Source organism: Pipistrellus hanaki (assembly GCF_964339955.1).
Source record: "Pipistrellus hanaki genome assembly, chromosome: 4".
NCBI lineage: Eukaryota > Metazoa > Chordata > Mammalia > Chiroptera > Vespertilionidae > Pipistrellus > Pipistrellus hanaki.
The window spans coordinates 67,811,367-67,940,696 of NC_140506.1; the positions used below are offsets into that span (position 1 = coordinate 67,811,367).

The 129,330-nt window shown below is 44.8% G+C and overlaps 1 protein-coding gene across 2 annotated transcripts; it reads left to right on the top strand.

Moving 5' to 3' along the window:
- The first annotated feature begins 14,128 nt into the window (after positions 1-14,128).
- Positions 14,129-107,812, top strand: GRAMD2B (GRAM domain containing 2B). Of its 2 annotated transcripts, none has more exons than XM_084881398.1 (14): positions 14,129-14,404; positions 81,974-82,099; positions 85,141-85,252; positions 87,782-87,848; positions 88,706-88,809; positions 92,426-92,521; positions 94,289-94,360; positions 94,457-94,552; positions 97,689-97,800; positions 99,147-99,269; positions 101,250-101,337; positions 103,067-103,171; positions 104,453-104,546; positions 106,605-107,812. In XM_084881398.1, the coding sequence occupies exons 1-14, from the start codon at positions 14,283-14,285 to the stop codon at positions 106,644-106,646; spliced, it is 1,359 nt and encodes a 452-aa protein (XP_084737524.1). In that variant the 5' UTR covers positions 14,129-14,282; the 3' UTR covers positions 106,647-107,812. The 2 variants fall into 2 exon arrangements, with proteins under 2 accessions (XP_084737524.1, XP_084737525.1); XM_084881399.1 differs by lacking the exon at positions 14,129-14,404 and adding an exon at positions 49,121-49,340.
- Positions 107,813-129,330: the final 21,518 nt, after the last annotated feature.

Below are 129,330 nucleotides of genomic sequence, written 5' to 3' on the forward strand. Positions count from 1 at the left end.
AAAAATCTCTATATATAAAAGGCTAAGCAACAAACTGACTGTCCAACTGGTAGCTATGACACACAATAACCATCAGGGGACAGATGCTCTGACAAGTTGTTATGGTGCGCACTGACTACCAGGGGGCAGATGCTCAATGCAGGAGCTGCTGAGCTGTGGTGACTTGGCAGCTGCAGTTCTCAGGGGACGAACCCTGGAACCAGAGAGGAAGGAGCCTGATTCCGGGATGCATCACCTGAGAACCACCCTCTCACAATCCAGGAGCCCTCAGGGATGTCGGAGAGCCGGTTTTGGCCTGATCCCACAGGCTAGGCCGAGGGACTCCACCTGCCAGAGAGACCCTGCTCACTCTGCCTCGGTGCCACCCCAGGTGGGACCAGCCTGGGAGGGACTGCGGGAGGTTGGCTCCAGGGTGTGTCCTGCCTGTCTTACACAGTCCTGTCCCACCAGCCACCTTCTAATTAATTTCCTTTCAGTGTGCACGAGTCTGTACACCAGGGCACCAGGGCACTAGTTAAAAATAAAAGCAGAATGGCCCTAACCGCTGTGGTTAGAGTGTAAGGGCACATACCTCGGTTGCAAGCTTGGTTCCAGGCCCTGGTCCAGGTGTATACAGGAGGCACTTTATGTGTCTCTCTCACTTCAATGTTTCTCTCTCTTTGTCTCTCTCCCATCCTTTCTTTCTTTCTAAAAATCAATTAAAAAGATATCCTTTGGTGAGGATTAATAAAAATAAATAAATAAAGCAGAGTGATGTATAGTTTCTGCACAAGATGGAACTGTTTTTGACCGGATGGTCAGGAAGGTGACATTTGAGCTAAGAGTTAATGGTGACACGAAGAGCTAGAGGTCCAGCTATCCAGGAGGAGGGTAGTACAAATGCAAAGACCTGGGGGTAGGAACAAGCCTGGCACGTTGCAGATCAGGAAGAAAGCCAATACAGGGAATCATCAGCCAAATGAGCTTGGCAAAGTGAACAAAGACCTGGTCAGAGCCATAGATTGCAATTTAGATTTTATTTTTTGTGAAATAGAAAATCATCTGAAGGTTTCCAGGAGGAAAGTAACGTGGCCTAATTTTTTTTCCCCAAAGATCATTGTAGAGAGACACAGCTGAATTTATAAGGTGCCCATAGTAGGCTTTCAGGTTGATGGGCTGCCTATCAAAGGCCTCAAGTTCCCTTTTTTGTCTGAGCAGTACCCATGTGGTGTATGAAGAGTTGCCTAACTAATGACTGTGTTACATATCCACACTATGGAATGGGACGTAGGCTTTAAAAAAAGTAGGCACAAATTACATAATCAAATTATTACTGTATTTATAACTTCGTCACCAATCATACGTGTGATTTGTATCTGTCCACATCATGCAAAATCCCTGAACTTTCATTGCTGTGGCTGTTAATAACAAGGCAGTAAAAAGAGGGGTTAATATTTACTAAAGCTGTGACCCGTAACTCAAAGTTTCTAAATCAGCAGAAAGTATTTTTACCAGTGATCAAAAGGACCTCGGGCTAACTTTCCTCAAAACAATAGCTTCTGATTTTTTTCTAATTTATTTCTTCAACTGCAAGGTTAAACAGCAGAGAGAACGAACAGCGCTTTGCTGAGGGCCTTTTCTCATCACCGTTTTGCAGAAAAGAAAACTGGAGTCCAGGGACATTAACCCTTAGCACATTGGAGCCAGCACCTAACACGGTGGGCTTGAGACAGGATCAGAAGCCAGCTTTGTCTTACGCCGAAGGTGTGCTATTCCTTCGGCGCAAAAGCCTGGAGTAGTGAGAAGAAGGACTTCCATGACAGACCTGAGACAGGTGAGTGGTGGGCACTGCTGTAAGCTTTGTGCGGGGAGACTAAGACGAGCAGGAGGACTAAAGGGGAGGTTGGGAGGAGGGGGTGTGAGGATGTTTGTAGGGCTACCCAAATACAGTCTTGAGCTCTTTAATAGTGTCATCTACCCTACCCTACCACTACTCTGTCTTATTTCTTATAATAACAGCCCTCTTAAATACAGCAGGCTATTATCCCAGGAAGACCCTACTGCACTCCCTAAGTCCTCCCTGATCACTTACTAAACCTGAAGACACTCAGGGTTCCATTCATTTAGCGCAAGCAGTTAACAATAGATCATATTTTATTTCCCCCGGGAAGAGCTATTATCTTCTTACCCTAGTAGTAATATGAGTATCAGATATGAAGCAGTTCACTATTGCTGTGTTACAAACCACCTCAAAACTGAGAGTTTAAAACAATTGTTTATTATTTCTCATGCGTCTATAGGTTGGCAGGTAGTTCTACGGACCTAGTCCAGTTAGCTGTTGGGTGGGCTCAGTCATGTGCCTGTGGTCAGGAAACAGGTCATCTGAGAGCTGAGTGGTCTTTGATAAATAGAATAAATCAACTCTGTTCCGTGTGGTCTACTGCTCTAAGTCAGCCATGCTGTCATGGTGACCACAGAGAAACCAGAGAGGAAGCAGAAACACACAAGGCTTCTTCAGGTCTGGACTCAGACTGTTGCATTATTTTTGTCACATTGCCAAAGCAAGTCACAACAACAGCCCAACTTCGAGTGGGCAGAGACTACAGAGTTATCAGGCAAAGGGTATGGATACAGAGAGGCCATTAAATTAATTGAGAGCATCAATGCCTTCAATCTAACACAGGGCAAAAAGAGCAAACTTCGACTGAAGGAGTAGAAAAGGGAAGACAAAGAATAAAAGTCAGTTGCATTCCCAAGAATCTCAGGCATGGAAATCTCTTGTTCTATTATCTAGTCTTGACCTCAAGCAAATTGTACTCTCCCTTCTCATGTGTAAAACGTAATCCTAATATTTCCTGCCCAAGAAAATCATATCCTCGCATACCTATTGGTTTTCAATGGTCTTAGATTAAAACTAATTGCATACTTAAAAATATTTAATCATCTGAGTTCAGCCAATTAGATTATTGTTTGATACAAAATAAGAACCTTTTAATGACATTTTATTCTCCTAATTAATGAGCAACTTTAGTGTTTGCATTAATGACATAGGTGAACAGCTATAAAGAAGGAAGAATTTTAAAACATCAACTTTTCTGTGAATTCACTTTCTAGCCTGACAGGTTTATTTATTGAGCCCCCACACTGAGGAAAGATCCATGAGGAAGACATTATAAAACGTGTTATAAAAAAAAAAAAAAAAAAAAAAAAAAAAAAAAGCATATTCTGATTATAGAAAGCACAGATGAGACAAGGGTGATAAAATATTAGTAATATTTAACAACGAATATCAAAGCTGTTAACTTAGGTAAGTTTAATGTAAATAACGTCCAGTCATAAACTTAAAGGAATAAACTGAAGGCCATTTAGAGGAAACCGGGGTGGAACCTAATTCGCTCACTAGCTTCTAGAGTGAGGAAAGACGTTGGGATTGGAGTGAGGCACAGGTCATCATGAGTAAGGGGGCAGTAAAAGTGACCCCACACCAGCATCCAGATAAGATAAAGCTCTGAGGAGAGAAGGCAATGCTATCGTAGGAGTGCCATACAATGCCTCTATGTGGTCATTTGCTGACCCACCGATGCGGGTTTCAGGTGTGGTGGAGCCGGTCCAGCTGAGCACACTAGGAAAGAGAAACCTTCAGAAGAGCAGCAGGCCACTGGCGGAAAGGGCTGTCATTGGCCAGGTCAGGAGTCGCCTCAAAGCTCCTTCCTGGCACTCCACAGAGTTCCTGAAGATCAGCTGCTTCTGGAAGATGTGGAGACGACAACAGGCCCCGCCAGCAAGCAGCACCCAGCAGACAATCCAGCCACCAGTTCTGGTCTGGAAGGCTGTGTTCCCTGGGAAGAAACTGAAAATGGATGCAGACCTGAAAGCGTAAGTAACAGGTCCCCGACCTGGGAAACACAGTTGCGAGTAGAATGCTGCCTCTTTGCTGTCCACAAGGGCTCTTTGGTGTCTGTAGGACGGAAAGCCTCTTCGTGCACGAGGTCTTTGGTTGCCCGTTGGGGGCATTTTTCTTGTTTATCATCAAGGGCTTGGGCACAAATAAGAGTGATCTTGCATGCGACAGCCTGGCAGGGCGCATTTTGCCTGTGGGGTTACTGCATAGAAGAACTGGCAGAGTTTGTGGTTTTTCATGTTATACAAGCTGAAGAAAGAGAAATCAGGAGGGAGACATGAGAAAGGCTAGCAAAGGCGTAGCCAGCGTGGTTGCCGTCTAGGATAGAACTCGGTCTTTGCCGGTGGAGGGAAAAGGGTTTAGGACACACTCGCACGTTCACACCTGCCGTGTCAGCTCTGTAAACCCTGGTTTTAAGTTCCTTTTCATCTAAAAAGATGGGTTTGGTTTTAGGTTACATTTCTTTGACTTCCTTGTAAGCAGACACTCCGTGTTAGGCTTTTGGTTTTTTTAGCTTTTGCTTTATTTTCTCGTTTAATTTTTGTGCAGCTACTAGCAGAGTATTAAGTACATGTTTTTAATTTTTTTTTAATTCCTCTAGAATTCCAACTACTATTGCTTAAATAACCCTCAAAGAATCCTATCATCAAAGGAAAGAGAATTTTATGGGGAGGTTATTCGGCTCAACCCAGACCAGGGGCAATAAAGAGAAAGCCTCCAGAAAGACATTCGAATGCACCAACACTGCAAAGGCAAACACTGTGTGAGGCGTGATGGGAAAATACACGGTGAAATGTAAATGGGCCGAGGGGACTATGAACCATGTGCTTTGTTCCTTTGGGAGAAAGGCTGTGTATAAGAGTAGAAAGATGTGTGGCTTTGGATTCCACAGACCTGCCTTAGAATGCCAGTCTGCTGCCATTACTGAATGTGTGGACTAGGAAAAACCATTTCTCTTCAGTTTGGTTTTCTTATCTCCAAACTGATGAGAACTGTACCTACTTCCTGGTGCTGTAGGAGGTTGTAATAAAGCTCCCTTCCACTCTTAATCCTCCTCCCTGAGAACCTAATAAGAAGGGAACACAGTCTGCCAGAGAAGCAATCTAAGTCTCCGAACCACCAAACCCCAACCTGCTCTGCAGTGTCCCCGGGTGCACAGGGCAGATGCAGAATGCAGGCCCTGGCTTACCAGCAGTCTCAAAATAGCAGCTGACCTGTCCGGGCTAAATGCACACTCTGGCTATGGTGGGCTTGGTAAGCTGTGACTGTGTTTCAGTCTCAGCTTTCTCAAGAACGAGCTGCTGACATGGCATCTGTTCACTAAGCTCGCTCTCTCTCTCTCTCTCTCTCTCTCTCTCTCTCTCTCCCTCTCCGCCTTCTCTTCTGCAAAATGAGGATAACCTTCTGTGAGAGGGTGGGGGACTTCAGGCCACACATTCCGCCCCAGTGCCAGTACAGGGGACCTGAGGCCAAGCCCCCCACCTGGCAGGGCTTGACAGGGGACCTCAAGGTGTGCTTCCTGTCCTGGTGCTGGGCTAGGGGACCTCAGGCTGCTCCCCCCACCCCAGGGCCAGGCCAGTGTTCTGTTTGCTCCCAAACAAATCTTCCTCAAACCTGTTTCATGGATTTCTCCAAATATGTCTGGTTTTCTGTCAACGACTCCAGTGGAGCTCCCCTAGGTGGGAGAAAACAGAAAAATGTGTATCTTTGTTCCTCGTGTTGAATGGTAGGTCCCTTGAAAATAATAAAAATCTGTTTAGTAAATGTTGGATATACTTGCAGGATTATCAAATGATTTTGGCAGTTCTTTAGAGCAAAACATAATTTTAATGATGCTTAAATGTTCACTGTGATTATCTCTGGGGGCTGAAAATTACAGATGATTTTGTAATTTTCTTTTTTACATTTTGTGCATTTTATTTTATAAACAAATGGTGTGTGTTAAAAGCCTTATGGCACAACAGTAGAAATGCAGTTAATGCCACTGAACTGTGTATATTTTACAACAATAAAAACAATACCAAAAATAACTTTTACAGGGGTATTTTAAAAATCATCAGACATTCATAAATATTTCTCTGGAAAGAATTGCCAATTTGTATAAAATCAAATGAAGGCAGATCATACAACAACTGCTATGCAATTTGTCAGAATATAATGGTGTTTATTTTTAAAAAAATATATTTTATTGATTTTGTACAGAGAGGAAGGGAGATAGAGAGTTAGAAACATCGATGAGAGAGAGTCATCGATCAGCTGCCTCTTGCACAACCCCTACTGGGGATATGCCCGCAATCAAGGTACATGCCCTTGACCAGAATCGAACCCGGGTCTCTTCAGTCCCCAAGCCGACGCTCTATCCATTGAGCCAAACCAGTTTCGGCCTATAATGGTGTTTAAATCAAAGAACACAGTTATTGTAATCTGCTCAGTCTGGGGCCAAACTCTTATGTCTTACTAAACACCAAAGTTGGGTGGTTAAGTGTGATGGAGTCAGCTCATCCTGACTCCAAAAACAAACAAACTAATTACCAGCATCTCTTTCCAAAGTTCTGCTCAGTGGCATCACATTTGTAGCTTACCTCAGCCAAGCTGGGAGTACTTTCACTCCGGACATTGGCAAATACTACAGACCAGAGCTCCCCCACCCAGGAAAACCAGCTTGGCAGCACACCACTGCTTAAATAATAAATATATCAATAGACAGAAACTTACACGCACAACATTTTTTAAATCAACTATCTCAACTCATTTTAAGCAAATACTATTGAGAGCAGTGGAACAGACTTTTCCAAGTGAGTTGTGCGACTAGAATAAATACATGGGTCTTCAAATTTCTTTCCCTTACATCACAAAGACCAAATGCACAGAAAGAAAGATTGCCTTAAGTCTGCTATGACCGTGTTTACTAAAACAGCTGGGTCAACTGCTCTCTCTTAAGTCCCAGTTGCTGCAGATACTAATAGTGTTCTGTCCAGGGAAACACAGGGTCTCTGCATCCTCTCAGAGAAGGGCTCACACCTTTAGGGGAGGAACCAGCCTCCTCTCCAATATTTACTGGGAACCACAGAGTAAAGGAGCTTGAGACGAGGGAAAGGAACTTTAGATATGATCTGGTCAATTATTTAGACTGGAATATTCCTGGCTGCTTGGCGGGGGCATTAACACCAATGTCAACATTCTGAGTTCCACAGGCTCTCCCTCTGAGATTAGGTGTTCCACAGCCACATGCAGACACACAGCCGATGTGAAGTTCAGAAAGGAAATCCTATCTCTCAAGTATAGCATAACTAGTGGTCCGGTGCACAAATTCATGCACACTGAAAAAAATTAATTGGAAGAAATATTTTAATATTGCTATTCACCTTCTTTCTATAATAGAAGTATCAACCAAATTCATGATCAACAATGACAGATCAAAACACATGTGTGTGATTGGCACCAGCAAGAGCTTTATATGTATTGTGCATGCACGAGTCAACTTAGCCTTTTATATACATAGAGAGAGAGAGAATAAACTTGCTTAATTAGACCTTCTTTCTGATGTAGCTAAACTTTTTCCAGCCCAGTGAAGCACCCCAACTTCTCTTTAAGGTAATTGTCAGCAACACAGCAATAAATATCAACATGAAGCATATTATTATTATAGATCATGCAAGGAGAACAAAGGATAAAATATTTAACTGCAGCAGTGTTATATTAACTATATTCTGCACAGTGAGAAAACTGAAGTCATTTTTCAAGGTCTACTTCTTTTCATTTGGATCAAGTTTCTAAGCTTTGTAAATCTCCATTTTCTGGCTAATGAAAAGAAAACAGGATTCCACTGAGTAACCTGTCTACCTACTCTAAGACTTCTGTGAGGATCAAATGAGATGAAGCATGGGAAAATGCTTCACAGACATTTAGTTGAAGTGTGAAATGTTTGCACCTGGCTATAAAGCAAGTTATTTTCCTGGGCTGAAGAAACTGCAAGGAGGCTAATCGTCACTAGGGAGAGGAAGCCAGGAGTTGCTATGCGACGTCATTACATAGCAACTGTTTCCTGGCTGGACTGAACTGTAAGCCTCATTTTGCACCATGTGGTCTCAGCAGCATAAGCTGTGATTTGGTGGGCTGTCACTCTGGGGTGGTGGCGGGGCCTGTGCCCCACATGGGGGAAGCCAAGTATTGCTTTGTGCGTGCCAGGTCTGCAGTGCCATTTCTCTGTGCACATCACAGCATCTTCGGCATTGAGTGACTGACCGCTGATGATCAGTGTATGTCATAGTGACTGGTTGGACACTCAGACACTTAGCATATTAGCCTTTTAGATAGATAGATGATAGATAGATAGATAGATAGATAGATAGATAGATAGATAAGACTCCATTCAATTTTAGGGAAAATATAACCAGTTCAAATCATAATCTTCCTCTTCCTCATTATCCATGGTATTTTCTGGATGCTTACTATGTTCAGGTTTCATACTTAAACTTTACATTATCAAGTCCTCACAATGGCCTTTTGAGGAAGACACTATTAATACTACTTTTACAGACGCTCAGAAAGGATAAGTGCCTTTCTAAAATAACACAGAAAGGAAATGAAGCCACCCTTCCAATCTAGGCAACCTGACCCCCCCAAGCCCACTCTCTAAACCACAACATCACTCCAGGATCATGGGAATATAAACATTCACCCCAACACTTGTTTTCCACGTATGGCCATTCCATGATGAAGTCTGAATCTCCAGGTAACTTCACCAGACCCTATGCTTCTTTACCCAAACGGCAAAAATATGTGCTTATAGTATACAAACTAATTTTTGTTGTTATTAAACGTCACCAGAGGATATCTTTTTCCATTGATTTTTAGAGTGAAAGGGAGGGGTAGAGAGAGAAACAGAAAAAGCGAAACTTGAATATGAGAAAGACACATCGACTGGTTGCCTCCTGAATAAGCCAAATAGAACCTGCAATCCAGGTATGTGCCCTTGACTAGAAATTGGACCCGAGACTCCTCAGTGCATTGGCTAAAGTCCTAACCATTGAGCAACACCAGCAAACTAATTCTATTAATACTGTCCTGAACACAGCATAATCCAGCAGATAAATCTAAAGGCGCCATTATTTATAATGTTACCTAGTTGTAGATGAAATCCAGTTTATTTATAAGTGGAAATGTATATTTGGAAAACCCAATTTTAAAGCCCTTCTTATCTGGTGTTTTCAGTTTGGTCTTATGCCTCAATTCCAAGGCCCACGCCTCCAGCAGCAGGAGGAGCATATACAGGCATGAATTCCCCAACCCCTATCTAGGCAGCAGTGGGTATATTAGTTCCTTATTTGTGGACTTCAGAATGTTTGGATGTAATAACCAAAGATTATCATCATTGCACAAGATTACATTCTTGGAGTTATCTATGAACCTTGTTTCACTGGAGACAAAAAAAAAAAGAATCTTACAGTCACACTTTCATGAGTGGAGTTAAGAAAGGAAAATGAGAGCTAGAGAAGTGACGCAAAGCAGGCAGAGTGGGCAGTGAGGGGGACCGCCCCAAGGCAACTACAGAGGTCGGCCACGTCACCGGGAGCACACCAATCAGCCGCAGCCAGCTACTGCCCGTCATACTCTTTCTTGCCAGATCTGATCTCCAGGCAGGGCCAGAGGGCCAGGTTTTCTATGAAACGTATAAAAAAAATCTGCTTATGAAACACGGTGAAGGCCAAAAGGAACATGTCAGCAGGCCAAATCCAGCCTAGTATGCATCTCTTCCTTTGGTAGAGGAGGAAAAACGTCTAACTGAACTTACCGAGTGGGAGAGCCCAGGTTCATTATTCTCTTTTCTGTGGCAGACTCTCTTTTACAATCTCTATTTATAAAAAAAAAAAACGTAACATCATCACTTATTGGAGAGCATCAGGAAAAATGCCATATTGCAATCATTGGTAATCTTACTTAAAAGTGCCTGCTCGTTGTCGTTTTTTGTCTTGTTTGGTTATGGGTGTTGTGGTGTTTTGTTTTTTTTATCTCAGTTTCCATCGAAGGATGTAAAAGGTCTCTGCTACCTTTATTTTGGTTGTGTTTGAGCTGTTATCATAGATGATTCTTTTTAAAAGGGTATGCTCCTTTAATAGCTATATTTACATAAATGTCCTACTCCAGTTGTTTATCTTTGATCGCCTGGGCTCTGTTTTCCCTTTTACACAATAAAAATGAAACCTGTGGCAAAGGCTAGGAATGCACTAAGCACAGTTCATGTCTAAATGGTTGAAGGGGGAGGGTCTCCCGGTGGCAGCTCTGTGCCAGCATCAGCCAATTTACATCACTGAGTTGCTACATGACCATCTACTGCCATTCGTCTTAAAAAGAAAGCAAGATTTCCGAAACTGGTTTGGCTCAATGGATAGAGCGTCGGCTTGGGGACTGAAGGGTCCTGGGTTCGATTCCGGTCAAGGGCATGTACCTTGGTTGCAGGCATATCCCCACTACGGGGTGTGCAAGAGGCAGCTGATCGATGACTCTCTCTCATCGATGTTTCTAACTCTCTATCTCTCTCCCTTCCTCTCTGTAAAAAACCAATAAAATATATATATATATATATTTTTTTTTTTTAAAAAAGAAAGCAGTCAGACAGGATCTTATTCCCGTTTGAACATAAAATCTGAACATAACTACCAGCAAGTTTTGAAAGATTTAGCACAGGCAGCCCCTAACCAGAAGTGAAATTCAGCGGCGACAAGGCACGGTGACTCCTGCCCTCAGAGCACACTAGGTACCCCCTCCCACCAGCATCTGCAGTTTCAATGCGAACGCCACTGGGGATGGCATGGCCACCGCAGCTTTTGGCCACTCTGCGCTGGTGGCTCTCCCCATCTCACGGTTTCACTTACCTTCCTGGACCTTGAAGGCATTTGAGTTTGTGACCCCTGCTCTAGACTCTCAGCAATCTCCTCTTTAACACAATTTTTTATGATAAGAAATTAACTCAACATCTTACATAAGAGTTGAGTCAATACTGTCTCAACTCCTTCAGAGCTGTTTCCCACAAACTGGTAGTTGCTGCCTAAATGAAATGACCACATCAACAGGTGACTGCAGCAACGAGCCTCTTTCTGCTTCCAAAGCACTATGCACACGGCCACCAAACAAACCTCATCATTTCATTCCCACTGCTTACAAGATAAAGCTTGACCCGCCCACTGGCACTCAGTGTCCTTAGTAATTCAGCCTCCACCTAAATGACCAGCTACTCCCTCCCTCCCCAGCACAGCTTCCCACTCACACACACACCTGGCCCAGGCTTATTTATTTTTTCATGAGCCCCACTCCCTTCCCCTTCCGCCTCTCTAAACACTCCCCATTCTTCATAGCTCAACTCAGACTCCACCTTTGCCATTAGGTTTTCCAAACCATTCCAGTCTCAAATGATCTTGCCTCCTTTTGAATGTCAATGCTCAGCTAACAGGTATTGAATGAATAAATAAGTTCTGTCGTGACCACATTCTTATGACCATTTAACATATTGCGGACCAGTAGTTTCATTGCTAGCTTTACCCAGTGGCCAGATAAATTTCTATTGAACAAGTACAAAAAAAAAAACATGTTACATAAATATTAAAGGCACGCTTTAAAATTAAATACCCATTGCATTTTGAAGTTATTTATTACATGTTCTTACAAGCAAATATCTTTTTAAAGTATGATACTTTGGCCACAAGCCTTAGAACAGGAAACATGAGAATTCTCGTGATCCATCCGCAATGTGCTGATTAGGGCCAACTCGCTTAAGTTATATTAAAGATATAGCTTTAATCATCTGTAAAAATGTACTTTGGGCAAAGATTAAATGAGACGTCATTATGTATCTAGCAGAGATGCCACATATTCTCAAAGATATTAGGTATACAGACTCAAGAAATACTAGCCTGACTTAACCGCCTTCTTTCCTTTTTCATTGTTAGTTAACTTTTCAAATGTGCACACTGTCTCATCCTAGCTACATTATTGGAGCAAGGACCTGTTTCTTAAAGTTTTTTTTTTAGTTCCACAGTGAAGCTGGCATGGAGCCTGGCTAATAAAATATTGTTGATTGAGGACTAAGAAAGCTTCTCTGTTAAAAAAAAAAAAAAAAAAAAAAGTATTTCCAAAGACTGGCTGCTGACCCTGGAATGTGCTCCTTTACAAACATTTTGTTCTAAATTAAGCATTGCCTCCAGTTAAAATCCAGCCTTCCCTGGGAGACAGCAACATCATATTTCATGATTTATTAATATCTGTGCTGATCAGACATTTTTTGGTTACAAGGAGCAGAAACTGCCTTGCAGGGTATTGCTATGATATGAGGTATGGTGATGAGTCTGTTTAATATAACACATTATAACTTATTTAATGTTTTTCCAATACAACTGCAACATAGAATAAGGGGGGAAGAGAAATGCAGTTATTGCACTATCAAGGAAGGACAAGGAGAGAAGCTGGGTGCGTCAGAATTGTAGCAAGACGGCACGGGGTGCAGGGGGTCACCCGTGTGCGTTCCCAGCACAGAAGGGTTCCTAGGATACAGAGCATTCAGCGTGAAACCAGGAAAATCCCAGACACAGGGAGAGTTGGCCACCCTATTAGGCACCTGTGAAATCTCACCGCAAGACACTTGACTTAATTTCAAAAGTGTGTTTAGAGTCCACTGCCCACAGAGCAGCACAAACCTGTCCCTGCCTGGTTATCAGCTGGTTAGAGCAAAGTGCTCAAGAGGCCAAGGCTAAAGATTTGATATTCCAGGAAAACTTTGCTCCCTTCCACAATCAGAATCTGTGTGCCCGCTTAAGGCAGTCATTCTCCAACGCCACTGACTCATCACCAGGGAAACGAGAGAGTGCAGCTACTTGGACCGAATCTTTCACTGCTTCTGGGAACGGGGTGGAGAGACACGGGTATTTTCCTTGTTGGATGAATATTAAGTGATTGAAGAACAACACAGAAAGGAATGCTCTTCCTGAACTCCCTGCTTAAACGGGTTCCAAATAGCAGCAACAATAATACAGGGGTGGGCAAAACCAGTTTGGCTCAATGGATAGAGCGTCGGCCTGCGGACTCAAGGATCCCAGGTTCGATTCCGGTCAAGGGCATGTATCTTGGTTGCAGACACATGCCCAGTGTGTGCAGGAGGCAGCTGATCAATGGTACTCTCTCATCGATGTTTCTAACTTTCTATCCCTCTCCCTTCCTCTCTGTAAAAAAATCAATAAAATATATAAATAATAACAATAATAATAATACAGGGGTGGGCAAAAGTAGATGGGCAAAACACAGAGCTTATTCTTTTTTTATTGATTTTTTTTTTTTAGAGAGGAAGAGAGAGGGTGAGATAGAAACATCAATGGTGAGAGAGAATCATTGATTGACTGCCTCCGGCACGTGTGTCCCCCTCACCGCCCGCACCCTGAAGATCAGGCCTGCAACCCAGGCACATGACCTGACTGGGCATGAACCCTGATCTCCTAGTTCATAGGTCGATGCTCAACCACTGAGCCATACTGGCTGGGACATTGTTTATTCTAAAATTATTTATTATTATTCTACTTTTGCCCACCTCTATTTGCACATTTCCACAACATATTTTCCTATATGATTCCATCCTATTCCTGATCCTGTGACATGGGCGTGGCGGAGGCCAGCTCAGCAGGGCTGGGATCACCCATGGCTGCCCACGCAGCAAGCACAGCCCTAGTGCTGGAGCCTGGCCCCCCGGAGTTCTGGTCTTGCCTGCCTTCACTGTTGTGTTGATACAGGTCACAGCCTCCTGCAGGGCAGCAACACACACAGCCCTCGGGGTCCCTTGGCTTGACACAGATGACTTCCCTAAGAACCCCCAAACCCTCCAGGCCCCAGAGACCACGCAGCGCAGTCCTGAACCTCCTGCACATCTTGCCAGATGCAACAGGCAGGCAGTGGGCTGGTTGTCTCTGTGTGTTCAGAGGCAGGACGACACCCACATGCTTCACCCCGCTGGGCAAGCTCAGGGAAGGAGGAAAAGAGCCTCTGCTTTTCATGTTGAGACACCGCCGCTCTCTGCCCCTCACTGTTCTGAGCCTTTGCTGTCCCACAGACGTTTCTGCCTACATCCCCAGCGCCGTGCGGTGCCCCCGTTAGTAAACCGAGTTTCCCAAGCACGTTTATTTCCCTTTAAAGCCACTGCGGGCCGGCTGAAAACCACCCTGTCATACTTGCCTGTTACTCATTAACTAACTTTAAAAAAAAGAAAAAAGAGCCTCAAGCCAGGGCAGGAGTCAGAGGCAGTGCTGCCTGCCACGCGGAGCTGAGCAGGGAGAGGGACGCCAGCTTTTCACGCTGGTCTGGGGGGAGAGTCAGACATGAGCCTCTGAGCTTGCCCCCTGGCCTGGCCGCGGACAAGGGCAGGATGGTGAAGAAGAGGCGGTCCTCCAGCGACACGGAGTTCAAGTTTGACGTTCCCAGCAGCCCCGACAAGGCCTGCGAGGCCCAGCCCGGCGCCCCTGACAGCCCCGGCTCCGTGTTCCTCAGGTGGGTACCGCCGGCTGTCCCTCTGTCTGTCTGTCCGTCTGTCTGGCCGGCGGCTGGCTCCTGTGCCTGACAGGCACTCCTGAGAGGGCTCTGGCCTCAGTCCCTGGGGTGGCAGTGTGCCAGGGGGAAGGGAAGGCAGCCTTGGCCTTGGGGGCAGGGGCATAGGGGTGCATGGACACACAGACCTTTCCCGCTGTTCTGAGAAAAGAACCGTGGTGTCTGCGTTAGGACTTCTGCGTACCAGGCAGCCGGCCAGCCGTATACTTCCTCCGTTCCTGACTCCTCTCAGGTTCAACGAAGCCAGAACTGAACCAAATACCTTCCCTGGGTGTCCAAATTGCCGGCGTTATTATTCGGAGAGCAGTGATTGAAACATTATGATAGTGCACTCTTTTTGGTTTCCTAAATTAGATTTTGAAATAGTACTACTTACTGCCTATGCTCTGGCTCAACCATTCTTAACTGCACGGTGATTTTCAGCAGCGCTGACCAGATTCAGGGCATATCCCTTTTAGCTGTCAGTAGTAATGTCTACATCAACGCCACTCCGATCATGGCATGCTTTTAATGAAAATTCACTTGTTAGCTCTTTATGCAGTTTGTCTGATAGTAATTCTCCAGCGGCTTATAGAAGGTAGACATCAGGTGCAAGAGGAAACCAATCACAAGGAAGGTTCTCATCCGACTTCGGTGTGAACTGTCATGTACCTGCCCCTGCCATTCAGACTTCTCCGCTTCTCCGCCCCCACTCCTGGAGCCGCCCTCACAGAGCACCATCGCCAGAAAGGGGCTCGGCGGTCTTACTTTTCCGTCATTCTAAGTCATTTACACAACAAGGTGCTCAAAATGACAATGTTTAAAAATTAAAGAGAAAACAAAGAGATCCCATCTCATCTCATGGCATCCATGTATCCGAATGCAGGTTATGAGGACAAATTAAACCATTTTTAGAGACCAAGAGTCTGAGTTTATACAAAATGTTGCTTAATGTCTATTTTAAAGTTAGCGTGGTTTTTCCATCCACCACTAAAATGAGTCTACCTAACTTGCATTATGGTTGTTTGAGCAAGAGCATAATTGCTGTAATTGAAAATGTAAACACTCTTGCATTATTTTCATATTTTGCTGGAATTTGAGTATTTCCCAAATCGCTTTGTCTGCTTAAGTCATATATTTCGTAGGTTATAATGTAAATTCTTTTTGGAGCTCAATCTCTAACCAGAAAAAATGCATAAATTAACTAACTAATTAATTAATTTCACAGTCTAAATTTTTGCCATTCATAATAATTTTCTTTTTAAATTACAGTTGAAATACAATATTATATTCAATTCAAGTGTACAACTAGTGATTAGACATTTATATAGCATACAAAGTGATCCCCCCAATAAATCCAGTAGACATCTGTCACCATACATAGTTATCACAATATTACTGACTATATTCTCTATGTTATACTTTATACCCCTATGACTATGTTGTACCTACCAGTTTATTTTTAACTTATCCATTTGTTATTTATTTTATGACTTGTATTTTCTGTGACTTGCACTTGTTAAACCCTTCACCTCTTTCACTCATTCCCCTAATTCCTCTCCCATCTGACAACCATCAAAATGTTCTCTGTGTCTATGAGATTCTCTGCTTTGTTTATTCATTCATTTTGTTTTTTAGATTCCATATATAAGTGGAATTATATGATATTTGTCTTTGCCTGACATTTCACTAAGCATAAAAAAATATAACACGTATGATTTAAATAAACATAAATAAATAAATAGAATAAAAATAAAATAAAAACCTACATCAACTAAATTCAAGCCTCTTTCAAAAAGAGCCCAGGACAATTTCACCAGCATCCTGTATAATAAAGAGGCAATATGCAAGTTGACCCTCACGTCCTCACAAGATGGCTGCCTATGACCAGGTCAGCAGGAGGGTTAGTGAGGGAAGACCAAACAACTGCACAGCCCACACAGCCTGCTTGTTCAGTCGTTTGGTCGTCCCTCACTAACCCCCCTGCCAGCCTAGTCATAGGCAGCCATCTTGTGAGGGTGTGGGGGTCAATTTGCATATTACCTCTTTATTATATAGGATAGGGAACAAGTACAGGGCTGTGAGGGAGAATGAGATTGGGAAAACTAATTTAGATGGAGTGGTAAGTAACGGCCCTCAGGGAAATGATATCTAGGTCAACTTACAGGATGAAAAAAGAGCCAAACATGGAATAATGAGGAAGGAGTATGTTGCCCTGAGGAGGCTAGATCTGAGTCTTGAGGAACCTGGGAGAGTGGCACTCAGTGAAATGAGAGAGATAGGCAGAGGTTGAAGGTGTTGAGAGTTCTATTCTCATTGTCACGGAAGCCACTGGAGAGTTTACAATAAGAGAGTGTCATGATGTGGTGTCTCTTTAGAAGAACATTCTGGCTGCCCTCTGGGTTATTCCCAGTGTTTCACTCATTCGAGTAATACTATACCTTGCCCAGGTCTATAAGTATGTGCCTGGGAGAGGAACTGCTGAGTCATACTTATGTACATGTTTAACTTTATGTCAAATTGTGTTCCAAAGTTCTGGTCCATTTATGCTACCACCAGCAGTGACTCTGCTGCCTCAACACAATTGTCCCACTTTTTAATTTTTCCACTCTGAAAGGTGTGAAATGGCATCTCAATGTGATTTTAATGTGCATTTCCCTTATTCATAGAGGAGGAGCATCTTTTCAATGTGTTTATTGCTCATTTTCGTTTTCTCTTTTGTAAAACACCTGTTTATGGACTTATGACCTTTGGACTCTCTATTTTTAGGTAGTTTTTTAAAAGGTCCAGATATTGATCTTTTGTTAGTTTTATGTGTTGCAAATATTTATTCCCACATGTGATTTGCCTGTTGGTATTATCTATCATGTCCAAATTTTTATTTTTAACTTATCCATTTGTTATTTATTTTATGACTTGTATTTTCTGTGACTTGTTTAAGAAATCCTTCCCTACCCTGGAGTCATAAGCATGTTCTTGTGTATTTTTTCTAAAACTATGTTTTCCTTTCAAACGAGGATCCTATAAAGGTTTGGGGCTTTATTTTTGTCTCTTGTGTGGATAAAGGCATCATTTTCATTTTTATATAGATAATAAATTGTCCCACATTACTTACTGAATAGTCTTTCCTTTCCCCATTAATCTGCAATGCTAGCTCTGTCATACATCCCTGTCTTCATGGCCATCACTTTATAATAAACTAGAGGCCCAGTGCACAAAACTTATGCACTGGGGGGAAGGGAGTCCCTCAGCCCATCCCGCACCTTCTCACAGTCCTGGACCCCTCGGGGGATATCCACCTACTGACTCCTAAGCTGGCAGTCAGACACCCCTCTTGCAGTCCAGGGATCACGAAGTCCAGAACCCCTCACTCCTTACTATCCGCCTGCAGCCGAGGTGGGAGAGGCTTTCTCCACCACCACTGCGCTTGCCAGCTGTGAGCCTGGCTTCTGGCTAAGTGGCACTCCCCCTGTTGGAGCACACTGACCACCAGGGGGCAGCTCCTATAAGGGGCTGGGAAGGGATGTGTTGGCCAGCCAGGGAGGGACCGTGGGAGAGCTCCAGGGCGTGTCTGGCCTGTCTTGCTCAGTCCCATCAGCTGGACCCCAACAACAAGCTAACCTACTGATTGGAGCATCTACCCCCTGGTGGTCAGTGCACATCATAGTGAGCAGTTGAATGGCCTTAGCATTTCATTAGCATATTACACTTTGATTGGTTGAACGGCCAACCAGATGACTGGACACTTAGCATATTAAGTTTGTATTATATACGAAGTTTTATTATCTGATAAGACTTCTTACCTACTTCTGAAGTGATTGGCTACTCTTGACCCTTTGCTCTTCCATTTAAATTTTAATCATGACCTCCTGGTTCATAGGTCAACGCTCAAGCACCCCATTTAAGTTTTAGAATGAGCTTTTGGAGTAAGACTTTTCTTTAAATTGTATCTTACACATCATTTATTAGATTTATTCCTAGGTCTTCACACCTTCGTTGCTATTGAAAATATATTTCAAATTGCATTTTATTTTGTTGATATTGTACAAAATGTAGTTAAATTTCTAAATTGATCTTACATTCAACTGAGTAAGTCTTAGCTAAGTCTTCCTGGCTAAGTCTTCTTATTAATTTTAACAATCTGTAGACTATGATATTTTCTTTGTAGACAATATTATTTGAAATAATAAAATTTTATTTTTACTTTTCTGATCTTTACTCCTTCTAAACCTTTTTCATTTCATTATACAAGCAAGGGACTCCATTATAATGTTGAGAATTAGTAGTAATTCCAGGCATTCTTGTTTTGTTCTTGACTTTTAAAGGAATGCTTTTAACATTTTAGATTTTATCAGCCTTTCTCAGATTAAAAAAGTTCCTGCCCAGCCAATGTGGCTCAGTGGTTAAGTGTCAACCTATGAATCAGAAGGTCATGGTTCAGATCCCTGTCAGGGCACATGCCCAAATTGCAGGCTCAATCCCCAGAAGGGGGCGTGAAGGAGGCAGACTATTGATGATTTTATCTCATCATAGATGTTTCTATCTCCCTCTCCCTATCTGAAATCAATTAAAAAAAAAAAAGATACATTTTTTAAAACATAAGTGAATAACCTATGCTTTAATCTTTGACACACTTTTTAAATGACATTTTAAAACCTCTTGGAAATCTATTTTGGATGAGTTTAAGAGCTATTTAAGGTAACAGATTTATAAAATCAATCAGCTTCATTTACATATCTTCTCTCTTTCTCTCTCTCTCTCTTTCTTTTCCTCTCCCTCTCCTCTGTGTTCAACAAAACCAAAACCAGACAGGTGTAATTGAACTGAAAGCTCTAGGCGTATAATTATAATTATGAGGAGTTATGTGAGGCCAAATTGGGAACCCCTCCCGAGAAGTGCCTGTGTGATGAATAAGTGTTTCTGTCTCACCCAGCAGCAATACTCTTCTCTTTGCACATGGGCTTACTCCTGGGAACTCTTTACCGACTTGACCAGCTTAAGTGGCTTTTCACTGTGGTAGATGGATTATGGAGATTATCCTCTGCCCTGTTTAGATGAGGAAAGCAAGTAACAGAAAAGAAAAATAAGTTTCCTGTTGTTGCTATAGGGCAACAAGATTCGTTCAAGGAGTGAATGCATAGCCAGAAGCATGAACAACATAGCCTTACGCCACCCCATTGACCAGTTTATCCACCTGGCTTGGCTTCTAGTTATTTGGCCTATTTCCAAAGTTCAAATCCATCTTCAAGGGTCATTAGATTCTGTTTCTTCATCTCACCCAGGGTGACTTTACAACCACAGAGCAGACACTGGTTTGGGAAGTAGACGTGTTACTCTGTTTGAAAAAGCAAAGTTAGGGGACCTACCTGGGACTCTCAGTTTTATCCAGGCTCACTAGTGGTTCTGTGGGTTTCATTTAAATGTATCTGTAAAAAGGCAAGGGGAGACCTAGCTAGTATGGCTCAGTGGATGGGTCCCTGGTTCAATTCCGGTCAAGGGCACAGACTTCAATTGCAGGCTCAATCCCCGGCCCCGGTCAGGGAGCGTGCAGGAGGCAACCAGTTGGTGTGTGTCTCTCTCTCACACATTGATGTTTATCTCTCTGTCTCTCCCCCTACCTTCCACTCTCTCTAAAAATCAATGAAAAAAATTTGATTGAGGATTAACAACAACAAAAAAGTACATATTTGTCCTATGTACTTTTGAGAAATGGTGAATTGACAAGTATGAGGGGTGATTTCATTTAACAAATAGTTTTGGAATACTTTCTGGAATCTCTGTGTGAGGACGCGCTGGGCAGGGAGCACTGTCAGCTGTGCACATCTTGTTCGGCACTCACTGGCTGTGCAATCTTGCTAGGCCTCACTTTCCTCGGTCGCAAAATGGCAATAATCACCGAATCGTGGTGAGTTTTAAATGAGATCACATATAAGGGGCTTGGCACACGGCATATTTCTGATGCTCGCTGTGGTTATTCTAAGGCAGTGAGGGGAGATCCAGAGAGAAATACAGGGGGATACACGTATCCCCTAAAGCTCTTGTGGAGTAAATAAATGGCCGAAGTCCTGGCTCCCGCTTCCAGGGGCTCCATCTACACACCCAGGCTACGACAGAAGGCAGGCAATGGGCATGCACTTTAACGGTTAAATTCTTAGTCTAACTTTCCAAACTATTATACAGTTTTCTGCAGCATGTTGCCCGTGCTGCAATACTTAGATCTAGAAATAAACTGCACATTTCAAATGCTAGTGGAACAAAATAAACTTTGCCTAATGGGAAAAACTGACAGCTGCCAGAAAAAGAAACCTGTTTTACTCCTGCAATAAACCCACAGGGCAGAACAGCGTGCCCTGAGCAAGCCTCCCTCCAAACGCACTCCTGCCAAAGGGGGAGGAAGCCTGGGAGTGGGAACCGGGAAGCCGCAGACATGTGTTCATTTAGCTCAGAGGCCCCATCTCTCGCCCTCTTTGTGCCCTAGGAAGCCCACATGCCAGCCATGCCCATAGTTCCAGGCTTCACACCTTCCCCGCCCCCTTCCCCACCTACAGCACTGGGGCAGAGTAATCCTGAGCTGTCCTTCCCAACCCAGCCAGGCACCACTGCCTCGAGAAAGCCTCCCTCCCTCTGGGCTCACGTTAGACCTTTGCCTCCTTCCGTTACAGGAGTTTAAAGCACAGGCTAAAGCACACACATCCTTAGACTTGTCTCTCTGCCTCACTCTGCTGCCTGTGGTTTCCAACTCAGCACAGTTCCTGGCAGGAAGTCCACATCCATAAACGTTAGCAGGATGAATAAGTGGTGGTGGGTGATGGATAGATAAAGAGCTCCCATGAGTTGGCAAGCAAACCTGACCCTGCTGGGGAGCTGTGACCTCACTCCAGGAAGGCCGAAGCTCAGCAAACAGTCAGGGCACACAAGTCAAGAATCTGCTGGATGCAGGAGAACAGCTAGTGGCAAACTCAGGTAATGTCTCAGACCTTCTGAATCATAAGCCAGGTCCTTTCCACTGCTCCACAGTGACTTACTATGAAATCTGAACTGATATTGGCCCCAAGTGTTTTATCCTCGCCATTAGGAAAAGAGATAGGGTGAAGGGAAGATGGGGGAGAAGAGGGATTATACGATTAAAAGGCTACAAGGAGCAATATAGGCTGAGATTTCTGTTTCCATAAATGTAAGAGAAAACTTAATTTCACATTGAATTAAGTTTTAAAATAAACTTAATTACTGTAAAATTGAATTAAACTAGATAAGGAAGAAATAAGAATTTAATTTAATAAAGCACTGATTTTTAATTTCACAAATAATCCCTCACACATGCCACACACTGGCATATAATCTTCATACCTCCACACTTGTTTTCTCTCTGCCTGGGATAGCATTTCCCTCAGACGGTGCTTAATCACAGTCGGGTGCATTTTTGCGGCATCCTGTGGGTTCCACAGGTCAGCCTGCGGGTGCAGCTGGATTCTCAACGCCAGCGTGCGAACACCAAGACAGGGCAGTCACACAGGGCCACCTCAGGAGCTGGCCACCGCCACCGCCGGGGCTGACACCCAACTGCCACTTACTTCTCACCTGAGAGGTGGGATGCAGTGAGCGGGCGGTGCTCTTGGAGTTCTCTGTATTTGAGTCACACCTCCAGCCCTTACTGTGTCACCTTAGTCCAGTTATCGAATCTTCCTGCTCCTCTGTTTTCTCACGTGTAAGGTGGGACAGATCACACCTACCCTTTACGACTGTTTTGAGGATTAGGTCAGGGTCATACATGGGTGGCTGGCAAGGGAGAGCGCTCAAGAATTGTTAGCCTTCAGTAGAGTTACAAGGTACGTGAAGTGTTGCTATAGAAACACAGGCGGGAGTCACAAGCCAGACAACCTTGTGTCCAACTCTAATGGTTTTTTTTCCTATTGGCTTAATTATCCCCGTACATCCCGTACATTCTTTTATAACTTCTAAGTGACAGTGAGAGCTAAATACAGCAGGGAGAGGGGGGAGAATAGGAAACTTTCAAAGTTCTCTCTTTATATTGGAACACAAGTAGAGAGACACGAGGGCTCTGAGATCCAAACATGAAGATACCGATGGCTCCAAGCTCTTTCACCTCTCCTCATGGCTGAGTCCATGTTATGATGACCTTACAGGACATGAAAATAAGGTGGGGGGAAACACACCAATACTGAGTGAAGTCATTTTCTCAAAACAACAACTCTTCTGTGGGGGGAGAGTTATTATCCCTAGGGGGGAAAAAAATAGGTTCCAATGGTCAAGTCTGTCTCGTGTCTAAATTAAGCCTTCTTCAGTGACGCTGCTGGTGTGCAAGCTTGAACAATGTTCCCGCCTCAGGAATTGGAGAGTTTGTGCTTTGCCTTTGTTCTCAGTTTCTCCAGCCTTTGCGTCTTCTCCGGTAAAACAAAAATAAAGAAAAATTGGAGAAATACTCTTTTGGGTCAGATACGAAGAGAGAAGAGGCTTCTTCATATCTGACCCAAAAGATTATTTCTCCAATTTCATCTACTGAAAGGATAGTGGAAAGTGCCCAGGGCGGCCTGACAGGCGTCTGTGAGCTGGAGAAAATTACTGACCCTCACCTTCTCTAGACCTCACAAAATAGGCTCTCAGTGGGGAACAGGATTTTCCTATGGGAACAGGATTTTTATTCCTATTGGGGAAATGGAAAAGAGGGAGGGGGACAAAATGAGGGAATATACATAAAGTTTTCAATTATAAGCTCCCCAGGGAGGGAAAAAAATTAAGAATTCTTTTCAGGTATTATTGTAGTCTTATTCTTACAGTATTTTTAAAATGTTATTTTAGTTGCTCTCTGAAGTGGTGAATTTGCCATGAAGCTAATAAAGCTGAAACTTCAGGGCCTATCGCTTGAATAAACCTCTTCTTAGTCAATAGTCACCTAGTTTTGCATTGTTTTTCTTAAAGACACCGCTCCTATTACATACGCTGCGAGCCCTACAAAACTGAATCAGCTCCAGGTGCTGCTGTTAACTTAAAGATGCATTTTAGACCAGTTTTCTAAATATTCTCGTCAGTCTTTCTTATCAGGAAATGGGGCATTATTTACTAACAGTGAACAAACCTAAACAAGAAACCTTTAGTATGGTATGAAACGGTATTTCCAAAATGGCAGATTCCTGAGAAATATGGAAATAAAATTTATCCCCGACACAGACGTAATTTGGGGAGGGACATCCATATGGTCATTATCCAAGATGACCCTATAGATCATATATAACTAGAGTAATAACATACTATACTTAACATTGAATTGAAACATAGATCAAGGTGGTGACATCTTTGTTTTCATTCTTAAAAAGAGAGAAAAAAAGTATTGAATCTTTTATTTATCTACATTATATCCCACATTTTAGAGGTTCTATAAAAATGAGATTCCAGAAACCCAAAAGCTACTCTGCTGATAATTCCTGTTGGAGTTGAGAAGTAAATAGCAAAGACCACACCTCCTCCGCCAGACGGCATGGGTCCCCCTCTTACCCAAGTGGCTTGGCGTGTCTGTACCTCAGTTTCCTGTCCTGTGGAAGGGTGAGTGGCGGCTCCTGCCTCACTGGGCTGCTGTAAGGATTGAATGAGTGGCCACACCGGTGAAGTGCTTAGACAACGGCCCAGCATATGTAAGCACTACATAATGTTACTTAAAACACCTTCGGCTGGCTTCTAACTGGGGCTGTCATCTCACGAATTATGTTATCAACCTAGGTAATGATTAACTTTTTTCCCACTATTATTCTCCCAGGAGTGGCAATATCTTTCTTCTACATCAGCTACTGAATTGCCACATTTATGGTGGAAAATATTTATTTTGTATCCCCCTAAGGTGTTACAATCCCTAAGTGTTTTTTGTTTTTTTTATTGCGAATTAAGATAGGAGAACAAAAGTAGAAAACCACATAGCTTAACCTAAAGTAAATGTATCACAGCATAGGATTATTACCCTGTTTCCCCGAAAATAAGACAGTGTCTTATATTAATTTTTTCTCCCAAAGTTGCGCTAGGTCTTATTTTTGGAGGATGTCTTATTTTTGGGGAAACACGGGTATGTGCTATTTTTCAAAATGGATTTTTAAATATTTGCTAAATTTTTAATGTCCACATTAGGAACTATAATTATGTTAGTTACTGACCAAGAGTTTGACTTTTGATGATGAAGAAAGTGACAAAATTTTAGAGTTGTTTAAATAAATGTTTTTTAAAACAACTATTAAGTATTAATTATTAATAAGCATATCTCTATTAAGTATTAATAAGCATATCTCTATTGGAAGGTACTTTGTTTACCAGTCCACCTGCCACTCAGTAGCAGGTTCAGCAGATGATGTGACTTTGAACTTTCACCAATATCTCAGTTTATAATGATAAAACAGAGTCTGTTTCACTATGGCCCTAAACTCCTCTGTACCTGTGAACACCAAATGATTGTGTCATTAATATGAAAGTTCCAAGGTAATGCTATAAAGCATGGTAAATATTTAACTGAAATATCAGGTGACCTTTCTTAAAGGTTTACATCTAAGTGACAGGGAAGAAGTTTTGCTAATGTCCAAGTAGTTATATAAATGGCCTTCATTAAGTATAAATAATAAACACACACTGTGATGAAACATTCAATTATGCCAACAGCACAGTTTTTTGGACTAGAGGACACTTTTGGACCCCAAAGAGCAACAGCTTTGTTTATTCCTGAATTCAAAAGAAATAAGATTATTCTACTGTGTGCCTATCAGGTTTTCCCATGGTCCCGAAGACTACATAACCATAAGCAGACCTATAGGCTAATATAATTTCAACAGCCTTCCAGAAATGCACGGTTAGGAATAGAGTGATACTTTAGTTCTGCTAGCTAATTCTTGGTTAAGTCCAGATTTGATTCACAACTTCTTCATGACAATGACAGCTTCACATTTATTAGACGTCTACTGTGTGTTAGGTATTATGTTTAGCTCTTTTCACAATAACTTATTAAATAGGAACTGTTATTACCTCGCTTTCCATATAGAAAACTGAACCTTGCAAGGTAAATACTTCATTCCCATGATGGAAGAGCGGGATTCGATCTTAAGAGTCTAACACCCATGTTATTTCTAGCTCGCTCTACCCCAGCTCCTCCCACCCCCATGTCCTTCCACCATGGAGTAATGCTTTGGGCTGTGGAAGGTAGACCTCCTAAAGTTAGCTGGATGATTAAAATCTGGCATGAGAGCAGGATATGACACTTTCTGTTATGTGTCTAAACTAATAAGCATGAATTACAAAATAAATCTATAATAATAAAAGTGTAATATGCTAATTAGACCAGATGCCCTTCTGGATGAAGCCGGGGCTGCAGGGAAGCCCGGGTTCTGGGTGCCGGAGGGAAGCTGGTGCCGGCAGCTCAGGGAAGGAAGGCCTACTCTTGCACGAATTTCGTGCATCGGGCCTCTAGTAATAAATAAATTGGACCTCATCAAAATTAAACACAAAGGGCACCATCAAGAAAGACAATCCACAGAATGGAAGAAAATATTTGCAGATTATTTATCTGATAAAGGTCTAGTATACAGAATATATAAAAAAAATTCTTACAACTCAATAATAAAAAAGACAACACATTTAAAAATGGGAAAGGATTTTAATAACTTTTTCTTCAAAAAAATACATATAAATGACCAATAAGATGCAATATGGTGCTCAATAGGATAAGTCATTACAGAAATGCAAATTAAAACCACAGTGAGACGAAACCGGTTTGGCTCAGTGGATAGAGCATCGGTCTTCGGACTGAAAGGTCCCAGGTTCTATTCTGGTCAAGGGCATGTACATTGGTTATGGGCACATCCCCAGTAGGGGGTGTGCAGGAGGCAGCTGGTTGATGTTTCTTTCTTATCAATGTTTCTAGCTCTCTATCCCTTTCCCTTCCTCTCTGTAAAAAAATCAATAAAATATATTTTCTTTAAAAATAAAATCAAAAAATCCCACAGTGAGAGACCACTTCACACCTACTAGAATGACTATATTAAAAAAGACAGAAAACACCAAGTGTTGAGAAGCATGTAGAGGAGCTGGGCCCTCATGCATTGTTGGTAGGAATGTAAATGGTGCCACCCCTTTGGAAAACAGTTGGGCAGTTCCTCAAAAAGTTAAACATGGGTTACCATGTGATCCAACAATTCCCCTCCTAATTATATACCCAAGAGAATTAAAATCACATGTCCATGCAAAAACATATTATTCCTAATAGCTAAAAAGTGGAAACAACCCAAATGTCCATCCACTGATAAATAAAATGTGGTATATCTGAAGAATGGAATATTGTCTGGCCATAAAAAGAAATAAAGTACTGTTCTATGCCTCAACATGGATGAAAGAAACTAGTCACAGAAGTCCACAGGATTCCATTTATATAAATGGAGTAGGCCTGCGCATGAATCCTTGTGCCAGTAGCTCTCTGTGCGGCTTGGCCACTCCGCGCCCGCTGCCCAGAGGCTCTCTGCAGCCAGAGGCCCATCTGCAGCCAGCGTGGAACGCTTGCCTCATTGCCTCGGCGACAAAGCAAGCATTCTGCCAGGCTGCTCACGTTGCCAGCTCTCCGCAGCCGCCATCCTGGGACTGAGGGACTCCAGCAGGGCTGAGAAGACTGGGCGCCGCCACCTTGTGGCTATGGGCACTGTCATCTTTGTGATGGAGTGACAGTTAATTTGCATATTATCCTTTATTAGATAAGATGTCCAAATAGGCAAATGTATAGCAACAGAAAGTAGACCATAGTTCTCAGAGACTGGGAGGGGGAAGAAACAACAAAAATTGACTAATGGCTACAGTGTTTCTTTCAGGGTAGTGAAATGTTCTGGGATTAGTGATGATGTTGCTTACTAAAAACCACTGAATTGCAGATTTTAATAGAGTGAATTCCATGGTATATAAATTATATCTAAATAGAGCTATTTTTTTAAGCTAGTGAGTCTAAGAACGCATTCCTTTTTTTCAAAGTTCATATTGCCTAAGTGCAAAGTATATAAATAATGTTTGGTAATTGATAAATTGGCTTCCTGATTTCTAAAAGATTGACACATTTTTATTAGATCAATAATAAAAAATCTTTTTAGTTTGATGTAGTCCCATTTTGTCTTTATTTGCCAGTTAACTTCTCAAAAACACTTCCCTTTTATCCTTTCACTGAAATTGTATAGGGTTAAAATAGGGATATAGGAAGATGAGTACCAAAAGGAAAGGAATTGTGTCAGGGGTGGCTAAAACTACCCACACTCAGAGTTGCTAAAAGAATTCATGGAACTCAACGTATAGTTGAACACATGGCTAAGGCTTATTACAGTGACACAGAATGCTGGGTCACAGGGAAAAAGATGTAGGCAGAGTCTGGAGAAATCCATACATAATCACATCCTGCTTAACAATAAGGACACGATCTGGGAAATGTGTCATTAGGCAATTTCACTGTACAAACATCACAGAGTGCACTTACACAAACCTCGACGGTATAACCTACTACACACCTAGGCTGTATGGTATATAGCCTATTGCTTCTACAAGCCTGGATCGCATGTTACTGTACAAAACAACAGGAGATTAAATCAAGCACTAGAGAAAATGACGCAATGAAGAGATGGAGTAAACACAAGATGTGCTGGCATAACACACTGGTTACAGCAAACTTGTGTTTTCTTAATTACAATTTACAATGAACACTATTTTGTATTAGTTCCAGGTGTATAGCAAACACAGTTATTATCATTTTATTGACTATATTTCCTATGTTGTACTTGACATCTCCATGACTACTTTGTAACTACCAATTTGTACTTCTTAATCCCTTTTCACCTTTTTCACCCAGCCCCCAATCCTCCTCCTCCCCTCAGCAGCCATCAAAATGTTCTCTGTATCTAAGAGTCTGTTTCTCTTCTGTTTGTTTGTTTACTTTGTTCTTTATATTCCACATATAAGTGAAATCATATGGTATTTGTCTTTTTCTGTGTTACTTAATTCTACAATACTTAGCACTAGGTCCATCCATGCTGTCACAGATGGCAAGATTTCATTCTTTTTTATGGCTGAGTAATATTTCATGGCAATAGAGGAGCGGATTTTTAATCTGTTCCTCTATTGATGAACATTTGTATTACTTCCATATCTTGGCTATTGTATTTAACGCTACAGGGAACATAGGGTGCATATATTTTTTGGAATTGGTTTTTTAGATTGCTTTAAATAAATATCCAGAAATGAAATTTGCTGGGTCCAGCAGTAGTTCTATTTTTAGTTTTTTGAGCAACTTCCACATTGTTTTCCATAATGACTACTATACTAATTTGTAATCCATTTATTGAATAGACTGTTTTTACCTTATTGTATGTTCACCTCCTCACCAACACTTGTTGTTTGTTGATTTACTGATGATGGCCATTCTGACAGGTGTATGGTGATATCTCATTGTGATTTTTAATTTGCATCTTTCTGATTAGTGATGTTCAGCTTCTTTTCAAGTCTATTGGCCATCTGCATGTTCTCTTTGGATAAATGGATTTTTAGGTCCTGTTCTCACTTTTTTAAAATATATTGTTTATTGATTTCAGAAGAGGGAGAGAGAGATAGAAACATCAATGATGAGAGAGAATAATTGATTGGCTACCTCCTGCATGCCCCACACTGGGGATCAAGCCCACACCCCAGGCATGTGCCCTGACCAGGAGTTCAACTGTGACCTCCTGATTCCTAGGTCGATGCTCAACCACTGAGCCATGCCAGCCAGGCCCACTTTTTAATTAAATTGTTGGTGTTTGGGTGTTGAGCTGTATGAGTTCTTTATAAATTTTGTATATTAGCCCCTTATTGGATATATCATTGGCAAATAGCTTTTCCCATTCAGTAGGTTGTCTTTTTGTTTTGTTGATGGTTTCCTTTACTATGCAAAAACTTTTTTGTTTGATGTAGTCCCATTTGTTTATTTTTATTTTGTTTCCCTTGCCCAAGGAGATGTATAAGAAAACATATTTTTAAGAGAAATATCAGAGCTTTTACTGCCTATGTTGTCTTCTAGGAGTTTTATGGTTTCAAGTATTACATTTAAGTCTTTAATCCATTTTGAGTTTATTCTTGTATTTGATATAAGAAGGTGGTGTCTAGTTTCATTTTTTTTTTTTTTGCATGTGTCAATACAACTTTCTCATCACCATTTATTGAATAGACTGTTTTTACCGTATTGTATGTTCTTGCCTCCTTTGTCATATTAAAAGACCATATGGTCATCAATTTATTTATGGGCTCTCTATTCTGTTTCATTGATCTATTATATCAATTTTATGCCAATATCAAGCTGTTTTGATTACTATGGCCTTGTAGTATAGTTTAATATCAGGTACTGTGCTACTTCCAACTTTGTTCTTCTTTCTCAAGATTGCTGTGGCTATTTGGGGATTTTTGTGGTTCCATATAAATTTTTGGATTATTTGTTCTAGTTCTGTGAAAAAACGCCATTGGTATTCTGTTAGGAATTGCATTGAATCTATAGATTGCTTTAGGTAGTATGGACATTTTAACTATATTAATTCCTCCTACTTGTGAGCATGGTATACTATGCTTTGATTTATTTCTATCTTCTTCAATTTCTTTCTTCAGTGTCTTATAACTTTTTGAGAACAGGTCTTTTACCTCTGTGGTTATATTTATTCCTAGGTATTTTTTAATGCAATTGTAAATGAGATTGTTTTCTTCAGTTTTCTTCCTGGTAGTTCATTATTAGTGTATAAAAATGCAACCAATTTTTGAATATTTATTTTGTATACTGCTACTTCACTGAATTCATTTATCAGTTCTAGTAGCAAGCAATATATCAGATACACAGTTCAAAACAATGGTTATAAGGATGTTCAATGAGCTTAGAAAAAGAATGGTTTTACTCAATGAGAACTTCAACAAAGAGATAATAAACATTTAAAAAGGACATAAAAACCTTAAGAACCATTAAAAAATGAAGAATACACTATCTGAAGTTAAAACCACACCAGAAGAAATCAACAGCAGATTATATGAAGCTACTGTCCCTCCACAGGAGCTCAGGGCAAATGATCACAAATGAGATTTTGTGTGCTGGCCCTTTAAGAGAGCATCTGAATTTCCAACATTCTCTTGTGTCATCTGGGGAAGGCAAAATGCCTAGTGATTTTCACAGCCAGATGTTATGTGGGTTGCTTTTCCTGGCTCTCATGACCCAGGCTAGGGAGCCCAGCCTGGGGTTGAGACCCCTTTCTCCTCAGGGGAAACCCCTGCAGCTGAGGTATTCCTATGGATTTTCAACCATCACATGTGGGTATGGGCTCAGCCCTTTTTGCGTCTCTTCCCCTCCTACCAGTAACGATATGATTTCTTCTGAATATCCTTAGTCATAAGATTTCTGTTTAACTAATCTTAAGATGGTTATCCAGGTTGATTGTTCTATAATTTAGTTGTAATTTTGATATCGTCCTAGGAGGAAGTGAATGTATAGTCTACCTACTCTCCCACCATCTTGGATCCAAAACTTGTCTCTTTTGTAACTGGAAAGAGTACACTCTAAAATAGTGATTAAGAATATAGCATGACAACCGAAACCGGTTTGGCTCAGTGGATAGAGCATCGGTCTGTGGACTGAAGGGTCCCGGGTTTGATTCTGGTCAAGGGCATGTGCATTGGCTGTGGGCGCATTCCCAGTGGGGGGTATGCAGGAGGCAGCTGGTCAGTGTTTCTCTCTCATCGATGTTTCTGGCTCTCTATCTCTCTCCCTTCCTCTCTTTAAAAAAATCAATTAAAAAATCAATAATATAGTAAACACATAGTTGTTTTTATCATGATCAAGTATTATGTTCTGTATGTGCATAACTGTATGTGTTATACTTTCTATATGACTGGCAGTGCAGTCGTTTTGTTTACAATAGCACCATCACAAATGTGTGAGTAATACATTGCTTGACTTTACAACTGCTATGATGTCACTAGGCGACAGGAATTTTTCAGCTCCATTAAAATCCTATGGGGCCACCACAGTCTATGCCACATGTGTCAAACACAAGGCCCGCGGGCCAAATCCAGCCCGCCAGGCCTTGCAATGTGGCCCGCACCACGCTGTCATCACTGCACTCCGCTGTCAGTTTATGACATTGTCAGTTTATGACTGTTCAGTAAACCATTCGGCCCGCGATTTAGGCTGGATTTTAGATTTTGGCCCCTTCTCTGATTGAGTTCGACACCCCTAGTCTATGCAGTCTGTCGTTGACTGAAACATCATTATGTGGTGCCTTCCTTATGCTTGGTCCTTTCCACGAAGGGTCACAGAGAGTACATTCTTCCCTCACAAGGAAAATGTAGCAAAATGTGTACCAAGTTTCTGCCCAGGGAAACTAGGCCAAGACTTCAAATTCAAGGTTGTCATTGGAGCTGTGCACATATTGATTTGGTACATGCACCAAATACATACTCCCAGAAGGAAAGCAAATGTTCAGCATAAATCACATTGTTTGCTTGGTCTCCACTCAGTGAGCGATAGAGTGGGAACACTCCCCAAACCCAGGTTCCTAGATGGTCAACCTTGCACACAGGTCTTCCTGAGAAGAGCAGTCTCAGGCCTATGTTAACTCTTTTCTGCTCAGAGGTGGAAAATGAAGATCCCAAAACCACATCTGATGAGAACAGATCCTTGAGGGAAAGAAGAAGAAGACTAAGAGGCTCTGGAAGGGTTCCTAGGCCAAGAGGACACCACACACTGTTTGGTTCCCAAGTGGGAAGTCTGCTGACACCCAGGACACTGGCAGGTGGGACTGGTCCAAGGAATGGCTTTCAGGCCAGCTAGGCCTGGTTACTCTGAAGGGATCCTGGGAGTTTTTGTCTATTGCCACCATTCACACGACCTTCAGCTCCCCGGCCCTGCTAGCGGAAGCGAACCCTTGGGGCTTTCCTGGCACCAGCATGTCCTTTAAAGGAAAGGTAAAAGGAAGGGTAGATGAAATACAAAACGTCTTTGACTTTTACCTTTGTCCTGGCCTTCAAGGAAGAATCTCACAGATGTACAGATGATGAAATGGTTGTCACCAAGAGCAGAGTTCAGGACACACCCCTGAACAGTACTTACGAGTCGAACTGTCCTTATGAGGCCAGATCAAAGGGGTAACCTTGGGAAAGAAACCCTGAGCAGGAGCGCCCCAATTTAGTCCTTTTCTCCACTGCCAATGCTTAGTAAGAATCGCCATCTATCTCATGGAAAGTAGAAGGATCCGTTGCTGTGTCAGCTCTTTTTGGAGCCAGTAACCATCACAAATTAACTGTAATATATTTGAAAAATAAAGCGGAAGGGACGTCCTTTTTCCCAGAACAATAAAACGTCTGTTACATAAGCATTGTTTCACTTCAACCAGGGAGTTACAAAATATATCCTAAAAGTTCACGTAAGGAAACAGGTGAGGACCCTGCGGCTACTTACAATTTCTGAGGCATTCCACCTGCCTGGCCCCTCCCGTTCCTGTCCCCCTTTCTCTTTTTGCCTTCCCTACTTTCAGCCACCGGCTTCCTCCTCTGCCTTTCCCCTCATTCCATCACTCCCATCTCCACCGTCAATTAGAAACTGACAGCCATCTCAAAGGACTCAAATAACTGAGAAGTTTTTAAAAAATAATTGAAAAGTTGTTTTCTTTTACAATTTTATTTCTCTGATTACCCAAATGTAAGATACTATCTCCCTAACAGATTATTTCTAATAAAAATTCCAATATGTTTGTATATACATGTGCTTGCATCTCCCACATTAATAGTTTGACTTTTTTAATTGCCTTCAGTAAGTATCCAAAGTTCATGAGAATCAATAAATTATTTTTTATAATTGTACCTTTAGCCCTATGAGAAAATAAATAGTAAATGCTTATTTAGAAGCAGCCTTACAAAATCTTCAAAGTTCTGCCTTAACTATCAACAGCCATAAAGGGAAACCTTAGTTCCCAGAATCAGACTGGGCCGTGGCTTGGCCGCCATGGAAGACACAGTCCCGGCAAAGATCGTCCAGGGGATGGACCTTCCTTTTAAATCTCCAGGTTTAAACTTCACAAAGAGTCAAATTATCTTAATAATTTACTCGTCCAAATAAGTTGACTTGGAAACAAGACAAAATGAATGAACCATTAGTGGCTAAACCTGTCTCCTAGATAATAACTATATCCCATTTAATTTGCCTCCGATGGAGGCAGGGTTTTGGTAAAACTAAAATAGAAGTTCTCTCTGAAAAGCTTTTAAAAAAAAATCCTCAAAAACATAAAAATGTACTTTCCTCACAAATGGCATAAAGAGACTCTAGAATGCATAGTTCATATCCCCTGAAGGTGCTCATCGGGAGCATGCTCAGAAGTGAGCGTGTATGAGCACGAGCGGAACTCGGATCTAAGTCTGTTGTGAAACTAGGGAATATTGGTCTCAGAAGCAAAGTTCCGAGGCCAGGTGGAGGGATTCGGGTATGAGGGTCAACTCAAATATTTAAAGGTTTGTCCTGTGGCAGAACAGCTCTACAGGCCTGAAGAGCTAAAGTGGGACAAATGAGTGGGAAGAGATGACAGACAGTCCGATCATCATAAAAGAGAACTCTGACCCATCGGACTTACCAGAAGATCAGCTGGGCTTCCTAGAACAATCATGATTTCCTTGTAGCCTGAGCTATTCAAATCTGTTTTCTTTTTTTGAATATCTAACTCAGGAGGCTTTACCCTGGCTATACACAGGTGACTAAAATAGTGATGGTTCCTGCCCTCATCCAAGGTGGAGCCTGGTAGGGTGATTTGGTCAGACATATAGAGAAGACGCAAACACACATCCAATTCTATGAAATAAAGGTCAGGGTTTTTCTCCATTTGGAGCGCCCAGATACGGGTTTTTTCCTTACTAAGAATGAGACCACCAAATTAACAGCTTAAGGCTCGCTTAAAGAATATTTAGAAAACTATTGGGATCACGGCATTAAAGTCATAACTGTGGGTCTGCAAAGTACAATAACACACACAAAAAGCCCCAAACCCTTTTTTCTAAAGTGAACTATGCAGAATCAGCCTTTTGCTTTTGCAGTTCTTATAACTCAGAGTTCTATATCTATTTTATGGTTAGAAGATGCTTTTCCTTTGGAAACACGGGAGAACAGTATTTTATAATTAGGAAGGAAACACAAGACTGGTATATCTTTAAGAAAGAAACTAAGGAGGATTTTTTTAAAAAAAATAGTTAACATTTAGTCTCATAATTAAATTCTGTAATGCACAGTTGATTAAGCACAATCTCTTCTTGCTTATGAATTATAATTAGTAAAATTTCTTTTCTAATCACTTTCCTAATCAGCACACTTCAAGATACAATCACTTTGCCTTAATCTCAACGTAACAACTATGATCTTAGACTAGAATCACGTGATTTGGGGAAATGACCTGCCGTAGCTAAAAGGCCTGGCTGGACAGAGGAGAGTGCTCTGGGGAAATTCCCGGTCAGCCTCACTGAACCCCTAGCCTGGCTCCAGGCTATACAGAATTCACAAACATCCTTCATGGAAAATAAACCAGCATTGGAAAAAGCTCATTTCATTTCTTAAAGCTTCTTTTATTACTAAGACTAATCAAAAAAAAAAAAAAAATCTATTAGCAGCCTACAGATGAATCAATGCTAGAAGAAAAAGAACAATTCCAGGACTGAAAAGTCAACAGCAGCAGGAGAGACATGTACTCAGTTTCCTGAGCAAGAGGAAATGTTTTATGGCAACTTCTGGACACGGGTCTGCTTTACCTAGTCCTGAAACTGAGAACTTTGCTATGGAATGGAACGATGATCTTTTACATTATTATACAGCTTTCCAACCATATGACCTGAGTAGTCCATGTCTCTGTGGCTGGCAAGGCTCAGAGCTCCTGAGAGAATCCTGATGACTCCAGGTCTTACATCAGGGACAGACACTGTAATCCCAGCAGGTTACACAAGTGTCACAGCTGTGCTCGCCAGGCATGAGCCCGGCTTCTGGCTGAGCGGCACTCCTGCTGTGGGAGCGTACTGACCACCAGAGGGCAGCTCCTGAGTTGAGCGTCTGCCCCCTGGTGGTCAGTGCGCATCATAGCGACTGGACCACTGGTTGAGCCGTCAACTGTTCGTAATGGTGATTTAGGCTTTTATATATAGGATAGCAACACCTGGCCTGAAGAGATGTGAGGCTGTAAGCAATGTCTGTCCATCTCACTCAGTGGGAATGTTCACACACTTAGTGAAGCTATGTTACTGTGTTGGATTAAAGCTGGGGATAGTCTATAACATGCAGCACATGTGTCATATTATCTTTTGAAAATCCAAAAATATCCCTGAATTCCAAAGCACGTCAGGCCCCTGGGTTTCAGATAACAGCCTGTGGATCTGTGGTAGCTTCAAAATGAATTCCAGGGTTTTCCTTCACTACTTTCCTAAAGGGCCTGAGGCAATTATACGGAATATGTAACTAAAAGGGGAAAGTCACAGGTAGAAATTAGAAGTTCTCTGAGTCGACATTTACTGGGAGGAGAGGGCTTTCACAGAGCCAGGAATTAGGGCAGAGTCTCCCCCAAAGCCCCACAGAAGAAATATCTACCCCTCAGGGGCCAGTTCCTCTTTGCCCTTGACCCCTTTGACTAATACCCTGTTTCCCCAAAAATAAGACAGTGTCTTATATTAATTTTTGCTCCCAAAGGTGCGCTAGGTCTTATTTTCAGGGGATGTCTTATTTTTCCATGAAGAAGAATACGGTACACATTTATTGTTAAATGAAAATAAAGGAAATTTATTACCTGTATATGGTACGGTAGTACGGTAGTTGTCAACACAAACCAGACAAACTGTGAATTCTACATTATCAAGAATTTACTCATTTATTCAATGACAATCATGTCATCATCTTCTGGAACATCATCATAACAATCCAATTCCTGAATTTCCTGGTGAATTTCTTGTGACTCCATTTCTTTCAGAATCAGTGGTCCAAATCTCTCATGTTTAGCAATAGCATTCTGAGACAGCCTAGGGGGGCCTTATTTTCAGGGGGATGCCTTATATTTCACTCAGAAGGAAACCTGTAAGTAGGTCTTATTTTCAGAGGATGTAATTATTTTCAGGAAACACGGTATGTACCCAGAAAGGAGGCTACATAGAGGGAAACCTATCTTTGAATTCAGTGGAAAATTTACCATACAATAAGCAGAGCCTTCACTTTATAAACCAGTTTTCAAATGATTTCATAAAAGTAAATAAAATGATGATTTGATTCCCAAGTTTACCCAGAAGTTTGCTTCTGGAATACTGTATTTTTCTGTGTGTAAGACGCTATTTTTTTTTCTAAAATTGAGGAGCATCTTATACAGGGAAGTCAGCTGAGGAGGGAGCCCAAGGGTGCATAGCTGCCCACACCCTGTCAGACAGGCTTCCTCCAATCACAAGCCTTATTGTTACTGACGTCAGCTGATGCCATAATTGAAGGTGGAGGTGGAGAGTGCACAGATGCAAAAGGGACCAGAGCGTTCTGAGCCCATAAACTTGTCAAAAAACAAAAAGGTAAATACCAGTAAGCAATTGTCTTACTCTGCAAAATTCAAACTGAATGTAAACAGCTATGCAAAAGAGCATGGAAATAGAGCTGCAGAGAGACAATTTGGATCTCCTCCCAGGATGTCTGATCAAACAGTGGAGAAAACAGGAAGAACAACTCCTTAAAATGCAAAAAAAAAAAAAAAAAGAAGAAGAAGAAGAAGAAGAAGAAGAAGGAGGAGGAGGAGGAGGAGGAGGAGGAGGAGGAGGAGGAGGAGGAGGAGGAAGAGGAGGCCTGAAGAGGAAAACCAGCAAGATGTTTAAAATATTGATTTCTTAATTTTGGTTTGGAAAAGTGGGGGGCTTCTTATACATGGGGGCATCTTATACACGGAAAAATACGGTAGCTAAAACAACAGAATTCTAAATATGTGGTAAAGTAATCTTTATGAGTAAACCTAGAAACTTAAGTTCATGTTACTCTTTACATGAGAAAATACGTTCTGAATCTTATAATGAAATACAAAATGCCATTTATAACACATGCATTTCTAAGTTGGATGTTGCCTACAATGTGTAGCATTCTTCTGTCATCATTTGTTGTTCAAGAAATAATAATTACTAGAAATAGAGGCTCAGCAAGAGACAATGACCCAGCCCCCACACAGCTTAGACACTAGGCAGAGAGACAGCAGGAGGAGAGAAAAAATGTAACATAAGTTAAAGTAAACTCACCTTAATGTAAATTAAAGTTACATTTTTGTTGTTGTAATTTTATAGATCAAAACTTCCCTATGATGAGTTTCATCTTATATTAAAGCAGCTTTATATAACAGTTTGACGCACGGAAATATTCACCTTTGAGTAACACAAGTCTCCAAACCTTCGCAAAGATCAGAGAGACTGTCTATATATATATATATATATATATATATATATATATATATATATATCCCCCACATCTGCTCTTGAGAAAGAGGCTCTCTGCGAAAGAACAGTTTACAAGTTCACAGTGGAATGCCAGCATCATTTCCCTAAAAATTAGATGTTCAATAATATTTGAATCCTAAAACAATAGAGCTGAAATTTGTCATTTAAAAAAAATCTACAACTTTGCCAAAAGAGGATGGAATGTTAATGACCGACGGCTGTAGTCCAAATTTTTAGAAAGTTTGTCACAACATTCTACATACCATACCTTTGAAAACAATGGCCTGGTGCTATTGAAGCCCCCAGGTGAAACTGTCTGGGTGGAAATGAAAACACAACAGCGACTTCCCTTGAAGTCAGGAAATATCAAGATTTCAACACAACCCAAGGGAATAAAATCTTGTGTTGGTCCTTTCTGTGATAGTAACATTTAATCGAAGGGGGAGTGTAAAGGGAAGTAAAATGAGTTAAAAAGCCTTACTTTTCCTCCTGAAGGCTCATAGGAGATGTTGAAGGTGCCAGTGTCAATGGAGATGGGAATCTGTGGGTAGAAAGCACATTTTAGAATTACTTGTTTGCGTCAACCACATAATACCAAGGATAGAGCATCAGTCTATGCTTGATGTCAATCTCTGGAAAGAACAACAAAGAAATAACTAATTACCGAATTCAATCATGGGCATATGCAACTTTTTTTTTTTAACATATTTTATTGATTTTTTACAGAGAGGAAGAGAGAGGGATAGAGCGTTAGAAACATCAATGAGAGAGAGACATTGATCAGCTGACTCTTGCACACCCCCTACTGGGGATGTGCCTGCAACCTAGGTACATGCCTTTGACTGGAATCAAACCTGGGACTTTTCAGTCTGCAGGCCAATGCTCTATCCACTGAGCCAAACCGGTATCGGCAGCATATGCAACTTTTATTCCTAAAAGCAATAAGGAATCCAGGGGTAAATGCCAGCCTGGAATTCTTGAGTAACAGGAAAAGGCTTGGAAGGCTTAGCCCTTGTACTTTATGGCGTTATTAACCGGGGAAATTTGGAAAATGTTGAAAGTCATTGACTAGGAAAATGAAATCAATCCAACTGGCCTTGTTCAGTGTCTAGAATTGTTAAGCACCGGTCTTGGCACTGAGAGATTGCAAAGATGTGCAAGACACCATCTCCATCTCAATGGGGAGACAAGCTTGTACACATGTAACTGTAAACCAAGAGAAAAGTAGTATGCAGCATCATGACAGAAACTAACCACTAATATCATGAAATTAGTTTCTCCCTATTCTTAAAGGTCCTTCTATATATTTTTTAATTTTAAAAATATATTTTATTGATTTTTTACAGAGAGGAAGGAAGAGGGATAGTTAGAAACATTGATGAGAGAGAAACATCGATCAGCTGCCTCCTGCACACCCCCTATTAAGGATGTGCCTGCAACCAAGGCACATGCCCTTGACCAGAATTGAACCTGGGACCTTTGAATCTGCAGGCGAGCGTTTTATCCACTGAGCCAAACCTGTTAGGGTGTCTTTCTATGTTTTAATGCATTTAATGATCACAACCACTCTATGAGATAGGTACTATTCTCTCTCCCTTTTCACAGTGAGAAAACTACAGCTCAGAAGGTTGAGAAACTTACCCAAGGTCACACAGCTCATAGGTGGTAGATCATAAGTTTAAATCTAGTGTCCAAGTGTTACTCACCCTTGCCCACCACACAATACAGCATGTAAAGGGATTTTAAGTCTGACTATGGTGGGTTGGGTGGGGGGTGTAACCATTAAATAATGAGGGCTGATGAACTAAGGGAGGGCAATCCCCTCCATTTGTTAAAACATTATTCCGGTCGATATTAATGTGATGATGGTAATCAACAGTTTATACGAACTGAGTGCTTACTATTACCTGCCATGCTGTACTAATTCCTTTATGTGCGTTGGCTCTTTAAATCCCCCTGTAGGATAGATACTACTACCGCTGTTCCTTTCTTTTTCTGACGGGAGGAAATGAAGGGTTAGAGGGGTAGGGAGATGCATATTAGGATTCCCTCATCCTTCCCACCCTGTCCCTCCCAGGTCAGAGCTCTCTTCTATTGCCAAGACAAGTCAAGCTCAGACACGCGCTGCATGCTGGGAGGATATCACAGGCGGTGCCTGAGACAAGGGCAGCAGAGCAGAGACTGTGGGATCACGTAGGGGTTTCATCTAAGAAGCTAGGGACCAAGTCCATTCCCACCAGCTCTCATCTCCTTCGCACTGTCTATTACAGATGTGTACAATATTTTCTCGGGATCTGGGGACCTGGGATTCCACAGGACCAGGCATTTCTTAATCATTTTGGGGGGAAAAGCTGGGCCGGGGAGGGGCAAGGATTTTTAACCTCTGAATCTCCCTCTACTATGTCCCTTATTTCAGAATTTATTATATATATTTTTTGGTATGGAGGAAAGATGAACTTTTAACTTCATTTCTTTGCCTGACTACTGATCAAAATTAAATTCTGATTTTTAATTGGTTCATGATCTTAACACATAGGGAAACATTCTGTGTACATCTGGTTTGCTTTCAAAAGTAGGAGCTAACCCCAAAGAAGCACAAAGCTCATGAGGGGGTAAAGGCACTGAGCTTCACAAGCGAATCTATTTTAATAATTACTCTCTCCACATAAAATTCATTTGAAATTTCCATTTTGCAAACCGGTAGATGTAACATTCCTGTGGGGAAAGTTGGGCTGCTTTTCTTCATCCTTAGAGCTAGTCTGCGTAAGGCAGAAAGTGACATTGCCGTGCCCATGAGCTCCAGGGTCTTTTCCTGAGGCCGTATTCTGCGCTTCAGTGCTGTATTCCATTAATAGCCTCACATTCCAGCGCAGAGCACAGCGCTTGGACCAGAGCCCAGCTCTCCTGACTTTACGTTTGGGCCTTTCAACAAGTTGTGCAGATTAGTGAGGAGGTGCGGGGGTAAAGGGGGGTGGTAGCTTGTGTTTGATCCAAAACAGAAGAAAATGAAGTATCACAGGGTCGTCTCCTGCCCCTTCCCATCACTTAACATCACCATGTCACTTGGTCTGAGTATTTGGTTGTGACATATGAATGTGAAAGTTCTGCGTATGTATGTTTTGTGAATATCTGTCTATTGAGCTCTCTCTCACTGTATTGAAAGCTCACTTAGAGCAAGCAGGTGCTTATTTATTTTTACAGCTCCATCACTCAGAATATAGCCTGGCACACAATAAGCATCAAAGAACAAAAACAAAAGCAAAAATGTTAATTGGAAGGAAGGGAGGAAGGAAAAGAGGGAAGGGAAGGGAAAGGAAGGGAAGGGAAGGGAAGGGAAGGGAAGGGAAGGGAAGGGAAGGGAAGGGAAGGGAAGGGAAGGGAAGGGAAGGGAAGGGAAAGGAAAGGAAAGGAAAGGCAGGGAAGCAGGGAGGGATGAATAGAGGGATAGAAGGAGGGAGAGAGGGAGGGAAGGGAAGGAAGGGAAGGAGGGAGGGCGAGAGGAGGGTAGGAGGGAGGAAGGAAGAAAGGAAGCATGGACAAGCTGTTCAGTTTGTCTCAAATGAAGGATATAGTTATGATTCAACCAAAAGATTGTGAAGCTACTTTGGAGAAATAGAAAGACTTTCTTTGCCTGAGGTGTTGTCTGCATTCCCTTCTCTGGGGCTCCTTATTTGCCAGCTTATTTGTTGGATAATTTTCACCAGTGAATAGTGCTACATAGAGGACAGATTGGAAGAAAAGGTAACAAAATGTTAACAGGAACTGTCAAGAAGGAGTAATAAAATGAAAATATGTAAAAACGAATGAAAAGCCGAAACCGGTTTTGCTCAGTGGATAGAGCATCGGCCTGTGGACTGAAAGGTCCCGGGTTCCATTCAGGTCAAGGGCATGTACACTGGTTGCGGGCACATCCCCAGTAGGGGGAGTGCAGGAGGCAGCTGATCGATGTTTCTCTCATTGATGTTTCTAACTCTCTATCCCTCTCCCTTCCTCTCTGTAAAAAAATCAATAAAAATGTATTTAAAAAAAAAAAGAATGAAAAATCAGAAGAAAAATAAATAAAAAGTATGCAATGCGTGATATAAAGAAAACTGTCACATGCAGAAACTACTTTAACAATTAACTACAACTGTAACTGCTTGGAAACAATGTGATCATTGCTCTACACGGACTGTATTGTCCAAGCACCCCGCGGGGAGGAACATGGCACGGGCCTGTCCAGGGTGTGAGGAGCAAGACCAGCCCTCCTCGGGCGAGGTGATCATCAATTCCCAAAACACGAAGAGGAAGTCACTGTGTGCCTGCTGCTCTGAGGGACCACGGAGACCCCATAGCTTTGAATTGTTGCCTGTGGGTTATAAACAGTGCTTCTGGGATGTGCTCCGAAGCTGGACCGTCTAGGAGTCAGGGGACCCGCCGGCCTGTCTCCAGCACTTGCCGTCAGCTAGCAGACAAGTGACGAGGAGCATGAGCCCAAGATTCCCGTTTTCTAGTTGGTGGGGTGGGGGTGAAGGCGTGTGAGTTATACTTCCTTTTCATTCACTCTCTTCCTTTCCCCTGCAAGTCACAAAAGAAGACCAAGTGCATTCAACATTAGAATATCTCAGGTCAACTCGGGTTCCAGGGGAGTGTGGTTGAGAAGCAGTGGTTGGAAAAAACCACCCAGTGACACATTCATTCATCCTTTCAACAAGTATTTCCTGAGCGTCTAACACGAACCAGCACTGCGGTGAACAGGACAGACACGCCCCCTGTTTCTGCAAAAGTTCCGTTCTTGTAAGAGAGGACAGATGATAACCAAACGGACACAGCTAACAGCTCTGTGAGACCATCTCCCACCAGCCTTCTCTTCCCGCCTCCTGCTCCAGGCACAGTGGAGAACAGGGCCGTCTTGCGACCTGCCTCCTCCTCCTCCTCCTCCACCCTCCTCCCTCTGGCTGCCAAGCCCTGTGATCACACCTCACGTGGCTTCTTCCTTCCCCCCATTCAAGCTTCAGCCGAGCTGTCACCTCTCAAAAAGGCCTCCCTCTCCTTACTGTGTGAAACCGGCCTTCCCCCCACTCCCTGGCTTTCTGGTTTATTTCTTTCGATCTCTTGTCTGTCAAAACTGTGTTCTGCGCTTGCTTTTTACATGTTGGCTCTCTCCTACTAGAACGCAAGGGTTCCTGCAGAATGGGTTTGGTCTGTTTTGTTCACTTCTGTATCTCAGGCACTTAGAACGGAGCTGCTAGAAAATGCCCATGGACAAACACCCATAGTCTGAGGGCGGGACCTGTTACTCGCACTGTGATAGCTGGACCCCAACGACGGTCCCCAGGGAACTACACTCCTGTATTCCCGCCTGGCCTTGAGCCTGGGCTGGCCCAGTGGCTCACCTGTGACCAACAGAATACAACAGGGTGAAACTGCCTGATGCCCACGTCTACCTCTTAGAGAGCCTCGCACGGAACACACGCTGTGGAGGAAGCCAGACACCAAGTCAAAGGTCTAATCACACTGAGCCCACCATGCGCTAGGGAGGCCTAAGCTAGCCATTCGGGGAGGCTAAACTGCTCAGCAAGTGCCCAGCTCCGCCAGCCCTCCCAGAGAGGGGAGTGCACAGCCAGCTCCGCCGAGTCTTCAGATGACTCCCACCCAGGGTACCATCGGGCTGCTACTGCCATGGTGACTCCCAAGTAAGAACCACCCAGCCGAGCCCCATCAATCCATCACACCATGAGAGAGAGAGAAAATTATTGTTTTAGGTCACCAAGCTTTGAAGTGGTTAGCTTTGCAGCAATAGATAACTGCCAAAGTGCAGCTCTGTATTCCACCACGTCCTTCCCTGATAATGTGATGTGTGTATCTGAGGGTCCTGGGCTCTCGCCCCCCCACACACACACAAACACACACACACACACACACACACACACACACACCTCTCTCCCCTATAAGTCATTGTCTCTGACATTAACAAACCTGGCTTTGTTCTGTTCACTCTCTTACGCCCCTACAAGCACCCCCCTGGAAGTCGGGAAAGCCAGGCCTTCATCCTCATGGGACGCTGTAATTCTAGTCAAGTCACTCAACTCTCTGAAGCTCAGGCTCTTTTCTGAGGAAGGACAGTGAGGGCTGGATTTTTTAAATTTTGTTTAGTGTGTGGCAGGCAACCCTTTCCCCTATCCTCATACAGAAACTAAAACAGAACGTAAACATATGAAAGAGGTCCTAGCGGAAGGCATCTAACTGAAGCGGTTAGTATGCTGGATTAGTGGTTAGAGGTAGGCAGTGAGTCCGAAGACCTTATTTCAAACAAAGCTCTTGCCCTCACTAGCTCAAAGAGCCCTGGATTCCCTCAGAGTCTGGTGGGGGGGAAATCACAGTACTGAATGGTCTCAGAGGCCTCCCCACTTCACATATGATCTATGACATCCATACAGAAAATAGACATATATTTTAAAACTTTGGGGTAGATTTTAACTTACTGTTTATATGCCATCATTTATTTAATTAAAAAAATACATATTGAACTAGAAGAGTTTGTACTGCTTCTGCTTTCTCACAGAATCAGACTTATTCTAGTGTTTCCCAGCTACCATCTGCCCCTAGACCAGTCAGCCCTTGACATCTTGCCTATTCTTCCCAACGCAGGTGTAAGCTTAGTTCTTGCCTCTTCCCTGGAGGGAGATAGAGTACATGTTTCAGATTTCCCCATCTGGCTTGGGGAAAAAGTGGTGCAGAACTATTCTATTTGCTTTTTTTAAATATATTTTTAATTGATTTCAGAGAGGAAGGGACAGGGAGAAAGATAGAAACATCAATGATGAGAGAGAATCATTAATCGGCTGCCTCCTGCACTCCCCCTACGGTGAATTGAGCCAGTAACCCAGGCATGCGCCCTTGACCGGAATTGAACCCAGCTGGGATCCTTCAGTCCACTGAGCAAGACTGGCTAGGGCCTATTTGCTTTTTTTTAAGTATTGTTTTCAAAGTTTCCACAGTCTTTTATAGAATCCCATCCCAATGTTTATTCATTGGGAAACTTTCTTTCACATTTGACAGAAATCACTCAAGAAAGGTCCCCTTCATGTAATGTTTCTCAACTTTCATTCTCACAATGTTTTTTAAAGTTTTATAATTAAGTTCTTCAGTGTTACCATATATAGCTATCTTCTGAACTCTTCATTTTTCCCCCCATTTCCTCCTTTGGATGTTGACCTTAATTTGTAAACAAGGATAATGTGATGAGTCTTCCTGGAATTCTCTGACTTATGACAATGTATGAAATATTATGCATAGTTAAACTATTACTGAGCTTCCCAGGTTCCATCTTGATAAGAGCATCATCTTCTAAAACATGTCCTTAGACAATATGCATTACCAGTATAGGCATGTGACAACACTTTACGTGCACTTATAGTGGCTAACTAGAGGCCCAACGCACGAAATTTGTGCAAGAGTAGGCCTTCTACCCTAACCGGTTTGGCTCAATGGATAGAGCATCGGCCTGCAGTCTGAAAGGTACCAGGTTTAATTCCAGTCCAGGGCAATGTACCTTGATTTCAGGCACATCCCCAATAGGAGGTGTGTAGGAGGCAGCTGATTGATGTTTCTTTCTCATCGATGTTTCTAACTATCTCTCTCCCTTCCTCTCTGTAAAAATCAATAAAATATATATTTTTTAAATTATATATATATATATATATATATATATATATATATATATATATATATATATATATATTTTTTAAAGAGTAGGCCTTCCTTCCCCTGGCTGCCAGCACCGGCTTTCCTCTGGCCACGGGCAGGCACCCGCGACCCAGGCTTCCCTCGCAGTCCCGGCTTCGTCCAGCAGGATGTCTGGAAGGACATCCGGTCTAATTAGCATATTATGCTTTTATTATTATAGATAAGTACATAATCTGCCACGTGTCATAAATTAGGTAACTACTTAACTATATATTACAACCTTAGCTCCACTCAAATCTCCAAACTCATATTTGAACTCTGCCACCGGGACTACAGACAGATGCATAGCGTATATGATCAATCTTAAAAAGAGACCAATATTTGATCAATATTTTAAGCTATTAAAAGAAAACCCCTGCCTCCTGAAAAGCCATGCTTGAGGCATGCATTTTCTACTGGTCTGCTTCAATAACTGCAAGAAAATACCAGCCGGGACTACTTTTGATATTAGAAATAGAGGAAGAAAGGCAAAGGTTTTTTTATTGGGGCAAAATCAAAGAGCCTCCGAAAATGTATTTTAGACATAATGTTCAGTCTCTATTTTCTCACACAACAACGAAGTTTCTCTCACCGTTTGCCTGCTGCTGCCTTTTAAATATGGCACTCCATTTTATTGTATAATAACCCCAAGAATAAACAAATTGGGAAGCTGGTTCACAATGTCTTTTCACTTTAGGCAAATGTCACTGTGTAAAATAATGGCCTTCACTTGCCCCTTTCTGACTCCTCCCCACTCCAGAAAAGGACTCTCTGCTCTTTCCCCACAGGCTCCTTCCCACTCCCCAGCCTTCCCCTCCTTTCTCACTTAAAATCCTACTATTGAAGTCCTCATCCCATACACCAGTGTTTCCCAAAGTGTGTACGCGTACCCCCAGGGGTACGGGAAGAGTTTGGTGAGGGTACGTGTTGCACCGGAGTTTGGTGGGATATGCACTGCACTGTGCTTAGCTGCGCCTAATTCTACGTTCTCATGAGTACAAGGGGTACTCAGCGTTATGAAAATTATAGAAGGGGTACACATATGTCAAAAGTTTGGGAAACACTGCCATACACTAAAGAACAGATTTCAGGGGAATTGAAGCGCTTATTTTTAAAATATATATATATTTTATTGATTTTTTACAGAGATAAAGGGAGAGGGACAGAGAGTTAGAAACATCGATGAGAGAGAAACATTGATCAGCTGCCTCCTGTACACCTCCCACCGCGGATATGCCCACAACCAAGGTACATGCCATTGACCAGAATCGAACCTGGGACCTTTTGGTCCCCAGACCTTGGCTCTATCCACTGAGCCAAACTGGTCAGGGCTGAAGCACTTATTAATTGAGGTGTAAGCCATGCTGAGGAACACTTGCCCTAACTCATGCGGTAAAAGAGGCCTGACCATGGTATGTCAAAGGTTAAACATAGGACTACCATTATGACCAGGAATTCCATTCATTGGTAGTAGCCAAAAAGCAGAAACAACTTATCAATAGATTAATGGATAAACAAATGTACATATAATGGAATGTTATTTAGCATAAAAAGAAATAGCACATGCTACAACTTGGATGAACCTTGAAAAGGTGAAATAAGCCAGACACAGAAGAAATACTATTGTCTGGATTCACTTAGATGAGGTACCCAGAACAGACATATTCATAGAGACAGAAAGTAGAATAGAGGTTATTGTTGAATGGTACAGAGTTCATGTTGGGGATTTTTTTTTTTAAGTTTTGGGCATAGATAGTTGTGATGATTACACACAATGTGAATGTACTTAATGCCACTGAATTATACCAATGGTTAAAATGATAACTATTACATATATTTTACTGCAATGAAAAAACTACCTGAGGGCAGAAAAGGTCAGTTCTGGCTTGAGTTCTGTCGTGGGGACGGCGTGGAGGGCACCTGAGAGTGAAGGAGAGAGTGGCTACCCAGAGTTTGGGAGGGTGACAACCTCTTCTGAACGCCAAGCCCATCCCCACCCTGAGGAGGGGGTGGAGCTAGAGAAAGGATGTGGAGGCTGAAGCCATAACGTTCCCAGGAAGAGCCTGCACTGGGTACTGATGAGCGTGGGCTCCAAGCTTCCAGAGCCTTCCCCGGCCGGCCGGCCCAGATGGGCTCCTGCAGGAGGGGCTCAGTGGTCGGGAAGCAAAAACCCAAACCAACCAACCAACCAAAGGAAAAAACAGGAAAACATAGAGAGAATATTTGTAGAATTTTTACATAAAACATTTTTCATTCACTTATTTGTCACGTGTTGTGAGAATCAATTTTGGACCGAGGAGGCTATAAAAATATACTTCTGTTTTCTAATGCTATAAGCTAGTCAATGGAGAGGAAATAAGAAAACTTATTGATAAGTTTTGAAGGACATGCGTCTCCGAAACATTTGAGGTTACTTAGAAGGGCTAGTTTTTCTTTTATGTGTGCGTGCGTGCGCGCGCGCGCGCGCACACACACACACACACACACACACACACACATATATATATATATATATATATATATATAAACACTATGGTTGCATAGTCTTTATAATTACTCTTTAAGTCTAAAATTAATGTTAAAAGAAAAACGAAGGACTGCAGCCCCAGAGCAAAGAGTTAATAATATTTCCCCGCAGCCATGTCATGCTCTGCTATTGCCACTTACAATTGTTTTAGAGTTGGGCTTCCAACAAGTTATTCTTACCCTCGGCTGCTCTGTAACAGATCTGAAGACCAACAACACATAAGCTATTTGCTATATAAGGGAATGCTTAGAAGAATGCCTGGAACGTTTAGCTCTCAGAAATGTGTTCAGTGAACAAATGGATGCTTCAGACAAACCCAGCAGGTCAAAACCTCACCGAGAGGCGAGGCGGGAAGCAGAGGCATTCGTTGTATCGGCTGGGTGCATAAAACCTAAGCTGTTAGGAGCTTTCGATGTAAGCTTCTCCTCCACAGAGCTAGGAATGGTCAACCGGACAACCGGTGGAAGGCAGCCGCCTCTTACTGCCTTTGCCATTGAACTAAGTAAGCTATTGCTGAAGGCCCTGGGAAGCGCTCCTCAACCAGGCACTATCCCATGTGAATAATTTAGGCCAGGACGTAGCCAGCCCACACAGCGCATCTGTGGGAGCGCCTCCCTCAGTCGTATCCATTTCCTGCGCCTGCAGCTGGCTGGTCACCTGTCAATCCCCTCGTGACGGTGCGGGCTGCAAACAGCCCCTCTGAATCAGGAACTTAACTACAGAGCAGGGTGCCTCCCCAGGCCAATGTCTCACCTGCTGGGCCCATCATTAGCTGCCTCCCCAAGAAAGACTAGTTCCACAGGTTTCCTCTTCCTCTCCCTCCGCCCCTGGGGGCGGGGAAGGAGGCTGTCCTCCGCCCGGCCCTCCTCTTCCCTCCCCCGCGGCTCTGCCCCGCTCGCTCGGGCCAATCGCGGCCGCTCGGACGTGTCCAGGTTGGCGGCCTGGATGCGCGCGGGGCGCGGGCGGCGGGCGCGGGGGAGGCGGCCGGGGCTGGGCCTGCTGCGCCCCCGAGGGCGGGCGGCCGCCGCTGGAGGAGGACCCGGAGGCGGGACGGAGGCGCGCGGAGGGCTGAAGGTGCCCTCCGGCCGCGGCCCCGATGACCGAGCTACAGCCAGATGCGGACGACGCCAAGCCTGCCAAAGTGCCCGGGAAGAGGGAGAGCAGAGTGGGCTCAGCCCAGTGAGTATTCTCAGCCCCGGCCCCGGCGGGGGGAGCGCGCGCTGCCCCGACCTCCGCGCCAGGGGCGCGTTTGGGGTGCAGAGAGTTTGGGGAACTTTTAGGCGGACGGGCTGGAGGCTGGGGCGCTCTCTGGGCGCCCGATCTCTCTGGTTCTCCGGCTCTAGTTGGGGAGGAGAGGCAGGGCAGCGTTCCGGGAAGGTCCTGGGGCTTGCCGTCCGGAGGGGATGTGCGTTCTTGGAGCAGAAAGTAAAGGCTGGTGTTCGGGGAGCCCCCCGGGAGGGCTGCGGCACCCATCCGGGTCTCTGAGCCCCGTAGAGAAGCGGAGAGCTGACATGTATTCCACTTGTCCCACTTCTTCGTGGCGCGGGGGACCATGCAGCTGTCTGTGGATGTGACCGGTTGTTCATTTCACGGGGAGGTGTATTCGCCATTGGATTTAGACTTTGAGGGTGTCTTCTTCCCCACACCCCCCCCCCCCCCCCCAGTCCCTCACTCTTTTCCCCTCAAGGGAGTGGAAAATAGTGGAAAACATGAATTATGCTTTATCTTCCCCCTCCAAGGCTGCCTGCCTTTGGTTGGGTACTTGACACAAACTTGTTAGACACTTTTTTTTTTTTTTTTTTTTTTTTTTTAGAGAGAGAGAGAAAGGGTGTAGAAGCTGCCTGGAGGAGTACAATGAATATCTAATAAAACACCTCAAATATCGGGTTGGGACTCCTCCTAGAAGATTACTGTGCATAATAGGATTTGCACATTGTTTGACTTACACGCTCTTCTGGTTTAAGAAACTGAAAACTCAAATATTTTGGTCTCAGGGATTAGCTTTCTGTAATGAAACTTGTCTTTGCCTGCACAGCTTTTTTTTTTTTTTTTTTTTTTTTTAATCCCAGAAGCATGATTATTTACATGATTACTATTGCCAGACGTTCCTCTAAGAAGGAAAAGAATCTTTCGGCGTTTGCTTAGCATAATTAAATGACGTTAAGATAAATATCTGAATACGGTATATATTAAGATATATCTAAATCAGCCCAATTTTAAAAACGGTACCAAGCTGCTGGGTATTACCAAAAATGCTTTATTGATACTGATATAAAAAGAAGATAAAAAAAAAAAATTTTTTTAAATCCTCCCCTTAGGATAGATTTATTGATTTGGAAGAGAGAGAAACATCAGTGTGAGAGAGGAACCATCAGTTGCCTCTGTACACTCCCTGGCCAGGGAACCAAACCCGCAACCGGGAGTTGAGCCCAAAGCCTCTTTGGGCCAGCCGATGGGCCACTCGGCCCCGCGCAGACGGCAACTCACTTTAATGAAGATTCGATCTCCATCAGTCACTATTTCAGCATTGGCTAGTTTTTAAAATTCACAGCCTGGCTCCACCCACATAAAGTCTTCTGTTTAGAAAAGCATATTTCATCTGTGTGTCTGTTGACGTTTGGGCTAACGTTTTGGAAGAATAGCTTTATTAGCCGCTTTCGTTTATTGTTTCAAAGACTTTGGTCATCTGATACTTGTCGCTTTCTTTGACTGTTCTCTCCTTGGCCTTCCCAACATTGTCAGCTTAAGCTGATGTTCTTTACTCTTTATGTACAAATCAATGATGGAGGAAACTTGCTATTGGTATAACCTTCACAAAATGCTTTTGTTTTCTCACCCCAAACTCTGCTAACAATTCAAGTTCGCCCGGGGGTGTGGCTCAGTGGTTTAGTGTCAACCCCGGAACCAGGTGATCACAGTTCAATTCCCAGTGCGGGCACATGCACGGATTGCGTGGTCCATCCCCAGTGGGGGGTGTGCAGGAGGCAGCCAATAGATGATCCTCACCATTGATGTTTCTACCTCTCTCTCCCTCTTTCTGAAATCAATAAAAATATATTTTTTAAAATTCGAGTTCAACAAAAAAATGAACTCTCAAATGTTATCTATTTCCTTTGCACTTAATCATTCTTATATACGTTACTTCTCCGAAGAGGTACTGTGGATAGTCGTATCACCATTTCATAGACGTTTATAGGTGACAGGAGTGGTGAGTAGCACAAGCAAGACTGGAACCCAGGACTTTGAACTGCGTAGTTACACAAAGTAAAATGACTCAAGTCTACACAAATAGCTACTGAGTTTCCAAATCTTCATACTCCTAGTCATCTGGAGACCCAGTGAAGGAGATTGTTTTGAATGTTTGAGAAACATACTATAGCATTTGGACTAATTCTCTCAACTCAAAATGCTTCAGATGTTGGGAAAATACTTTTGTTGATGATAAGCGTTGAAGCTCAAGGTCCCAACATAGCGCTTCCTTTGGAACAGCCAGTTTCAAATTCATTTCAGTTCAACAAATAAAGGGGTACCTCCTATATGTTCAATAACAGTGGGGAACACAGGGATGTCTGTGACATGGTATCTGCCTGCGGGAACTCCCAGGGCAGCTGTGAGAGGAGGCACACCGGGATAGGACTGCCCTCCTAGGGACTTGGGTGGTCCTGTCACATCACACACACAAACGAGATGCTATTAAAACGTTTGGGCTATTGCAATCGCCACAGTTAGGATGTTTATCCCTTTGGCAGTCCTTGTTAAATTTCTTTTTATTTGTTCGATTTTTTTGTTTGTGTTCCCCTACAAAGTGGCCATTTCCAGGCCTCCTGGAGACTAGGTACTCTCTTCCTCTGAGCTCTTAGACTCGCTTTGGTAACGGAAGACTAAGTTGAAGAGGGAGGTAAATACATCATCACAGTGATATACTGGTAGGATAATTCCCTATTTGAAATCATTTTGTGTAGCCAAACTGTTACACTTAGAAACCCAGTCCAACTTCTGTTTTGAACTTCATAACTTAGATTAATAGTCACTCAGTTCAAAATTGTTGAAGTTCAGGTTTCCCAAAGGACATTTTCTATGAAGTGTCCGAATGGCTTGCTTCTCCCCGTTCCCCTGCAGCTCTAGCAGCACCCAATAGGACTCACACCTAGAACCTGGCCTCCTGGGTAGGGGCAGCTGTCATTTACTGAAAGCGCTTGCTGTGTGATAGGTCGTGTGACCAACACTTTACATTCATTTCCCTACAGAATGAGGTAGACACCATTATCTCCATTTTACAAATAAGAACACTGAAGTTGCTAACTCACCTACTAGTTTACTGTATATTAGTCAGCTTTCCTCTAAATGGATTGCAAACTCCAATCATATTGTCCCTTATTGAATTTTTCAGAGTACTAATTACTCTCAATAACCACCTGTTGGTGAGTTGGGGGAGCTGAAACCCCATCCCCCCTAATTAAGGTATATAATATGCTTATAGCTGACATTCAGCTTAACTCTCTCAGGGAAATTCCACTCGTTTTAAATGTCTTCACCAAGTTTTCTACCAGTAGCAGGTGGAATTTTTAGGTTCATTTACTTGCCTGAGAGCTGTGGTTTAGTGATTCATTTTTGTGCTAGAAGTGAGGCTGCAGATTTACTGTCACCAAAGGGGCATTTTGATACCCCCTTCTTTTTTTTTCTTTTTTTTTTTTTACCAAGAATTGGTCATTTAGCAACTTATTTTCTTTTGAGATCCTGGTTTTTCCCCACTTTCATTACTTTTTTCATTCTGAATTTTGTTCCCAGTACATAGACAGTTCTAACATAGCCTAACTTTTTTGACACACATTTTATGAGATGCACTTTTACTTCTTAGAGGCTCTGTGGATCTGATTTAGTAATAGCCAAGTTACTTTCATTCAGTTTCAAAAATATCTAAATCTAATGCTGATATATTTCTGGGCAAAATTATTTTAATTCATATTTCAAATAATGAATTACATTGTACATAACATGCAAATTGGATTTTTTAAATTTAAATTTTAATAACTTGGAACGTAAGAATTCTAGAAATGTGTTCAATCCCAATTTATACACGTGGAGAAAGAGAAGATAGATGTGGGCAATGTAAACATTTACCTTGAAAGGAAGTTTTTTAGTATTATCAAGACGTAAAACAATTTTAGGGGCATCCTTTAACTTTAAATCATGAATTCAAGTAAAAATAAATTACGTGCAGTGAAAGCATTTATTATCCAACTATCCGGTCTTTGTACATGGCATATTGGGGATACTTGACAAGCAGAATAAGAGTTGGAGGTGGGATCTCGAATTGGAAGCTAGAGGAGCAAAAACATAATTATTGTATATAGTTTTATTTTTTTAGTGCTTACGTAATTGCAAACTTTGGAAATGCCCATTTAGCAAAAGGATCTCTATAATATGTATTATTTATCTTTCAGTTTGTGTGTATTTGTAACATAATTTAAAATTTTTTAGCCGATACCGGTTTGGCTCAGTGGATAGAGCGTCTGCCTGCGGACTGAAAGGTCCAGGTTCAATTCCGGTCAGGGGCATGTACCTTGGTTGCGGGCACATCCCCAGTAACGGGTGTGCAAGAGGTAGCTGATCGATGATTCTATCTCATCGATGTTTCTAACTTACTATCCCTCTCTCTTCCTCTCTGTAAGAAATCAATAAAATATATATTTAAAAAAAAATTTTTTTTTTTAATAATTTAATTGTCAGGTCACTAACTTACAGATTACCCATGCACTTTCAAATATGAAATTTGGGATAGCAAGAAAAAATTATATTAAAGTAAAATAATCAATGGAGGAGTTTGAAACAATGGAGAAAAATGAAATATGTTCTGGTTTAATCTTTTGTTTTGCTTTTTAAATATATATATTTATTGATTTCAGAGAGAGAGGGAGAGGGAAAGAGAGAGATAGAAACATCAATGATGAGAATCATTAATCAGTTGCCTCCTGCATGCTCCCTACAGGGAATCAATTCCACAACCAAGGCATGTGCCCTTGACTGAAATTGAACCTGGGACCCTTCAGTCCACAGGCCAATGCTCTATCCACTGAGCAAAACTGACTAAGGCTGACTTAAATGTTTTGAAAAGTAATTCAATGAACCAAGTCAGTTCTAGAGATTATTGTCAGAGAAAATTACTTATTTCTTAAGGTAGTATATAAAGTTAAGAATGTAGGTTCTAGGAAAGTGGGATTTCCTGTCTCCTAGAAGTGCTATCCTGGCAAGTTACTGAGCCCCTCTAACTCTCAGGTACATCACTGGAAAGGATAATGCTGATGTCGGCTGTTTCACATAGGCTTGCTTTGAAGATTAAATGGGAAATGTAAGAAATGCACTTTGCCCAGTGCCTGACACCTCAACTCTCCATAAGCCTAAGCTGTGTTAAGCCTTACTGTTGAGGATCTGAGACATGATGTGGGATAGAGGTGAGAGGCTGGCATAAAAGGTAATTAAACTTGCCAGGCCGGTGTGGCTCAGTGGCTGACCGTTGACCAGGAGGTCATGGATCCATCCCAGTTAGGGCACATGCCCAAGTTGCAGGTTTAATCCCCAGTAGAGGATGTGCAGGAGGCAGCCGAGCAATGATTCTCATCATTGATGTATCTATCTCTCTGTCCTCCCTTCCTCTCTGAAATATATATATATATTTTTAAGGTAATTAAATAGTCAACATTCAAAAGGCCTAAACTGCAGTAGCACCAGCGTTACATTCAGTGAGCCTTCGTTCCATCAGTTCAGCCTGAGGGCACTGTGGCGGCATCTGACCACTGCCATGAACCCAACATGGCATCTTGGTGTTTAGTTTACGCTAAAAGGGTCTCATGCCAAAGCTACTTAACTAACCTGCTGGCTTGTTTGTATCTTTCTTACTAATTCCATGTTATTACATCTGAGATCCACTGATTTCATATCCTCTTCCTGGCACTGAGCTTTTATCTCTTGGCTCCTCATTTTCAAATGGCTGAGTATTTTTTCCATTTGCTAAAGCCCATTGGAACCCTTTTTTTTTTTAAAGCTTCTTTCTAATTCTAGATGCTCAGTTTTAGGCACTAAAGACATTTTCAAATGGCATAAAGCAAAGACGATGGACAGAGACTCCTCCATAGTCACCTTAACGACTACTCTTTCTCCCAAAAGGAAGTATTTTTATCCAAACTTCAGTTTTTTTACCCTTAGAAGCGAAGCAGAACCAACGGAAACTGCATTCCCTAAGATGCGCTAATTTATGCGCGCTCTCTCATTGGTCATTCCACGTGTGCCCCAGGCTCCTGCATTCATAATGGGACATGATGTCTCAAGATGCAGGTTACACTATTGAGACATATTTTACACATTACAGAATTTTTGTTGCTTTGTTATTGTTTTTCCTTAGTACATCCACCTTGGCGAATGAGCTTATCATGAGGATTGAATAGGACCTGACCGCATACTATAAGAGAACTCAATGAATGGTGGACGTTATCCTCATAAATCACTTTTCCCCAAACTTCTTTGCAGAATACCGGTAGCTATCTACCAATCAAACAACCCACAAGGTTTTAACATGGAAGGAAACACAAATCCATCAGAACGCAGCTTTGTTAGGGTGACCTTCGCAGAGTGAACTCATCATGTTGATGGAGGGATTGGTTTCTGATTGAGCCACTCAAGTTATCAGTTCATCTGCTTATCTCATCTGTCCCACTCTTCTCACCAGGTGATCCTAGACAGGTCCCTGATCTATGATAGAGCAATATCTGGGCCCTATCAATAACTAGATAGAGGTCACAGTAGTGGAGACCTGTTCAAAAAGAGACCCAAGTGGAGAAATGGAAATGTGAGGGGAAAGACCATAAGGAGATAGGGAGAGAAAAGAAATGAGTTGGAAAAGAGAGGGAGAAATATTGAGTTATGTTGAAAAGAGAAATCTTAAAAAATGCGGATTTACCATTAGCCTGTATGATCTGCTTCTGCCGTAGCAGATGCTTCTCTCTCTCTCTCTCTCTCTCTCCTCTCTCTCTCTCTCTCTCTCTCTCTCTCTCTCTCTCTCTCTCTCTCTCTCTCTCTCTTTCTCTCTCTCTCTCCTGTTCTGTGTCCTGTCAGCGAAGTTTCGGGCACTAAGATGGGTGGCTGACCTGCCTCTTCTTCCCCAATGGAGATAGTGACCTGTGTACAAATGTTGGGGTTTTCTTAAGGTCCATCTATATCAGATGTCTGATTATTTCCATCTTTGTTATCTTCTAGGTTGTTCATGTGCAGTGGCTTAAAATCTACAAAGAACCTCAGAATTACGCTAATTTTTATGTCTCTACTATTAAGGATTATTATCTGAAAACAGTTATCTTGTGATCCTATGAATCATTTTGAAACCCCCAGTGTATATTGCTATAAAAAGGTGTATTGTGAAAAACTAGCTTATCATGACCACTTTTATCATTGTACTGTTTCTATAATTCATTGGATTCTAACAACGTAAATTTTGTGCTAGATGCTTTATATGACCTGTCACATGGTGCGCCAAGAGCCTATGTGAATTGTCAAGAATATATTTCTTGCCCCTACCCGTTTGGCTCAGTGGATAGAGCATCTGCCTGTGGACTGAAAGTCCCAAGTTCAATTCTGGTCCAGAGCATGTACCTTGGTTGCGGACACGTCCCCAGTAGGAGGTGTGCAGGAGGCAGTTGATGGCTCTTTCTCTCTCATCAATGTTTCTAACTACCTCTTTCCCTTCCTCTCTGTAAAAAATCAATAAAAATTTTTTTTTTAAAAAAAGAATATATTTCTTTCCCTCTCTCTCCCTTTCTCTTTTAATGATATCTTGATAATAATAGTAAATAAATCTGGACTGGTTTTGAGATGAAGTTGGTAGATTCCTTATGCTTTCCTTTGATTTAATCAGAGTCTTTTATGGAAATTTTACCAAAAAATCATATTTTTTTAACTCAAATTCTAAAACCTCAATATGTCAGGCTTATGAGAAAAAAATGAATGTTATATGAGCTAGAAAAAAAGCCAGAATTTACTGATAATGACCAGAGCCATTTGCTCTAGTTCTCAACTGAAGTCACTGAGTAGTTGTGTGCTGGGCACCATGCTGAGTGTTAGCAGTCACCACGATGAAGAACTTAAGGTCTTTGCCAATAGGAAAACAGAGTAGAGGAAAGGACTATTTTGAGATTTAATCTTCTTTCACAAAGAGTAGGTAACTCCAGAAACTATATCAGAGCTAAGACGAAATGAGGTAATATTGCCCTGTACTTATAGACATTGTTCAAAGTGCTTTTACATGTATGCATGTAATGAGGTAGGCATTGTTATCCCATGTGATACATCATGGAGACACAGTGACTTGCCCAAGGTCCTGACAACTGCTGAAGTGTTGCGCCTTCTAAAATAACCCATCTGTGACCTCACTAGATTTAGGAGGACCAAAGATACAGAGGGCAAAGTGGCTCACTCCCATGAGTGTGCATGCATCCTAGAGTAGATCTCTTAACGTGTACATTTCCGTTTTCTTAACCACAAAACTAAGCCTCACTTCCATTCTACAGTTCTGCATTGGAAGGGTTTCTATGTTTCCTAGGGGACCGGGCAGAGAGAGCACCTTTAGCCATCACTTGGGCACTGGTACCTTCTCTATGTATACTAGTTCCATGTATACTAGTGTCTCTCTGGATACTTCTCTGTTCATCTGAGCTCAGACCTGACAATTAAGGGAAGTTAATTGTTTCGGTTGCAGCTTTACACGGTGATTTGCACACCGTCATTCAGTTAAGGGTACATATCTAAGTTGCAGGCTTGATCCCTGGGCCTGATCTGGGTGCATGCAGGAGGCAACCAATCAATGTGTCTCTCTCTCATTATTGTCTCTCCCTCACCCTCCCTCCCACTCTCTCTAAAAGTCAATGGGGGGAAAAATGAGGATTAACAACAACAAAAATAAACCACAAGTACAGAGTGCTTTGCACAAGGACAGAGTGTTTCGATGAAGTAATGTGACTGATTTCTTTCAAAAACATGTGAGTGTTGTCTCTTAAATAGTCACTGAAGGAACCCAAGAATCTTTCCAAAAATGCTGGAGTTGCACAAAATCTTTTTGAAACTCTTCTTGCAGAGTTACTTTCAAAGCCTGGAGCCCATTCTTTGAGTAGTTATAAGCTGGGCAAACCCCCTTCCTTTGAGAATAAATTCAATTTTGGATACAGCCTGAAGCCTAATTTGGTAGAATAAAGTATATATGAATAGTTAAAATACCATTGACTTCATTTTGGAAAGAGTAAAATGTAATAATTATCATTCTGCCCTAAAATCATTTTTTAATGTTTACATTATAATGAGGTAGGGTTGAGCATATTATAAGCATTAAAAAAAAATAATTTGAGGATATGCACGACCCTCCTCCTGACTTTCCCACATGGTAGCTATTGATTACCAACATGAAGTTTTTGGTTTTTGTCTGAGAATCACCTGCTGGTTAATATTGGTGAACTGATTGGTCTACTTACTGGTAAGTCCTGAGCATACCAGCTTGTTCTAGCATATCTTCCTGTTCCCTGTTCTTGACTTTGGGTCAGAGTGGATTTATTGGCATAGCATTTTATCTAAGATCTTATTTTCGTACTGTGTTTTTCCATAAATCTTATGTGATATGCTCCACTCTTCTCCAACCCAGCATAATTCAACAAGTATTTCCCTACCACTGCCTCTGTGCTGGGAGGACAAGGCTAAAGAGATGGGGGTGATGCCCTTTACGAGCTGCCAGTGTGGGGAGAGGAGAGCAGGGCACACACAGACACACACACTCAGACACACACACACACCCACACAACTAATGCCGTGTTTTAAGAATTCCACAGTAGTTATCAGCTGCTAATGGGAACAGAGATGTAGCAATTCTTTTCCTTAAGGTGAGCTGAGCGAGGAGATGATGGTTAAAGTGAGGTTGGTGAGGAAGAAAGTACTTGGCCTCAGCTGGATGGAGAAAATCATTCGGGGAGGGAAGAACAGGATAGGCTGCTTGAAAGTTCAAATTCGAATTTTTGATGACTACTGAGGGGTCTCCTGTGGCTAGTCTGGTGGGGCAGGAGGACTAGCACAAGAGCAGAGTAGGAAGGATCTGGAGCCCTTCAGAATCCTCCTCCTTGCTTTATTTTCTTTGCTTCACTTCCGGCTTTGGCTCTACTACTGATTCTTTGAAACTTCAGGGAAATCTTTCTGTCTGGTCTTCAGTTTCCTCCCCTGTAAAGAGAGAGGGCTGAATGACCTGATTTGTTAGATCCCTTCCAACATGAAGAGTGCAAGTCTTTGAAGAAACTGCCCTACTTCTCCACACTCCTCTGTAGCCTTTGTGTAAAGAATTCTATCACACTGAACCAACTGAGGGAAGCCTTTTGAATATGAATAGGATCCTTGCTTTCTTACTTGCTTTGGCTTCTTTTATTTTTCCTTTCTTTTATTTCTTTCCCTGGGTAAACCTATACCTGTTTGAGGTAGGACTGCCGCGGGAACATACCTAACCTATCCTCTTACGCATTTATAGATACATATCAGCATTCTTGTCGCATTCAGACAACCCCACCTTGCTATTTGGCTGCAGGGGACAGTGCCAGCATGCCTTCTGGACCAATCATAGTAGAAATGTCTAATCAAATAACTTAATGTAAAACCCATCACACAAATGGGGACCAGACTCATTAACAGTAGGATTGCAAGTTTCTCTTGCAATCCTATAATTGAGGCCTGAAAATAATCATACTGTATATTGCACTTGAATACAGAATACGATTGAAGGTTAACAATTCTTTTTCTTTCTAAGTGAAGTCAGGGATACTAGCTTACCACTTCAGCTTAATAATCATTATAGCATTTTTAAAGTACATTTTATATTCCTTAAAATACTTTTATTTACATCAGTAGTTGAATTTAACACATTTTTTAAGGGCCTACTATTGTTAGGCTCTGTACTCTGCTATAAAGATATTAGGATGTATTAGACATGGACCCTACTCTCAAGAACATAGAGCATATTTCACTGTAATTTGAGCAATAACTTAATATTAAATATGAATTTTAGTCTATTGTGGTAAATAAGAATATGTACAGGCATTTTAAAGAGAATAATGGAGGAGAAACTAGCCCAGTGTCGAACTGAGTAAAGACGTCTTAAAGGAAATAATACATAATACCTAAGTCTTAAAGGAGGAATAGAGTTAGCATCCCTCTCACCCCCCTTCCTCGCGCGACAGAGAGAATGTTCTATCCAGAAATAATAGCCAAAAAGGAAGTTTATGTGAAACAGCCTGGTGACTGTGGAGAACTAACATTGCTAGAACATAAAATGTAGAATACTAGCTGACAATGCATGAGGCAGGAGCAGGAGATTGGAGAAGAAAGGTCACAGAGGATGACCTTTTATGCCTTGAGGAGGAGCTTGGAGTTACCTATAAGACAAAGGATCCACTGAAGGGTTTACCCAGGAATATGATAGTCAAGTTTGAGTTTTGTTTTGTTTTTTTAGAAATGACTCCAGTAACAAGGTTCAAGATTATTTCAGAACAAAACAGGAAGCAGGGATTAGCTGGCTATGAAACAACGCAAGTGAGGTTGCTTTAGTAGGAAGGCTGGGGAGAGAATAGGTTTGAGAAATGTCAAGACAATGGAACTGGAGGACCAGGTGATGCATTGGATTGATAGAGGGAGGAAGCTAGTGACTGTTTTTCTGTCCAGGAAGGCTGCGTGGATTGTGATGCCATTGGTTAAGCCATAGAACATGGGAGGAAAAGGAGATTTTGGTATTAAAATGATGAGCCCCTTTTATAAAAGTCAAAATTGATGTGGAAGTCTGTGCTATAAGAAGAAATATATTTGGTCTTTACCCCCAGTTTCTGGCAAGGAGCCCTTAAAGTTGGAATTTCATGAGTGATTGGACTGTCTTTTGTTTTTCATAAATAACCTCTTTTAATCATACCTAAGTATATGCTAATGAGGTGATTGAGGGTTAGGCTCCTAAATAGCGTCAAGATGGGGCTGATCACCATCCTGTTTAGAGGTTGGGAGCTTTCAGCCCCACCCCTACCTTCCTGGGATGGGAGGTGGCCGGGAGATTAAGTGCTATAAAAATGCTTGAAAAATATTTGATTGGTGAACAAATAAAAGTGCCTGGAGGATAATACATCCAAAGAAGGCATAAATGCTCCACAAGCCCACATACCTTGCCCTATGTGTCTCTCCCATCTGACTGCTCTTGAGTTGTAGTCATTATGATAAACTGGTAAATGTAAATTAAGCATTTCCATAAAATCTGTGAGTCATTATAGCAAATTATGGAAACTGATGAGGGTGGAAGAGGTCATGGGAGCCCCTGATTTATAGTCTGTTGGCCTGGGGCTTGCAGTTGGTGTCTGGAATGGAGGCAGTCTTGTGGGACTGAGCCCTGAACCTGGGGGGTCTGTGCTAACTCCAGGTAATGAAGTGAAGTGAAGTGAATTGAATTGTTGGATACCCAGTTGTAGTCTGAAGAATTGGGGAATTGGTTGCTGATACCAGAAAAGGTCTAAGCTGAAAAATAGATTTGGGAATTTCCAACATATAGGTTTATCATATAATTAAAATCATGAGAGTGGATGGAATTTTCCTATGGAAAGAGGAGTAGAGGACCAAAGAGAGAACTTAGGAATGATTCTATGTTGGGCTGAAGGTCAAAAAGAGGCCACAAAGGTGGAGAATAAACAGCACAAAACAAAATTAAAAAAACAAACAAAGGAAGGAGACTCTCAAGACATACTCAATGGTGGCTGGTTCTACCAATAGCAGCATTAAAAGAACTGAAATGGCCCTAAACACTTACCAATATAAAGATTGTCAGTGAACTTTGTCAGAAAATGTTAGTGGAGCAATGGAAACAGAGGCCTGGCTCTATTGGGAAATGAGAGAGCAGTACAGACTGGCTGCAAAAGACTTGGCTGAGAAGTGAAGGAAGAGAGGAGGGTAACTAGAAGAAATGAAGTTAAAGAAGTTTTGGTTTTTAGATGAGAGAGAGCCATCTTAGGCTATATGTAAATTAGGAGAAAAAGCCAGGTGAAAGGGGAAAGATGAAGATGTAGCACAAAGATGGAATAACTGAACAAGCCCAGAGGTGCCATAAAATGGGCTTGAACATCAAAAGAAAGAGACATTGTCTTCTGAAACTAGAGACACGTATAGATGCAGTAGATGCAGACACAGGAACTTGTAGGTCAGGGGAAGATTGTGTTTGCCCTTGTCTGAATACTTCCACTTTCAGTTTTTTTAGCGAAGTCATTACAGGGCGCCTTTCATTCAGAGGGATGAGTTGTATTTGGTTAGAAGCCTGAGAACTGTTAGGGAGGGAAATCTTTTCCTCCCTAACATATGGCTTGATGCAGAAATGGTTCAAGCCTTGTCTAGGTTCATATTCCTTGTCTAGGAATTAAACTGACATAAGACAGATTAACAGGAGAAGTCAAGGAAAGGAAAGAGGTTCAGAGTGTTCTTGCACTGGCTGTTTCTCACGTAATTTTAATTTAAAAAAATCAACATGCCACGTTGGCATATTTGGGGGTGGTCTGCCACTGTCCCCATCAGGAACATGGAGAGTGTTTGGGATACAAGTTGAGGGAGTAGGAAAGGATGATGTTCAAGGAATGCTAAGGGCCCAGCTGACAGCACAGACACCATCACAGTAAGGGCTCATGTGTCCCCCTCAACAGTGCTGAGAATCCAGGGATTAGAAGTGAAACAGGTTAACTTTAAGCTGATCTTGTTGTGTTTATGCTGAGTGCAGAAAGCCTGGCGTACATGGAGACTGAAGGTGATCAATCACATATAATGTCTGAGCTGCTTCAGGGAACACATCCAGGGGATTGGACATGGAAACATCAAGGACTGTTGTATGTCTCTGGGGCCAAAAGCACTCAGGTGGGAGTGGTGAGGGGTGGGAACAAGAAGATAGATTAGGCAGCCATTGGGAGGTTAGAGCTGTCATATTGGGGGAGCATTTCTGCATCAAGCCATCTGAGCAATGAAGAAAGACAGGCATTGACCATGACACATGTAAAATAAAAGTAAAGGTCACTGGAGTGAATGCAAGTTGTTGGATGTCATCTATGTGGGCGTTGAAGGATCCAGGTATCAAAGAAGAGGAAAGTGATCAGTATGTTAGAGGATGAAGTCTATAAGGAATATTAAATGCTGCTACATCAACGGTCACCCACTATGTTCTTTAATTCGTAAGTTTAGTGAAACCAAACAGACCTCAGTGATAACAAGAAAACATTACAGAATGAGTCTAAAATTTTTCTGATAGCTTAAGCACATAAGAATACCCTAAAGCTAAATGATAGAAGAGAGACTCATGATATATTCTCAAACTGTAGGATTTTAATTTAGCATTAACCTCTAATCTCATCTTCAACCACCTTCTTTACCTGAGTATTTACATCTGTCATAATTTTAAAACAAACTCATTAAAAACCCTATTTAAAATTAAAATGCATTATCCATTTCCAGTGCATTCAAATGTATGCATTATAAAACTTCCAGATTTTTTTTTGTGTGTGAACCTCCTGCTTGAAATCCCCCCCTAAACATTTACTTGAAATCTGCTCTAGTTTTAAATATTGTGCTAAACTGGTGTCTCCAGAGCCAATGTCCCTTTTCCTTCCTCTTTTAAACGAATTAACATCTATGATTATAAGAAGCCCATTGCAGTAACCTTGACAACTACCAATCATTGCAACAAATAAAACAAAAACCACCAGTAATTGTAGCTCCCAAAGAAAACTCATATGTGGTTCCTATTTTGATTTTGGATAGTATATTTAACTAATATAGACATGTCATGCATTATATATTCATCATTAGGGGGAAATGTTTTTCCGAAGTGCTAGTTTCTGCTGACAAATTTACCACTTTCATTATAAAATTTCTGGGTGAAGCGAAAGTGATTGATTGGCTTCCCACTTGGCCCAATAACGTTGACTCGGTTCATACTCACCTCAGTAGTTTTGAGACTTTAGTGGGTATAAGACTTAGGTCTTAAAGAGTCTGAAATAGGGCTAAGAATGTACATTTTTATAAACCCCTCTTTCCAACCCCCAGGTGGTTGCCTGACAGAAGTCCTTAGACCTCACTTTGAGAACCACGAATTTAGGGGGTTTACCGATTGATCTTACCAGAAACCATACGGCTCAAACACACTTAAAAATGAGCTTTTCTCTCCATCATGAAGGAGAGAAAAGTTCTTCAGCTTTGTTTGTGTTATAAGTCCTGGTTTTGGTAAGAGTTATTTTAGACTGGTTATTTGTGTCCTGACCCAAGGGGCCCCTTAGTTAGTTCAAAGTAAACAGAGCCTCTTCAGGCAGAACCTTGAGTCTGAAGGGCCCTCTCACATCCTCTTTTACATGTCTTCTCTTCGATCTGCAGAGACGCCCTTTACCGGGTCACCTGCTGCTGTCCCAGGGGCGATGCTGACACAGTCGGTGACTTTCCTAAACACTCCCTTTGCTGTCATCCTCCCTAACACCAGCTTTCTCTCAGCTGTGATGGAAAGAAGCCACCAGTGACTTCATGCATTTGTGTTGTTACACTCACATCAGTGAAAGATAGAGGTGCCTTCCAACACCCTTACCCCCAATCCTGGCTTAACCTTTTCAAATATTATTTCCAAGAAATAGAGATGTGGGAACATAGTGGGTGGAGGCTGGGAAGCACGCAGGGGCTGTGATATGGGAATTCAGGTATGCTACAAAAGAGGGACCCCTCGCCATTATCTCCCACTATTGAGCAAACCATACTCTGCAGATAACTGCCTTAAAAATAATAGCTGGCCTTCCAGCGTAGAAAAGACCTTTCATCAATGCCTATTCTAAGCTGCTTGTTTGATGTCTGTAGCCATTCAAGGAGAGGGAGGAATTATTGTTACATCAGAGCTGTTTCTCATGAACACAATTCTGTAGGTTTTTGTTCCACAAATTGGCAAGAACCTCTTGCATAGATAAGGAGCAGATACGTGTAATGAACAGATTCTGAGAATCTCATCTTTTGAGAGAAGTGATCTTTGCACCTAGAACTCCGTATTTTGTTTCACACCCACATACTGCTTTCTGTTTTAGATAGGTGCAGAATTGTCACTTTTCTGTGCTCACGAGGTCTGACCTAAAGCTGCAAATTCTCACAGGCAAGTGAGCATGTCTGTGGGAAAGCCCAGACGACCGCAAGGACCAGCACAGCCTGAGGCTTTGATGACACAGAGTATTGATGGGCCAGAGGAAATGGGCGGCTGAGCTATCACCTTTGTCTGCTCAGGTTTCTGTCAAGACTGTCCCTTGGGTGTGAGCTGGGAAGATGCACAGGCAGGACCCGGGTGTGGCTCCATCATCCCATCTAGAGTCAAGGTAGCTCATCCGGTCGGGTACATTCTGATCACAATTACAACTAGCATCGCGTTGACCCATGTAATGGTGACTTTCTTTTCCTTCATCCCCAAGAAAACCTAATCTGACCCAGGAATTGAGATTAGGGGATGTCATGTCTGTTTCTTCCTCTGCTCAGAGTAGTCGGAGCAGCTGGGCTCCCAAATAAAAGGAAGTGGAGATATCAAGGGGGTACCTCCTGTTGTCAAGCTGGCCACAGTCAGGTGAACTACTGTGGGAACGTGACATCTCCCAAATCCCATCCTGGGCACTCAGATATCCAACCGTGTGCCTAGAGATGAGTTAGCCCACTGTAATCCTAAATACTAGAGAAGAGGAAAATCATTTTGAGTTCTTAGCTGAGACTCCTGTAATAAAAGACATATTAACAGGAGAAAAACAAACAGACGTTTATGAGCATGTGTACTTCATGTAGAATGGGAGCTACCCAGGGGAAAATGAATAATTCCCAGGCATTAGGATTAAATACCATCTTCACGAGGAAACGGGAGGGAGGATGTAGGTCTCTCAGGGGAAAGTGAAGGATGTTTTGGAAAGATGAAGGTCCCATAGACTATACGGGAGGTCTGATCGTTGGTGTCGAAGTTTGTCTGGGTGTGGTGTTCTAGTCTAGTGTCCTGTGATGACTCATTCCTTTCTGGTTGATGAAACTCCCAGGGAGAGGGATGTTTGACAGTTGAGATCCTTTTGGAGGATCTGTCCTTGGGCAGAGAAGGGAAGTTCAGGGGAAGCCTGCATTTTCCCTGCATTTTCTGTTCTTCACGTGACTACAGCTCACAATAATCAATATACAAAGTGGCCTCTTCTGGGGAGGCATGCCCTGCTACTCCGCAACAGTAATACCTATGCTAATCCTTTCCCTGCAGATCAATAGATTTCACTTATTTTTCAATCAGTTACAATTGTTGATCCTTTTTGGGTTTGATATTGGTATTATGTTTATCTCTTTTTCTAAAATAAATAAGGATCATTGCCTTCAAGAGCTACCTACTGCAAGAGTTAAAGGTGCAGAGATAATGGGGGCATTTGCTTCCAAATAGATAGGAGGTGGGAGGAGTGGGCAGGGATCCAGGTGAAACAAGATTGGCCATGAGTAGATCATCATTCTTCTTTGTGTAGCTCATTCAAATTATCATAGTAAGTGGCTCGAAATTTTTCTAATCGTTTATGAAACTAAGTGGGGACCTTTAATTACTCAGTCAGCTATGATGTAAATTAAGTGTTAATCCCAAATCAGTAGACCAGTCTGAGTTTCTCCGATGAAACCTAGGACTGATCTTCAAACGTTGCCAATATTCCTTTCGTCGACGTCACCTAGTTTGCATGGCTCATAAAGAAAATGGACACATCCCCGAAAGCTCCTTTGCCCAACATTAATTAAAAATAAACAGGATGTGTTTTCTGAACTCAAGTTTAATGTGCCAGAGAGCAGCAGCTCTATCCATGGCAGCTCACTCACACGTGCCGTGGGAGGGAGGCCCTGCTGTGGAGGCGAGGACGCGGGGTTCTTACTAAGACACTGAAACATGATAAGCATCCCGTGTGAAGATGCCACTCCCAGAAACCAGGCGCTGGGCTGCTCTGAGGAAGACAGGCTGTGGAAGAGCTGCTTCTCCTGGAGCCTTCCTTACCTGTGTCCTTCCAGAGGCGTAACATGAAGAAAAGCAATCCTGCTTTCTTCCGGTTTCTAGGAATCTACACTAAGCATTGCCCTGTACACGGTCCAGCCGGCTGAGCCCAGGGCCCCTCCCGGCATTAACCAGGAGCTCCTGTGGCCTCCTTGAGACACACGGCACCACCTTTCACCCAGTTTCGTGGGAAGAAGCAACGATGCTTCCTCAGTGAAAATGTTTCCTCTTTGCCCACAGCTTCTGCGGGATGGACTTGTCCGATCTTTATCTGGAAGAATTGGAAAGGTGGGCCACTGCCTCGCTGAAACTGCCCCTGACTAGCTTAGTCTGAATTTGCCAGAGCACGGTCCAACCCTAGTAAGAAAGCTTCTCTGGCCTTTCCCTTGCCAGTCTTCCCAAGTCCAGGAATTTCGAGTGAAGTACATCCCTTCCTGTTGCTACTTGTACTGTCCGGTGTCGCCAAAAGGGGCTCTGGGCTGGCAATCAGGACGCCTGGCCTCGGGGAGCTGGTGTAAGGAACGTGAGTCCTTAAGGGAAATGAGGGGAGCGCCTTCCCCCCTAGAATACAGAGATGTTATTAGACTTAGACCCTGCCCTCCAGGCGCTTGTGGTCTAAGGGGGGAGACAAATAAACAGTAGCCCATTCATACTTAAGCCAAAGCCCACATTAAAGTGTACAACAGTTGGCGGAGGCAGTCAGACCTTAGGAAAGTGAGGTGGAGCATAAAAAAAGGCCGGGGGGGGGGGGGGGGGTCAGGGGGGGGGGCTCAGTCCTCAGGGCACAGAAGAGGCTGGGAGAGGCTTCCTGGTGGGAGGCCCCAGCCAGAGCTAACCTTTGGAAGATGAGCAGTGCCTGCCAGGGCTGGGGGAGAGGACATGGGCAGCCTGAGCCCAGGGTTAGCCCCCTGCACTCACCTACAGACGCCGGAGAGCCAGGGGGCTTTATACGGTGGGGCTGGGAGAGGATGTGAATATCACGTCAGATTTGGGCAAAGTGAGTTCCCATACAGATGGGAGGAGGTAAGAAGGGAAGAGGAAATGTCGCGTATCCCTCAAACGAGGTGGGAGGTGCTGTGGTCCAGACAGGAGGACCCTACATTGAGGGCCCTCGCCAAGCCAACAGCACTGGGAAGGCACGGGAGGGGCATCCGAGGGAAATATTAAGGAGGTAAAACCCGCAGGTCTTGGGGTCTGACTGGATTGGGTGGGAGACAGTCTGAGTGTGAGGGTAAGGGCGGTTCCAGTCCCTCCGAGTGGTCCCTCGGTGTTCTCGTCTTGGTTTGCTTATTTGTGCAATAGGGATACGGCCTGCCTTGCACACTTGCCTCATAAAGCTGGTGTGAGGGCTGGCGTGAGGAGGTGTGGGTGTGCATGCTCTATGAGAACTGCAGTGCACAGGTGTTGCCAGGGGAGAAATGAAGGCCAGGGAGTAAGGATGTTAGGTGTAATATTTTTAAAAATCTATTTAGGCTTACTGCTTATTTCCTTGTAAAGAGGTACTGATTGTCACGTGTACTTTACATTCATTCTAATTCTTCTGTCCAGTTCTTTCCTTTCTTCTTCCTTACACACTGAATCTTTTCATTACTAGTTAGTTGTCTTTAAAAAATAACAGGATAAACATTTCTCTTCATGTTTGGAGTTGTTAGTTCTATAATTATTCCATATTTTGATGCCTATAATAACAATGATAATATATAACACATAACATAAATAATATGATAGTATACTATATATCATTCATTATATAATTGTGATATAAATATTGGATAATTCCATATCGGTGAAAATAATTTGTACAAAACATAGTGATAGAGTCCAAGGAAAAACAGATACTAGTAAGAGACACTTAGTAGGTTTACTCTCATAAGTAGGTTACCTTAACACTTTACATCTTACAGCTTTGAAATAACTAAACATGTGGTCTTTTTTACATTTTTTGCCAAAAGATTGCATGAACTGTCCTTTCCTTAAGTAAATGTATCTACTTTGGAAATGTTTTGGTGAAACCAAAGCCTTTTACAGAAAACTATTTTCTCTAACATGTAGAGAACCTATTTTTTTTTTTTAAAGTGACAGTAGTTCTCTTCTCTAGAAGTTGAATCCCATTAATTTTTCATGAGAAAGGAATCTGGGTTTTAATAATACATGGCATTTAATCAAAGAGAATGTGTACGTGTGCTAGTGGCGTGCATACGTCCCTGCCCAGCGCGACCGCGGCGGGCGATGTGGCGTGAGGTGGACGCTGACGTCTGGGAGGTCCCCGTGTGGCAGCCCAATGAGCACGCTGAGCTGTCCTCACGCACGAGCAACTCTGAACCGTGACGTCAGAACACAGGAGGCGGAGGAAGTAGTGCTGCCGGGTTTGGTGGGGGGGGGAGGGGGAGAGGAGGAACAAGAGAAAGAGGTCTCTGGAGTGCTCTCTGGTGCTATTTTAACTGGACAGTGTTGCCCACAACCTTGATCTTGTAGCTGTCTGGCTTTTGATACACACACACACATACACACACACACACACGGAGCAGAAAGACAGCATTCCAGGAAATGGAGGTATAAGAGGAAAGAACGCACTTTAGTCATCGCAGATGACAGCAGGGTGGCCGGAGGCAGCTCCTACCTTCCGGATGCTTTAAGTCCAAATGCCTTTTCCAACAGCGGAGGCCGGAGTAGCATCGTTCGTCTCCATGGAGACAGGGGGGGAGGTTCTCAAAACAAAAGCAAACACTTCTCTCTTCTCAAGTAAGTTTCTAATGGCCCTGGTTTGTTTTCTTTAGTGTGTGTGTGTGCTGTTATTGTTTTAAGCCTTCAATGTTACTGTGCTATTAATAGGTTAAATATTCTCTTCTGGCTAAATGCATGTATTTCTGGCATGACGCATTCTCTCTCTCTCTCCAAATAAAAGCTGTCACAGATATGGTAACGAGAGGTGAAATTTAAAGCCAGAGGAGATGTGTTCACGTAAGAGAACATTCTGCCCATGATGTTTGCTGCCCATGACGTTTACTGGGGTGTCTCCGCCTCCTTCCTCCCTTTTCCCTTTCTCACTCGCCGTCTGGTCCTCATTCCTTCTCCGACCTGGACAAGTACCTCTGACTCGGTTTCTCTGACATCACTCTCTTCCCATCCCCATCTATCAGGAGACACACAATAATTTTCTCAGGAGTATCCTTCTCATTCACCTGTGCCTCCTCCCGGAACTAAGTGGGCCCCGCCATGGTTTCCTCTTGTTATGTGGAACCCCTCTGCTCCGATGCACCCTTATCCCTCCATCCTCATAATCCTGCTCACCTCTCTGGGTTTTGAACCTCTTACACCTGTTCTCTTGGGCATTCCTGATATTCGAGTTGCTAGTTCTCTCCTTTCTCCTTTCCTTACACACGGGGCCTTTTGATTACTTTTGCCTGAAGTCCTTGTCCTCCCAGTGTCGTGTTAGCCTTGGTCCTCTGTTCCTTTAAAGTGGGACTCCAAAGTGAGCCCCCACTTAGTTCTGAAAAATTCTCAAATGGAGGCATTAACTTTTTTTTATTCTGGGCTTTTTAAAAATATATTTTTATTGATTTCAGAGAGGAAAGGAGAGGGAGAGAGAGGAAAACATCTATTATGAGAGCCATTGATCGGTTGCCACCCCACACCGGGGATCGAGCCCGTAACCCAAGCATGTGCCTTGACTGGGAATCGAACCGTGACCTCCTGGATGATAGGTTGACGCTCAGTCATTGAGCTTCACAGGCTTGGCTCATTCTGGGCTTTAGCGGGGTTGGTGTAACGGTGGGTTTTGTTTTTGGGTGTGTTTAAACTCTTCATTTCTACTGTTAATCTGTTGGGAACAGGCATAGTCCTCAGTTTCCATCCAACTGGCCCAACTGGCTATTTATCATGAGTATGAGATCTCTTTGGTATAGGGAGAGGTCCTTAAAAATAGACCAGATTCCCATTTGAGATTTTTCCTTTGGCCTACCCAACGCTAGGCGAAAGCACTTCTTAATTGTTCTTAAATTCTAGTGTTCCTGTTGTGGACAGTAAGCATAGTTGTGAATTTGACCAGTTGCAAATTTGGTTTATGTAAACATCTTTGCTTCATTTTATTATTCAAAAATATCCCTAATTCCAAATGGTATTTCGATTGATCACATGGAATACTCTTTTTCTATATTACCTCCCCAAAAATATTCTGCGATCCAATTGCTCTCTATCATCTAGGTTTTCATTCCTAGTTATTTCTAAAGTGTCTGAGGTACTTTTCAATCTTATTTGAAATTTATGATATTTTGAATATGTGCCATGATAGCTGAAGAAGTTAGTATTATACTTTCTCTAAATATTTTTTTCTGGGATTTCATGCCTGTCTTTTTCTCTGCTATCTTTCTGTTTTGGTAAGTTTTTCATTCTGCTTTTAAAATCTAGTTTTTCCCCAAACACATCCTTTAGGCCAAATGCCTCAATTAAATAGATGTCTTCTAAAATATCTTAGGTATATTAAAAGTGACTTATTTTGACTTTCAGCAATTGCTGATTTGAAAGCTGTTTTGAAGAACCACTTTGGAAAAGGAGTAGGGGGGAAAGAAGAAGAAGAAGAAAACAAGTGAAGATAGAAATACAAATAATAATAATAATAATAATAATTAAAGTCCCTGTCCCTGAGAAAATTATATTCTGGCTTGAAGGACTTATTAAATATATATTTTTAGAAATGTTGTTAGCAGTGAGCAGTACAACATTCCCGATAATGTGTGTGTGCTGAGGCTGTAAATAACAAAAGGGCACTCACATCAGAGCATCAATTCACCTTCTTTGGGAATTGGAAAAGTCAGTGACTGCCTCCTTGATGCATTTTCTTTTATTGTTTCCTAATGATGCTTGGTCTCAAAAGACCACTGCTGAGAAGTGTTTTGGTTTAATTATGATTTTGCTTACAATTGTTCCTTCCAACAGTGGAGACAGTATGATCAAGTTTCCATATGCTTTCAAATTATTGCTCATCTCACTAATGATCAGTATGAGAACTAAATTTGCACACATGGTGATTCAGCGGAAAGACAGCCTTTTTCTCCCCTCTCCTACCTTCAACACGGCCTTCTTCCAAAAGAACCGGTGAAGCTTGGGAAGGAGATTGACAAAATGCACCCCCAAGCCCCATATCCAATGCTGAGTCTCGTCCTGTGCTGCAGATACACTCAACGTTGCCTGACCCACAAGTAGCAGTTGCACAGTTTTTTATGTCCAGACATTGGGGCCAATATCAGAAGGGTATATAACCGGGCATGGAACAGTGGATAGTGGTGGGCAGATAGGAAGGATCAGAAAGGATACTCCAGGCCAGAACAAGAGCCAGTGTGCAAGGTGGCCCATGGTGTAAGCAAGGCCGTGGTGAGAAGACCCACATAGCTGGCTTGGAGAATTCTTTCTGAGAAGCAGAGGGAGACTGAAAACTCTGGAGGGTCTTGGCTCCTCTCCAGCTGCCTTAATGCGACGCTCAATGGAAAGCCATTGTTGGTTCTGGACCGGTGGCCTGACATAATGGAGGCAGTGTCTCAGGAGGATGAATCAGGCATTGATGCCCCAGAGACTTGCAGAGGGAGACCCTGGAGGTCACTGCTGTGTGCTCCAGGGGTCAAAGGGAAACGTCCACAGCTGTTCTCTCTGCTGACTTCATCTTATGCCGGGGACAAAGCCCTGTGGGGGGTGTTTTCTTTTTAATATAAGCTCGTTAAAGTTGGGTTTCTATCCTCTCAGAATCAGAATCCTGACATGTAAACACTTTGGAGGGTTGAGTTGCCTGAGGCTTTGAAAGAAAAGCAATGATTTAGAAAACAGAATCGGGAATAGATATAAGGTGGGAATGAATCACGTGCTTGTTCATGGAGCAGTGACTTGTCCACTCCCATGAGCACAGTGGGGCTCTGTGGGACCAGATTACTAGAGGCGTGGGAGGGGCGGGGGGCGGCCTGCTCTCAGCCACTGGCCCAGCCCTGGTGTCCAGCTGAGCTTTAGGTATTGCTCTTTGCCATGGCCATATTGGCCATCAACAGAAATGGTGTCCAACTGGCAGACCCCTTCCCCTGCAAAATCAGATATTCTTTTTGTTGTTCTTTGGGCTCTTTTGGTTTTGGATACAGTTTACCACCTGCTAACAGTGTAAGTCTATCATGCTGAAATAGATTAGCGAAATCCCTCCCACTTCTCCTCTTGTATTCCCCGAAACTGTTCATGGCCAGGCTGCCTTCTCCATCCCCCAAATAACCCTGGGGTTGTCTTTTGGATGTTCCTCTCCATTGCCTGCTCTCTGTACTCCTGCTGGTGGTATCTCTAGGTGATCTCTCCAGTGCAGTCTCTGCTTCTTGCCATCAAATGTGTCCGCTTATCTGAATCCAGCCTCTTTCCCCCTGTTTTTGTACACAGATTTGAAGAAGCCCACATCTCATCAGGCCCCCTTGCCCCTCCCCCGCCGCCCCCGTGATGTATATGGGGGAAAGGTGGGCACTTAATATCCCATGGTTCCATTCCTTCTGTTTAAAAGTCTTCTTTCTATCAATCCCTACTGTGAACCGAGGAAGTATGAAAATCGCCCTCTCTCTTTAGGAATCAAGCTTCACGACAACCTCATTTCTGCTCCTGGACTCCCGATGAAACCAAAGTGCTGGATTTCCTTGTGCAAGTGGCTCTTCCTTGTCTGCGTGTTTTCACTTCTGCGTTTCCTTGTGTTTTGTTTTTTGTGGGTTTTTTTTTCCCCCGGTGCCCTTTTAGTATCTCTACACGTGCAGATTGTATGCCCCCAGCTCAAATGTCAATCCTTCGCAAGAAGCTTTGCACAAATACAGTGTTTCTTTGGGTAGAGAGGTGGCACCGTTGACTCATGAAAAAAATTTTCCGGCTCAGAGTTTTTTCTTCATAATGGTAGGTTTTCATTTTTCCATGTAAGGAACTGTTTTTTGTTGTTTTTTCCCAAGACATCTTGACCCACTTCTCATGCTTGTTTCCTCCACAAAATCTCCCTGTTTCTGCTCTTTTACAAATACTAGTAGAAGAGATTTCTTGAATTCCCAAGACTCTTTAAGGGAGGTGCCCCTTACAACCTCTTATGCTTTATTTATGTGATAAACCAATAGCAGAGGCTAAGTCCCTTGAGATCGCAGCATCTGGCATTATCTACACGTAGTAGGAACGCAACCATTTGAAGATAGTTTTTAGGATCTACTCTTAATTTTACATCTACTCTATGAGTATATTACTAAATATGTTTTATAAATGTCTATCAAAATAATATAGTACATTAAAGTTTATCATGAACGCAATCCCCTTTCCCATTCTCCATCTGGGTCCCAGTAGCTTTGTTTAACTGTACCTGATTTTAGGTGTAGTGGTTATTTTATAATCTGTAAAAATATATGCATCCTGCTCTTTCTTACTAATTTTAAAGCTTATCTCCCAACTTCCTGTTTTGATGGAACATAAGAGTCAACTCACGCAAACTCCCTGCCTCCCTCTCCCCACTCCCAGTTTTAAATTGGCAAACCACTCTTTCCTATTGTCACACGTTTATGTCTTTGAAGAATACGTCAACCTAAATCTCTTGTTAAATCAATTTGACTCCACACTTTTTAGGATATTAGTAACCTCTGCCTTTCTTTCATTCTTTTTTGGCTCATATTTTTTCTTTAAATATGAGCCATCTCCTTTTTTTTCTATTTAAAATTCTTATTCATTTGATATGGAAATGGCTGGCTTAAACATGTCTTCGTGTTCGCCCTCACTTTTTTTGTATTTCTGTATCTTGATGCTATCTTCCCACCCTCTGGTTAAATATATAGGTCTGATTGAGAAGAGGAGAGGAAGAGGGCCACGTGATTGTAAGGGAGAAGGGGAGAGCCGGGGAAGAGCATTCCGGGCGCAAAGGGAACAGCACTGGCTGGTATCTCTGGATCATCCCTCCAGCGCAGCCTCTGCTTCTCGCCATCAAATTTGTCCCCTTATCTGAATCCAGGAGCGACGGGAAAGAAGGGGAGCAGAGAGATCAGGGTGGGTGGACAGGGAAGTCACAAAGTGCCTCGTAGACTATTAGGCTTTGGACTCGGAGAACTGAGGGGTTAAGGAAGGTTTCCTTTTCCACAGCATTGTAATCCGATGTATGGGCCCTACCTTCTTTCTCTGAAGATATTAATTCGAAGGCTTGGTGGTATCGTTTTTCTTGTATTGCGTTTTCTCCTGTTCTCTCAAGTCAGTTTCCTGAGAATTTTACCTTCTGTTGATTTAGCTTGGTCTTTTCTTTAAGACTTCAGATTTTCCTCAGATATCTGGCAGTGCTTTGTTGTCATTTCATGGTTAGAATAAATGAGGGCCTAGAGCAGGCTTGGAGAAACATGGGGAGGGAGCTGGCACTTGGCCTGGAGACGCCCTCATTCAAAACGAGGATGAGAAGAGATCTACTCTGGGGCTCCACCCTCTATGCCAGATACCTGGTTTCTGCACCTAAGTTGTTCCATTTTTGATGGACAGCCCTTCTGATATCCCCCCCCCCCCCCCCCCCCCGCCCCAGAGGCTAGGTACCTGACCTGGCAAGAGTGGGTAAGGCAGTCAGAGATTTCTCACCCAACCTTCAATGTAATCGGCTGATTCGTCAATTTATAGCAGGGGTCCTCAGACTTTTTAAAGTGGGGGCCAGATCACGGTCCCTCAGAGAGCTGGAGGGCCGGACTATATGAACTACTAATTCCTACTGTAACACCTCGGCTGCGCTCACTGCCCAAAAAACCTGGCGGGCCGGATCGGACTCCCCTGCGGGCCGCGCGTGGCCCGCGGGCCGCAGTTTGAAGACCCCTGCTTTATAGCATCCTTCCCTTGGACCCTCATGGAATCTGACAGACATCACTTTTCTCTGTCCTGGGTGCCCCTGCTCTCAGCTACGGCTTCCTCTACTTTGCTGCAAGAGTTAAACTGGACTTGAGTTTCTCCTTTCCGTTTCCCAGAAGTTTCACTCTTCTGTTTACGGTTCCCGCCAGAGTGGTAGCAGGAGGGTTATTGCTTCTTTAGTAAATACTCCGAAGGAGGAGAAGACGCTGTGTTCCTAATCTCCATCTCACACGGGAAGCCTGTCCTGCTCCACTATAGGTTTTGCGAAAGCCAAAGAATACAGGGTTTGGGGTATTTTTTTTTTTTCCTATCTGCCATACACCTATCAAAGAAAACAAAAGCTAATTTATCATTAACACTTTATTTGAACATTATACTGACCCCTAATTTCTGTTTAACTTCTTCTAAATGCTTAAGGTTATTCTTTTAAAAAGTCAGTTCTACGGTATTGCCAAGAATATTGCAGTTATGATAAGAATTGTTTTCCCTAAATGTTTTCATCAACAGCCCACTAGAAAAATAGGCAAAATGTATAATATATACAAGTAGCTAATTTACAAAACTGAACATTTTTAAAATCTTGAACATATAAAAATAGTACACTCAATCTTATTCATAAGGTGAGAAATGCAAATGCCAAAACTATAAAGGGATTTTTTTTTTTAAGTTGAGCACCTTGTTAGTAAGAATGTGTAATCACTGTTGTGGGCAACTTAGTGATGACTATAACACTTTAAAAGCATGTACTTCTTGATTTACTTAACTTTATTTTTGTTGTTGACACCATCACCCATCTCTCTCATTTTCCCCTCCTTCGCCCACTTTCACCCAGCGCCTGACCCCCTTCCCTCTGGCCATCACCACACTGTTGTCTATGTCTATGGGTTATGCATATGTTCTTTGGCTAATCCCTGCACCTTCTTTCATCCAGTCCCCTCAGCCCCCCTCCCCTCGGACAGCCGTCAGTCAGTCAGTTCCATGTAGTCATGCTTCCCTTTCTATTTTGTTAGTCCGTTTATTTTGTTCGTTAGATTCCATAGTAGGTAAGATGATATGGTATTTGTCTTTCTCTGGCTGGCTTATGCAATTATGTACATTTTGACGCAGTCCCACTTCCAGGAAATTATCCTGTGGAAATTTCCACACACATGATGAACACACAAGGACGTTTGTTGTGGTGCTGTTTCTATTTGTAGCAAGACTGACACCCACCTCAATGCCCATCAATAAGGAACTGGTTAGATTAGGAGCCACGCAATGCAGTGAACTCTATGCAGCCACTAAGAAGAATGAGGAAACTGTGCGTGGTGGTGGGGAAAGCAACACAATACAGTAAGTTAAACACAAAACAAAACAGGTAGAGACTAGCAGGCTCCCATTTGAGCTTAAAAATACACACACTCATGCACACAGACTCCCAGAAGGACACGCAGGGGCTGGGGTGACAGCAGGTACCTCTGGAGAGACATGGGGCATTTCCTGTGAAACACAGGCAGAAGGGGCATTTATTTTTCTGTGTGTACCTTTTGAACGGTGGGCTTGTGCTTCTAGTACCTGTTCAGAAATGAATGTGTAGACAGATAACAAAGTAAAATGTATATCGTGTCAGAATAGTGAGTGAAAGGGCTGTTCTTCTTGACTTAAAAACCGAGTTTGGGAGATTCCGAGAGGGGTTGGGGAGGCCCTGGTCTCCATCACACCCCTGAACCTTACGCACCCCGTTCTGCTTCCCTTTTCCGGTCAATGTGATCGATGTCTCCGTCCTGGGGCTGCTGCCCAGCGGCCCCCAGCACCCTCCTCTGCCCCTGTAGCCCATCTCCTTGCTTCCCAAGTGTTGCCGCCCTGGCCTGCCTGCCTGCCGTGGAGCCGCTGCACAGGCCGCACCTAAAGCCCAGGGCCTGCTGGCCCCAAGCCTTGGCACACCCACGTGCAGCCCTGTTTCAGGGCAGGGATTCGGCCACACTGGCCCCGTGCAGACCTGGCCTGCATCCCAGCGGTCCCAGGGCGAGGAGTTCATCCCACCGAGGTCTACAGAAACCCAGCCAGCCTTCAAGCCACCTCTCAACCTTTGTTGGTCAAGCCCGTGGTCTTAGGAAACGGTGAGCCGGGGTTTTAGAAATGATCATGGATGTAACCCCACCCCCCCACACCCCCGGGGCTCTCCTAAGGGAGTTTAGGGACTTTTTTATGCCTCGGCCTAGACTACGCTCACGTGAAGGTAGACTCACACACGGGTGTTGGCCGCTGTAATTAGGAAGGAGCACAGCTTCCGGGGTGAGCCTCGTCCGGGCACTTGTTTTCAGGCTCCTGTCCTGCCGCTGAGTCATCTCTGTGCCCAGGGGCTGCTCACTCGACGTGCGTGTGATGCTGCCTGCACACAGCGCGGTCTCGGCGGGAGGGGCTGCGGGGGGTTGATGTGTCTGGAGAACAGTCCCTCTCTGGCAGGAATGAGCGCAGACCCAGATAAGAATTCCAGTTCTGAGTCTTTGTGGAATCCCAGTCACGGCCTCATCCGCTCCATGAGGTCTGGGGATTGGCAGGTGCTGGGCCGTCGGCGGGCGCTGTCGGGCCTGCGGTGTGTTTGCAGATGGTGTGGCAGTGCGGGGCCGTGTCTCCGTGGAGCCGGCACTTCCCCGCTGGGAATACAAGCTCGGTCTCCTGGTGGGCGCGCCAGGCTGGTTGGTATAAGCATGACTGTCTCGCAGCTCTGAAATTCCCACTGGGAAGCTGTCAGGGCCCATACGGATGCTGGAACGGGTTGGAGCGGGGAGAAGAACCTGCCGTGGCCGGGGGAAGGTGGGCCCTGTGTTCCAGCATCGCCTGCTGCTCCGTGGCTCCTCGTAGCTGTCGCTCACTCCTCTTCCGCTGGCCCAGCTCCAAGCATCCTGCCCTGTCAGCAGGGACTCGTCCAAAAACATTGTTGAAAGAGGAGGACTGTATTTTTTCCTTTTTTAGGTTATCTGTGTTAACTCTTTAGTTAGTGTCCCTGGAAGGGCCTTGCTTTGTTTTTTTTGTGTGTGTGTGTGTTTTTTGTTGTTGTTGTGTGTGTGTTTTTTTAGCAAAACTGATTCCTTTATTTTCATGGTTTAAATGAGACGTGTTATTTCATCTCCACCACCAGCTTCCCTGACAGTGAGGCCTTGAGGAAGCATCTGCCCCCTCCCGCACTCGGCCCCTCAGACAGGAGTCTCCACTGTCTGACGTACACAGTTTCGTCTGCTGCTGGCAGGCCTCTGAGGGTGGGGGGGTTTGCGGAATCATCTCTCCTGTTGGTAGGAATTAGCTTGCTTCTGTTTCCGTAGCATCTTTAAGTAAAAAAACAAACTAAACTAAAATTGAATCGGTTCCTAGATGAACTTCACTGACTCTTTGAGACGCTGCAGAATGAATCCCACGTCGGTCACCACACATAAATGACCACCATGAGCAAAAGGCTGAGCTAATGCAGTGGAGGGTGGAGGGTGAGATAGAAGTTCCCTGCTTTTAAGGACTTTATTTAGTCTAGCAGTTGGCTAAGCCATTTGAGAGAAAAAAGTTAACAGAACAGGCATTGGTTGATTTGGGGCCTGGTGAGCAATCACGCCGGCAGCAGCGAAGCCGAGACCACTGGGTTAGACGGCTCTGTGGAGCCAGTGCCCACCACCCCAGGGCCTTCAAGGACAGACCTAGCACTGGAGGCCAAGTGCAAGTTTAAGGAAGAGTGGGGTGGACAGAAAGAAGCCGGTGACCTTGAGCAGACCCCTGTGGTCTGCCCTTAAGGGGCATGGCGTGGTGGGCTGGCAGGTGCGCACCGCGTCTTCTCAGCGCTGAGCCGGGCCCTGGGACACGGGACCACCGCACAGTGAAGCACTCAGCACCCTGCCCCGCACAGGTGCCTGTCCGGCTGGGGCCGAGAGAGGCGGGAACACTGCCAGCTTTGCTTCTTGGCACCTTGGTGCTGGGCTAAGCAAGGGGCAGCTTATCTCTGCCAGGCTGTGTACCAGGGGGGCTCCATCCAAACAGAGAGGCCCCACTTGATTGTGGGGGTGGGATGGCTCTTGCTGAGGGCATACAGGTTCTGCCCAGGAGAGTCTTAGTCTGACCCAGCCTGAAATGCAGTAAATACTTGAACAGCAGCTGAGAGGGATTGTTGAAGTTCCACACACACTCGTCGCCCTACTTCAGGAGGGACTCTCTGTGGGTGTCTGCCGGGTGCTGCAGAGGGAAGGGTGCTGTGTGTGCCGTGGGGAGAGGGAGAAGGCAGAGATGGACTTGAAGGCCCCTTGGCAGGTCTAAGATTCTTTTAAACTTGATGCTGAATTTAAGCAAAGTCCTCTCTTTGGTACCAGAGCAGGGTTTTCCTATCACTATGTCAAGGCTTTCCAGGTCCCTCTTTGTCACATAATGCAGTTTGCTTGTGGACGGAGCCCCTTTCTGAGAGTTCTCAGTGCTTTGAAAAGAGCTGGTGAAGCAGGGGGCTGGGCCTTGGTCCCGCACAGGTATCTGTTTAGGAAAAGAGAAGGGCCAGCTACAAAATGGGAGCATCAGCCCTCCGTGGGGATTAGTCACGGCTGCCTTGCCAGAGACACGTGGCCTTGATTTTGACACCACAATGGAATTTTCACGAGTGATTAAAATGCGGTAAACCGGCAACCACGAAGCTTAACCTAACCAGTAACACCTCCTGCCTGCTTGCTCATTGGCAGGTGAAGATGCCGAAGGGGTGCTAAGTTAGGATTAAAATTAGCCAAGCTGCCCTCGCAGTGCGATGTTCATGGGCCTTCCCTCACGCTCCCTCGGCCACCATGAGGCTCTCACATTCTCAGAAGTATGTTCTGTGAGTTCTTTGCTGTGTAGGCTGACACCCATGAATAACACCTGTATTCTCCCTCCCCCGGTTCCTGCCTCTCGCCTTCCCACGCTGGAAATGGTGTCTTCTGTTCCTGAGGTTGAGGGGCCACCCCCGTGCCCAGCGCACTGGTTGACCTCCATCCACAGTATCTCGGTGTGCGGACCCTCTTGCCTGACTTTCCTCTCTCATCCCTCTTCGCCAAGGTCAAACCTAGTCTTCCAAAACCCTACTGATCAGGATTATATACCACCGGTGTCCCAGACTCTGGGTCAGTGTAAAAATCAGTCAGATTCTCAGCCCTCCCTGGAGTTCTTGCACTGAAGAGCTAATAAGGGGGCTAGATGGATAGATAGGTTGCTGAAGGAGTAGGGAGATGGATGCATGGGAGAGAAACAGAGAACACACATGTACACGAAGGCCCACGAGATGGACAGACCTGAGTTTGAATCCCAACTCAAGACAAATGCTAGTTCTGCAAACTTGGGTGAGATGATTTAGCATCCGAGAGCCTCCGATTCCAGCTCTGCCACCTGGGGAAACAGTCCGTCCTGGCCTGGGTGGGTGGCTGTGCACACAGGTGAGACTGCCACTTGCCCAAGAGGTGCTTGCTTCACTAACAACAACCCCGAGTGGGGCCCAGGACAACAGAAGGTGATTAAGCGACACAAGCCGGGCAAACAAAGGGCCCTGGGCTTTCCCGGCAGGAAGGCTCACACCTGGCTGAGGCTGGCAGTGCGTGTGCGCAGGGCAGGCCCTCCCAGCCTCCGGGTGATCTGCAGTCTGCACGGCGGGCCGGCAGGGCCGGGCGGGAGCAGACCTGGGCGGCAGGCAGCGTGTCCTCACCGAGTCTGCTGTTTGCCTGCCGAAGCAGGCTTACAATGGAGGCTGGGAAAGGGCGCAGCCGCCCAGGTTGACCTCAGCCTGTGTGTTGGTGGGGACGGAAGAGGAGCCTTCCGCCCTCCAGAGAAAGCGGGGTGACTTCACCATCTCCCCCCGCCCTCCCCCGCGCTGGATGCCTAAGGTGAAGCGCTTCTCCATCTTCTCCAGCTCCGAGGCGGAGAATGGCGTGGAGGAGAAGAAGAAGGTCTGCAGGTCGCCCACAGCCCAGTCGCCTCCTCCCACGCCGTCCAGCGAGGCGGAGTCCCCAGACCCGAAGAGAGCCGTCTGCCTGCGGTGAGTCCTCGGCCCCCGTTGCTCCTCCTGCCCTTTGGGGCGGGGGGGGGGGGGGGGGGGGCTGGTGATCCTGGCTTTAGGGTGGTGGTTCAGAGTGCGTGAGGGTTGTCCACGGGCAGATGACTCGCCTGAGGAAGCAGCGGGTGTTTTTCCTTGACATCCCGGCGCCGGCGATGCTGGCCTTCCTTGCTCATCTCTCCCGAGAAGCTCTTTTCTCCTCCCCACCCAGCCTGCTGCAGGGTCTGCCCTTTTGGTAAAGCACTGGGAAAGCCGGGGCGCCCCTCCTTCCGCGTTAGATCCTTATAGATTCTTAAAGCACCCGGGGAGGCCCGCCCCGGCTGGAGGTCTGCTCGGCCTCGGGGTGTGCACACCTGCTGTCTCCCTCTCCTGGCAGCCACGAGTAAGAGTGGAGGGGAACCGCACCGGGGGTCCCCGGGCCGGCTGGACAGGCTGGGATCGCACTTGGATGGGGGACCGGCCGTTTTGAGATGTGGAACTGTGGTCCCCATCCCTCTCAGAGGCACCAGTGTGTGCTTTCCCTCACATGGGAGGCAGGATGGGAACGTGGCTTTTTGGCCCTGCAAAGAGAAGGTGACGCCAGAGGTCACGTACGGTTGGTGTGGCCCCGGGTCTGTCGGAGGCGCCGAGCGGCCGCTCTCCTCCAGCTGTTGGGTCCCTCAGCACGGCCACCTGCTGCGTCCCCGGCCCCTGCGAGAGGACGGGGAAATGACGGCTGCTTTCCCTTTGCTCCCGGCTGCCCAGTCCATGCCTTCTCTCCACCTCCGTCCTTCATGCAGGACCCTGTGTTACGTCTCCGCTCTGGCCCGGGGTCCCCGGTCACCGCCGGCCCCCTGGCCAGCTGTGCTGCGTGCCTGGCCTCCCCTCTCCCTTGGCCCCTGTTTGCCGTAGCCATTTCCTGTCGGTGCCTCCCGGGTCCCTCGCCAGATGAGTCCATCCCTCCGCGCGGCACGGAGCATGTTGTTTCTTGTGCCTCTCGCCGTGTCGGCTGGCTGCGGCATGCATGCTCGTTGGAAGCACCGCTGGTTTAACTCCAACCTCCCCAGGCTTCCGACGGAGAGAGCCATCCTCCTGGCTGGGGCAGGCTGGTTCAGCGGCACAGGGCGTGTGCTCCCTCCCGGAGGTGCCGCCTTCCCAGCACTGGGTTTCAGGCTCGGCTCTCGCTGCCTGGAAATCCTTGGGTTTTGCATTAAGGGGCCCCGCAGTTGCATGTTGAGCTGCTCCTGCTCAGAGTCACTCGTGGGAGGTGAGAATAACAGGGTTGAGGAGACCGAAGCAATGCTGTGTGAGCATGCGCCCCGCCCCCACACGATGGGGGAGACGGGCCAGAGATGGGTGCTGTGTGTGGATCGGCCCCTTCTGCTCTTCCTCCTGACCGTTGTCAAGGGCTCAGCTGTCCTGCTTGTCACATGGGCTTCCCAACCATAGTTCTTCAAAAGGTCTGCCCACGCCCTTGACCCCTCCGTTAACACTTATTCATCCGAATCAGCAGAACTGAGAAATTCAAATTAGTGGGTAGTATAAGTAATAGGTAATTTGACATTTGAAAAAAAAAAAAAATCAATTTTCAAGTACGTACAAATGTTTACTCTTTTTTTTTTTTTTTTTTTTTAAGTAATCCCTAGAATTCTAAGGAAATTTCGATCTGTGAGTAGGCTCAGTGGCCAGTGCCTGAATCCAAATCCATGTCCCTTGAATGGCTGAGAGGTTATCTTGCCTGTGGTTTGAGCATCACAGATTCAAATGGAGTCTGGCAGGGGCCTGGGACATCACATGGTCCGTCTTCCCACAGCTGAGCAAGCCGGAGCCTAACGTGCCACCCCCATGTGCCACTCAGGTTGCTTAAAATTCTTCTTAAACCGGCTCTGAACCAAAAATTGTTAGCTGTGCCGCATTCCAAGGAATCATATTGTGAAATCATGAATTTCATGGGCCATTTTCCCCCCAATAAACAAAAAGAAAAGTGCACAATCCTATCATAAAACTTGTTCATATGTATATATCCACAAACCTCTAAAAATCACCTGTGCACCCACTCTGAGATGACTGTGTTGAGCTGTGGGCTGAAGCCTTGTGTAGTCACACATGTACTGAATGGAGAGCCTTGACTAGGCCTACCTTCGGAAGGGATCCTGTTCTTTTGTGTCCTACTTTCACTCCGTGTTCCCACTCGGGGATGTGTAGTCTCTTTTCCTCACACCCAAATCCCGCGATCCCATTAGCACCGCGCATTAAGCCCGCCTTGTTCTGTTGGTCTCCTCTTCTCTCTCCTCCTGCTGGACTCATTGTCCCTCTCCCTCTTCCTCACGCCTTGGATATTACTGTTTTGGTGCTAAATCGTATACTGCCCTGCTACGAAGTTTTGTTTTTAATCTGTTTTCATTTTCTACGGAGGCATAATTGACGTATAACATTATATTAGTTTCGGGTGTACCACGTGATTCAGTATTTGCATACATTGTGAAATGCTCGCCGCAGTAAGTCTGGTTGACATCTGTTCTCATGCATAGCTACGTGTTTTTTTTTCTTGCGATGAGGACTTAGGTGTTTGATTGCGCACAGGCTCCTTAAGGATAAAGACTGCCTTGTGTGTCCCAGGCATTTCACACAATGCCCCACTTAATGGACACCTGTTAAATATTAATAGATTTCTGACACAAAAATGTTTTTGATTGAACTATAGCTCTGCAATTTTGTTTAATGATCTGCCTCCTGGACTCCTTATACTGATTAAAATACTTTTGAGGTGATACAGTAATTTTCGCAATTGGGTGGTTACGTTCCTCTTCTACAAACGGCCATGTCTTCAGTCTGAGATTCCAGTCTGCTGAAGCCATCCCAGCCCTACAGCATCTGCTCTGTAAACCCGGGGGAGGGTAGCACGCGGGTGCTGACAGCCAGAAGGGAAAGGCGAGCGGCAGGTCTTCCTGTGAGACGGGATCATAATCAAGATGTATGACAGTGAAATGAATGAGCAGCATAAAAAATTCATTCCATAGTCTCCCTGGGTTTTCTTTCCTCAGGTCAAAATCCAGTTACGATGGTGTCTCTTTAGCGAGTGATAAGAACGACTGCAAAACAGAAAGCAAAAATGACTCTAAGCTTGAGAGGAAAAAGTCTTCGTCTTCCAGCCAGGTAAGCGGGAGGGAGACGCGTGTTGTTTCCAGGGCAACAGGCGTGAAGCCCATGGGAAGAAAGAGCCCACGCAGGCAGCTTCCCGTTGGCAGGACCTCATGGGTATTGGTTGTAGAGAATTTAGGAGGACAGACCACAGATCCTTTGTCGATTTTTCATCAATAACATAATGTACAGCTGACCTTTCAACACATATTGAGTGGTACTGACAGGGGTCCACAGGCACCCCCAGCCGGGACCGGTGCTTGCCTCATAATTGGGCAAGACGAGGAGAGGTGTGACCTCCTTGCATTAAAATGAAGGAGTGTGGGGGCAGAGGCCACTCAGCTGCACAAAGAGGAGACCTGTGGGCAGGGTCATGACTTGCTTCTGCTCTAAAATATACCCAGACAGGCATCGAGGCCCAGTTCTGCGCCATAGAATGTGACCGACTTACTGGGCCAACAGTGGGGCTTTTGACACTTCGTCCCTAAATACTTGAATATGTGTCTCCTAAGAACTATTACAAAGAAATTTAACTAAATAGTAAGTGGGAAAATATATATGTGAGGTCCATTTTCAGATGTCCACGATCAGCCCAGTAGTGAACACTTTTTATAAAGGCTTTTCTGTTTCCCCTCTCAAACATCCACTCAAGAGCCAGGTATTGCTTTTCATTTCTGTCAGTCCCACTACCCTTTTTTAAAAACCTCTTATAACAATGATATGTTTGAAGAGTCCGTGGCCTGGAATATTTTTTAAAACAAGTGGCGCTCACTGTAGACACTAAAAACAAAATCTCAGTAAAGCCCCCTTGCACACGTGGCTTTAATCAGGTAACTTCCTGGATGCAGGTGTGCTCCTAGGAGGCAGCGTGAAGTAACCTATGAGATATTTAAATATAAAACTAGAGGTCTTGTGCACAAAATTTGGTGGGTCCCTCAGCCCAGCCTGCACAATCTCCAATCTGGGACCCCTCAGGGGATATCCAACTCGAAATCTAGGACCGCTGGCTCCTAACCACTCAGCTGCCTGCCTGTCTGATTGCCCCTAACCACTCTGCCTGCCTGCCTGATTGCCCCTAACCACCTCTGCCTCGGCCCCCGCCTCCGTGGCTTTGTTTTGAAGGAGGACTAGACAACTGGAAGATATCCGGTTAACCTGATCTAATTAGCATATTACCCTTTTATTATTATAGGTTATTAGTACAGATAGTAACTTGTGGGGACTATCAGTCCTCTGCACGGCTTGTCTGAAGCTCTTCTCAACAGCAATACTAGGACCACTTTTGCCATTGGGATCACACCTAGTTTGGATAATAAGACATCAAGGATCTGTTTTGCTCCTAAGAGTTTCCCACGGAAAGCATCTGTCAGGCAGAGTGGTGCTTGGAAGGAGGACCCAGCTCTGCGCCTGAGAGCTGTTTCCAGTTAGCCCGGTGTCTCTGGGGCACAGTGTCCTGACCCGGGTGTCAATTCCTGGGCGATCCTGGGGTGGATTGTGAAAGCATTTTGCAAAGTGTGAAACTTGGCCTGTACATTGTTGTCAGAGTTGTAGAAATAGGTGCCTTGAAAAATGAAGAGGTTTTCAACGTCTCAGACTCTTGGGCCTTCTCCCTCCCTTGACACAAACCCTACCGGTCTTGACGGTCATCTCCCTGAGACACTGGCTAAGGAACCGCCTTCACAACAATGACAGCGTTAGTGGCAATCCCAAGTACAATAGTAGTTGCTTTAGCTGTTTAGTCCCATTTGAGCCTTAGGGCATCCCATGGAGGCAAGTCATTGTTGACCTCTGGCACGGAAGAGGATGCTGAGGCCCAGGGAGGTTAAGTGATGACTAGGCCACAACCACATACCAGAGAAGAAGTGTGGCCAAGACTTGAACTCGGGTGGATGTGACTACAGAGTTTTTAACCCCTGTCCTCTCCTGAGACTACTCACCTGTAGCCTTAGTGCCCTGGGACCTGCTACCTTCCCTGGTGAGATTCCTTAGCATCCCTCTCCTTTTTTTTTTTCCTTTTTTTTTTAATATATATTTTTATTGATTCTTTACAGAGTGGAAGAGAAAGGGATAGAGAGCTAGAAACATCGATGAAAGAGAATCATCGATCAGCTGCCTCCTGCACACCCCTTACTGGGGATGTGCCCGCAACCAAGGTACATGCCCTTGACCGGAATCGAACCTGAGACCTTTCAGTCCTCAGGCTGACGCTCTATCCACTGAGCCAAACCGGTTTCGGCATCCCTCTCCTTTCTTACACGGGACATCCTTATCCAGCACCTGGGGAAGGCTGACCACCCGCTGCATCCTGGTTATCCTGTAAATGCAACCAGCAGGTCTCTGGTCTTGTTGGCAGAGGAACCCTTGGTGCCCTGCCTTTCGCTGAAGGGTTGTGTTGGAGACTGTAAGGTCAGAGAGAGGGAATTCATGAAGATGCTGGAATAAGGGAGGGAAGGTATATTGTGCCATTTGAACTGAAGTTAAAATGTATGATGTTCCACACAAAAAGCTGAGAGCGGCCATGTCTCTGTTTTGTTCCCTCTGTAGTACAAGGCGAATTTGCACTTCCACAAGCTGTTCCTCGAAGTCCCGACTGAAGAACCACTGAGGCAGAGTAAGTTCTGACCCGTTTGGCTTGTTAAGCACCATAGAGTTGAAAAGATGCTCATTGGTTTGGGAGGCGGAAGAGGGCTGGGGGCGCTGAATCTCCAAGGGGTGGTTTCTGAAAGCCACGAGGCGGCCGCAGCGCCAGCTACCTGCAGCTCTCACCGGACTCTTGAAAGACGAGTAGAATGGGAACCTGAGCCTCCCACCCTGATGTGGAGTCAATCCAAGATGATTCCAGGATGATATCTTCGCCTTCCATAGCTGCTGCCGAAATGCATTGTGTTTGCATTGTCCTGAGATTAGGATCACAAGCCTGGAGCAAGACAGGCCACCAAAAGAAGGCTAAAAGGACACACAGACCTGTGTGGACAGACATGTGCTGACTCGCTGTTGGGGCTCACCAGGGCTCCATTCCAGCCCCTCCATGTACAGCGCTAAGACGAGATGCTGGTTCCAGCAGGAAGGCGTGGGTCCGTGCTGCACCGGCAGTGGGGCCATCTATCTCAGAGGGCGTCACTGGTGACAGTCCCAGGGCAGGAGGCAGGAGTGCTGAGCACACAGGGACACACCGTCCTCCAGAGAGGAGACCCCTGAAACACCGTTCCTGACCCTCATTTCAGTGCCAGGCTTGCCTTTCCGGTTTGATTTTCGTGCTAAAATGTGTAAAACTTTGAATGAAAAAAAAAAAGCAAACCCTCATCTCTATACTTTTACCCCAGGGAAGGTGACTGAAAGGAGATGATAGATGTTGTGAGCATGGGAGTGGGTTGTCTCTGCCCATTCCTGAGTCACCAGCCATCTGTACAGAATTCGCGTCCTCAGTGTACATTCCACATGATGTAACACGTGTGCATGTTTCCTCAGGCTTTACCTGTGCTCTGCAGAAAGAAATTTTATACCAAGGGAAGCTCTTTGTATCAGAAAACTGGATTTGCTTCCATTCCAAGGTCTTTGGGAAAGACACTAAGGTTGGTATCATTTTTCAGAAAGGAAGCTAACCCTGTGGCTATGACTTACTTTCGGTGTAGCAATAGTTGTAAGTATTGTGCCATGATTATACCCTTAATGGTGGTTCCACCGATGACAGGTTCTGTGTGACAGGTCCTCAATGCCGACACCTCCCTCTCTCCCACATTCCTGCCCTCAATCCTTCTTACCCGGCTGGTGTCCCCAGAGAACACATTACTCCTATGAAAAGTGTTCCACAATCAGTTTTAAGGATGTGTACATTAAACAAACAATTTTTTTTAATATATTTTATTGATTTTTTACAGAGAGGAAGGGAGAGAGAGAGAGAGTTAGAAACATCGATGAGAGAGAGTCATCGATCAGCTGCCTCTTGCACACCCCCTACTGGGGATATGCCCGCAACCAAGGTACATGCCCTTGACCGGAATCGAACCCGGGTCCCTTCAGTCCCCAAGCCGACGCTCTATCCATTGAGCCAAACCGGTTTCGGCTAAACAAACAATTTTTTTAAAGAAATACTGATTTTGCTTTGTATTCATACGAGTTAGCCATCTAGAAAAAGCTACTTTCAGAATTCACTTTGCACTGTTGCCAGCCCAGAAGGAGCAGGAATTGCAGCATTATGACTGACTCTGAGAGTCATATACCCACAATCCCCAGGGGGTGCTGACTGACACGTTGGCATCCCCATTGAGTACAGAGCTGGGGGAGCAGAGGCCCAGGACACACTGAGCCACTAAGGAGAACAGTCTGAAGGAGTTGGCGGCTTCCCAAGCCACCGCCTTCTCAAACCAGGACCTTGGGACTGTGGCATCAGAAGGAAGAGAATTCCATGCCGTGGACATGCTTGCCCTTTGAACTGTGCTGTCGCACTCAGGCCAGCCCAATAAGGAGCCGGGGAAACGCCGCGCTGGGTGTGCGTGACCACAGCGAGGTTTCAGGCATTCTGACTTGTGATCATGAGTAAGCAGCTTTTATATTCACGAAGTAGCTGATTAAAACTTCTTTTTTTAAGTGGCAGGTATGTTTTATCTAAGAATTCTCCCTCAAAGCCACGGGCAGTCTTCTAGCTAAAGACCACTTAACAAATATAGTGGAATTTCTTTATGTTGTTGGTGTTGAGTCAGCAAACTAGCATGCTATTATTAGGTCAGATGTTATTTTTGTATTGCTCCTTTACTACACAGAGGTGTTTTAGATGCACAGTATTGTCTGAATCATTATCATGGGCAGCGATAGGAAGCAGTATGCCACCCTATTTCTAAGAATTCTGGACTCTAAGAACTCGTTCATGGAGTGGGGCCAGGGGTGGGGCTGAGCACATGGCAGCTGAAGGTGGTGAGGTGGCTGTAGGGAACGCAGGGAGAGCCACCACCTCCCCGAAGCAGCAGGGAGTGAAGGCACTGGTGAGGAAAGTCTAGTGGTCCTTTGTGAAGGATAGGGGAACTCGCAAAGCCAGCATTGCAGTCTCAAACGAATATGATTCTGCCACTGGTTTCAAAATCCTGCTTCCACCTGTGCGACAACTGACCAGAGAAAAGATGAAAGGGGTGACCCTGTTTTTAAAGACTTGCCACGCTGGGGTTGCTCTTGCATGTGCTGGAGCTAAGAGGCAGAAGCCTGAAAATCAGCCGTGCGGGGGCACAGAGCCGTGACAGTGCCGTGTACGTTTCTCCCCGGGAAGGATGGGGTCAAGGAGACGGGGTCCCGCTCCGTGGCGGAATGGCCTCCCTGCCAGCAGGCCTGGCTCCAACCCCATCCCATGGGAACTAAAGGCAACCATGATTTTCTCTAGGAAGAGGACTTTCCTAAACACCCTCCCCTGGAAAAAAAAATATTGATAAAGTGTAGTCTTCCTTTCATCAGGACCTCTTAGCCCAATGGTGTTTTTCGATGCTTGTAAAATCGAATGTGTCTATCACATTCCACCTAGGCTCGAACCGAAAGGCTTTCATTTTATACTCATGAAGCAACTGATTGAAAACTCCTTCGTAAGGGTGTTCCATGCCTTAGATCAGTGGTCGGCAAACGCATTAGTCAACAGAGCCAAATTATCAACAGGACAACGATTGAAATTTCTTTTGAGAGCCAAATTTTTTAAACAACTTCTTCTAATGCCACTTCTTCAAAATAGAGTCACCCAGGCCGTGGTATTTTGTGGAAGAGCCACATTCAAGGGGCCAAAGAGCCGAATGTGGCTCGCGAGCCGCAGTTTGCCAACCACGGCTTTAGATGATGAAAAGAAATCCAAAGTGATAGCCCCTCAGCGCTGCTCAGAAACAAAATTGGGCTCATTTTCACATCGCCATCTGTCTGAGTAGATCTTGACACGTTTTTTCCAAAGTCATCCCAACCTGTAACTGGAGGGACAGTAGAACACTTCCACCCAAGTGTGACTGCAATATTCAACATGAAAAGCGTGGCTTTTTCCTCCCTTTAAACTGCCAGCGTTAACGTAGGAACTCCTCTTCCCCACGGACCTTGTCAATCTCTTAGAATACATAAAGCATTTTTGCAAAATACATGTTCAGGTGAGTGGGTGCACCCAGAGAGAGATTCAGGTCGCATTCTTTTTACCAGGGTGTGTGTGTGTGACTCTGTTCCCAGGGACCAAAGTGACGTGACCCCTGAAAACCAAACTGGGTTGAGGGGATACAGGTATAACAGGAAAGTATCAGGAGCATCGACTGTCCTCTGTGGCATCGGATACATTCTTGTAGCATATTGTACGGAAAAAGAACTACACTTAGGATAAGATTCGTTCAGATTCTGTCTTGGTAATTTATTACATTTAGGTCCTCAAGCAAGTCACATGCCTCGCTACACAAATGTCCTTCTCTCTTAGAATATCTGCTTCCCAGGACGGTCCTAACAAAGTGGCATTCTCATCTGTAAATAGGTGTCAATCGTAGCTGCTGCAGTTGATATTGTTACTCATTGTGGTTTGAACCAGAACTTAAGAGTTCTTTTACTTCACCCGTCCTCTTTACAGGAGGCAAATGAGGAAATGAAGGATGGTGTCATTGCGTGCTAGGCACGTTCCCGATACGTTATCTCATTTAATGTACAGAAAATCCTGGGAAGTCGATAAAGCTGACCCCATTTAACAGGTCAGGAAACTGAGGCCTGGAAAGGAGAACTCGTCAAGTAGAGGAGGTCATGCAGACCGTAATGGAACCGAGCTGAGAATTCAAAGTCCAGGTTTTCTGTCCAGTAATGATTCTATCACACCAGTGCTTTTCAACGTTTCCCCCACCCACAGGTGCCTGAGACAGAGGAGCGTGGGGTCTGGGAGATTACCCTGCAAAAGTAACCTTCTTTAGAGCCTGGGGCTTATCGTTAACGTGAAGGTACATTTGCCTTCTGGTCCCAAGTCTAAAGATAAAGGTTTCCCAGGAAGCTGTTCTGCAGGACTGATGATCCCGATTTGTTCTCTGGCTTTGCCTTAACAACAGCGTAAGGAGATCAGAGACACACCCAGGCCACTCATTCAGGTGGACTTTTCATGGATCCCAGAGAGCCTGCTGCTGGTTTGTTTTTTCCTTTAACAGGAAAACTTCAAGTGTTGTTCTGTGACGTCCTAACCAGCGTGTTAATGCAGGGCTTCTGTTTCAGATCTCTATTCCTGCTTTCTCCGTCACCCTGATAAAGAAAACCAAAACTGCCCTTCTGGTGCCAAATGCCCTGATTATAGCGACGGTCACAGACAGGGTGAGTATGCCCCAGAGCATGGATCATAAACATCATTCTCCCTCACAGGGAATCACCAAGTATATGCAGGACTGGTTTGTAAAATCCCAGCCTTTAGACATTCCTGCAGTGTTGCTTCCCCTCACAAGATGATTTTCTTCTAATATAATTGTTGCCAATTTTTAATTTCCCGCTGACTTAATTATATTTGCTTGACCGAGGTCAAAAAAATAAAATTTCTTCCCAACTTCCCTTTCCCTAACATCCGTTAGGTCAGTCTAAATCAATGTTCAGTGTCTTTAACTTGATTTAAAACAACAGCCATCACCACCTTGTTGACCGGGTGGGGCAGTGACACTGAGGAGTCCCTGCAGTGGGGGTGGCCAGCCGCCCCATAACCTCAGCTGGGATCTCTCCAAAGGCATCCCAAATGCCTAAAACTTGTGCTTGTTATGCGCACGCAAATTCAGACCAGTTCCTGGCCCCTCTTGGCTTCCAGGCTGCCTTACCTATCCCACTTTTTTTTATTAAATACTAGAGGCCCCGGTGCACGACATTCATGCTCTTGGGGAGGAGGGGTGTCTTGTCTGCGCCCTCTTGCAGTCCGGGACCCCTTAGGGAGCAGGCCTAAACCAGCAGGTGGACATCCCCCAAGGGGTCCTTAGCACTGCTGCAGAGGCAGGAGAGGCCCCCACCAGCACTGCTGTGCTCCCCCGCCGTGAGCCCGGCTTCTGGCTGAGCAGCACTCCCCTATGGGAGTGCACTGACTACCAGGAGGCAGCCCCTGCATCAAGCATCTACCCCCTACTGGTCAGTGCACATCATAGCAACCGGTCATTCTATCATTCAGTCTATTTGCATATTAGCCAGGGCTCCCGGAGTGCGAGAGGGCACTCTGCAAAGTTACTGTCACTCGTCAGCTCCTGCGTTGAGCATCTGCCCCCTGGTGGTCAGTGCACATCATACCTACTGGCCAGTTGGCCCGTCGCTTGGACATTTATATATATAGATTATATTGGGAATTGTATCAGTTTATTTTCATGGGTGAATGAGAGGGGTAATCACAAAATTTTGAAAGTGAGTCTGGAAAGATTCCGTGGCTCAAATACATGGAGAAGGAGTGAGTTTTAATTTTTCTCAACACACTGTTTAGGGTAAAATCATTTTTCCTTATGTCACTGGTCTCCAAATGACTTGTCTGGCTCTGATTTTACTTCTTTCCCATAAATCACTTATAAGCACCCTCTGCAGGAATCTCCATATTTGTACAAGGAAGGATCGGGAAGTGGCTTGAAAAAGAACCAGCCTATTAGAGCCCCTGGGAAATTTTCAGTGGAAAGCGAGGTCAGCGCAGAAAAAGCAGACCCTCAGGAATTGCTAGATACCTAAACAAACAAACAAAAAACAACATCAAAAAAGGAGGTGGAGAGGGTCTAGTAAACATCACTAGCCTTTTTTTAACGCCCAGATCTTTTCCTCCGGTGCTGATTCGGGGCACCTTTCTCGGGGTAATGGAGCCTTCATTTTTCTCTATGTTTGTCCATGATTTCAATTGAGTTTGAGGGTTTTGTCGCTATTGTTGGGGAGTACATTTCCTTTAGTGCAGGAGTGGAATAAGAACGGAATGTGTGGGTTAGCAGAAGGAGGGTACGAACCAGAGAATGGTCTATATCATTCAAAATGAAAAGATATATATACACATATACAAAGAAATGTTTGAACTCTGAATACTCGTTTCTCATCAGGCAGTGTCTGTTACTAATTACTATGTTGTTGTTGTTTTTTCAGTACATATTTGTCTCCCTCCTCTCCAGAGATTCCACTTATAAGCTACTCAAATCCGTGTGCGGACACTTAGATGTGAGTACGTTGCCGAGCCCCGGGACTTGTCTGTCTCCCGTGCTTCTCACGGCTCCGCAGTTAACCCGGCGTTTCCTTTTGTCTCCTTCGCTGCAGAATGTAAGTGTTGGTAACAGTCCCAACCCGTCTTCTCTCGAAAACAGTTTCCGGGAAGACCGCTTCCGGGCAGACCGCCCTTCGTCGCTGCCTCTGGTGAGTTGCCTGCGTGGTGTCTAAACGCAAAAGAAAGGGAGTACGTGGTGCCACTGCACGTCCCCTTCCGCCGTGACCGGGGCGCAGGAGGAACTCAGGACCGTGAGAGTTGAGGCAAGCTGAAGAAACAGGGCATGTGTGTCCTGAGGAAGGGGGTGGCCATAGGGGGCCATAAACTTTTTTCAAGGAATCGAAGGGCTGTCCTGCAAGGGAAGAGACACCCGGTAGTGGGCTGCCTTGGGATGACTGGTCACCAGAGAGACTCATAAAGCCTTGCTGCGTTGGCTTGTGAGTGTTGTTTTAGAGAAGATTCACCCATCTATTCGGGGTGGGGCGTGATTCATCCCACAAACAGTTGGATGTCTTCTGTGTTGAGGGGTCCGTGCTAGGACATGCTTTCAGGACATCAGGAAAAAAATCTAGACTAGTTCTTGCCTTCAAAGACTTGACAGCTTAATGGAGATGATGAGTAATAACTAAAAAAAAGAAAAAAGCTATCGCCCTAGCCAGTTTGGCTCAGTGGATAGAGCCTAGGCCTGCAGACTGAAGAGCCCCGGGTTCGATTCTGGTCAAAGGTACATGCTTAGGTTGCAGGCCTGATCCCCAGTTGGGAGTATGCAGGAGGCAGCCGATCAATGATACCTTCTCATCATTGATGTTTCTACCTCTCTCTGTCTCTCCCTTTCTCTCTGAAATCAATAAAGAAAGCTATAATGCCCAAGTGAAAGGTAGAGATTCTTTGGTTCCTTTAGATTTTGTTGACTGTCAAGTAAATCTCCTGTGGGGAGTAAGTCCCCCCATTTGTACACAATGTAGAACTGTGATGGTGTAAGCTGGCCCAGGAGAGTCCTAGCCATATAATTCAATTGATTATTCCCAAATTGATTATTGTTAAATGTTGAAATACCTTTGGTGGAGTGGTATAAGCCCATGGTTTCAAGATCTACAAATCTTTTTTTTTTTTAGAGCTATTCAAAAAGTAGTGGGATTGGAAATATATCCACACAAAGACTTGAACAAGAATGATCATAGCTATCTATATGTATGAAAGCGTAAGCAACCATCTGACCTTTCGACCGTTCACCTGGTAGCTATGACGTGCAATGACCTCTAGGGGACAGACACTCTGACCAGTAGAGGAGGGAGCCTGATTCCTCATGGACTCAGCCCTGGGTTGGGTTGCTTCTGGGGCACTGTTGGCCCCAAAACTGCTTCACCCGCACCCCAGACCCAGAGAGGAGGGAGCCCGATTCCGGGGGCATCACCCGAGAACCACCCTCTCACAACACAGGACCCCTCGGAGGATGTCAGAGAGCTGGTGTGGGCCCGATCCCCACACGCCAGGCTGAGGGACCCCCACCGGTGCCTGAATCCATCACCAGCCATCTAGTTATTTATAATACCAAAAACGTGGAAATAAACCTAATGCCCACTGATTGATGAATGGATAAACAAAATGTAATCTATCCACACAATGGAATATTCTTTTCCTAAAAAGGAATGATGAATTACTGTTACACACTACAACATGGATGATCCTTGAAAACATGCCAGGTGAAAAACAGTCAGACACGAAAGGCCACACTATTATTGTAGATTCCACAAATGTTCCAAATAGGCCAATCCATATGGATGGAAAGTAGACCAGCGCTTGCCAAGGCACGCGGGAGAGGGAAGCGCTGGGAGTGACTGGGAATGGGTAAATGTTTCTTTTTGGCAGGTGGCAGAAATGTTCTGAAATACGATAGTGGTGATGGTTGCACAACATTGTGAATTTTCTAAAAATGACTGAATAGTACACTTAAAATGGTGAATTTTATCTCAAATTAAAAAAAAAACTTCTATAAAACCTTTTCTTTTTCTTTTTTAAAATATATTTTATTGACTTTTTACAGAGAGGAAGAGAGAGGAATAGAGAGTTAGAAACATCAATGAGAGAGAATCATCGATCAGCTGCCTTTTGCACGTCCCCTACTGGGGATATGCCCGCAACCCAGGTACATGCCCTTGACCGGAATCGAACCTGGGACCTTTCAGTCCACAGACCGACACTCTATCCATTGAGCCAAACCGGTTTCGGCTATAAAACCTTTTCTAAAACCTTTAAAAAATAGTGCAAAATAGAATTTAACGCACATGACTTAGAATCCAACATCTCAAATCTGGTGCCACCCCGCTGAGCTATGCCCTCGGACAGGCTCTGTACCTGCCCTCCTTGGTGTCCTCACCTAGCACAATGCCAACCCCACGAAGTGGTGGTGAGGGGTAAGTGCAGTTCTATGTGGAAGGAGCTTTGCCTACTGCCTCGTACATGACAGGCATTCATGTACAGATTTCCATTTTCACTCCCTATAAAAATCTGGCATGAAATTGAAGTGACCCAGACAGCTAGTTGAAGGTAGAAGGTTAATAACTTGCTTGCAAGACAAGTCTCTTCATTTGACAGCTGACTAGACTGTGGAGTGCTCAGCCCGCTGTGCTCTCCTCTCAGGGTGTTTCGGTGACAGCCCGGTCTCTGGTTCTGAAGCACGTGGGGGGAATGGCTGGGACCCAAAGGGAGACTTTCCACGTTTCCCCCATTTCTCACCCCTTATCATACATTACATGTAATATTGCTGATCCTGTTTTGATTTAGTGAAGGGAAGGGAAGAAAAGCCAAAGTTTTCCTTTCTGGGTCTAATTGCTTAAAGCCATTTGCCCTTGTCTGTTCCCAATGTTTTTTTAAACTATAATCGAAGAATGCCTTTCTCTGAGTCCGTATATTCAAACATGCATTTAGATCTTTCTGTCTACATTTTTCTTTTGTGTGCGTCTACTTCCGTCACTTCCTCATCGTAAAGTGCTAAGCGCAGCTTCTGCAGCTTTTCAGTCATCAGCATTCCAGTGTTTTTCTAGACGTTTGTTGTTTCAAGCAAGTTGGCCTCTGTTGTTGATAGAATTCTAACAGCCCGGAAGAATCTCGGTTTCAGGAAGCAGATGCCCAGTGACCTGTTGGGAAGATCCCAGTAGTTTGGGGAAATCCTTCCTTCCTTTCCATATTTTATAGGTCAGGCCCAAGGGAAAAGGCTGGGGCCCACACAGGCCTGCCTTCTTCTGAGGGGAAATGGCCTCTCTCCATTTCATTCCTTCCCTGCAGGATTTCAACGACGAGTTCTCCGATCTGGATGGAGTGGTTCAACAGAGGAGGCAAGACCTGGGAGGCTACAGCAGCTCCGGCTCGCAGACACCCGAGTCCGAGAACTCCAGAGGTCTGGAAAGTTCTGTATCTTGACTAACTTTTCATTCTCCACAAAACATCTTCACCCCACCCCTTAAAAAACACAAAACAAAACCAACAACAACAAAACACCCGTTGTCTTCCTAATTAACAACTGGAAAGGGAATCTGGGGGAAGTTCCAGCACACGGATTTGCCTAGGGTGGTAAAATTCCATTTCCATTGATGCATATTTAATAAGTGCCCCATACATCGACATAATATGTTGATTGAAAGAGAGAAACATACTGTTTCCTTCCCTCTTTTAAGAATATTATCAATTATTACAGCTGAATCATCTCCATGAGTCCCTAGGGTAGAGACAGACCGTCCTTATTTTATTATTTAACTAGGGGCCCACTGCACAAATTTGTGCACCCTGAGAGGAACTGTGGGCCACAAGGCTGCAGTAGGTACAGGGGTGGGTCTTGGCTCATCCTCTGCACCCCTGCCTGGCCCCTTCCACTGCTGCCCTTGTCCCCAGTCACGTCTGCCAGCAACCCCACTCCCACCGCCGCTGCCACCACCACTGCCTCTGCCGCTGGCACACACTGACAGCACCGTCCCCGCTCATACCCACTGAAGGTGCGGAGTGATTGGGGCCGGCGCCAGCAGAGGGTGCGAGCAGTAGCTGTTGCCCTGATCACCCCTCAGGAGCCCAGAGAGGTGGGGAAACCCTCAGGCAATCAGAGCTGGCAGCCACCGCTTGCACCCACTGTTGATGCTGAGCGATCAGGACCGGCACCAGCAGCTGGTACGAGTGGGGCCATCACCGGCAGCAGGTGCAAGGGGCAGCTGCCGGCCCCAATCTCCCCTCAGGAGCTGGGGGAGGTGGAGAAGCTTTCAGGGGTGATCAGGGGTGGCAGCTGCTGCTCACACCCACTGATGGCACTGAACCATGGGGACCAGTGCTGGGCACTGGCAGCAGGTGTGAGTGCCGGGCAGAACTGCAGTGTGTGGGAATAAAGAATTTTCAGTAACCACCAGAAGCTCACCTTGATGACAGTGACTTGCGCCACCGCTCACCTGCTCCACCATCCCATCATGGCTGATGCCCGCCATGTGCTATGCATGCCCCCTGCTGGTCAGCACAACTCATAGAGACTGGTTGTTCGGTTCCATTTGTTCTGCCGTTTGGTCTATTTTCATATTATCCTTTTATTATATAGGATTGCTCCATCATTGGATTGCAATCTCCAACTATTCAACCAACTTAGGAGAAGATCCATTTATGTACTTGGTCATTGTGCATGTTGAGAGCGTGGTTTGCTTTTGTGATTGATGCTACGTTTTCAATGTTTTGAGGAGAGGACTTACCCAGCCCTGTTTGGCCTGACAGATTTCCACGTGTCGGAATCCCAGACGGTCCTCGGTGTCTCCAAGGGAGAGGCAAAGCCAACGAGGGCAGATGCCCAGGTGAACAGAGCACCTGAAGGCAAAGCCAAGGGTCTCCCTGCACACGGTGAGGAGCAGATTGGGGGCGGGGGCAGAGGTGGAGGATCTGCTTATAACTTTTAAAGGGCCCTCACACTTCGTTTCATGGCTGCCTTTAATATTTCCTCCCCCACCTTCCTGTTGTAGGTCTTTGCATATTTATTTATTCACTCAACAAACATTGTTCAGTCCTCTGCTTTACTGTGGTGGATATAAAGGTGAACAGCCTTCATGGAGGCCCCTCTGTTACTCAGAATACTTTGAGTGATTCAAAGAAAGTGCTGTTAAAACTCAAATTAATGAATTTTTTTATGTACTAATCTATATATATGTATATATAAAAGGCTAAGTGAACGGCTGTACGGCTGTCCGACTGGTACATATAGCACACACTGGCAATTCAAAAATAAACACACAATTGACTCACACATGTGCGATACATCTAAATCTCTTAACTGGTGCCAGTCGCACATGTGTGTTTCAGTTTGTCATTGTTGATCATGAATTTGGTTGTTTTTTTAACATAGTTGTGGTAGAATGACTGTTACATGTCAATTTTGCCTATCACTAAATTTCTCCGATGAAAAACCATCTGATGGAAAATTTACTCAATGTTGTAGCAAAGGCAAAGTTTGTCCAAATGATATAAATTTTCCAGAATAACCAGCATATTTTTTTAATCAATGATAAACAAAGATTATTAGTGATGGCAAACCTGATAGTTTTTATTTAGGAATGGATATTGAAATCCCCTATGAAATGATTTGTAATGGATCTACTATTGAAGCTACCTTTGGAAATAGTATATCTATAGATAACATTAAAAATATATCTAAACATGCAATCCTTTTTCCTAAAAATGAGTAAATTCATAAGTTAAATGAAATTTTGGATGTACTCGATGGAGATTTTCACACCTATTTGAGTGACAATTCCATCAATTCAATGGATGATGTTGAAAAGGAAAATGTTCCCATCAAATTCCTTAATAGTGTTACTCCTTTGGGAATGCTGTGTCATAAATTAAAATTGAAAGTAGGTGCAATCATCATGCTACTGAGAAATATTAATAGTAAATGGGGTTTTTATAATGATACTAGATTTATTATCAAAGGATTTCAATCTAACATAATCGAAGCTGAAGTAGTAACAGGATCTGCGGAAGGAGGGGTTGTTCTGATTCCAAGAATTGATTTGTCCCCGTCTGACACTGGCCTCCCATTTAAATTAATTCAAAGATGGTTTCGCGTGTTGCCGGCATTTTCCATGACCATTAATAAGTCACAGGGACAAACTCCAGACAAAGATAGGAACATTCCTACCTGAACCTGTGTTTGGACATGGTCAGTTCTATGTTGCTTTCTTTCAAGTTTGAAGAGCGTGTGACTTTAAAGTTGTAAATACTTTATCACAAGGGAAATTAGCACTCTGAAAGTGTTTTTACTCCTAATGTGGTATACAGAGAGATATTAGAATAAGGTTAATCAATTTGTCAGGCATTGTTTTTGTATCATGTTTTTGTTGTTTTCATATCATGTCTTTGTTGTTATATCATGTTATTATTAATCAATCTATATATTATTTTCATATACATTTTGCTAATATTCTCTCATCTCTGACACTTCTATTATAGAGAAATGGCAAATAGCAATATTAAAATATTTCTTTTCTAATTAATTTCCTTTCAATGTGCACGAATCCATGCACTGGGCCACAAGTTATCCTAATAACCAGTTACCAGTTGTCCTGGTGTGAGGACAAGGATGATGTCTAGATGGTTCATCATTCCCTCCAACAATGCTTAACTCAGAGGAGGCCCTCGGTAATATGGACGGAAGGGAACGTTTGGAAGGAATTGTAGCTACTGGTTAAAATGACACCGGGAAGCTTCTGTTAGTATTTGCCTTGATTTCTATACTTTGGAATAATTATCTGTTTCAAGTACCTCTTCCCCATAGCAATATTGCTGGAAGAAGGTGTTTTAAAACTGTTGTTTCCTACCCAACAGGTCAGTCAGAATCCAATGGAATCTTACACAAAGTGAAGTCTCAGAATCATCCGAATCTCCGCCATATTCTTATATTCTATGCAGTTGTGTAAGTAAATGAATTTACTAGAAGTGGCTTCAGAAAACGACTCAGTTCTTGTGCAGATGGCATAGCTTAGTGGCTGAGCGTTGACCTGTGAACCAGAAGGTCAGGTTTTGATTCCTGGTCAGGGCACATGCCCAGGCTGCGGGCTCCGTCCCCAGTGTAGGGCATGCAGGAGGCAGCCGATCAATGATTCCCTCTCATCATTGATGTTTCTGTCTCTCTCTCCCTCTCTCTTCCTCTCTGAAATCAATAAATATATATATATTTTAAAATTATTCAATTCTTAAAAGGAATCATCTTTTCGTGTTGCCAAGAGCCATATAAATCTCAGTTGTGTCCAATGTGACCCCAATCTTTTCTCCCACAGTTTTTGTCTCCTGTGGCAACATTTTTTTCCCCTTAAGCTCCGGTCACATTGTCACGTTCATCCCTTTCTCATTTAAAGTAAAAAGAGGGCCGAAACCGGTTTGGCTCAGTAGAGCGTCGGCCTACGGACTGAGAGGTCCCTGGTTCGATTCCGGTCAGGGGCATGTACTTTGGTTGCGGGCACATCCCTGGTAGGGGGCGTGCAAGAGGCAGCTGATCGATGACTCTCTCTCATCACTGTTTCTAACTCTCTATCCCTCTCCCTTCCTCTCTGTAAAAAAAAATCAATAAAATATATTTTTAAAAAAAAAAAAAGATACACCAAAGCTCAGAAGATTTCTTTTTAAATAAATAAATAGATAGATAGATAGATAGATAGATAAATAAATAAATAAATAAATAAATAAATAAATAAAGTGAAAAGAGGGAGGAAGGAAAAAGCAAACTGATTGTGCCAAATCCAGCGGAAGACTGAGGGCTGAGTGGATACTATTGGCTGGGACATTACAATGAAGCATCTTTGTCCTGATTGTTTATTTTCCATCCAACCCATGTTCTCTGGCTAAAGGCCAAAACAACTTGAAAATGTCATCCCCTTGATTGAAAACATGGGCTCTGACTTCTTTAACTTCCCCCTCACTTCCAGTCTGTAATCAGTGGTTCTTCTGAAAATAGCCGGACCCGGTTCTGGGCTCTTCCTCACACCAGGAGGACAGGCCCCTTTGGCTTCCAGATAAAGCAGGGAATCCGTGAGTCACCAGAACAAGACTGGGCACTCGCAGGCGGGGCCTGCTGGGGCCGGAGGCTGCACCGGGGGAAGGAGGAGCCTCGGGGCGCCCAGAACGCCTGTTGGAATCTCCTGTAAACAGAGGAATTTGGGCCAAAGAATTTTAAATCCCTTGTTAGCTCCGAAGTTTTGTGACAAGCATCTACCTTTGAAGAAAGATCTCTTTTAAAATATCTTTGGCCAAGTTGTTTTAGAAAATACTTTGCCTCAAAGAATGTACAGCTGGCTCTGAGTTATTGTTTTATTTTTATTTTTGTCTTGTTAACCCTCACCTGAAATGTTTTTCCCATTGGTTTTTAGAGGGAGAGAAGGAGAGTGGAAAGGAAGGGAGGGAAGGGGAGAGAGAAACATGCATGTAAGAGAGAGATATCAATTAGCTGCCACCAAAATGAGCGGAGGATTAAACCTGCAACCCAGGTATGTGCCCTCTACCGGGAATCAAACCCAAGACCCTTCTGTATGTAGGCCGACGCTCTGACCACTGGGCCACACCAACCAGGGCTGTCTCTGAGTTTATTATTTTGTGACCATCAGGGCCTGGCCACTGACCACTGAGATTTCTCTTGTGTTCCTTTGCAGTGTCTGCGCTCTAATCCTCTCGACCTTCTACATGAGATACAGAATTAACGCCCTGGAGGAGCAGCTGGGGTCGCTGACCTCCATTATGGACACCCATCACGCTGAGTGAGACCCGCCCCGCCGGTGCTAGCATCCGCTTGCCATTCAGATTAGTGGGATGTTTGACCCGACTTCAGCAGCCTCCTTAGCAAATATTAATTAAGCGTACATTTTGTGTGAGATATTTTAAAGTGTATACGTGGGGAATACAGAGGTGGGGAAGTCCCAGAGACGAATGACCCTGACTGTGCATGTTCTTGAGTTGCTATAGTGTTGCCAGTGATGAGGCAAGAAACAAGCCTAGTTGTACATTATCTTGTTCTTTTATCCTGAGACTCGGTTGTGGCCTTGGCCCGTTTATTAAAATATGAAAGTGTAGCTGGAAGGGGAGGGAGTCAAGACACTGAGAGAATAGGAGAGAAGCAGTTCAAGGAACTCCGCACATCCGGTCGCCGATAACTGTGTGCTGGCCCGTTCACTCTCAGAACTCTTCCTCGCTGTACAGATCCACATGACTAGTCATCGTTTGATGGTGCCCGGGCAGTTTTTCTGTCACAGTCATTTTACATGCCTGACCTAACTGAACCTACTCAGACACCGAGCCCTTTCCTTTAAACCCAGTCCCATGAGGATCTTGACGTACTGCCTAAAAAGTAACATAAAGTGTTATTCCACATTAGGAAACGTGCTTTGAGCAGATGTCCTAAAAGTGGGGATATTCCTTTACACAGAGCATGCGCCATGTGCTGTTGACTCTAACAGAATGGATATACACATGCACAAATACAGTTCCCTCTCCCTGTACCTTCTCACTGCTATTCCCATTTTACAGATGAGGTAACTGAGACCAGGAGAGATAATTAGCTTCCTGTCTTCCAGTTTGAAAATAGAATCAGGACTCACGTGCACTCTGTGTGACTACAAAGACCGTACACTGCCCAGCCCTCCAGTGGCTACATCTACGTCTGAGAAGAGCAACAGTTCTTGCAGAGTGGTGCTGTTGTGGGGATAGAGAGGTTGCTGGAGGCCAGTACAAGGGGTTTAAGAAACCATGGGCGTGAGAATAAATGTCTGGTTTCTGTTTGGAAGCCGAGGCACAGTGCAGCCACTTACACAAAAATAGCTTCAGAGATTTCCGGCTGAGCTGTTAAGAATTAGCCCACAAGCATCCAGTCTGGAGTGGATTCCTGCGTGTCGTCCGGCGTTAACAAGTGAAATGCTCCCTCTCTGCGGCTGTAACCTGGTTTTCTGTTCAGATACAGGCCAGAGGCGTTTCTCCCTCCTCTGTCCCGGCCGCTCCCGCCTGCCCGCCCGCCCGCCCGGGTAACGCTTCTCTCTGTCCCGCAGACACGCAGCGCCGCCCGGCCTGGGGTCGCAGGGGCAGTTGAATGCAGAGGTCCTCTGCCGAGAGCTCACCGCCAACATCGTGAAACTAGAAAAGGTGATTTCCTTCCTGAGCTGGGGCGGGCGTGGTGGTGCCTGCCGCTTGCCGTAGATGAGTGGCTACACACTGAAACCCTTCTGGTGTGTGCAGCCAGCAGCCCAGGTGGCCACACCCAGCCCGGGGAGTACGTGGTAAACGTGAAAGACCGTCTTTTATTTGCACGAAGAAACAGGTCCCGATCTCATTTTCCTCGTTGGTCTGTCTTCTGGCTTCCCTCCTGGGTTAGAAATCGTCCTCTGTGCCTCAGAGCCCGGTGGCAAGTGACCTCTGGCCCAGGGCTCGGGGGAGGGACCCAGAAGGGAGTGTCCCAACCGAGAGCGCAGCCCCGCCTCCACCCAGGCCCACGGTGGCCGTCCACTGCGTCCATTCCCTGTCGTAACCCTGCGGGACGGGTGTCACTGTTCCTACGTGACCGAGAAGAAGCCACATTTCTGTTCACTTGCGCGGGGAGACAAGGCCAGGACGTGGGCAGACTGGGAATCTGTGATGTCAGAGTTGTGCATGGCAGCCCCTCCCCTCCTGTGCCCCAGAGCCCAACCTTAGCCCAACCACGGATGTACCTGCACCACGGAAGGCACCTTCCTGTAGGACAGCTATGGGGCAGGCCTGCCCGTGGCATTCTTAGAACTCAGGAGGAGAGGGAACGGGAGAAAAGGGGAGGCATGCCAGAGATAGCCTAGTGAAGCCTGGTTAACATTTTCTTACTCCCGTCAACGTGTTCATCCCTCCCCCTCTGAAAATCTGTTTTCGCCCTAGCCCTTAAGCAGGAAAGGGTTCGAGGAGTTCAGTGTTCAGTTCAATCCCACCCATGCCCAGGCACTTTCCAGGATCGTGCAGGTACACTTACTTGGGGAGAAACATGAACTACAAAGGAGTCAAACTGATTGTTTTGCTTTACCAAACGTGATCTGACATTGAACCACTGAAGTATGGAGAGCAAAGGTGTTCCCAGACTCCTGCCCTTAAACCAAGGCATGCCAGATCCTTCCTGTCGCTTCACTGTATCCACGGGCTGACTGGAAACCTTTCTTCCTCTTTTAAATCAAAAGCAGCCTAGAGAAGGTATGGGCCAGCAACCAGAATTACTTTCCTTTCTACAATGGTAGTTGTTGAGGCCTGAGGTAATTTTTAGTTTTCTCTGTAATGACATGTTGACCAGTGCTTGGGTTTCTCTGCTGACCAAGTGAGTGAGCTGGTTTTGATGTTATATGTTGCTCCCTCTGGCAAATGCCAGTATTCTTTGGACCAGAAGCACACAGAATTCTGCTGCCTTCACCTGTGCTTCTTCCCATTCTCCTGCCTGCCTGGCGAGGACACCACATTCTATAAGGAGGGAGAGAAAAACGGGAGCTCAGACAGAGCCCCGCCCCTCAGCTAAGAGGCCAAGCTATGCTCATATGCATATACATTCATTGGTTAATCTCTCCCTCCCCTCCCCACCCTCCTGAAATATGATAGTCTCTTGCTTGTTTCAGTGTCTCGATCTGTTTTGTTCATCAGTTTACTTTGTTCTTAAGATTCCAGAGTATTATGCTAATTGAAATAAGCCTGTCAGAGAAAGACAAGCATCACATGACCTCACTCATATATGGCATCTAATCATTTCTTTTTCTGTCTTCCCACTCCTGCTTTTTTATCTTTGGACTTGTGGGATAGGTAGGGAAGACATGAAGTAGGAATGTGGAGGACTAAGGCAATGCCTTTTGTGGGTAAAAAAGGAAATACTTATTTCCTTAGGACTGGAATTGGCATTCGAGGTGGATCAGTACAGGCGGAAGAGCATAGATTCTGGAGTCAGACACCCCCCCCCCCCCCCCATTGTCCTTGACCACTGGTTAGGCTCATATGTGTGCACACAAGTCCTTGGTTGAGCTCTCCCTTTTATCCCCACCCTCCCTCTGAGGTCCAACAGCCTGACCCATGACTCCTTATCTCTGGGTCTGTTCTTGTTCATCAGTCTGTGTTGTTCACCATTTCCCCCAGAGGAGTGAGATCGTGTCCTGCTGGAGACTCCGTTCTATTTAATAACAGGAGCTTCTCTGTTATTATTTCAAGATACAGAACAACTTACAGAAATTGTTGGAGAATGGCGACTGACAGACCAGACTGCGTGGGCCAACGTGATACCTCACGCTTCCCTTTGAAGACGGTGCTCCGGGAGGCGCCCGGCGAGCGCTCCCTGCTGGCCGGAGGAGCGAGCGGCGGAGAGGCACCCCGCACCCAGCCCCGTGCGCCCTGGGAGGTCTCCAGCTCAGGGAGGGGGGAGGGGGGATAATCCTGGCTCCTGTGCAATGAAAGTTGACCTTGACTCTCGGCGGAAGGGTTCCGTGTTGCTGCCTGAAGGAGCCAGCCCCATCCCGGGAGGGCCTGGTGGACACTCTTACACGCTGTGGTTCGTGGCCACAGTGTCAGCAAACACTCCACAACGTGCCTTGTCAGTCCCTCCCGCCCTCCGCACCGCAGCCTTCCAGCTAAGGGATAGATCATGTGCCAACAGCCTGAGGTGGCCCTCTGAGGACTTAGCCATAACTCTCCGGAAGGCAATACGGAGCTCCGATGGACGACAGGCTTGCTTCGAAGAAATGACCCCAGTATCTTGTCTTTTTTTTTTTCCCCTTCTGTTATGTTCTGGTTTAAATCATCTGTGTATCTTAACTTCTCAATTGAATACTGGCAAGAAAGATTGGGCAAAGCAAATAAACCATCCCGTTTACATTTGGTTTTGTCCCTCTAATAATATGTAATTGAACTAGTTCTCACCCGCCCCAAGAATCTGTGAGACCTGGGACTGGAGTACTAAGTAAACTTACTCGAAACCAAAACTAATCTTTAAACCAAAAAATATAATGTGATTTGATACACGATGAAAAACTTGGAAATTTTAAGATGATAGGTGGACGATGTTACTTTTGAAAAAAAGATGTCTGTGTGGAATGTTGAAACCCGTTTCGGCGTAACGACAGCATGCTTTTGTGCTTTTGCTGACTAAGGTAAAGAAATAACCGGTGGCTTGATAACTTCTATTTACCATAGGGTTGCCTGGTTTTTATTAATAATTACTTAGGTACCGTAAAGATCTGTAATATGAAAGGTATTCCGTTTCTGTCTGCAATGCATTTTATAATCATTTCTATGAAATGTATTTTATTTAATCAGATAAGCTAATAAGTGAATTGGTTACATCATTTGTGTCTGTCAGCCTACTGGACAAGAATTGTGCCTGGTGCACCCTGGCTTTTAATAAATACTCATTGGTGAAAACACCTTGCTAGCACTGTGCTTTGTCAATTTCCTAATTCTTTTAACAAAGACATAGTTTTAACTGTTTCTTACTTCCTCCCTGCTACTTCCAACTCACCCATACTTCTTTTCTCCTGAGTATTCATTTCAGAGTTCAAAATTATTTAAATTTGGGTTGTAATAATATGAGGGAAAGAGAAAGAACATTGAAATCAGGAAACCAAAGCCTGATGCCTAGGTCCACATTTTACGAATTGTGTGGCCTTAAACAAGATATTTGGCCATTCCCCCACTCCCATCCTCAACCCCATCCCTCCCCTGCTATTTTATTGAAAGGACCAACAAGAAGTCACTGTGAGGAGCAAATATAATAATGTCTCTAAAGTATATTGCTGTGTCATGCACGTAGTATAATCTTATAACAGATTACCATATTCATTATTTGTTTAATGTTTTCCTATCCAGCATTCCAGTTTTATAAAAGTTCTATGTCGATGCCTTTTAAATTCCTTTTATCCTCACCAGAGGATGTTTTCTTATTGATTTTTTTTTTTTTTTTTTTTTTAAGAGAGTGAAGGAAGGGAAAAGAGAAACATCAATGTAAGAGAGAAACATTGATTAGCTGCCTCCTGCATACGCCCCACTGGGAATCAAGTCCGAAACCTGGGCATGTGCCCTGACCAGGAATTGAATCATGATCTCTTGGTTCATAGGTGGATGCTCAACCACTGAGCCACACTCTCCGGGAGGGAGCCACTTTTTGTGTTCTCCCCACTCCCCCAAGAATCATATAGTTGACTCTTCCAAAGAGAAAGAAAACGCTTCACTTATTACAACATTTGGGTTGTAATGATATGAGGGAAAGAAAAAGAATATGTTGCTATTTGTTTTATTTTCTCTTTAAATGGATGTATTGGGGTGACACTGGTTCATAAAATTATATAGGTTTCAGGTATAAAGTAATACACACCATCTGTATACTGCATTGTGCGCTTACTGCTTGTTTTATTTTTTTATAGCTAGCTCCTAAGTCAAAATCTGGTGCACGTGGCCCTGGCCAGGTGGCTTGGTTGGAGCAGCATGCCATACACCAAAAGGTTGTAGGTTCCATTCCCAGTTAGGGCACATACTAAGGTTGAGGGTTTGATACCTGGTCAGGGCGTGATTGGGATGTAACCAATCAATGTTTCTCACATTGATGTTTCTCTCTCACACTGATGTTTCTCTTTCTCTCCTCACCCCTTCCTCTCTCTAAAAGCAATAAGAACATATCCTTGGGTGAGAATTAAAAAAGAAAAAATCTGGTGGAAGTGGATCTAAATGTGACTCCCAGGTCATTGGGAAAGAAAGCATCTGGGATTTCCAGCCTCTACCACCTAGCTACCAAGGTCGAGAATCTTAACTTAGGAAGGGTTTCAGATGCTGAGGGACTAAAATAATAGCAAATGTCCACCATATACCTTGCCCTTTAAAGCTTGGGTATTCATCTTTACAGAATCAGAAAATAGGCCTTAAAAAGAGATTATTGGTTGTAATGCTATTCCAATACATTCTGATATTTTAATCTATGAATATATACTTGAGACCCAGTGTACAAAAATTCGTGCACTTGGGGGCAGGAGAAGGGGTCCCTCAGCCTGGCCTGCACCCTTTCATAGTGCAGGACCCCTCAGGGGATGTCCAACTGACGGCTTAGTTGTAGCCGGACATCCTTAGTGCTGCCAAGGAGATGGAGAGGCCTCCGACACTGCACTGGCACCTGTCAGCCCAGCTTGTGGTTTGGGGGAGCTTCTCCTTCGTTGAGCGTCTTCCCCCTGGTGGGCAGTGTGTGTCATAGTAACTAGTTGTTCTCGATCATCCTGCCATTAGGGTCAATTTGCATATTACCCTTTTATTATATAGGATTTTGGTGAATAGAAATTACCAATCTTTAAACAGGAAAAGCTATTATTGACATCTCAAGTTTTGTTACTATTTAAGATACCTTCCTACTATACTCTACAACACTGCAAGGCGTTTCCCAGGTGTGGATTTATGCAATTCTTTGAAACTATTCCAGACACGTTTTTTAACGATGCCTTTTCGCTGTCCACAACTTATTCTAACTCACAAATTCATGGACTCAGATAAAAAGATTTCCAGCTTAAATATGAATTATCTCATGCTGTTTTGATTTATGTATCCTAATAGTGAAATTCAAGACATGCTTTTCTTGTTCATCTGTTTGTTTCTAGTGATCAAAAGCTCCTGGACACTAACATGTTACAGATAATCCAGATGACTTTGCTCTCAAGCATTTTTTATAAAGTCAAAGTCCTACATATCATTAAGAGTTATGCCATCATTAGTAACCAGATCTGCTCACAAATAAGCCCAGTAATATAATACTGGTATTCTTTATTTTTTTTAAGCCATCCCTGCTGCTAATATTACCAGTTCTTGACTAAAATTTAAAAATCAGATATTAAATAAAGTGTCCTTGATCATTGAATTTCCAGCACATCTGTGTTTTTTCCAAATACGAAGCCTTATCCAAAGCAATTTTTAGATTCAGTGCAACCACAATCAAATTCCAATGCCATTTTTCACAGAAACAGAACAAACAATTCTAAAATCTCAGTGGAAAGACAAAAGACCCCAAACAGCCAAACAAAGCAATCTTAAGAAGGGACAAAGATGGGGGCACCATCTCTCTGATTTCAAACTATATTATAAAGCCATACTAATCAAAACAGTACGGTACTGGCATAAAAACAAACACAAATCAATGGGAAGAGAGAGCCAAGAAATAGACTATTCTATACATGGTAAATTAATTTATGACAAAAGAGCCAAGAATATACAATGGAGAAAGGACTGTCTCTTCAATGAATGGCATGAGGGAAATGAGCAGCCACATACAAAAGAATAAAAGTGTACCACTACCTTATACTAAACACAAAAAATCAACTCAAAAATAGATGAAAGACTTGCCCATCCAGGGTAGCTCAGTGGTTGAGCATCGACCCATGAACAAAGAGGTCACTGGTTCAATTCCCCATCAGGGTACTAGCTCGATCCCCAGTAGGGGGTGTGAAGGAGGCAGCTGATAAATGATTCTCTCTCATTATTGATGTTTCTATCTCTCCCTCTCTGAAACATAGGAGTGAGGCAGTCACGCAGGGAGGCAGGCATCTGTCTGTCCTGCCGAAACTTGACCAATTTGGGGGTTAGCATGCCTCCTTCTGTCTCTGGAAAGCTACAATTACGCATTTTCACAGTGTAGCTTGTTCCGTTTCTGATGGTCCCTAAGCCATATGTGCCTAAATAACTTCAGCCGCATATTCATTCTTCCCTCCCCATGTGATAATGGAGTGGGAGCATAGCCAATAATCACTGGACCCACACAGTGTAGGCTCTCACCCTCCCTCATTCTTGCACCCTGGCCAGGCTGTGATCCCATTCCTGTTCATTCTTTCTCCATTTAAAGATTACAACTGTGCTCAAGCCTCAGAGAGAGCACAACAATAAGAGAAAGAAGAAAAAAAGATTATGACTGTAAACTCTATTCCTCCTTCTCTGCACATATATGGACCACAGTAGGAAGTATCAAAAAACCTTCCCCAGACCCTAGCCAGTTTGGCTCAGTGGATAGAGCCTTGGCCTGAGGACCGAAGGATCCCAGGTTCAATTCCAGTCAAGGGCACGTACCTTGGTTGTAGGCTTTTCCCTGGCCCAGGCCCTGGTCTGGGCTCATGCAAGAGGCAACCAATCAATGTATTTCTCTCACATCAATGTTTCTCTCTGTCTTTCCCACTCTCCCTAAAAAATCAATGGAAAAAGATGTTCTCAGGTGAGGATAAAAAAACACACACAAACCTTCCCCAGAACCAAATTGTGAATTGCTTGCCCCAGGATGAGAGCTACTCTAGTGATAGTATAGCTCAAGGCAGTTGATTAGGAGAGAAATAGGTTTGTTAGCTGCCAGAGGAATGTGTGTACTGTCTAACCTGCATCATCCTAACAGCATCCTAATTTGTTTTATTTCTAATTTTTAATGCCCTTCTTAATGTATAATTTATATACAGTAAACTACATGTTGAACGTGTGCACTTTAAGTTTGGCTTAAGCATATACTTGTGAAAGCATCACTATAATCAAGATCATAAAAATATCCATCACTCCCTAAAGCAATCCCTAGGCAATCCCTCTCCTGTGCCTCTCACTGTACCCCCACCCCAGCCCCAAGCAACCACAGGTCTGCTTTGAGTTTCTATCTATTGGTTTTAATTTTCTAGAATTTTATGTAAGTGGAACATGCTGTATGTACTCTTTTTTTTATCTGGATTCTTCATTCAGAATAATTATTTTAATATTTTTCTACTTTTAGCATGTTTCCATGTTCTATTCCATTTTAATTGCCAGGTAGTACTCATTGTCCATACATGCCACAAACTGCTTATTCATCCACCTGTGGGGTGTTTCTAGTTTTCCTTTATCACAAACAAAGCTGCTTTATAAACATCCCTGTAAACCCTCTGTGTGGACACACACTGTCCTTTCTCTTGGGTGAACACCTAGGAGTGGAATGGCAAGGTCTAAAGTAGGTACATATATGATTAAGCTACAAAGCTACCAAACTGTTTTTCCAAAATGTACTACTTAACATACCCAACAGGGTATGAGAGTGACAGTATTTCTAGATCTCACCAACACTTGATATATCGGTCTTTCACATTTTCAATGAGCTTTTCAAATTCCGGGGTACCTGGTGGTAGTTCTAATTTGCAGAGCTCTAATGGCTTAATGTTGACCATCTTTCTGTATGCTATTTGACCTCATCTATATATCTTCTTTGGCGAAGAGTCCGTTTAAATCTTTTGCCCATTCTCTATTGGACTCTTTTCTTATTATTGAGATGTAGAGTTCATTATACTGTATTCTGGATAAAAGTCCTTTCTCAGATACAAATTTTATAAATATTTTCTCCCAGACTGGCCTGTCTCTTCATTCTCTCTACGTCTTTCAGAGAGAGCTTCTCTCCTCTCTAGTGCTCTCTCTGCAAACTTCAGCTCGGCTTACTCCCAGCTCCATCTCTGCGCCGGATGTCTGCCTGGCTCCCCTCCCTGAAAACTCCAGACAGTGGGTGGGGGGAGCAATCACAGGGTGCACCTCCTTTGTTTCCCTTCTCTCGGGTGTTAACTGGTTTTTTGAAATATATATATTTTTTATTTCATAGAGGAAGGGAGAGGGAGAGAGAGATAGAAACATCAATGATGAGCGAGAATCCCCTGCACACCCCACACTGGGGAATCAAGCCCACAACCCAGGTGCACATCCTGGTCGACGCTCAACCACCGAGCCACGCAGGCAGGCGGCATCAGGTGTGAACTGTTTTTCATTGCCGGATTTCCCGTGTCCTGAAAACCATTGCTTATACATATTGACTGGATTTTCTGGTTGTTTCAGGCATTGAAATAAAAAACAAATGAAGACCAGCCATGAAAATCCCCTGAGCAGACAAAACCAGTTGAGTCACACAAACAAAGCTTAATCTAGCTTCTTTTGCAAGTCAAACTTGACCTGGGTCATTTCTTATTTATGCCTCTGGAAATTATAAGCAAAACCTAAACTGTTTCCCAAGGTTGATATGAGGTAATAACCGGCCAACTCCCTATGATTTAAAAATAATTCTGATAGCCAATCGCGGTGAAGAGTCAACAGTCGCGGCCTCCTCGCTGTAAGGGCTGCTCTACAACAATAAACAAAGCTCTGAGGCTCACTCCGCCTTGGATCTGAGTGTTTCCGGTTTGGGAACTTTTTGGTGTGTGCACAATAAACTTACTGCCACGTCAGCGATTCATTGGTTATTTTCCTTCAGTTATTGCTGAGCTTTTGACACAGGTGAGAAATCAAACCCAGCCCCTGTTAGTCCATCTGGGCTGAAAGTGGAAGTCCCACCCTGAGAAAACCAGGTGAGGGCGGTGCTCCAGGTGCAGAGGCTGTTACCTTGGTGACAGGAGAGGGAAGCACAGCCCTCAGATGGCGGCGTGGAGGCAGCGAACCTCGGGTTGGGGAACCCGATGGAAGGGGTTGAAAACATGGAAGCTTGGAAGCTGAGGAGGGGCACCCGGTGGGCTGATGCCACAGAGCGGGCCCAGGAGGCCGGGCCTGCAAAGGTGGGGAAAGCTGCAGATTGGGTTCAGCTGCTGCTTCGGGAATCCCCCACCATTACCTTCACTGCCGGGGTGCAGACGTGAGAAAAGGGTGACCCTCAGTGGAACAGGGGAAATTCAAGAAGTTCTCAGGGAGCAAAGAGGAAGACGCAATCCCATCTCCCCTCCGGCCTCAGGGCTCTTGCTGATGCCCTGTCTGTGCCGAAGGTAATGTAACCGGGAGGCGCTGGCAACAAAGCGGCTGCAAGGATCTCGGCCTGAGCGCCACGGAGCGCAGTGTGGCCATGGGGCGGGGCGTGGGGCTGGGAGATAAAGCTTCCCAGCTGGCCACGCGGCTGCCATACACCCCCTTCTATGCACACGTGAACTCTCAGACAAGAAACGCAACTCTGTTTCTGTCTAACCCGACAGAAACAACACACTTCATGCAAATAACAACAAAAAAAAACAAAAACAAAAACAAAAAAGGCGTTCTCGTCCTTACCTGACAGTGCAGAGATCAACGTCCCACATTCGTGGTGTGCACCCCGGCGTTCCCGACCTCCGCAAGCCGCGTGGAACCCGTCTCCTCCCACACACACACCCCTGCACACCTCCACCAGCTCCGCCGCCGCCCCGGGTTCCCAGCATCCCTCGCACCCAGGTGCTGGCAGGTGCTCGGCCTTAGGGATCAAGAAGCCTTAGGGATCCTCCGGCGCTCAGCGGCAGCCCCCGCCCCAGGGGTTCATTGGGGGTGGGGAGGCGGCAGCCCTCCCCGGAGTCTGGGGACTTGCACACTCTGCCACCACCCTGTCCGATGGGCCCCGGTGGCCCCAGGAGTTGGGGGCCCCCGCCCTCCAGCCCTGCCCAGAGGCCCTGGGTGTCCTCTGTGAATATGAGAGCACCCAGCTCCAGCCACGAAGACAGAAGAGAAATAGTTCAGAGATGGAAGACACTGATGACGACGCCTCGCCATACCAGCAGACAGCAGCTGCGTGTTGCTGAAGGATGCCCAGGACCAAACAGGAGACGGTCGGACCTGCATTACCACCATTTGTCCACCAACCAGATCTGAAATATCATGGCTGACATGTACACATAAGGAACTATTTGACATTGAAATTGGGACTCAAAAGAACTGTTGGCTCAGAAAGGAATTCACTACAGACTGATTCATTTGCCTCTCAGCATAACCATTATGGCTTGTCTCAGTTTCGGTTCTTACAAGGGTATTTCTTGGATCATATGATCTCACACATCTAGAGGAAATAATGAACAGCATAGACTGATGAACAAAAACAGACTCAGAGAAAGAGAAGCAGCGACCAGACTCTCAAGCCTCAGAGGGAAAGTAGGGGAGGGTGGGAGTAAGGGGGAGAGATCAACCAAAGGACTTGTGTGCATACATATGGGCCTGGCCAGTGGCCATGGACAACAGGGGTTGGGGGCATATGTGGGGAGGAGTTGGGATGGGAATGGGGGGATGAGGACAATTATGTGAGACCATAATCAATAAAGTTTTTAAAAAAATATATGAGAGCACCCAGAAGGCATCCTTCCCTGCTGCAGACCTGCCCTGAGGCCCAGCTTCCCACCTCAGACCCTCCCCCACGGAAGGAGGTGCGGATCAGGCACTCGGCCAGGGCAGCCCAGTGAAGGGAAGTCCGAGCGGGTGCATCCAGAGCGAAACGTCATGATCTTCAACATTTATTCTCTATTTATTTAAAGATTAAATTTCCAATGGGTTGCTCTGACTGGTTTGGCTCAGTGGATAGAGCGTCGACCTACAGACTGAAAGGTCCCGGGTTCAATTCAGGTCAAAGGCATGTATCTTGGTTGAGGGCACATCCCCAGTGGGGGTTGTGCAGGAGGCAGCTTATCGATGATTCTCTCTCATTGATGCTTCTAACTCTCTATCCCTCTCCCTTCATCTCTGTAAAAAATCAATAAAAATATTTTTTTAACTTTTTTTTCAGTGGGTTGTTTCAGATTGAATGCAGAGCCAGGACTCTAGACCTTCCAGCTGCACTTCCAGAGAGAGAGAGAGAGAGAGAGAGAGAGAGAGAGAGAGAGAGAGAGAGAGAGAGAGAGAGAGAGAGAGAGAGAAGGGCGCTATTCACAAGTTCCAGCCTGCCTCCCCATCAGCATTGGACCTGTTCAAATGCTACTTATTTAGTGAACGGTCAGTGATGGATCAGTCAGAGCCGGTCAGCTGGGGGAGGGAGGTGAACCTCTAGACGGCTTGGCATTAGATCACACTGACGTTTCAGGAGAGAATGGTGGTGCCTGAGCCCTCTGCATTTCCTCCAGGGCACTCCCCTCCCCCCTCCCCCTGGTCTTTAATTCTGGGGCAGCTTTCCATTCAAGAGGTAAGGTCACCTGTAGGAAATAAAGCCATTTCTTGATAAACTAAGAAATCAGAAGAGCAGGCACACGGCGATGCGGGGCCCTGACTCGGGTGACCTGGGTAAATCGAGCGAGGATGTGCTTCACAGACCAGCATATTGCGACAACATTTGTTTGCCAGACTCGTGTTCCGGAAAGGGAGTTTACTGACAGAGGGAAATGGGAGGCGAGTACTGATTGCACAAGCAAAGCCAAGTGGCTGATGAACTGAATAAAATGCTACATAAATCCTGAAGTCACCCTGGAGGAAAGAAAATTAAATAACAAGGAGAGAGAGGGATTAACTTGCAATTCAACACAAGGTGATTTCTACCCGTGTCTCCCTGTACAACAGTCACCTCTCGGGCTGGAGCCCAGGAACTCGGCCTCCATCCGGGCTCCAGTGCCTCCCCGGCCCAGAATCCTACTGGCCATCTTGTAAAGAAATGGCTAATCGTGGGTCAGACACATCCTTTAGCTGTCACTGCTTTTAACTCTTGGGAACCTTTCCATTGTATTCCCTGTCCTTCTGAATGATCGGTGAGTAGAATACGATATTGGTGGTCTCCTCGAACACTATTTTCTCTAACGCTGCACCATGAAATTCAGCTTAAGGCAGGTCTATCTTGCAGGCTCGTGGTGACGGTATTGATCCTACTGCCCAAACGGATTTTGGAATGAAGTTTTATGAGAAAATAACACTGTAGATGGGCTCTCGGAGGGGCTTGAGCCCACCCAGGCCTCCTGATCTTTTCCCTTGTTCTCTCAGTGTCAGGAATAATGATTAATTTCAAAGACCAAATGATACAAAAACAAGTCTCCGAAGGTGTGATGAGTTTGGTGATTATCGGAGCCACTGCAAACCTCCCTGAGCCACCGATTCATTCTCCTTTTGAGGGCAGAGTGTTAAATGGGGTGGGAATCCACACTTTACATCCAGTGACAGTCTCCGAAGGAGGATCCGGAAACACATCCTCCCCTGATTTCACCAGGGAAGAAAAGAACAGCTCAGGGTCCAATCAGAACTAGATGCTTCCGTTTTCACGTGGAGCCTAAATGCAGTTAAAAGTTCTCTACATGCTGTCTGGGAAGTGGGGATGCATATGAAAGGGCATAAAGGCTATAAAAGGGCATAAAACCATAAAGTAATAATGGCACCGGGAGCTGCGTTTTCTCAGAAACGAACAAGCGTCATGGCTTGACTGGATCTGTGTGAAAGGCTGCCAGGTAAGTGTTCCCACGTGACCGCACCTGCCACGGAGGTGGACGCACAGAACCGGGAACATGGTCTTCCTGGAAAAGTGGGAGGTGTGTCCGTTTCTAAATCAATATTTTTACAGTCTTTTGTTCGGGTCCTGCCAGGAAGACCATAAAAGACTTCCTGGCTTTTGCGTAAATATTAAGAGTCTCATGCTCTACCGACTGAGCTAGCCGGGCACTCACTTGCGTAAATATTAATAAGTCAACCCGTGACGTTTATAAAGGACCAAACATGTCCCTCCCACACTCTGCTTCCAGCTTCACACACCGCGTCTGAGACAGCAAAGTCATTTTCTGGAGGCCAAGCAGCCAGGACTGACTTTGGAAAGGAACTTGCTTTAGACGCTTCTGTTTCCTTTCAAATGTGGGTGCTCCCACGGGGCTGTTCTTCATACAACACACACACACACACACACACACACACACACACACACACATACACACACACACACACATATATATATATATATACACACACACATACACACATATACACACACACAAACACACACACACATGCATACACGTCTAAACCTCGCCGCTGGGGTGAGCAAATGAACAAGCATTGAACATGGTTTTTCCTCCCATGGCCTTGGTTTCCATGAAGGATGCAGAATCCCATAAACACTTTTATTTCAAGTTTCATGATATTAGTTCTTGGTACGTGGCCCCCATGATGAGTCCAGCACCAAGCAGTGTCACTAGACCCAGCAGTCCCTGGATGAGGCCTGGGTGAACCCGCTGGGACAGGACGCTGGCCCCAGGGGGAGCACCTGAGGCGTTAGCTGCTCTTCTTCCCAAGGATTTCAGCTCCACCGGCCGCCAGGTGGTCACGCACCCTGCTCCCCCGGTGACCCTGGCCGGGGAGGAGCGCGGGCCTGCCCTACGGAACGGCTCTGTCTGCCCTTCTTCCTGAGCCTGACCGGCCTCAGGCCTCAGGCCCAGCCCGGGGAGGAACTTCCTGACTGCCCGTCCAGTCCGCAGTGCCAGCTTCCCAGGGATTAACGGGCAATGGGGTTAAAGGCATCGGCTCCCCACCCTCCCCCAAAACAGTGTGGCCCAAGGAATGCCCACCACCAAGTCCTAGGAAGATAGACGTTTGTGGAAACAGATTCGGAACTCCCCTCAGGTGTCCTGGATTACAATCCCTGGGTGTGGGGACCTAGCGTCACTCACTCACCACAGAGTAGTTGTTAAATCCAAGCTGGCTCTGGCTGTAAGTCACGAGGTGCTTTAGGCATGCAAAGGAACGCTCCCCACAAGCAAATTCTGAGTCTGTGCGTTACAGACAGAGAGGAAGCAGCGCTGTGTGCAGCCGGGTCAGGCTGCACCCTGGCTTCTCCTTTGCTCCGAGGTCATGAGCAGGTCTGGCCCTCACGGTTCCCACAATACACTGGTTATGCCTATTCCAGAGTGGTTAATGGTCTACACCAGTGGTCGGCAAACTGTGGTTCTCAAGCTGCAGTTTGTTGTTCTGTTGACTAATGAGTTTGCTGACCACTAGGATAGGGGCTTAATCACAGCCTGCAATTATGGGAATCTAGAGTCTAGGTCAGTGGTCGGCAAACTCATTAGTCAACAGAGCAGCAAACCACGGCTCTCGAGCTGCATGTGGCTCATGAGCCTCAGTTTGAAGACCACTGGTCTACACCCTCATGAATACAGGGCAGAAGTGGGATTGTTCATTGAGGGAGGGGAGAGCACATTTCAAGCCGACATTTCCTCTGACGTAACCTCAGTGGTGCCTGCCTCAGGCAGACCACAGACGGAGGACATCTCCGGAGATCCAGCGGCGTCTGTGCTCCGAAACCGGAGGCAGAGGTCTTCAAACCACTACACTGTCGGCTCCAAGAACAGGAGGCTCAAGCGCTAGATGACGGGTCAGGTCAGTCTGTTCCACTTGGTAATCCTCGCAGTTCTGCACCTGGGTGAAAGTACACAGACCGCATCCACATCAAAGAAAAGACGTTTCTCGGTGGAACATTGTGTTGAGAATCTTAAGCTGTGTTCTTTTCTGGCTCAGAAATGAAAATGCGCTGAAGCAGGAAGCCGGCCTCACAGCAGGGAGGTGGCCTCACAGAAAGAGGGCTCAAACTTTGTTTGAACTCACTCCATTTGGAGAGACAAAGTCCCTCACAGTTTGCCCACCATTCCGACTCTCCCATGGGGAGGGGAAGCTGGATAACAAAGAATTAAAGGAGAGGAATAAATCAATCAAAATGGTAAAAATGGAGCAATTACTTCAGAACAAAACAACTACCAAAACAAAATCGTAATAATAATTGTACAAACTGCCCTCGCTGGTTTGGCTCAGTGGCTAGAGCATCAGATTTCAGACTGAAGAGTCCCAGGTTTGATTCCAGTAAAGGGCACATGCCTGGGTTGTGGGCTCAATTCCCAGTAGGGGCCATGCAGGAGGCAAGTGATCAATGATGCTCTCTCATCATTGATGTTTCTAACTTTCTCTCCCTCTCCCTTTCTTTCTGAAATCAATAAAAATACATTAACAAATTAATAATTTTACAAATACATCACTTATCTCAAAATAGCAACACCTCCAGGTCATGGCCAACTTACGTGGTGACTGACCATGAGGGTAATGGCATCCTTTCTCATCCACACCATGACACTTCAAGGAGTAAAAGATGGTGCCCTTGATAATTTCGCCAGGGCAGCAGGCCTAAACCGGAACCATCCCAGGAGCCTGGGGGCCACCCACGTGGAAATTCGCAAAACATGTCCTTGAAGAAAAGTGTGGACACTCCAAGCATCTCGATGTGCACATGCTCATTAAAGACGTCGCAGCATTACTGGAGGTCAAATACTGAAACTCAGGCCCCAGAATTCTCCGGCCACAGGCCGGTTCTAGTGTCCGCACCCTCCTGCCCGCTTTGGCCTCCTTGCATCTCCGAGGTTTGGGTTCACCCCGCCTCAGTCCCTGAGGCTGCACATCTGTGATGCCTCGCCTCCCCTGTCACTCGGATCCAAATCCTTAACTTGAGGCTCTTTTTAAATTGATGAGTTCTTTCTAAATCTGAAGTTTCTTCAGTGATGTTATTTGGTTTCCAGCATGGAAACTGTTTAAGGTTTTCTTCTGTTACGGACTTCTCATGTTATTGGCAATTATGGTCCGATAACGTAATCTGACTGATATTGTTCCCTTTGGAATTTATTAAGGCATATGGCCCAGTGCATTGTATTCGATTTTTCCGAAGTAACCGACCACAGGATGAGGAGATTTATCATGGGAGCTGGCTTACACGTTACGGAGGTTAAATCCCGGCATGTGCTGTCTGCACAGCTGGAGAACAGGAAAACCAGCGGGGCCGTGCGGTCAGGCCCAGAGGCCTGAGAACCAGGGCCCAGGGGCCGGAGAAGGGGCTGTCACCGCTCAGAGAGAGCCGTCTCATTGCCTCTGCCCTGTCTGTCCTGCTGGGCCCCAGCGACTGGATGCCCACCTCACCCGGAGGGTGATATTCACTCAGTCCGCTGATTCAAATGTGCATCTCTCCCCAAGACACCTTCAGGACACACCCGGGAGCATGTACCAGGTAGCTTGGCATCCCTTAGCCCAGCTAAGTGGACACAAAATTAACCATCACGTGAATTTTTAGTTTTTAGTTTTTGCTCAAAAAGAACGTATTTTTCTGTTTAACAGGCTTACTGTCCCCATTTTTTTCCTTCCTCCTGCCTGTGCTGCCACGTCTGTGTCTGTCGGTGCGGGTCCCCGGACACCACCTCCTCCATCAGTTTCCTCAGAAGACCTCGTACAAGTTCCCGAACGTGTACATTTCCTGGCGATGTGAAGTGTCCCCATGGGAGCATGCGTCACGCACTGTCCGGCCTTGAGCTGTCTCTCTGCCCTCCCTCCTCCTGCCCGACCTCTCAGAGCCTGCCCTTTGCACCTCCCCTGACCTTGTGCCTCCCCAGACTGGACACCTACCTTCCGTCCCCACGGGAATGTCTCCACACTTTACCTCCACAAAGATGCAACCTCCCTACGAGGGATCTGCTTACCAGTAAGATTATCTTCATATACACTTATTAGGTCCCTTGAAAACTTACTACTCAGTCAGGCATACTAAAAGTACCACACTCTGGCCAAGACTGGTTTGGTTCAGTGGATAGAGCGTCGGCCTGGGGACTGAAAGGTCCCGGGTTCGATTCTGGTCAAGGGCATGTACCTTGGTTGCGGGCACATCCCCGGTGGGGAATGTGCAAGAGGCAGCTGATTGATGATTCTCTCTCATCGATGTTTCTAACTCTCTGTCCCTCTCTCTTCCTCTCTGTGAAAAATCAATAAAATATATTTTTTTTTAAAAAGGACCACACTCTGACATCCCAACATATGCCATTTTGGTCCAAGAATTACTTTGAGTTGAAGGCATTTGAGTCCCTGAAATTCCTTATCTACCTAGTAGCAGAGCCTCCCAGAAAAGCTCCGTTGTCATAAATCTCTCTGAGAAGAACTCCGATCTAATCACACCCACACAGACACTGTCAGGACTAGCATCCCTCCACCGGTCCCCTAAGGACCATTTATCTTCCCTGAAGGTCATCTGTTTTCCCAGAAGTGTTTTCTTTTCTCCCTTTCTCCTATGCAGTTAGCTATACAATCCTCCAAATATAACTGCTTCTTTAAGGGTTTCACCTTTTTACTGTAAAGTCCCTCAGATGTATAAAATGATTAACATCAACACAATCTAAGTACACTTTCTCCTGTTAATCTGCCTTCTGTCCATTTAATTCACGGCCCTAAGAACCGAAGAAGGTGGAGGAGAAGTTCCTCCTCCCCTACAATATCCAGTCTGTGGAAATGCATGCCACTCACCCATTAGCACGACAAGAACTCTGCCTTTTCAGGTCAAACTCAGCCCGGGCAAGGGGCGGTGCTGTTCTCAGGAGTCCTGGGAGGAGGGGTGCTCGATTGAAGACGGTACATTTGTGAGCTCAAAGGCAAAGTTTGCAAGTGTTGAGGGCATGGATTTGGGCACCGTGCTCACTAGATTCAGTTTGTTCTTCTGTAAATTACCAACCGTGAGGTGTGGGCCAAGTTCAGTGCCATTACCTGCAAGGGGGGCAAGGACTCACGAGTCTGCAGGCAATGCAGTGACAGTGTGACCGAGGGCAGAACCCGGGTGACAAAGAACACGATGACGCACACCAGAACATCTCTTGGCCAGTTTTGAGGTCCTCACTGAAATGGACGTCGATTCAAACCCTCTCCCCTGATCTCTTTGTTCTGCTTCCCCTCACCCTCCTTATAAAAATGTCTGCCTGCACTGAGATGCGGGAATGTGCTCTGTTCTCAGGTGAACAGCACCTAAATAAATCTCTTCCCCTTTTCACCAAAAGAATCTTTCCTGTTAGAAAAATGCCCATTTATAATTTTTTTTACCCAGTCTCAGGGAAACTACTTTCATAGGTGCATATACAGAGAAGTGGTGGGGTTTTTCCCCTAAGCTATATTATATTGGTAGAAATAAGAGATTTTATTCTCTGGCTTTTAAAGGCAGTGATAGAGCAAGAAACAGGCAAGGTTACTTGGGTAGTGATACTTGTGCATCAAAAGGACTATGGACTCAATATATGTTTTGATGATTAAGAAAGACAAGTTACTTGCCTGGCCAGTGTGGCTCAGTGGTTGAGTGAACCTAAAGCTTAACCACTTCTTTGGATCTCCATTTTTATGAAGAACTCTGTGTGCATACAAAATAGTAACATCAAATACATCTGTGTTCTTTCTTTCCTATTAATTTTTCCCCCCAGTTTAATCCACAGGTCCCAGTCAAAGAACCTAAGAAGGTAGAGGGATTTTTTTTCCTCCCAGACACAAATTAAAAGAAGCCAAAACCTCCACAAAGCATCCATTTATCTGCTTATTCAACAAACACTTACTGACCCCATACTATGTGCCAGGCAGCTCACTAGATGCAGAAGAGACAAGAGAACTTGGATAATCTAGACAAGATTCTGACCTCATAGGGCTTTCATTTAGGGAGCGAAACAGACATTTAACCGGGGACACACACACACACACACACACACACACACACAAACAGGGAAAAGTGAATTTGACTTTGTGGTGAGAACCGTCATAAAAAAAACTTCTTTGTTATTAAGGGAGACACACAAGAAAAAGAAATAAAGCAGAAATAGACCTTGGAAGTCCATTTACAGCCCCAAAGTGCAGGGCACAGCAAACCCGTGGGGACTGTCTGAGGAGGAGCCCAGGCTGCTCAGTGACAAAGGTCAGCCAGAGGAACTCCGCTACAGGCGATGTTTGTCCAGTTACAAAGCCCCTTTTGTTTCTCAGAGCTACTAAAAATGCAAGCCCTTCAAGTGGTTTAGGTAACTCTGAGGGCACAATTAGGCCTTCGCCTACTTCAGAGAAAGCGTTTCACGGAGCGGCATCCTGTTGGGGGGCGGGGAGGGGGTGCGGAGGCTGACCAGGCTATTTATGACGCGCAGGACCGCGGAGGCGTACACACAGGCTGTGAAATCTCTGTGGTGTGGAAGATCTGGGGGCACTGGGAGAGCTCCTGGGGAGGCTGGTCCAGCTGCAGCCAGCCAGGCCCTGTGCTTCTGGTGGGGAAGAATAAAAGGAAACCCCTCGAGGAGGAAAGGAGGCAGTGTGATCCCACAGAGGTTAAAAAAAAAAAAATACAAGTGGGGAATGAGGCTGGAGGCTCTGAGCTTACGTTTGTTCACAGGAAAAGCTGGAAGGGTTTGCTGTTTACGTGGAGGCTGAGGCTGAGGAGGCTGCGGTGAGGAAACATCTTGGTCTGTCGAGGGGAATAAACATTTGAGTCATTGCAGCAGGGCCTCCAGTCCAGAAACTACAGAGAAATCCTTGGCACTTCTTTAGAGGTTCCTCCCTTGCCCCACACCACCTCCATTTTTAGAGGTTTAAAATCATTTGATCACAGCTTTGGGTATCAGGAGTCTGGATTTAAAACACCAGGGAAACACCGCTAAGATCATGCCTAATGCCTCAAGCCGGAACAGATCATTACCTTGCAGCAATTAAGAAAAATCTTCAATGAATCATCTTGATTGTTCTTATAAGCATTTGCTATATTTTTAAAATGAAAGCTGTTAATATTGAGAGATGTAGTATAAAGTTAACATCTGAGTCTCTCAATTGCAGCATAAACTAGAGCAGGGCGCCTCCCTGAGACCCGGTCCCCTCATACCATCCCCGGAGAAGATAAGGCAATGTACCGTCTAGACCCCAAAAAGGACACAGGCGAAGCTTCTCGGAGGCACTGAGACTGTGAGCGAAGCTCACCTTCCTAGCCCACAGTCAAAAGTCCTCATGTCAGTAGCACACTCGAACGACACACTAAATAGGAGAGAATGTCTCCTTAGTTCACCCAGGGGATTACTCACAGCTGAAAGCCAAGCCATTTGTGTTTTGTTTTGTGTGTGTGTGTGTGTGTGTGTGTGTGTGTGTGTTTAAATATGTTTTTACTGAATTTAGAGAAAGGAAGGGAAGTGATACCGAATTTTTGGACTGGCCCAGTTTCTTTGTCTGCAGGAATCGAAGAATGAATCCACGGACAGAAAGTGGCACAGTAAAGGTGGTGATTTATCAAAGAACAAGTACAGCCTCCGACACAGGGAGAGGGAAAGAATCCCACAGAATGGACTCCCACGTAGGGAGGGGGAAAGGGCCCCGCTGAGTTCCTTTTCCCTATGGCTTATAAAGGCTGCAGATCCTAGTGCCTTGATATCCCCTCTGATTCCTCACTAGTCCCTTAGACTAGTTACCATAGTAACTCCTGGGCTCAAAGGTCAAACCTCCCGTGGGATGTGTGAGTTCTCCCCACTCCTTCCTTATTGCTTCCCTATTTCCTTTGGGCTTTCTTCCTCTCCTGAATGAATGAAGGGCTTCCTTCTCTGTACTTTGATGGACCTTTCTTGGCTACTTCCAGTTCCCTTGTCTTTGGAAATATACCTGTTGCTGCCTCCTTGTCTTATGGAGATGTGACTGCACCTGGCTTCCTTGTCTCATGGAAATGTACCTTCTCCCAGCCCTGCGCTTTTCTATGGACCCCAATTCTAAAAAATCCCTAAGCCTGCCTATGTGCCCCTAAAATTCCTGCTTTGGAAGGGGGGGGGGGGAGAGAGAGAGAGAGAGAGAGAGAGAGAAACATTGATGAGAGAAAATCATTGACCAGCTGCCTCCTGCATGCTCCCTATTGGGGATCAATCCTGCAACCCAAGTACAGTACGTGCCCTGACTGGGAATCAAACCGGCAACCTCTTGGTGCATGGGATGACACTCAACCAACAAAGCCACACTGGCCAGGGCAGAAAGCCAAGCCATTTGAATGTGAGCTCACCAGCTCAAACCAGGCCTAAAGCAGAGAGAGATTCGGTGGGATGGCTATTCAACTTCCTGCAGTCCAAGACAAAACCAGTCCTTGCAACGGTTCTTGGGTCTCTGTCAAAAGCCCTGGGCTGGGACGTCCTGAGCTCCTTCCTTCAAAGGCAGCCTGGAGATCCCACACCTCCAGTGGCCCAGCCCAGGGCGTTTCTCTGATTATATACCTGACACCTGTCCGTCTCCTTCTCTGCCTCTCCGGACAGGTGTCTGCTCTGAAAGCCCAGGCCCTACCCCTGCTGAACAGGGGCCTAACCCCTCCCACCGGACTCTGTGGCCTCCACTAGACTCTGTTTGCTGAAGGAATGACCTTTGAATCAGGGGGGACTCCCACTGGTCCAGACCTGTGAGCCTCTCTCAACTCAGTCAGTGCCTCCGGGACAGCCCAGGCCTACACCAGCTGCACACAGACGCAGGGAGCTCCCCGTCTGTCGATGATAGCTTCTGTCTGTTATGCTCCACACAGAAAGTTCTCACACTCGATGTTGCACTTCATTTGACAACAGTGTTGGGAAGGGAAGTATGGCGGGAGGATCACTCCCTTGTACAGAGGCGGTGACTGGGTCTTGGAAGACATGTGACTTCGCCAGCGCTACCTGGCCCAGAGTCAGGAGTTGAGTCTTCGCTCCTCTGACAGCCCTGATGCAATAGGTCAGTGTTTCCCAACCTTCTCTCATGATGAGAATCACCTGGTGGAGTTGTTAAAACACAGATTCCTGAATCCCAACTAAGAAGTGCTAAACTAGAATTTTTGAGAACATATAGGTAAAACTGCATACCTAACTTAGTGCTCTGTATATAACATCTGTCTTAGAGCACTAGTTAAGTATACAATTTTACTTATATGTTCCCAAAAATTCTAGTTTAGCACTTCTTAGTTGGGATTCAGGAATCTGTGTTTTAACAACTCCACCAGGTGATTCTCATCATGAGAGAAGGTTGGGAAACACTGCAATAGGTGAAGAATCCGCTGAGCCAGAGCGGCAAACAGAACCAAGAGGCGATGCTGAAGGAAGCTCCTGTCCTGGTTGCTAGCCTCACGGGCCGTTTCCCACCTCCCTTCCACCAGCTCTGCCTTCTCCGTAGCCACTCCCCGCCCACAGGGGATCCTGCCCACCTTGGCCAGCTCCGCCTCCTCCCACGGTCCCACTTGTCCAAACGCATCTCTTCCACCTCCCACTCTGTCCAAGCAACTTCGACATTTCCCTGATTGGCTGCGTTGGAAGCAGATTACCTCTATTTTTTTACTCAGGGATGAATGAGGATAGCCCTGGGGAATGCTAGTAGAATCTAAAAGAATTCCTAATTGGCAGATTATCAGGTAGCATGAGGGAAGTAAAATGGTGTGCAGCACTTTTCTTGCTACTGGTAACCTTCCACCTTCAGGCGAGCAAGCCGCTGCTGCCTTCCTGGAGGATGAGGGACCACGTGGAGAGGCCTCAGCCACACGGACAGTCCCTGGCGCTCCCGCAGAGGCACGGGCATACCCCCCAAATCAGAGGCTTGGCAAACCTTTGATACTTGGCAAAGAGGGCATGCCAAGTCCCTGGCGGTGTCTCAAAGGTACACCTTGGCCGACTGGCATAGCAAACTGAGCGAGTCTGCAATCAGCTCCACCGGGGAGTGTGGGTACAAGGGCAGAGGGCAGCAGTATTTGTGTGTGTCTCGCCAGCAGCGCACCCCCAGGGAACCATTTTTCAGAATTACTGCAATATAACCATCTTTCATCAAAGGTGTTTACGGTGATTGACGTGTGCTAATGAGATTTCCTCTTGAAAAGAAAGTGACATGCAACAGAGGATACTCCAGGCAGTGAGCGTGGCAAGTGTTTTTAACAAAAGATGTGGTGGAAGCTGCTAATTTCCTTCAAATATCCATTCTGTCCTCTCTCAACATACCAGAACACCCACGTTTTGACTAGATACAAGGCTCCCAAGAAGAACCTCTCCTTCGGCTGTACATGCTGCGTGACTAAGTCCTGCCAGCGTGAGTAAGCGGACAACTCCTGAGCGACACCCGTGGCTGGAAGCGTGCCCTCCCCAAGCGGAGCTGTGTGGTGGCCATTGGCCATCCTTACCCTGCGCAGCGCGTGAGGCCTGAGGCCTTGACACCAGATGTCACCAGTTCACCCTGGACTTTTTTTATTTATTTATTTTTTTATCCCTGGACTGTTAAATCAGAGGGAGAAACTATCTTGTTTGTTATTCTTTGCAGTCTTTGTTAGAGCAGCTGGAATAATATTTTTTAAAATATATTTTTTGATTGTTTTACAGAGAGGAAGGGAGAGGGATAAAGAGTTAGAAACATCAATGAGAGATATCGATTAGCTGCCTCCTGCACACCTACTGGGGATGTGCCCACAACCAAGGTACATGCCTTTGATCAGAATCGAACCTGGGACCTTCCAGTTCACAGGCTGATGCTCTATCCACTGAGGCAAACCGGTTAGGGCTGGGATAATATTCTAAATAATACCAGGGCCCTGTCCAGCTGGTGTGGCTCAGGGGTTGAGTGTCCATCTATGAATCAGGAGATCCCAGTTTGATTCCTGCTCAGGGCACATGTCCCAGTTGCAGACTTGATTCCCAGTGGGAGACAAGCAGGAGGCAACTGATCAATGATTCTCTCATCACTGATGTTTCTATCTCTCTCCCCCTTCCTCTCTGAAATATATATATATATATAAAGTAATACCAGGGCCCTAACTGGAAGCTGGAAGTCTATAAACTGTTTCACTCTTCCTGCAAGAAACACTGTCCTTTCCCTGGTTGGTTGGTGTGGCTCAGTTGGTTGAGCGTAGTCTGGTGCACCAAAAGGTCACCAGTTTGATTCCCAGTCAGGGCACATGCCCAGGTTATGGGTTCAGTGCCCTGCCAATTGATGTTTCTCTCTCACATCAATGTTTCTCTCTCTCCCCACCCCCTTCCTCTCTCCTTAACGTATTTAAAACACACACACACACACACACACACTCACACAAACACTGTCCTTAGTGAAAAAAGGGATAGTTTGAGGCAAGTTTGAGAGTTGTTACAAGTATTAGGTGGGTTTATATTTGTCAAATGCTTTGAAAAATGCCTGGAATGTAGTATCATGTATGCGTAAGCAAAGCAAGTAATATGTACATGGAAAATAAAACTATGTTTCTTCATTTAAAAGGCACTAATTTGCACTTACAGCCAAACACCGTTTCTTCTCTTTAACATTTTGGGGCTGTGGCTTACCCAAGCAGAGTAAGCACCTGAAGCTCCGGTGATCTGTGTAGTTGTCTCAGGGGAAAGAGGGAAGGCAGGTTGCCAACAGGGCTGGAATGGAAAGCAGCTCGTAAAAGTGTGGGCAGAGCACCTATGTCTGAATGGAAAACCTTTTCCAT

Excerpts from the sequence above, each read along its gene's own strand:
- GRAMD2B (XM_084881398.1), top strand. The coding sequence starts at position 14,283 with ATGGTGAAGAAGAGGCGGTCCTCCAGCGACACGGAGTTCAAGTTTGAC. Across the intron at positions 92,522-94,288 it reads TAGCGACGGTCACAGACAGG|TACATATTTGTCTCCCTCCT; the intron begins GTGAGTATGCCC and ends TTGTTTTTTCAG. Across the intron at positions 104,547-106,604 it reads ACATCGTGAAACTAGAAAAG|ATACAGAACAACTTACAGAA; the intron begins GTGATTTCCTTC and ends TATTATTTCAAG.